At 35.7% G+C, this 109387-nt stretch overlaps 9 protein-coding genes across 19 annotated transcripts; 4 read left to right on the top strand and 5 right to left on the bottom strand.

Moving 5' to 3' along the window:
• The first annotated feature begins 11778 nt into the window (after nt 1-11778).
• didum (dilute class unconventional myosin) lies at nt 11779-40756 on the top strand. 2 transcript variants are annotated; one of them, XM_046610321.2, is made up of 20 exons: nt 11779-12039; nt 22909-23333; nt 23762-24062; nt 24444-24758; nt 25231-25719; nt 25881-26087; nt 26642-26764; nt 27089-28006; nt 28833-29024; nt 29303-29665; nt 30745-31041; nt 31697-31802; nt 32590-32776; nt 33135-33333; nt 33624-33717; nt 34092-34157; nt 34842-35015; nt 35391-36066; nt 37195-37477; nt 38292-40756. In XM_046610321.2, the coding sequence occupies exons 1-20, from the start codon at nt 12013-12015 to the stop codon at nt 38409-38411; spliced, it is 5562 nt and encodes a 1853-aa protein (XP_046466277.1). In that variant the 5' UTR covers nt 11779-12012; the 3' UTR covers nt 38412-40756. The 2 variants fall into 2 exon arrangements, with proteins under 2 accessions (XP_046466277.1, XP_046466278.1); XM_046610322.2 differs by lacking the exon at nt 34092-34157.
• On the bottom strand, nt 39931-49315 carry LOC124211349 (ATP-dependent DNA helicase Q5). Its single transcript, XM_046610323.2, has 14 exons — nt 49022-49315; nt 47436-47560; nt 47161-47325; nt 46437-46613; nt 46160-46339; nt 45974-46079; nt 45764-45875; nt 44841-45065; nt 44570-44761; nt 44058-44187; nt 43782-43871; nt 43079-43264; nt 41983-42940; nt 39931-41026 (listed from the first exon to the last, which is right to left on the bottom strand). Exons 1-14 carry the CDS (start codon nt 49119-49121, stop codon nt 40968-40970), a joined length of 2805 nt encoding a protein of 934 aa, XP_046466279.1. The 5' UTR covers nt 49122-49315; the 3' UTR covers nt 39931-40967.
• A 560-nt stretch (nt 49316-49875) lies between these two features.
• On the bottom strand, nt 49876-64491 carry LOC124213282 (uncharacterized). 2 transcript variants are annotated; one of them, XM_046614451.2, is made up of 6 exons: nt 64405-64491; nt 52981-53165; nt 52812-52869; nt 52254-52725; nt 51323-51490; nt 49876-50836 (listed from the first exon to the last, which is right to left on the bottom strand). In XM_046614451.2, the coding sequence occupies exons 2-6, from the start codon at nt 53041-53043 to the stop codon at nt 50698-50700; spliced, it is 900 nt and encodes a 299-aa protein (XP_046470407.1). In that variant the 5' UTR covers nt 53044-53165; nt 64405-64491; the 3' UTR covers nt 49876-50697. The 2 variants fall into 2 exon arrangements, with proteins under 2 accessions (XP_046470407.1, XP_046470405.1); XM_046614449.2 differs by lacking the exon at nt 64405-64491 and adding an exon at nt 53283-53479.
• On the top strand, nt 54126-81133 carry Orp8 (Oxysterol-binding protein-related protein 8). Of its 5 annotated transcripts, none has more exons than XM_046614437.2 (18): nt 54126-54501; nt 56759-56904; nt 61910-62041; nt 66087-66142; nt 66207-66437; nt 66681-66825; nt 66909-67130; nt 68573-68727; nt 69568-69746; nt 69976-70153; nt 70632-70728; nt 70933-71129; nt 71294-71419; nt 72175-72423; nt 73724-73891; nt 75109-75284; nt 75781-76017; nt 76956-81133. In XM_046614437.2, coding segments are annotated over exons 2-18 (2685 nt in total). In that variant the 5' UTR covers nt 54126-54501; nt 56759-56768; the 3' UTR covers nt 76957-81133. The 5 variants fall into 5 exon arrangements, with proteins under 5 accessions (XP_046470393.1, XP_046470392.1, XP_046470394.1 ...); XM_046614436.2 differs by having other exon boundaries at nt 54127-54501; nt 76950-81133; XM_046614438.2 differs by lacking the exon at nt 61910-62041 and having other exon boundaries at nt 54127-54501; nt 76950-81133.
• LOC124213281 (uncharacterized) lies at nt 80642-85899 on the bottom strand. Of its 2 annotated transcripts, none has more exons than XM_046614447.2 (5): nt 85742-85899; nt 85211-85392; nt 84935-85117; nt 82582-83773; nt 80642-81629 (listed from the first exon to the last, which is right to left on the bottom strand). In XM_046614447.2, exons 2-5 carry the CDS (start codon nt 85373-85375, stop codon nt 81547-81549), a joined length of 1623 nt encoding a protein of 540 aa, XP_046470403.1. In that variant the 5' UTR covers nt 85376-85392; nt 85742-85899; the 3' UTR covers nt 80642-81546. The 2 variants fall into 2 exon arrangements, with proteins under 2 accessions (XP_046470403.1, XP_046470402.1); XM_046614446.2 differs by lacking the exon at nt 85742-85899 and adding an exon at nt 85474-85683.
• Nucleotides 85900-85910: 11 nt separating this feature from the next.
• Nucleotides 85911-88006, top strand: Adi1 (acireductone dioxygenase 1). Its single transcript, XM_046614456.2, has 4 exons — nt 85911-86257; nt 86343-86462; nt 86556-86735; nt 87001-88006. Exons 1-4 carry the CDS (start codon nt 86135-86137, stop codon nt 87133-87135), a joined length of 558 nt encoding a protein of 185 aa, XP_046470412.1. The 5' UTR covers nt 85911-86134; the 3' UTR covers nt 87136-88006.
• LOC124213283 (uncharacterized) lies at nt 87699-93945 on the bottom strand. 4 transcript variants are annotated; one of them, XM_046614452.1, is made up of 6 exons: nt 93847-93945; nt 92562-92799; nt 91980-92082; nt 91159-91411; nt 89538-89691; nt 87699-88577 (listed from the first exon to the last, which is right to left on the bottom strand). In XM_046614452.1, the coding sequence occupies exons 2-6, from the start codon at nt 92788-92790 to the stop codon at nt 88384-88386; spliced, it is 933 nt and encodes a 310-aa protein (XP_046470408.1). In that variant the 5' UTR covers nt 92791-92799; nt 93847-93945; the 3' UTR covers nt 87699-88383. The 4 variants fall into 4 exon arrangements, with proteins under 4 accessions (XP_046470408.1, XP_046470410.1, XP_046470411.1 ...); XM_046614454.1 differs by having other exon boundaries at nt 91980-92076; XM_046614455.1 differs by having other exon boundaries at nt 92697-92799.
• A 1689-nt stretch (nt 93946-95634) lies between these two features.
• tub (interleukin 1 receptor associated kinase 4 tube) lies at nt 95635-97545 on the bottom strand. Its single transcript, XM_046609906.2, has 3 exons — nt 97210-97545; nt 96959-97128; nt 95635-96774 (listed from the first exon to the last, which is right to left on the bottom strand). The coding sequence occupies exons 1-3, from the start codon at nt 97362-97364 to the stop codon at nt 95867-95869; spliced, it is 1233 nt and encodes a 410-aa protein (XP_046465862.1). The 5' UTR covers nt 97365-97545; the 3' UTR covers nt 95635-95866.
• A 433-nt stretch (nt 97546-97978) lies between these two features.
• LOC124211136 (BOS complex subunit NOMO2) lies at nt 97979-105863 on the top strand. Its single transcript, XM_046609905.2, has 14 exons — nt 97979-98185; nt 98314-98413; nt 98487-98615; nt 98757-98923; nt 99007-99160; nt 99278-99680; nt 99752-100028; nt 100100-100281; nt 100693-101140; nt 101360-101552; nt 101880-102025; nt 102178-102301; nt 102645-103007; nt 103473-105863. Exons 1-14 carry the CDS (start codon nt 98040-98042, stop codon nt 104178-104180), a joined length of 3540 nt encoding a protein of 1179 aa, XP_046465861.1. The 5' UTR covers nt 97979-98039; the 3' UTR covers nt 104181-105863.
• The last annotated feature ends 3524 nt before the right edge of the window (nt 105864-109387 follow it).

Below are 109387 nucleotides of genomic sequence, written 5' to 3'. Positions count from 1 at the left end.
TTCCCCAAATAATCGTTCAGTTCTAAGGTCCCATTTTGCTTTGTCATTCCTTACGATCCCGATGTCTTCACACACAGTTATACTTCAATACACTCCGCCTACGCTGGCAAATTTGAACTGACCTCGCAATCGTTCCTGCCCCAAGTAAATTCCTTGTATCGTAAGGTGGAGGAGATGATGGATCATACATGGTCACTTGGTTCATCGGTTGATCTCTATAATCGAGCGTGCGATCAACGTTTTGATAGTGATTATCGTCCTGTTCCTGATCTTCTCTCTCCTCACAATCATATCCTCTGATATTCACTCGTTGCCTTTGTTCACTTTCTGGGCTCAGTCGACGAGGCATCAAGTTGTATTCCTCCTCAATACCGCGCCAACGTCTACTAACGGTATGAAATCTGTCTTCACACGCAGGAGGCATTCTTCTTTCCATACTGTACCCATCTTCGCAGTGAGCAGAATCTCCAGAAGCAGAATAACCGCCTGGTCTGTAACCTGGAGAAGACTGTCCTGGAGTTTCCGGTGAACTATATTCTCCACTTCGGTAATTTCTGTGTCTCTTCACTAGTTGCCTAAGGTATTTTGGAGATCCTGAAGTGTCGCCATGGTCGTGAATTGAGCTACTTGTATGTGTCGCTTGTCTGCGTTCACTGGCGAATATTCTACGGGGACTCGTCTCCTCGTCGCTGACGGCACTTCGGTAGGATTCAGGACCTCTTCTTCGCGAGCTGTCTTCAGCATCAGTGTAATAAGAGCCAAAACGCTTCTGCCGTTCTTTTTCGAGCTTTTGAGGTGACTTTCGATGCCGATGAGGCTTAGAATTGTATTTATACTTATTCCCACGCGAGTCAAGTTGCCGCAATGTTTCATAAACCATTGTTAATTCATCCGTGGTCGGTAATTCGCTAGTGCTTGTGTCGGGTTTGGGGTTTTTAGGAACGTCAATTAGTGACTCTGGTCTTGCCTCACAAAGGTTTGAATAATCTGTTTGAATTTTACTTGTCACCGCCTCTTGCAGATCGGTGTCCTTTTCATTTTCTACAAATTTCGTTGAAGCTTTTTCTTGGATGCAAATTTTATCACCGGAAAAATCAAAAAACTTCATTAAATTAGAGTGTTCTTCTTTATTGATTATCTCCTTTGATTCTTCCATCTTCTTTTTCTCTGTCTCAATTTCAATTTTACGCTGTCTTTTTCCTGCCTCTTCGACCTCCATACGGATCTTCGGAGTTTCCAAATGTTTTTTGAACATCAACTCAGGCTGCTTACCAAATGACTGAAGTCCACCTAATGGATCGTACAATTTTTTTGGCGGTTTCTGACTGACACTTTGACTTCGTTTCCTTCTTTTCCTCTTTCTTCGAAACGTACCGCGATCAACATTTGTCGTTATTGTTTCTTCCATTGTTTCCACGTCTATTATAGTCGAACTAGGCGAAGTCCCTAGCCTTCCCTCTTCCACTTCCGGTCTACTTGGACTCCAAGGTCTTTTCATAGCCGACATCTTTTCTACCTTATCGTCAGACATACAAACGTCTATTACTCGCCTGAATCTTTTTGAGTTTGATTTCGAAGACCATTCATCTTCATCTGTTGTTACTAATCGCTTCATACTCTTCTTCGCCTTGACTGTATAAAACCACAACGAAAAATTTAATCACTGCAGTTTGGCCAGAAGTGAGTTTGGTCTAAATTGTTCACAAAGAATTTCTGAAAAGGTTCTTTTCGTTTCAGACGGTTTCAGAACGTTTTTTCAGGACAAAAGAAAAGAAACTGTCTCACTTTTATCTTCCCCGTTCAGGTTCACTTCAAAAGTTTCGGAAGACAGGCCGGTAATGTCGACGAACTCGTCGCTTTCCACTTGTGGAGGTTCTGTAAAAACTTCGTTACTTCCTTCCTCAATTGTGGTCATATCAAATTCATGTTTTTTATTTGAACTTCGGGGAACAACATCCAAAGTGGAAAGAGAAGATCCTCGCGAACAAATGCAAATATCCTGAAACAAAAAATAATGGGAAAGTTAATTAAAGTTCATCAAATATTTTGCTCTCTCGGATAAATCTGCCTACGCATTCGTCGTCAGTTCCTCTTATATTCCAAGTATTCCGTGCATTCGATGTCGTTGAGATTGTCTTCGTGCCACTCAGTTTGTTGGTGTAATTCCTATCGGTACCTTCGGTTCTCCGTGTTGGTCCATAAATTGCCATTTCATTGATTTCGTTGTATTTAGTTTTCTCGACGACAGGCTTCAAATATCTGTATTTCATCAATCATAGTTTTTTGGAGTTTGGAGATATTCGTTATGTTTTTAGCTAAAAAGATTCAAAATTACCTTGGCAACTCTTTCGTTTCAAACTTCTTTTCATGTGGATATTTCGTGAACGATTCACCTTGAATTGTTTTCCTCATATTGCGTTTCTTGCCAGTTTTTGAACCAACCTTCTTCCATTTCCTGCGATGATAGTTGTTGCTCCTATAGTTGGCTCCGGCAGAGGCTGAGTCTTCTTCAAAGTGTTGGACCTTTTGCATCCGGTCCATTTCAGGTAACCAGATTTCACTCACGGTTGACGCGTATTTCCTCGGACTTAAATTAAGTTCCACCAAATCGTTAGAATCCGACAGTTTTAGCAACGGTTTGCAAGTTTGACTCTTTTCAGGTCGTCTGAAGGCTGCTACTGGAAATCTCGGCCTCGTATGCATCACGTTTACAATCTTGTCAAATATCGATGACCTCCTCTTCTCGATGCTAAGTCCAGCACATCGCGGATCACACTGCGAATATTTGGGTATATAAAGCCTTAGATAACAGTTATGGAAAACACCAATTGATGAAAAATTTTCAAGAATACGATAAAGATCTTCGACGCAGACTTACTCCTTTCCTTGAAAATGGTCTCGACAAAATGGCGACGATTTTCCTGACGCGATTGCGCTTTTTATTCCTTTTCTTCCGTTTTTTAGGCAATAAGCTCTCTTCCTCGTGTCCTTCGCTGACTTCTTCTTGTATGATTTCCTCCTCGTCAACCTCTTCGGTCGGTAGGGATTCAGTGTCGGCTATGGAAGCTGATGAAGTAGACTCGACATCGATAGGTTTTTCCTTTACTCGCGAATCCTGCAAGTCTTCATTCACAGGACTTTCCTCGTCCGTCGACGAATCGTTAAAAACCTACCGTTGTGATACAATATAGGCGGAGAATAGACAATTTACATTTAAACATTTGACGGTTCACAGTACAGTATACAAATCGAATTCTGTACTTTACGGACTAGAGATAAATCAGCAGGAATAACGAGCAGAACTACCTGCAGAGTGACATCATCCCTAACTTTCTGAGCCTCGATATCTTTGTACGGTTTTCGTTGTTGCGTGACGTCGACATCTCCTGGTGACTCGTCTTGGTAGGCTTTGGATAAAAGACAAGGAAATTGAAATCGACGTGAATCTAAAACAGGGATTAATATGCATTTACAGTAACTGTAATCCGTCGAAGATGAGCTACAGCTTTCCGACTCGTCGAGCTGTTTTTCTTCTCTCGCTTTCTTTACCAGAGGGTCTGTTTTTCTTTTACGCTTTTTGTGGTCGGGTACTTCTTCTTCCTCCTCAAGTTCTACCTCGTCTGCAACATCGTCTGCATCTTCTTCTTCCTCTTCGAATTCTTCATCATCTGCAACATCGTCTACATCTTCTTCTTCCTCTTCAAGTTCTTCGTCATCTTCAACATCGTCTGCATTTTCGTCTTCTTTTTCGTACTCTTCTTCATTGACTTCATCATATCCTTCTTCGCCTCCGTCTAAGAAAGCTTTCTCTTCTTCGTCTCCGTCTAAGAGAGCTTTCTCTTCTTCATCAATCACTTTTTTCTGATCCTTTTTCATCTCTTTTTCAAGCTTAGCCTTGACGTATTCTTCTCCTTTTCCATCATGTTCTTCTGCTTCTTCTTCATCTTCTTCTTCTTCTTCTTCTTCTTCTTCTTCTTCTTCTCCTTCTTCTTCTTCTTCTTCTTCTTCTTCTTCTTCTTCTTCTTCTTCTTCTTCTTCTTCTTCTTCTTCTTCTCCTTCTCCTTCTCCTTCTTCTCCTTCTCCTTCTCCTTCTCCTTCTTCTTCTTCTTCTTCTTCTTCTTTTTCGTCTTCGCCTTCGTCTTCTTCTTCACCCTTAAATTGTTCCCTTTTCAAAGCATCTTCTCTCAACTTTTCGATCAGCTTTTGTCCACAAGGTAGCGGTTCCTGGCCATCTGAAGAATCTCTGTATCGACATGAGCAACGAGCAAGTTATTTTTAGTGTCAGCATCACGAGGCACTGATAAATTGATCTTATACCTTTCCTCGCTTATGTCGGAGAGATCACCGTAATCGATTGGTTCCATGCAAATAGTGCAGCGGTTTTGTAAATCTGCAAAACACTGGACACAGAATAAGCCTATGCAGGTTGGCTTTGAACATTTTATCAGAGATTGATCCTCCCGCTCAACGGCTCCGCACAAAAGGCACGCGGCCTTCTCTGCTCCGCAACAATGCCGCAAGATCGGACAAATCGCCACCAGTCGTTCCCGGAGGGTCACTCTCTCAGTCTTCATCTTGTCGGACTTGGTGAATTTTCTTCGCAGTTGTCGCCTTGCATATTTCATGAAACTACCACGTGATCTGGAGGTGGAGCACGGTGAATTTTTGTGAAAAGAAATGAAAAAGGTGCGCAACAAAACTTTCGGTAATAGACAAATCTTGGACCACGTTTTTATTTTACCCACGGATGCAGAAAATTGTATTTCACGCGTTTTTCTTCGCCTTGACAAAGAAACTCTTTCAAATTTTAAGAAATTATAGATTTTATGATCGTATTTTGGAAAAGTTGATAAAATGTACAAATCATATGAGATTTTTTCGTAACTTGCGGTAAACTAATCATCAGTCAGTCTGTGTTCAAAGATTTTAGTGTATCCAAAGTATCTCGTAGGATATAACAAGATTCCGTGAGGTTGACGATAATTTCGAAGGATTTCGACAGATGTCGGAGGTTTTTGGGGAACTTAGGGATTTCATATGATTTCAATGATTTTAGGTGATTTCTCAGAATTCTACAAGATTTTATGTGATATCAAAAGATTTTTTTATATTACATGAAAAATCCCCTGCGCTTCATGGATTTAGAACTCAGGTGCCCGAAACCCCGAATGCAAAAGGTAATTGCGTCCCAAACGTAATTGGGTTTTTGTAAAACATTTATATTTTCTACTAAAAACAATATATCATATAATACTATACCATATTATAAACAAACCGAACAATACTTACTTTAACAAATACTACCATGTTTACAAAAATATTGAATCAAGTGCAAAGGATAGACATCAATTATAATAGACACCAAAAGCTTAAAACAACAGAAACCTTTGAAACTGAACCCAAACCAACCCAAATCTAGTCGTTGGACACCCATTATCTGAACGTCCCATAGTCTATGTCACCCTGAAGCTAAACTTATATAAAAGATGTTTTTTTCACCTGACTCATCCACCTTTTTAGACGAATACTAGAACTAGCATTCCCCGTTTCACGAAGCACAATCGGCTCTTTTTGGTGCCAATCGCTTCACACCACAATGAACCCCTGCCAGTCCGGCCAGTTTGTTTTTATAACAATTTCACGAGATTTCACGAGTAGTGTACATTAGTTTAGTCAATTTCAAAATCAAATGAGCCGCTGACGCAAGTATATATTCAAAATGTTTCTGTCAAATTTCCAAACTTTTCTTGATAGTCAGCATAAGTGCGATCGTAAACACCTTCATAAACCAAACTTTAAAGTTGTTTTTTTGCTCGAGAGAAAAAGAGAAGCCAAATACGACTGGATGGATGTGTGAGTAAGATAAGAATTTGAACCAGGAAACCACATACCTGATTATGTGATTGTACAGCCAAACGGCCCTTTGCCTGGCGCGATCTGGGTGATAGTAGCACATTACAACGTGCCTCAGCCTCAGTCCGTAGGGCTCGAAAACGGCCATGATCCAGCAAAGAAATATCAGTGATACGATTTGCGTGTATCTGTCTAAATCGGGGGGAATCGGGTCTGGCAAGCACGGCATGGTGTCCATGTTGACCTCAGTCCCCTTGGGCGAAAACGCTCGCACAATACTTCGATACAAATCCGCCAGAAATCCGGTTCCCGACACGTACACTCCCACAGAATTCGGTGTTTCGACCTGCAGATTTTAATGACGTGATTTTAGGGCAATATGGCGTCACATCGAACAATCAGCTGATCGTTTTAGGCTAATTTAATAAAGACCGTAGCACAGAATACTTCGTGCAATCTGGTAGACTCCCGTTTTATGACATCGATGGATGCAGGATGAAATACGCAGTGAAGAATAGTATATTATGTGACAAGTGCGAAAAGTAGGCGATGTCTGAACGAGGGTAGCTCGCGGTACGAGCCGAAAGCGAGTACTATAATCGCACAGGTCAGATATCACTTATCCAGAAGTGTCACACATGATATTTATGATAACACCTGCACGTAAAGCTTATTTCGAAAAATACCGAAGGAGCCACTAACAGCATGTAAAATTAAGGTTAGGTAACGCGCCCTCACTGACACAGTCACTAACGGTGGGTGATATTGAGTTATTTGCAAATGCGGATACGCTAAAAATAGCCCTAGAACAGAAAGTAGAACATTTCTAACGCGTGCATGCGCCACCTTTTTATTTCCGGATATCAAACTTTCCAAGCAGGTGTTGCAAAAATACTTAAAATTCAATACTCGACCAAAATAGTGTGTGAAATAGGTAAATTACTTCCCCACATTACTTACCTTCGACTCGAATCGACCGTGATATCGTATTGTGCTGAGAACCCAGTATAAACTGTAGTCCGCTACCATGTGGATTCCGAGTTTGAAGGTCATGAGGCACAAAAAAACTGCAGACTTGGTAAGCTTGATCTTTTCACTCTTAATTAGAATTATGGATGTCAAAGGTATGTACTTGTTTTTTTCTCTTCGATTTAACGGCAGTACCGTTTCTTTATCAAGCCTCGCTCTTCTCAGATCTATTTCTCGTAGGTCATCAGTCAGATAGCGATTGTCAAATCTCTCATTTGTCAACCACTTGTTTCGATAATATATTACTCTATAAAAACAAATAAACATTCTGCCACATCGTGATAAAACGATTTCTCAGAATAATTATGAAGCTTCATAATGATTATGCTTCAGAAAATATTAAAATATTGCAAGTTTCAGAAACGTTTTAGACAATTCCGACCTTCGAGAAAAATAATCAAACTTAATTTTAGAATTTCTTCAACTATCAGAGAAAACTCATGCATTTCTTTCATATTGGAACAGGGTCACTGAAACTTTCGGCAATTTTCTAAAGATTAATTTGGCATCCTTAAAAATTCCCCGATGGTCTGAAATTTCTGCAAATTCTAAAATTGTCGATCATCACAAATTTTTGTAGGAATTTCGTACTCTTTTATTAAAATTCATGGAGATTATGAAAAGTTATACTTTTAAACGAGACTCATAGAATACGCCGCGAAAAAAAATGTATGTTGTCTGGGTGCGAAATTATAATTACTTTCATAGAAAATTGTCCGTCATCTTAATTTTTTGTGGAAACCAGTAGTTTCTTACGTCGTTCCACGAGTTTGTACGAATGAATTTATTTTTTCTGTGTCGAAAATTGGAATTATTTTCTATTGAAAATTGTATATTTCTATAATTTCTCGTAGAAATTTGTAATTTTTTATGAAAAATACTACGGTTGTCGACGATTTTCCACTACGTTTTACGCTTTTTGTCGATTTCCTACAATTTTCGAACATTTCCTACAATTTGAAACGAATTGCATTTTATTGTAGTTTAGCGTAGAAATTATTTTCACCAGGGCATGCCCGCATTAAAGATCCCAATATCAAAACTCATTTTCCTTCGTGGTAAACTTAGATATTCTTTAAGAAGTATACAGAGATTTATAAAAGTTGTACTATATTACCTAAGCATCATGAACAGGAAAAACAAACTCGTTACGACAGTCATCCAATCAAAAACGGTCAAGAATCTATCTGTTCTGGATCTTATCTCCGTCACAATTCCCGTAGCAACTTCAGAGATACTCTTACTCTGGTTTGTCTCAAAATGGAAGGAGTGTGAAAATTTAACCTTCACATAAAACATCGCCTTTACATGCTTCGTAAACTTGTTGATTTCTGAAAAGATACAGTTCTGGATTATTTACAGGAAATATTTTTGATAAAGCAAATATTTCCTATTTTAAATACAATTTTCTACATAACATGTGGAGCGAAAAAATGTGCAATTACTTTTCCTCACGACATCGATGATGCTATCCGAGATAAACGACACCAGCATGCAGATTATGTCAAAGGGTTTTACTATCCAGCATAGCAGACCTGCAATGTATGCCAAGTTGCATATCGCGCCAAAAAAAGGTCCAAGCGAAGCTTTACAATCAGCCACAGCTCCGTCAAACACCTTTTCGCATCGCTCAAAAGGTGTGCCCAGTTTCTTGTTGCATATATTCATTATGCTGCCGAGCCATTGAAACACGGCTTTAATCACCTTAACTGAAATCAGATGATCATTGAATTTTTGTTATTACATTCTAAAACATTTATTTGAACGCTTTTCCCCTAGATTCTATCAAGCAAATGAATGAATAAATTTTCACAAAACCATATCGACTTTCCCTCTGACTTCGATATATTTTTACAAATTTTTAAATTCAGAAACACAGGAAAAATCTTGAACAAAAATTTCTTTGAGAGGATTCGCTATTGGTAAATGGAAATTTATGATTAGTTTTTCTGCCTGATCTGAAATAAGTCGATTTACACAAAGTAACAGCATTGAAACTCACGTATGCTTAGCACGATTCTTTTTACAGCTAATAACGTCCGTTTAATTTTCTTTATGACTTTTTTTAAGGATTTCATGACCTTAGCTATCGCATCTCGTAGAGCATAGAATGGCTCTTTAATCAGATCGACGATAGCTCTTACCGCAGCTTTCAGTTGTTCCTAAAAAAACATACACAACTGAGAAAAATTCTGTGGAGTCTTTTTTTTTTTATATTGCATGCATTTCGAAAACAGTACGGGAATTATTCTTTTCTTTTCACTATTTTTCCCCGTTCTTCGGTAAAACAAGTTGTGTAAGTAATTTAAAACTATAATTATTATTGATTACTTGTCCGCAAGCCAGCGATTCCGATAATACACCCATGTTGTTTAACGTATTTTTTGCTGGACCAGTTAATGCCAGTATGAAAGCGTAGGCCATAAGGGCTTGGCGTCCACGTTTCGAGAAGAATTGCGGCAGGAGTAGGAACACTACACATCTGTTATAAACGGTGGGTTTCAACGTTAAATTGTAGTTCGAAACGTCAAGAAGCTGAGTTCTATAGCGTGTTCATACTATCCTTTGATCATTTATCAAAGTGATAATGATCTTTACTTTTAATTTTCTAACTGGAAAATATTTGGAACAGCGAAATTCTGTAAAATTTGTATCAAATTACCAAAAGTATTCGAATCATATGACAGTAATCGGAATAAAATCATAGATTATAAAAGATTACAAGAGACTTCGTGGGATTTCAGAGAATTTTTTCAAAGGAAAATCTCCGAAGTTTCAACAGATTTCAAGAGTGATTAACCCTGCGGCCAGCATCAAATATCCCAATACCACGAGAAAAAATATAGTTCGAATACCTGACACGGTTGGAAAACGCCAAGCCGATGGTTAGAATAATCCCCAAAAATGAGCTGAACAGCGTTGCGGATGACAGGGTGAAGTTCAATTGGAATATGAAAAACATGAAGAACATGTAGGTGAGGAATATTCCACCAAGAAATCCGAGAACGCTTTTGAGGACGTAATTTTCAAACGTTCCATCCGTTCGCAGTAAAACTGCCTTTTCGTGAAACCAAGAATCCTTTGGACAAGATGCCAAACTTTTCAGCCAATTTTTGAATCTTAATATCAGGCTAGAAACCAGAAAAAAGAAATTACCGATTCCTATCGAAAGTATGCAAATTTGTTTTTGCACAGATTTCGTTAGCTGAATGCTAATGAATTGGATTTGTGCAGGGAAAAAATACATTTCTGAGGCGGGAAGAACATTTTTTTAAATTTGCTATCGTCGCAATAGATCATAGCAGCAGGGTTAAAGTCCAATAAATCGACAAAAAAATGCATTGACCGAGGAAGCATTGGAAAAGCAGCTGGAGATTCCGCCGTTTTTTTTTTTAACATTTTTGACGAACCCACGACGAATTGACTTTGAATCAGAGTGGATAATTTCGTAAAACGGCGGTTTCCAATGCAAAGCAACTGGTAACTCTGCTTCCAAAAATCATATATACATATAACAATGAAGAAGAGCTGCTTGATCACAGTAAAGTCCAAGCTGTCCAATGATCCCTCTTTCTGTCTGGGTTTTTTTCCTACCGATGTCTTGGACTTTAATCTCGAGTGACTCAATTTCTTGGGACGATTGACAAATCGTGACTAATAAAAATAACCAAATATTTACTAGGCATATTAGACTTGATAACATACAGTTTCTTTTTGTAACGAATCTTCTGCCTAAATGTGTAATGGATCTTGGCTCCTTTAGAAACTTCTATAGATCTCATTTTCTCGTCCTGATACAGAAGTTTCATTTGCTCAAGCCGCCTAGCTTTCAAAGTCAATTGAAAGAAAGCCATTTTTCAAGTCACACGATTCACTTCCAATACGTATTTATCTATTATACAATTCACTATTGCTCAGACATGATTTTATCCGATTATTACTGCTAGGAAATTAACTGAAGTGAGGTTAATCAATGACATTTAATGAATTATACACCTGTAAATCAGATCCACTCTACTCTATTTCGATGAACAATTGCCATCATATTCTCGGTTATTTTATTCATCATTGCGTGTGTACCTATTTAACATTTATAATATCGAGATGTAGGTATGAAACGTGTAATGAATCGCGTTCAAGTTTGTCAATAAAAAAACAAATTGAATATTGACACGAAAGATGTTTTGGTTGCAGCTTAGTGATTATTGTATATTGTAGACAAAAGTTGAGTTAATCAAGTTAGTCGGTAAAATTTTCTTTCCTTCATTTTTTGATCGCTCGAAAATTGCTATTATTGGGATATTCGGTTTAGAACAATATGGCGTCGCGTCGAGCGATCAGCTGATAATTTGCGGCTAATTAAACGGAGCGCAGAAAACGTCGTTTAAGTTGTTCGACTCTGATTTTAAGTCGCTAAATCGACGTAGAGAAAGACATACGGTGAAAAAACACTTTCAAATACACTAATTACGACACCATCACAATTAGTGTTGCATATTCACTGCCACCAAATGACACCTTATTTCCGAAGTAACATGATACATAGGTATGTCCAGGATTGTCGAAAATAAAAAAATGTCGAATAAAAATGAGAAAGAACAGAACGAAATGTGTGATGAAAATACGCAACAAAGAAAAGTTTTCGTGCTAATCGTATCTTGTAAGAATACTTCGACAGATTCCTGCATTTTCCTGCACCAATGCAAGTCGATACACCCAACGTCTGTTGTCGCTGGAGTCCATATCGACGCGTTCTGGACCCAATCGACTTCGGCAGAGTCAAAACAGATCGCGACACCTGTCGCTGTAGATAGGTTCATCACCTGTGTGAAACCAGGCTACTGTGGGGGGGGGATAAGGAAAGGAGAGGAATGGAGGAAGTGGGGAGAGCATGAGGCGTACAATGCCAACCGATAGTAAGCCACAAGCCCAGCTGTGAGTCGCAAGCCATCCGAAGGCTGATAGTGAGTCGCGATAGAATCGGTGTCGATTTTGTACGTGTTAAAGTACTCGGAACGAAACCTTCGCGCTCCAAAATGTTGTGACGCTCTTTACGCGCAGGATACACAAGGGATTAATGGAATTTAGTGAAAATCAGCAACGGAAATTGGACTCTTATCCATCGCCACCATGACGACAAGGGAATTATACGTTAAGGTAAACGGTGGATCGAATTCGCGGATGCAAAATTAATCGATCAATTCATATATTTCTTAGGTTTCTCGTTGTTCGCTTGTTTCTCATCGCATTCGCACACGCCCGTACACTTTCATCCTCGACTTTTGAACACGATTTTCGGAATATGAGAAAAACAAATTCGTCTTGTCGACACGATCGACTGACGCGTTTAACTCTCGCAGTCTCCGTGGAACAACAGAAATAAAACCGGAACCGGTCGAAAGACAGAAAATTCGAATTTGCACACACAGCTGGCCGGCCGAATTATACTCCCGCATATTATGACGAGATGTTTACCTAGGTGCAATTCGCGAGGAAAGCTGCGATATCGATTTGCTCCGAAATTATTTTCTCTACACGCTTATTGTTGTTATCGTTTATAATTCTGAGTTAGGCTCAATTGGGCGATCCATATTTCCGCTCATCGTCCACCGATTGGAAAATAATATATCGCTCGCAATTAGTCATTGTATTGATATGTTCTGACCAATGCCTTGATTACGCAGCTGGTCGATTCAATTGCAGCTTGAGAATATTTGAAATCTATTTCATACTATATTTTAACAAGGATCTGATTCATTCTTGCATTTTTGTGGTGTTCAATTAATTTCCATTGTCCAGGATCCGAAATACGGTGTAAATTTTTTCAAGAAATTGGAATTGGAATTTGTACTAAAAATATCTACGGAATCAATTTACAATACCCATTGATGATGTTAAAGTATTATAACGAATTTTGACAAAAATGTCAAGGTAGGTTTTTGAAGAAGCTTGCTTTTTATAAAACTACAGAGTGTTTGGAAAAGTGATCAATTTTTAATACAAAAATGCATAATTGTGAAATGAAATTCAGCAGTTTTAATAGGTAGTAAATAAATGTTTGAAAAGGAGAGGACAAAAGATATGGCTAACATTTATTTCATTACATTTTTCTCCTGCTTCTTTTTACAATAAATTTATTTCTATACTTCGAAAAACATAACTGCAACCTTATAGATAGTTATCATTAAATCTCGTTTTCTTCCACCAACTATTTCCACGAAATTAAAGAGGAAAGTGTGACCCAGATGAGTTATTGACGTTTTTGACGCGAGAGCTTTTTCGTCCATTCAGAGCTTTGGTATTCTGGAATCTAGGATGAAGAATAAATAAACCAGTCTTACACCGATGTCGAACATGGTTATTTTAACCGTCTTCAAATTTGATGCAAAACATTATCATTTAAATTTCGCAAACGCGTATTCTGCGAAATGCATTCAATGTCAGGTTAACAATAATTGTATAGACGTAATTGGGACATCCAAACTTATTTAGCTGTGTTTGAAAATTTCCGACGATTTGAAGCAATCCCCTAGTAAAAATGTTTTTTCAACAATCTTTGTCAACAATTGGTAAATGATTCGATAAACTCACAAAACTTTCATCACTTCGAAATATATTTCAAACGATCCTAAAAATTAAAAGAATATTTCTTTGCGGTATTATCAGAAATTTAATTCAGAAGATTTTCATATATGTATAAATTGTAAATAATTTTATTTTAAAGACGCATAAAATATTCGTAAATTATTTAAAATTCTGAAGTGAGCACAGTTGATTCTGCAAATTTTCCATAAAAATAATGTCCATCATCGCACGTGACGTATTATAATCAGTGTTATATTTTTTTATGAAAAAAAAAAAAAACCAAAACATTTTCTCTTTCAAATCTTATTTTGAAAGGCTGAAAATGTATGAAAACGTTCGGAAAGGTATCTGATTATTACTGTGCGCACGAAGTGTTCGAATGCTGGTAATTTTTTGGAATACACTTAAGATTAATAATCCAAACTGAGAGAATTCCGTTTTTTTTTTTTGTTTTTTTTTTCTAATCTGTAGGAAATAATCAGACGAATATTTTGAATCTCGAACTTATATCGTAAAGAAAAAACGTGAAGATCATGATATCCGTATTCGTAGATAGACGCATAGAAAACTTGACCTCGATCTGTTCCTCCGCGAATTTTCAACGGGGGTTGCGCCCGCACCGGCGACTAAGGGATGGATTCACGGGACTATCGATCCCTGCTTGAACAACTGAGCGAGCCTATTTTCCGACGATCCCAGACGAATCCTAGGTTTGTTCTTTCGTCGGCATGCTCTAACACGCGCACAATTAAAAAAATTAAGGGACTACGTACAGTAATATTCGTCGATGCCTCAACTTTCCGGCTAACTTGTTTTCGGTCCGAAAAAAAATGCGAGTTCGTTTCTATACGAATTATGTGACAATGACTGGCGATGCCGCCGACGCGAGTGATTGGGAGTCATTGTCACGTAAGTCGTGTAGAATCGAAATCGCAGTTTTGTTTCGGATCGAAAACAAGTTAGCCGGGAGGTTAAGGCATTGATGAATGTTACTGCTGGCTCACTATTTATTTGGAATGAAAATTTAAACGAGTTTTCTTTCTATATAAGTTTTAAGTTTTGCCTCATCGGTCATTGGCACGTAAATTTGTCTAGAAAGTAAAACTTGTTCAATTTTTTTTTTACCAAAAAAAAAAAAAATAGTGAGCCGCGCGTAACCAATCGTTGAACATTACTACACCTAGAACAATTTAAAGCAGAGTCAATTTTGACAATTTTTTATTCGATGGTGATTATTTTGTGCGTAAAAAGTTATTAGGCACAAACTATGTTATACAGTTTGTCTATTCAGTTTAGTCGAACCCTACGTTACAGAATGCGAAATTTTTTCAAAATCTTTCTATACAATCTCTGAAGTATTTGTATATTAGGTTGTCAGCTTCGTCGATTGATTTTCAAGAAGTTTCTAGTCAGACATTTTTACCAAGTCTTTATAATAAGCCCGTTAAGTTTTGATGAAGAAATTTTTTTTTTCTAAAATTGATAAAAATTGCCAATGATTTTCTTAATTTGAATAAAACATTTACCGAATAATTAAATATTAAGGAAAAAGTGGAAGCATAAAATTATTTCAACGTAAATAAAGACGAGCAATTGCGAATTGAATTCAATCGACGTCATTGTTCAAATATCATGTTCAATACTGTCTGTTTATTATTTTGATAATTGTAAAGGCCTGAACGTCATCAGGCTGTATAGACCGATAATAACAAAACGTGTCGGCAATTAGATAATCACCGAACAATTCTTTTTTATCTTATCAAAACACGATACTTTCGACTCTGTCTATAACTCCCCTTATTGTACGCCTTTGAACATATGACAGCACATGAATGTATGTATCATATATAGTATGAATGCACATATACATATAAATTTCGTACAGTGTACGTTGAAAATCAAAAATTCCATAATTTGTGCAAAAAGTTTCCGCGAAAAACTGAAATTAGAAATATCACTGAAATTTTGTGATTCATTAGAAAAATTCCGAATTTCGAATTTTTTAAAAGTAAAGTGAAATAAGTGTGCTAGAATTTATAATTGAGACTTGGGCTTCCACAATTCTTAAATATACTATACATGTAATACATTATAGATATAATCTATAGTGTATGCGTAAGCGTGACGTGGAGAATTTTATCCTTCATATTAACGGTACATTAATAAATACGTACATCATGTATATAATACGTAAAATAGGCGTGCAAATGCGTGTAAATGAGTCAGTGGATCCGGACGTCAGGAATTCTCCACTTTTTATCGCCGGAAAAGATTGATATATACGTATGTGTACGTATAACGATGATAAGATTATGATATGTCCTGAATAATTAGCTAAGTTCGTTGGATGAATCTAGCTTTTTGAGACGATATTAAAAAAACAGAAAAATTATGATCAACGTACTTTTGTATTTTATTTTTATTTTATCAGACCGAAACGCAAATTAATGTTCATATTGTTTCTTTATCAACTCGATCTTATCGAAAAATGTATTATTGCATTAAAAAAAGGAATAAAAAACGTTTGTCATATATACATAGGTATATATATATATATAAATTACTGTTTTCATAATTTTACAATGATTTTAAAGCAAGTAAGATTTCGAAACATGAGTTTGTTTCGTTTTATTACGGGTTACTGAATTTCAAACAGTTCGAAAATCGCGAAATAACGGTTTTTCCTCAGCGTGAATCGTTACGATAACGTTACTAACTTCAATATGATTTTTGAGTAGACAAATTTTTCGTGGTTTATGTTAAATATATCTATCAATTTCGATACGAACGCGATTCGTCATCGTCAAAACAAACGTTGCGTAAATTTCTCGTATATTGTTTCGCTTTTTCAAGTGAGTTGTGAGTTTTTGTGAGATTAGCGATGAATCAGTCTACAAGTACAACTGATTGGAGTGTATCTTAGTACATACAATAGTAACAAATAAGCGTACAAGAAACAATTATATTCTGAGATTATAGTATACTTATATTTAGATTATTATGTATAAATTTCATTCATTATTTGTGAATTTTAATTTCGACATTTTTGTAATATGCATTGCCATTGAATAAACTAAAACTAAGCATGAAACGTTGATGTATTATTAACACAAGTTCTCTCCGAAAACGACTCAGTTGCATCTCTTTATTTACTATTATTTAAACTATTAATTGAACTTTTTTTTACATTTTTTTTTTTAACAACGTTAATGTACAGACAATAATCTGCTACGAATTGAGTTTAGACATCAATGCTTCAATTAAGATGCAACTAATTGATTACTTTATACGCATTATTTTTTTGTTCACTTTTCTCGCCAAAACTTGACTCAAATTAAGTTGTTACTGCATCCAACGCCTCATACGTTATGTATTAAAAATACTGCAGCGTGTAAGTAATTATTTCACTTACCGAAGCGTGACTGTATTTAAATACTGTGCAGATCCAAATTCGTTGTGGCAATCGAAGCATGACTCCTTATTATGAGTTCTCAGGTTCCACGCATAGTTGACTGTTTGACTGATTGTGAGACTCGTAGGTATACTTTAAAACTCGTGTGATCCCCGAATTCCAATGGAACAAACTCGGTTATTAATAATTTTAAAGCCATTACATTACTGTATCATTTTTTTTTTTTATAATTTATTTTACTAATTGAGAAGGACTTTTTTTGATATTTGTTGGACCGATTTCCGCTGTTATGGATTATTTTGCTAGCGAATGAACTCCCTAAAAATTTCCGTCCATCGGTGATGTTTTTCAACTTCCCTTTTCTCTGTTTTCAAAAAAAAAAAAGAAGAAGTTATTGTAATAATTTAATCACCCCGAGTATGAAAAATTGAGCTTTTACTAGATCTCGAAATGTCGGAAAACTGACCTAGTGCTAAAAATTTATATTCTGAGTAAATTAGTTGAAAATTTGAAAAGTTTCTGAAAACAATTTTATCCAGAGCCCTAATAATAATAGTAAAAATATTCCAAGTAACTGTAAACTTGCGTACGATGTTATTACTCGATTCAAATGAGAATTGTACCCATAGAAGTTGGGCTGCAACGGTAAATTCCGTCTTGAATCTCGGATTGTTGATTCCTGATTCTCGCACGAATGAATTGTGAGCAGACAAAAACATCGTGGGAATTTAATCGTTGAGTTTCCATGAGAGCCACGCGCTAACGCAAATTGTAATTACCTGTCTGCTATATGTATAAATTATACCACATTACGATGTTCGCAAACCGTAGAAAGCTTGAGAACCGTTTGATTTAAAAAAAGAAAAAACCTACGATTTCGGTCCTGCATCATTCATGCACCTTATCATTCATTAAACATTTTCTCCGTGAACTCAGCCAATTTTTATTGCTGCTCCTTTCGTTAGAATTTTCCAAAAGTTTGTCCGATTAAAAAGACTTTCTGTAAATTTTTACCGATTTTTGAATCTCAAATCCACTCGAAAACGGTCGATTTTTATTACTTTTTTCTTTGCGTAAACGTAACACAAAAATATAAGTTACAGTTGTTTTCTATCATTGTTTCAACGGATTTTATTGCGCAATTGCATCGACCTTGTCAAGTTAATTTTTTATCGAAAAACATGAAAACTATTCATTGTTTTTACTGCAGGAACGTTGTGTATAAGATTTTGTGACAAAATTGTCAGAAAAGCTGCCATTCGACTTCTGGAGTAAAAAAATGAAATGACAATCGAAAAAAATTGTACGCAACCGATCACACGATTCGCTTTTCCTTTGTTTCTTAGTCGCGGATGCTTCAGAATATCTCAAGTTTAATTCATTTTTCAGTAGACACAGTAAAAAACAAGCTGACATGTTGTTAGGTTCTACGCGAGAAAAATATTTTGTATCTTGGTTTTTGATTTCGACCGAAAAAATTCGGGGGAAAAAACGAGTAGGTCAGTTTAACAATTTCACAATTTATTTCCACGACAAAATTCATCGTCATTTTCTTGTTGTTGTCGTTGTTTTTTTTTTCCCCCTACATTCGAAAACGAAATTTTTCAGTTCAACCTTTCAAGCGAGGCTTGTCGAGTCTTTTTATACCATGATTTTGAAACGATAGTCATTTTATTATGCAGGCAAAAACTACTTAAACATCTTGGCTACGTGCACAAAACGCAAAGTGAATGAGTTTCTTATCTACAGCATACCTGCCTTGTTACAGTCAGTTGAGATTACGGACGTGTGGATATAACGGACATAATATTACACGTGGAATTGCAGAACCTCCGATTCCACTCACTTGCAGCTGGTAAATCTCTCTGCCGGCGAAAGCTCGCGATTGTAATTTTTATACCTGTTTAATACGTAAACACACATGTATGTATTCCATTCCACTACGATTATATCTTAATCGCTGCAAATTACTTATATTTTATTAAAGCAAAATTGAGGAAAGTTCGATATTTTCGCCGATTTCGTTTTTTTTTTCCATAGTTTCAGATAGAAGAGATAAAAAATGGTGAGATAAAAAGTTGTTGAATTCATTGTGAGTATGACTAAATTACGTGATTTCTGTGTAAACCAATAATATTCAAAGTATTAGTTCTTGAATGCATGATTTTCTTTTCTTTTTTTTCTTCTTCACAATATTTGCTAGTTTATAACAAAAAAAAAAAAATATATTTTTGCATTCAAATGCAAAGCAAACGACGTATGTATAGAAATATTATTAATTTATGTAGAATGACTGTGAAAAAATTTTCACAAATTTCAACAAGCTATAATTAACGACCACTTTTACTTCCGTTTCTGGTAAAACCGAACGGAAGATGAAATTCGGAGGGTTACGAAATTTAGGTAAATTGTTTTTCATTTAGCAAAACGATTAACTTGAATTGAATTTGAAAAACAACAATTCCCCTCCGACACACGAATTCTTGCAAAAGTTCTACTGTCGTTTTGGTTTTAATTTTGAAGCTGAAGATCTAAAGTAACGGGACATTTAAAGCCGTAGGTGAAGAAGGATTAAAACCAGAATCCTCTCGATTTCAAATCAACGTAATCACTGCAGGCCGGTTTTAGAGATGCTCACTTTTCAGTGTGAGACTTTCATTTTCTGCACACTAACCGTGAAGTAATAAATGTAAATCTTGACTTCACGCGCTTCTGATTTCCATCGGTAATATTTAACCCCCCCTTGAAAAAGATGAAAGGAAGAGAAAAAATCCGACAAATACGGTACTTTTTTCGTCAACTCAGAATCACGCGCAAAGAGTTCAAATTGGACTCGCTTTGAATAGCAAACAGGTAAACTGGATGACGTCACTTACCGTTACACGCCAGTGGAGAAGCGGTTAAAAAGACTCGCTTAATTCAATGGGCAGTTTAAAGGCGCGCCTAAATCCTATCGTCTTGTTTATGGTATGTACACGTAGTAGACCCGATCAAGTGTAAACAAACTAAATGATAACTGAGTTGTTAGATAGTGATTAAAACAATGTGTAACGTTGTTATGTTAGGTACGTAGAATTTAACGAGTATTTGAAAATCAGAACTGTTTGAAACGCGCCATTTTTCGCGCCGTTTTCGTGACGTCACCGTTAGCCGTATCTACCTGTAGGTTTTAATCCGTGGTATTAATACTAGGTTATGCTGGTATATCCAACAATAACGTCACGAACATGGCGCGGAATCGTAATGACCCTTGATCAATGATAGACAAAATTATATTTTGTTAATTACGTGATGAAATGAGACGATATTAAAATGAAAATTATACTTGTAAGTTGTAATCGGAGGCGAATAAAATACAAAATGCATTTATATTTTGTGTTTTGGGCGGAATGGAATACAAATTACAATTGTAAATAATAATTAATTCCGTTATAATTAGCGGTCGCCCGATACTGGTTTTAACTCTATTGATTTTAGAAATGGTTCGAATTTTGTTTCTTTCTGGCAAATACAATTATATACCCAGCACAATGAATACATACATGTAACTCGACTTTCTGCTAATTGAATTAATTGACTTATTATCACCATTCGTATTAGCCAATTTGTTTGAAAATGAAATTCTCAAATATGATGGTGAAATTTTGAATACTATTAATATTTAATATTTATACATTCAATTTTTGCACAAAATCGACGGTTGTCTTTTGTCCGAACAAGCATAAACTACTCCTCTATTATTAAGACTTGAATTCGAACTAATTACCCAATAACGCTGACCCGCAGCGGTTGTAACTCCTGACCTTATCAAACAGCGTCGTTTTGACACATGACACTTGGAGAAAATTTCATCCCTGTCAGACGTAGGCGTCGATTGTGAAACCTTACAACACAACTTGTTTGCCGTACTTTGTTTGCCAACGTACTCGAATAATGTTACACATGTTTGTTTATTATCGATACAGCGTATAATGTGTAACTTGTGTCTGTATGTAAAAGTTTTTTATGCATATTATTAACGTAATTTTTAATAAACATCAAGAAAGGCATTTAAAAAATTTTAAACACGTTATAATTATATCGTATTCTTACGTAAAGACAAAAAAATGGACGATATGCAGCGTCAAAAGGAATGATGTTATCCATAATACGTGTTATTATCAATACTTTGAAGCATTATTGAGACACTTATACAACTCTGTTATGTCTTCAATGCCACATCAATTATTTTGGGAATTTATTCATTGGTATAGTGAGAATTCAATTGTTTCACTGTGGAATGTATTAATTTCAAAATCATGAAGCGAACTGTAGGCGACTTGAAAGCGACGATTTGTGCCGTTTGGAAGTCCACAACTCTAGGTAATATTATCGCGATAAACAGATAATGAATTGTTCATTCTCTTATGCGAAAACACTTCTCAGGTTTTTTGTAACAACATTTTGAAAAATTCTGCCAACTCAAACGAATCTTAAGAGGGGAGAAAAAAAAGAAGGTTACGCGAACTCTGATCATTTTTCAATAATTTCACGGAATCGGAATACTTTTGACATCAAAGTTTTGAAAAAGTTTTTCACTATTCATAATTTCAATAAATAATAGTTAAAATATTTTTGCACGAAGTTTCAGAATGATGAAAAAATTCGTGGGGCTTAGTTAAGAACTAATTTTTGTTGGAAACGAGTTCAAAATTTCACAAAATGGTCGATCTGGTATTCAATTCTTTCGAACTACAATCTACGGGCAAATCATTGAACCTGTAATAAATATTGGATGGAAAAAGGGAAATTACGTTACTGCGAGTGTCAAACGCTGTTAGCAAGCGGTCTTCCCGGTATAATCTCATTATAAACTGAGTATCTAACTTTTCAGTCGAGATTATCACGGTGATTCATTCTCTTCAAGAGAATTCTTCCTGACCGTTTAATTTCGAAAGCGAGCTTGACCTTTTATCCAAACCGAAACAACAATACGTTTATACTGCAACTTTTACTCACGTAATTGATGTTAGTAAAAATTATGTCTACTCGATAAATCGGCAATTAAAAAAAAAAAAACGCAAGAATAACAAATGTCTGAAACAGGCTCCAAGTTTTGAACAATAGGCGAAGAGACTGGAGTAAAAAGGACGCGAAGTGGATCCAGTAGAAAGCCCAAATGCCCAACCGGCGAAAGGCCACGAGTGTATTTACATGGTGTTAGTTTCGAACATGAATCTCAAATGCAAGCCATCGTAGGTAAGAGAAGGGATTTGTCGATTACACCGAGTTGTGCAGAATCGGGTCAGTCATGAGATCCCGAGGTCAGGTGCTCCGTATGATTGCTCTGAGGACGCCATCTGTCGATAGAAAATATACCACGTGTAATATTCGATAGTAAAAGTAGTTTTTGATCTATGTTTTATTGATAATAAACTCGTCGTGACAACGCAAAGTCGCAATCGCTTGAAAGGAGTTTTCTACCCCGTAATATTCGCATGATTCAGCTATGTAATACCGTACAGCTTTAACGATCAACGATTGCCCGATGCGACGCCATATTGCTTCATCCGCGCATGCTAGTTTCTGTATCATTTCTATAAAAACGTCCATCCAGTTTATTGAAATTTATGATCGAACTATCAAAGCTCGAATAAGACTTCTCGATCAAATATTCTGACTAATAAAAAGTCATGTTGTCCATTTCGTCGAATTTCATCAATTCATACAGTCTAAAACACCAAATGTTTTGAATTGCGGATAATATAATAAATACTCGGAATAGTTCGAATTTCGAATAATTCGAACTACTAACGGAACGTTTCATAAGGCGTTCAGAAAATTTAGCACAGAAACTTTTGGAAACTAGAATTGCTTTGGATTTTGACCGTTCGAAGTTTCGACTATCCGGAAATTCGAAAAATTCGAAATTCTGAATCCTTGAGCTGATGAAATCCTGCCTAACGGTCATTCTGGTTTTTTACCATTCGGAATTCAGTTCCAGATTTCAATGATTCTGATATGTTTACTCTGTTTTCATGATTTTTCAGAATAGTAAAGTATGGGTTCCACATCCGGACAAGGTTTGGGAAACGGCAGTGCTTTTGGAGGATTACAAAGCGGGTAGCTCGAGGCTGCAAGTGAGAACCGAGGAGTCAAACCAGACGAAGCTGGTAGAAATTAAGTCGGATGCTGATTTACCACCCTTGAGAAACCCGGATATTCTTATTGGGGAGAAGAATTTAACTTCTCTATCATTTCTTCACGAGCCAGCCGTTCTGTACAACCTTCAAATCCGATTTCAAAGGCACTCTATATACACTTACTGCGGAATTGTCCTCGTCGCTTTCAACCCCTACAATGAATTGCCCATTTATGGAAATGACACGATATGGACCTACCGCGGTCAAGCCATGGGTGACCTCGAACCGCACATTTTCGCTGTTGCTGAAGAGGCTTACACTAAATTGGAACGGTATGGTTCATTGCAACGTATCCAAGATTGAAGAAATATCAGACCTTTCTGTTTTATCGACAAATTCGGCAAATCAATTTTAATACTTTTTTCTTCTTCCGAAATATAAAATCGTCCCAAAATAGGGAAATCAAAAAAGTTGTAAACTCGCTTGCATAGCCACTAAGAAAATTAGAATACAAATCAATGAGAAAATACACAAAATACGATTGTAAGGTTCCGTAAATTTGTCAAACATTTGTTAATATGTCCACAAGATTAAGAGAAAAAAAAAGGTTCAAAATATTATTTACTCAATTTGTCGGTAAAACAGAAAGATCCAGTATTCATATTAATTTCACCCTGGTAGCTGAAAATGCAACAAAGTCCAAATATAACAATAGGTACGTCTTTGTCACAAATTAATGCGTATTATAACTTTTGTATAGGGAAAATCATGACCAGTCGATTATTGTTTCCGGAGAATCTGGAGCAGGTAAAACCGTATCTGCGAAATACGCGATGCGGTATTTCGCGACGGTGGGCGGCTCGTCGACGGAAACTCAGGTAGAAAAAAAAGTTCTAGCTTCGTCGCCGATAATGGAGGCGATTGGTAACGCGAAGACTACACGCAATGACAACTCGTCGAGGTTTGGTAAATTCATTGAAATCCAGTTCAACAAACATTATCACATCACCGGAGCGAGCATGAGAACTTATTTACTGGAGAAATCCCGAGTCGTTTTCCAAGTAAGTTCGAAGCTGTCGTGATCATGTACTTGGTTCAAAATATTGGCATTCTTAGATTCAGAACACGCCATCTGGCGGCAGGAAACTTACCTATCATATTTAATTATGAAAGTCGTTTTACAATGTATTTTCAACTTTTTATTTACTTAATATCACAAGTTGAAAGTGTAACCGCTTACAGAAAGTTTTCTATCTCTTTTTATTTGCGTGATTCAGCCAAAACCGGGGTTGAAACGATCAGCTGAACACTCAGGACGACGCCATTTTGCTCTAGCTACGCCAATATTTTGGACCCAGTGCTTTGCATGCAGTTGAATGAAAAATTCTTATTTAAATATGATATGATATGAAAACAACTAATCATCGTTATATCACGAATAGGCGAATGAGGAAAGAAATTATCACATATTCTACCAAATGTGCGGAGCTTCGAACCAGCTGCCGCATTTGCATCTGGAATTTCAAAACAAGTTCCATTACCTAAATCAAGGAAACAATCCCCGAATAGAAGGAGTTGACGATGGCAAGTCCTTTGACGAAACAATCACTGCTCTGACGATGCTGGGCTTCTCATCCAGACAACAAGACGATATGCTCCGCATTCTAGCTGCCATATTGCATTTAGGAAATTTAAATATCGTTGACTGCGAAGCAGACGATAGCACCGATAATGATACTGAAGGAAGCACAATTTCCGTAAGCATTCGAATCTCGCTGAAATTCAATCACTTTTTTCATTTACTCGATAAAGTACCTTTCAAACTTTGATAAGTGATAAATTAGCTATCAACAAAACTCTACTGAACTGTGCTTATCGTGTTAACTCTAGTCAATGACGTGGGGTCCAGTTTACCCCGGAACTGACTTTCACGTAAAATTTTAAAGTCAGCGGGTTTGAATCAGAGTTGTTTGTGCAAGTAAAATGAAGAATGATTGAAAAAACTTTGGGGTCTCAGATTGGAGTCTATTTCTGAATTGTTAAATTTTGTCTCAGAATTTTTATCAAGTCCAAACTGTGCATAGCATAATATTGTGTACAGTAATAACGTTCCAAAGTTGGCTGGCGTTTAAATAACCCCGTGCAAGTAATAAGGAAGTTTTTATAGGTGTAAGTGACCAGGGTTAAATATATTAAAATAAAGAGTTTCCTTGTACTTTGTTTCCTCAGCCGTCAGACAGACACCTCCTCATAATCTCGGAACTATTAGGCATCGACGTGAACTCGATGCGAAAGTGGTTGTGCCATAGGAAAATCGTATCGATGCGAGAAGTCTTTCTGAAGCCTATGAACGTCGAGCAAGCGATCGGGGCTCGCGACGCCTTGGCGAAGCACATCTATGCCGAGCTGTTCAACTGGATTGTGGCCGGCATAAACGAGTCGCTACAAACTCAGAGCAAATCCCAAAGCTTCATAGGCGTCCTAGATATTTATGGTTTCGAAACATTCGAGATTAACTCCTTTGAACAATTCTGCATCAACTATGCGAACGAAAAACTGCAGCAACAGTTCAATCAACACGTATTCAAACTCGAACAGGAGGAGTACCTGAGAGAGGAAATCGAGTGGACCTTTATCGACTTTTACGACAATCAACCTTGCATTGACCTTATTGAAACCAAACTCGGAATTCTAGATCTGCTCGATGAGGAATGCAGAGTAAGTACCAAAATAAGTAGCATACAACGTTTCAAAGTACAATTTGGAAATCAGAGAAAAAAAAGCAAAACTTTTGGCGTCATTTTGTGTTTTTTACTTACTTAATATCCGTGAAATGTATACCGTTTGTTGTTTTAATTGTTAGAAATTTGACAATCTAGATGCCGAAGGGTTCGGACGGTTCGTGGGCGGAGAAGCTTTACTCAAAATGCGGCAAGTCGAAACATTTTGAAAAACCGAGATTCGGTACGACTGCCTTTCTTATCCACCATTTTGCCGATCGAGTTCAGTACGAAACTACTGGATTTTTAGAAAAGAACCGAGACACGGTGATCGAAGAACAAATCGACGTGCTGAAAGATGGGAGCGTAAGTGAATTATACTTATCTCAACGCATAACTATCAACAAAGAAATCGAAATTTTGAAACGATTACTATTGAGAAAAAATCGGACCGTCCTATTTTACCGACAGATTCAGAAAATCGTGTTTTACACTTTTTTTTACTTCTCCTTAGTAATAAAATCTCACTTCAAAATTCAAGAAATGGTTCGCTTTATTATTACACTTGTGTAGTAACCATAAAACTTCGAACATTAATGGATAATGAGTTAAAGAGTATATGTAGACTGTAGTATGAGATATAATAGGATGCGATAATCTCAAAGCGATTGAGAATCGGCTGCAAGTGTATTTGTAGTATTTGCACGTATTTTTCGGACATTTTTCATTGTTCGATACGACCAATGATGGTACTTAACTCCATTATTTTCCAAAGTTTGAAAAGTCAGTTAAACTCAGGAGAAAGAAGTGCAAAATACGATTTTCTGGATCTGTCGGTAAAACAGAAAGGACATTCCTTTGGGAATTTAGAACTATGTACAAGGAATTAGATAACTGAATCGATGATCAATTTTTTTTAGAATAAATTGTTGAAGAAGCTCTTCAGCGGTGCCGATGATCAGAAACTTGGAGTACCTAATGTAAGAGTGAAAATATCTGCTCAGAAACCAAATATCAACACACCAAAACAGAACAAAAAAACGGTGAGACAAGATCTTTGTTTAACTTTGAACTTGCTCTGTGAAAGATAAAATCACATCTCTCATTATGCCTCAAAAAGATAAAAGTCGATCAATTCTTTGTGACAGTCAAGTGATTTTGGATTTTTCACCTACGAGTAAATGATCCTAATAAAAATACCACCACTTGCAATCAGATCATGGTAATCAATTTTTGTGAATATTTCATGGTTGTAAGTCGAATATCTGGGAAGAGTAAGGAAAATAATGGTTCACTTTGCGAAAACTTGTAATAATTTCAAGTTAAATAAAACACAAATTTATTATTATCTAGTGAATATATTTCAGGTTGGCTCCCAGTTCCGGGATTCGTTGAACATGCTAATGTCGACGTTAAATGCAACAACGCCGCACTACGTAAGGTGTATAAAGCCAAACGACACGAAAGAGGCCTTCGAGTACAACCCGGTAAGAGCAGTGCAGCAGCTCCGAGCATGTGGAGTGTTGGAAACAATAAGAATATCAGCAGCGGGTTATCCGAGTCAAAGAACCTACGGAGAGTTCTTCCAGCGGTACAGAGGGCTGTGCAAATTCTCCGAAATCGACAGAGACGATTTGAGAGAAACCTGCCGCCGAATACTCTTTAGGTACATAAAAGACGAAGACAAGTTTAAGTTCGGGAAGACGAAGGTCCTCTTTAGAGCCGGTCAGGTCGCCTACCTCGAGAAGTTGCGTGGTGATAAGCAGCGCGACGCCTGCGTCACGATTCAGAAGGCAGTGCGTGGATTCTTATGCCGTAACAGGTACGGCAGGATGCGAAGGGCTATTCTGGGTTTGCAGCGCTGTGCCAGAGGTTGGCTAGCGCGCCAGAGGGCACAGAAAATACGGGAATACAGAGCAGCCGTTAAACTGCAAGCGCGAATCCGTGGCTGGGTGAAGCGTTCGCAGTTTTTGCGCGTCAAGCACGCGGTTCTCGGTCTCCAGGCGCACGGTAGAGGCTTTTTGGCCCGCAAGAAGTACCAGTTGATGCGAGATAACGCCGCCGCCATTTTGGTACAGAGGCTCGCCAGGGGCTACTTGGCCAGAAAAGCCTACAAGAAGAAGTTGCATGATATTGTCATCGTTCAGTCTTGCGTCAGGCGGTATTTGGCCCGGAAAGAACTCAAGCGGCTCAAGACTGAAGCCCGCAGCGTCGAACACGTAAAATCTCTCAACAAGGGCCTCGAGAATAAGATCATCTCCATGCAGCACAAGATCAATGAGCTTGTGAGTTTCGTAATTCACGTGTCGTCGCGCCGTGTACTCTCAACGCGGGGTTTCGGACCTGCCTGTTTTACCGATGGGTCCACCACATAGTATTTGACACTCATTTTCTTGACTACTACTTTCTTAAAATTTACCGGAATAATAGCCTTTATGATCGCTGACTGGATAAAATCATTTCGATAAATTCGGAAAATTGAGCGAAACTTTGTAAATACACTTAAAGCTCATTATCACTCAGTTTAAGGTTACGGTACATTATTGTGCAGCTAAGACTGATTTTTTTTTGTGTACTTTCATAAGTTTTACGAACTTGCTTAGTTGACAAAGAAACGCGATCGTGAACTCTATCACTCTCCAAAGATCGAAACGATTTTATCGCTTGGTTTGTAAAAAAAAAAGTATGTAATATAATTTACTGAATCTGTCGATACAACAGGAAGTTCGAATCCCCTGAAGCTTAACGAAACCAGGATTCTTACACATTTCCATTTCCAGAATTCAATAATTTCTCATGTTGAAAATTGATCTTTTTCACACGATTCATCGATCATTTTTTCGAGGAACAAAAATTGTTGAACCAGAAATTTGTTCAAGTTGAATTTCAGGACCAAAATCTACACACTCTGCTATTTAAAAAATATCAATTCTACATTCAGAATTGTAGGGTTTTGAAAAAACTCCCTGACTTTTCAACGAGTGACTAGAAAACATAAATTCCGAGTTTTTACCGGCTCGTTGAGAGTATGGCGCGTTTGCATGCTTATCTGCACGAATTCAAACTATTGGTAATTTTTCCAAAGTCAATAAAACTATGTCCGTTTTGCAGACGAAGGAAAACCACCAGCTCAAAACGGCGCAGCAGGAAGTGGTGGAGCTGAAGTCCAAGCTCGAAGGTCTGAAGGCCATAGAAATGGAAAACAAAAAACTGACCACTCTGTCTGTCGAGAAGGATAAGGAAATAGAAAAGTTACAAAATACTCTGAAACTGGAGAGAGATGAGAGGATGGATCTATTGCAGGTAGGCCTAATTCACAAAACGATGTATCTAAGTTTAGCCACTTTTCAATTTGTTTGTAGGCCAGATTCCAAGATAATACGATTCTAAGAGTTCAGAAATTCCAAGTTATTTCATGTTCAAAATTTTCTAAAATCTCACTGCATCTAAAAGACTTCAAAGAACTTCACAATATTTGAGGAATCTCATAAAATTTCGTAAATTAGGTATACCAGGTATCAAGTATGCCCAACCCCTGAGCTAAACGTACCTTGGTAGCAAAAACTTTTCTTATATTTCAGGACAAGGAAAGAGACACGAAGCAAAGCGACCAAGAAAACGAAAGCCTGCGGGCTGAGAACGAACGACTACGGCTTGAGCTGTCGGCGGCAAACGAGAAGCTGAAAACAAACCAACATGTCGCGGAAGAGACACTGAAACATCGGTTCGAACAGGAGAAGGATCTACTACTGCTCGATCAAGACCAAGACCGCGGCGCATACCAAAGACTGCTCAAGGAGTTCCACGAATTGGAACAGCATGCCGAAATGTTGGAGCAACAACTAGCCAGACATGTTCCCGCGCATTCTAGATCCCTTAGCGACGCCTCGAGCTCGAGCGGTCATATTGCAGCCACGGATCTACCGCAGGACGATCAAAATACCGTAAATTTTATAGTCTTTATGTTTCTTCAAAAATTGCGGCAACCAATTGTGGCTTTAGTGCACATTAAAAATATGTCTGGCAATTATTCGAATTGCGTATAACGAATTTGCTACACGACATTTTGTGGCAACTTTACTAATGGTATCATTTTTAATTATAAAAGTAGTGTTTTATCGCGTATTTTACTCGAGATCGACTTAACGTCACCAAATGAAATTTCAACAGCCATCTCGACGGTTTGTGTAGCCTTCGTAATTGCAAAATTTGATTGAAACGATCAGCTGATTATCAATTCCGATGCCATATTCCTCCAATCACGTGACTTTTTTACTGTCGTGCAGATTCCAAAAGTTTACTGTACATGTGCATTTAAAAAAAAATTTCTTCGGGCTGCTGTGCCGTGACAGAATATTTTATTGACACGTTCTTTCGGCAACAGATTCCTGGTGCAAAATTTCTCCCACAATTTCTCAACGGAATTTTAACAGATTATACAAACTCGGTCAAACTCTGAGAACGTTTTGTAAACTCTGATTACTTCTCATTATATTCCGATGATTTTTAGGTGATTTAAACACTTTCAAAGATCTGATGAGAATTTTATAAAGAGTTTTAAGATACAGACACGGAGTTGCAGAAAAAATTCAGAACGATAAATATTTCTAGGTCTCAACATTATTTCGAACCATCTCTTTCAAAATTTCCCCATGAAATCTATGAAGTATTCTCCATCACCTATCGGCCTTTTCAACAAGCTCTACGTTAAATATCTATCAAAACTGCAGTGTTCGAATTACGTGGGATTAATCAGAATAGAACTAGACAGAATCAAATTTTACCACATATATATCAGAATTTCTACCGAGATTTATTCGAAAATAGTCGGAGATGTTTCCCCGCCAAGTATTTCAGAATAAAATGAATAGAATTCTTAGCTTTTTTCAATTTATTGAAAATAATGTTACTTTGGAACGTAGACTAAAGGATTAAGTCGATGAAAAGTTTCATTCCAAGACCGCAGCCTGATGAAAATCGAATTCTTAATTGAATAAACAAGCTATTTTTGGCACGCAAACAGGACTTTGGGTATGGATCTGTGCGCTCGACGGCCTCATCTGTGCAGACTCATTCTCGAGTAGAAACGATCGACTGGAATCAACGTCGGTCGGACAGTCCGCCAGACGGTGAAGTAAACCCTCTTAAGACCTCCAAATCGCCAGACGCGACACAAGCTTCGGTAGATGTCGGTCTTGTGTTGAAGCTTCAACAAAAGTTGAAGGACGTCGAAAAGGAAAATCGGAGACTTATCAGGATGCTGGAGGACTCCGAAGGAGACACTAGCGAAGAGGTCTCAAGGACGGAGGACAGCTTCAGGGTACGAATACAATCCTCATTATTTCATTTTGGGATGAGCTAGATTTTCGCATTTGGAGTACATTGTAATTACGGGTTGCCTGATTTTCACTGAATGGAAATGCCAGCAATCTATTTAATAAGAAAACCACACGGAAGCAAATATTTAAACTCATCATCATTTCGTCCCGTGTTGTTTCCAAATTTTTTATCCATTCTCTTTTATTCAATATGAATCAGGGTTGATAGTTTGTGCAAATCTTTCTTTTCTCACCATTGTATCAGAAATATTCATGAATCAAACACACTTTTTAAAAACGGATATTCCATGATATTCCTGTTGTATGGATAGGTTCAGCAAACCGCACTTTAACCTTTTTTCTTCTCCTTTGGTGAAAAAAGCATACCAAACTTTGGGAAGTAACAGAATTTACGACCGCGATTATGTAGTCACTAAGAAAGATTCCGAAAATCGATGAAAAAATTAAAAAGACACGGAATTTAGCCACACACTGACGTGCCATAGTCACTCAATACTCAAATTTTAAACAGATTTCGATTCGCGGGAAGTAAAGAGTCTGGAATACGGTTTGCTCCATCAATCGGTTCAACGTATGTTTTAAACAAGTCGAGCACCACTATTAAGACTGGACATGATTTATAAAACTGTTTTACAGCTCCAAGAACTGGAAATGGAAAACGACAAGCTCAAAACGGACCTTGGCTCACTTCGGAAAACCGTTTCCGATTCGAACGCTACAACTGCTCAAAGTACTCTACTAGGTAAGTCTGTACAGAATTCAATGGTAATATTGAAATTAAGAGTTAGTTTGAAAAAAAGAATCTTTATACCACAGACAAAAAATCTGCACGGTATACGAATTCGTGCATCAATGTGGGAAGTGATTAATAAATGGCAACTGACTTAAATCTTAAATCTCATCGCATCTCTTACACACGATAATTAGTGAACATCTAGTATCTAATTAGTGCGATCTTAACGTCATAAACTAATGACTGCAAGCTACAAAGTATATCCACTAAACCGACGATAAGGAATGAACAAAAATTACCTTCTGAGAGATTAGATAACTGCCGGTTTATATCTGAGTTAGGGACCGGCTCAGTCTTACTCAAACCGCCATACCTTCAATATATTGGGACTAATATTAATCACTCAACGACCCCGTTAATAGCATAATGCAAACACTTTAGAAAGAGATATTATATTTTACAATCCAACGTATCTTGTCGATAAATTTTTTTTACGACGTATACCAATTTGCAAAAGTTGATGAGAATTCACGGGTATTGCTTGAATTATATTTTTTTCACCTAAAAGCCTTACCATATCATCTTTGACCTTTAATCCTTGAACTTTGTTTTTCTCTTGATCAAAAAGTCATAGCTTGCGTGTGAAGAGTATTATTTCGAGTTTGCACCTATGGAAAAAACGACTGAATGAAAGGTTACTGATTAATGATCTGGTAACGACGGAAATGTTTTGTTTTCATGAGAGTTTAGTAATCGCCTCAAGCAAAGTAGTACCTTAAAACGTTCAACTTTTCAGATCAATTTGACGTTCTTCAAGAAGAACTGAAGCGTCGACGTGATGAATGCATCCAACTGCGCAGCGTATTGGCCGATCAGACCCGGAAGATGAAAAGTCTCGGATCTAATTACGGACGCGATGTCGACATTATCAACGAGGATGGCGAGCTGGTATTGGCCTTTGAGGCCCAGAAAAAGATAAACAGGTGAATCATATAATTCGCTCTCAAGCATTGCCAGGCTGTTGTCTCTTTTCTCATCCACGATATGATCAGTATGTTTCAAAATTATTTTCATACTTTGTGTTAAAGAGTCATCCTTGGAGTGAACTTTTTTTTACGGAAAGTTTGCCTAAAAGAAACTGAAATTGCACTAAAATTATGTGACTTTTACTGAATACTCCCAGATCCACTTAATTTTTCAAAATTCTTGTGGGAATTTCCGAAAAGAAAAATTACCTAGGGTAAAATTTCTGTGATATTTCTGCACAGTTGTAATAAAAAGCGAAAAAATAATTATAACTCCGAGCAGTTTATTCAGATATGGTTTTCTTTTAATTCGCAGACAATTGGAAGATGAGCTCCAAGCGAAGGAAAAGGGCTGGAGGTCTCAACGGGATGAATGGCGCGCGGAAATCGATAGGCTGCAGGAAGAAATTCAGCGTCAGCAAAAACTCCTTTCCGTAAACTTGAGCAAAACGCCTCAAACGCAAACCGAAGCATACATGCAACATGAAATAACGAGGTTGACATCAGAAAATTTGGTAAGTAGTAACGCACATAACTATGATACGGTAAATTTCATTGAGTGTCCACCGAAGACGCCATCTTGTGACAGAAAACATGCAGCATGACCGTAGTATTCAATTATAAAAGCTCTTTTTCATCACAGATTTTTATACCCCACATTGATTTAAAGCATTTGCCAAATTTGCCGAAAACGATCTGCCGATCACCCGATGCAGCGCCATATTTCTCCAACCACGCGCATATCCGGAATTCCAGTATACGAAATTTTTCGTCAAATACATCGATTTTATTTTTGTTTCCGCAGGATCTGCAAGAAAAGTATGACCAAATATCAGAGGAATGTAGAAAGATTAAGAAGCAATGCAAAATACTTGCAAAACGTCTTAAGGATGCCGGATGTGAGTACAGTAATGTGTTATTAGAAAATTGTTATTTGATATAACTTTTCGAATGTCAGACCCAGATTCAGTTGAAGAAAATGATTCCCTTCAACTGGTAATCATTTTTCTCGATCAAAAAATTTATGGAAGTCATCTTTTTAATTTTTGCTGCTTCACTAATAAGCCTCTTACTGTATTTCCGATTTCAAAACAATTTTTTGAACTGTAATATTTTTACAGAGTTGTTTTATCAGAATTAATGCATACATTGGAAAAAAGCCATTTTCTCAACGTGATAGCTAAACGAACTGTAAAGTCTTTCAAACTTTGCTATCATTAAGACTATAAATTTTAATATAAACGTATCTGCTAATTTTCTAATGCTTGCAAAGACGACGGTGATGATTTAAGGGATACAAAGGACAGTAACGATCGATTTTACGATTCTAAAGATATTGGTGAGTGGGCAATTTGTGAACCATCCTTACATGAAGGAGTATAGCACGAACCTGAAAATTCCACTTAGTTCGTCATCAACCAGATAGCCCTTGACTAAATTTTTTTATCTAGAACTGTTCACTAGCAGTAACACACAAACATACGATAGAGCGCAACAAGCTATTAGATGAAAAGTATGTCAAAACGATAAAAAGAAATACCTCAAGAATTGAACTTCACTTTTTAAGAGTACATATAATGCAGCACTAGAATAAAACTACAAAATTCGACCACGAAGTTAGTCATTCGAATAAATTATTGACACACTTTTTATTTGGTGTATTTCATCTTGTACACTAGTATGTAAAATCCAAAATGGTTTGTTTGCTTATTCGCTCGAATCTGGAGAACCACTGAACCAATTTTTACGAGATTTTCACCAAGGCTTCCAGGAGTACCATAAACTGGATAAGTTTTACGGGAAACCCTCAAATTTTTCGGGAAGAATAGAAATTCTTTTTTTTTTCAATTCATTTGTTACGAACAGTATGTTCATTTGTTTCATTTTCAAATCACCGACAAGTCCTTGACCTTTTCTTGTCTCTTTTGTTGTGTTACACGCGATTATCATCGCTCACAAATTCATCACACACCTGTAGTAAATTCACAATTCACCCGTCGTAATACACTGTAAATTCCCGCAGTACCAGATAGCGTGGAATCCACAAACGACTCGTCAGCAGTTTTGGCAACGAATCATCTATCGACCGAAGCTGGACGCAATATGCCTGTCATTAGAAAGAAGGAAAGAGATTACGAAGGATTGTTCGAATTCAGAAAAGAAGACATTGGAGTTATAATCCGACACCTTGTCATAGGTATGAGCTTACAATTGATGACAAATGCCCATTAATATGGAATCCTTCAATTCGACAGACGCAATTTGGCAGTCGTATTTTACGAAAGTGCCCTTTTACCCCGTATCTTTCTGCACATTGATACTGTTTAAATTGATTGACGTCATATTAATCTTTTAGCTTTCCATATTTTTACCTTTCTAGGTTTCAACTTTTTGTACTTTAAAATTTTAGGAATCAGATTTACTAATTATTGAGAATTCGATGTTGGGACCGTTCTATTTTATGATGATTCTAACTATTGACCCGCGCCCAATATCCTTTGTAAAGTTCTAATTTTTATTGATTATGCTCGCGAGTTTCTGACGTTTAACAAGTTTATCTGCAATTGTTTAGAGTTGAAGCCACGCGTAGCTGTGACGCTGCTTCCTGGGCTGCCGGCTTACATACTGTTCATGTGCATAAGACACACGGACTTTGTGAACGACGATGATAAAGTGAAATCTTTGCTGACGGCTTACCTGAACGGTGTGAAGCGAGTCATAAAGAAGCGGGAAGACTTCGAGTACAGCGTGTTGTGGCTTAGCAACACGCTGCGGCTGCTCCACAACATGAAACAATATTCCGGCGAGAAGCCGTTTCAGATTGAAAACACGCCGAGACAGAACGACCAATGTCTAAGGAACTTCGACCTCGCCGAGTACCGCGTCATTCTGGGGAACGTAACAGTGTGGATCTTCAACAAGATCGTCACGTATCTGAAGGAACGGATCCAAGCGCTAACAGTTCCTGCGCTCCTCGAACACGAGGCAATTTCTGGTCTGAGCTCCAACAACGCCGGCAGAGCTCGGTCGTCCAGTGTCGGTGAACAGCCAGAATCGACGCAGCAAAAATTGGACAAGCTTTTGGCCGAGCTGAGCTCCGTCAACAAGGCTCTTCAGTACCATGGCGTCGATCCCGAAATCGTCGTTCAGCTATTCAAGCAGTTATTTTACTTCATGTGCGCGAGCGCACTCAACAATCTTCTCCTTAGGAACGAACTCTGCCAATGGACAAAGGGCATGCAAATAAGGTGCGAGGCTCCGCCAGACAATTGAAATTTGACGATTACCTTCTTTTTTCATCTTTTTGATTCTGGGGCTTATCACAGGCCAAATCACCCAGCCCGTGACCCTCGCCACTAAATTTTTTCTTCAACTTCCCATTCCTCTATTTTCAGAAAAAAAAAGAACGTAAAAGAAGTTATTGTAATCACTCCGAAAATGAATCGTTAAGTTATTCACTAGATCTCCAGGTTTCGAGATCTATAACATCAAGTCACGCCGTTTTCAAACCGATGTACATGCTTGTGGTCTTGATTGACTGCTGCTTTTCGCTATTTAAAACTGGTTAGATTTTGCATCTCATCAGTCCACGTATTTTCACGTTATTTGAATAACAATATTTGAAAAAAAAAATTTAATGAAATAACGTTTACTTAGCTCGAAGTACAGCCGAGCAGAAAATTCGTAAGTTAGTCCATCAAGGTCAACCAGATTGAATAGTTGTTTTTGTATGCAAGTGTTAACCCTGAAAAATAGAAAAACAGGCTTTTTAAAACCTTTTTTTTAGTTTTCAAATAGCATGAGCAATCTCAAAAACGATAGATTTTATTTTTGAGAAAATTAATAAAAATTTCCTTGTGTCGAATGACGATTTTAAAATGAATTCGGAAGTGGAATAGCATCTTTTCCAGAGAAATTAAAACTTTTCATGTCAAAAATTTCGACAGAATTAAAGGTACGGATTTTTTTTTTTTGCAGCATATTATTTATTTAATCTTCAATAATCCTAAAAAAACAAAAGTCGCGACAGAAGGATCCTATAACTCATTTTATACGTCGAAATTATTGATATAAAAAGTTTGAATCCATGTGAGAAAAACAGAAAGAACTGGAATCCCCATCATCCCGTTTCGGTCTTAAAACCATCAAAAAATTTGTTTAAATTTTATTGAAGGTTAAATCATTATTCTTTCCGAGGTAGATGTTTCATAATTTGTTTAAACAAAAAAAAGTTTGTTGTGAATCATATATTTTGTTTCGTAGATTTAGAGGACTGTTACATAGGGAAAAAGACAAGCAGAAAAACATCCAAATGGTTGAGATAACAGACTAGATGATTTATCATCGAATATTCCATATCCTTTTTTTGATTTTAGATATAACTTAAGCCACCTTGAGCAATGGGCAAGAGATCAGCGGCTATCACCAGCTGCTGAAGCACTCCAACCAATAATTCAAGCTGCGCAACTTCTGCAGGCCCGAAAAACTGATGAGGATGTTAACTCGATCTGTGAAATGTGTAACAAACTGACGGCCAATCAAGTGGTCAAGATTTTGAATCAATACACGCCAGCCGACGATTTCGAAACCAGAGTTCCGGTTTCGTTCATAAGAAAGGTGCAAATCAAACTTGAAGAACGCGGGGAAAAGAACGAACAGGTTTGTGAAATACTCAGTTTTTAGAATATGTCATTCATTGAATTCCCAGAATCTTCGCACCGTGTTTGCAGTTTTCCATGTAATCATTTAAAAAGAGCTGGAGGAGCGTTTTATTTCAAGACTAAGACTGTACGGGCAATCGATGAATCGAAATGCCGATTCATCTTTTTTCCGGTCAATCCTACTTTTTTCAATAATCGATTAATCGGCTCTTTCAGTTGCTCCTTTTTTCGATAAAGCGACAACAGAGAAACCAATTATTTGAAATCTACGGTGAATCGATTAATCCCTCAGCCCTAGTAAAAACAAATATATTTTAAACCATCATTCTTCAGTTTTTCGGAAAAAAAATTACGTCTTACATTCCTGAATCAAGACGTATTACAAAAGCTTTTTTGGTTGAGCCCTTATTTTTTAATTTTATCCTGTAATTCCTTCCTAAAATTTTCTTCGTGTTAGCCATATATTTTTAGAAGAAAAAATTGTTTTATTCGAACACGTGGTAATTTAAAAAATTTGATTCTTATTTTTATATTGGAAGCAAATTGTAATCCAAACACGCTTGGATTTCTAAAAACATTTTTGATTATAAGTCAATTGCAAATTGAACATTTCATGTCTGCGGTACTTTTTTCTTAGAATAAGATTGATGAAAAAAGTATTAAACTTCTGACGATTGTAAACGAGGCAAATGTTGAGAAATGTAGAATTAAAACAGGATCGGGGTAGGAAAATAACGTCAGGTATTTTGTAACAGGTATGTGTAAATCGACAATCCGATAACGTAGTAAATTTATTCTTTTTTCGTTTTCAGCTTTTAAAGGATCTGAATTTCACGTACGCTGTGACCTTCCCGTTCAATCCATCGAACATTCGCCTCGAAGACATCGAGGTTCCGGAAGTATTGCATTTACCAATGCTCAAGAAGATCTAAGCCACGTAAAAAAATCAGCTACACTTATAATTATGTAATTAAATGTATAATAAGGAATTTAGTTTTAAATAGATTAATTTATTTATGGAGAAAATCAGCGTACTAATGGCCTAAAAAATTAATCATTTTAATAATTGATAATATTACGCGTACCTCCTATTATTTCGTACTTATTAAAGTAGCTTCAAATTCTTGCAAAAAAATCCAAGCAAGGCAAAAATTACTCCGAGGCCATGATAATGTATATCATTTTACGCAAAATTAATCTCTTCTCGGCCATCGTTACATATTTGGAACGGACACGTGAAAAATTCGGCCGGGAAGAGGTTAATATAATTCGTACTATTCATTTAAGTAGCATATCTTTATGACAGAAAAAAAATTTGTCAGTTAAAAGCTTGTTGTCAAGTATTTTGAGCTTCGATATAGTGGTTGATTAAACTTATATATCAAATTTCATGCATTTTGACTTAGCGTGGGACGGTCACCATTTCCAATTATATTTCAACTTTAGTATATGCGTAGTACCTCGAATGCGGATTACATTCCAAACATGGAATCCATTGAATTTCGAGCTTTTAGGCCACTTTTCAAAATCTGAAAAAAGTTACAGAAAATTTTCCGCAACATCACAAAAATTGTGACACCTTGCAGAAACTCGCACTTTTCATTGGCTTGGAAATTGTGAAAATCTGAAGAAAAATTTTCTAAGATTCTAAAGAAAATTGGTAAGATTTTAGAACTCTACCAAAGTGGTTTTTCCATTTCTTCAAATCTTTGTAGTTTCATAGAGCCTTCTCTAAAATCTACAACAATAAAGTGACTCACAACTATAGCAAATAATTCGGAACTTCCAAGCTAATCAAGATACAACTTTCTTCAAGGTCTTGAAATTAATGTAATTTTGGGTACGATTTTTGGTAGTTTTTCAAATTTTTAAATGTGACCCAAAAATTTGAAATTACGTTTTCTAACTTCGGGACGGCAAGTGACCTCGAGAAACAAAAAAATACGGGTGATTGTATTCGAAATTACTACGATATATTGAAGTTACAACAAAATTGAAAGCAGTGACTGTTCGACGCCAGGTGAAATTGCATAGAATTCTCCATTTATTCTGGTTCTGTAAAAAGATATAAAATTTAAGAGTATATTAAAAATCGTTGATGACATTAGATTTGAGATCAGAGTCTATTATGCAGTGTATTCAAATTACTTTATAGTCTTACTGATTTCCTTAGTTTTTTAAGAATTAGAGATGTGTTTAGTAATTGAAAGGAAAGAAACAAGTAAGCAAAAAATGGAAGAGAAAACTAAAACAATAATTACATATATTACGTACAAACAAATAGATTATTTATTATGAAAAAATTGCCATTGTGTATGATCATGATGATGTTGATGATGATGTAAAAAGGAATCAGAGTATGTTGGTCGAGTCTAGATATCCGTGTTTTTAGCATTGAAGCTGGCGTAAACTGTATATTTTGTGATACGAGGATGATTTTTGTGGACTGAGGCCGCGATTAGGCCGATGAAAATGGTAAATAATTGAAGAGACGAATTACAAAAGGTTGTAAATGCCTGCAACCAGAAATTAAACAAGTACGAAGAAAAACACCTTGCTCCGCTGCACAGTTATTTATTAGTTGATTATTTGGTTATTTTTTTATTTTTTATTTTTAAATGGCACTGACAGCCTTTTCTAATTCTCTTCTTCAATTACTATACACTACTTGAATAGAATAATTTAATTCAACTTAATTCAATCACAGTACGCGCGGCTTATACCACACTCCTCAACTCTCCTCTCGCGATTCCTTGCCCCACTACCTGCCAACTAATGTTTCCTTCTCTTTCTCGTGCGCGCTGTGTCCATGGCTGTGTCTTTCTCTATCTCCACTATCAAAATAGCTACACGGGGCTTCGGTGAATGCCTACCGCAGAATGGGGGACTCGCTGTATATCACAATCAATACCCCTACACCCCTGAGTAGTGTAATATAACCCGCGTGTACTGTATACGTATGTACTATAATTTAGTGCCATTTTATATATTATTAATATTACTTTTATTAATATTACTATTGCAATAAGAGAAAAGATGGAATTACGTTTGTACGTCTACGACTTAATTTTTCGATTATTGTGTACGTAAATTATTAACTTGTGTTTGTTGATGATGATATGGATCATGATCATGATGATATCAGGCATTTCATTGTTCGCGGAGGGTTTGATACAATCCCATGAAGTTATTAATTCCATAGTATAATTGAATGATTATTTATTTCTTTGTAAATTGAATAAACAGTGCACTGTTTCAACCAGACGAAAATGTACAATTTTGCATATTGTTTTAAATAATAATTTATTATTTTACCTACAGAAAAACAATTACATATATCACAGTACTAGGTTGGAAATAAGCGGAAATTTATGTATTTCTTGATAGGAACTCGACTCGGGCAATTCATCTCTGATCAACTCACCTCTGATCAACTTTCACAACTCGTCTATGTATATAAAATTTTGGAATACTGATAAACGCAGACGCTATTTTCGACTGAGTTTTCTTATGTACTCCAACACAATCGCATTAATCTCTCGTCGATCTGAAAAACAATAATGCGATTCAGTACACCAATGCATTTTACCCGGTAATCAGCTTTCTCAGTTCTTCTACTTCTTATGAACAAAATTAAAGCAGATCAGGAATTTCATGCGACAATAAACCTAGAGATGAGTCATTGATTCTTGAGAAAAGTTTCACTCCACAGACTGATTAAAAATTTTTTAAACTCAGTGTGAAATTAAGTTTAGGGTTTTCCGGAAAAATTATCATTTTCTCTAAAATCCTTAGATAAGATTAGATTTTGTTCCTTTACAATTTACAATTCTATAGATTATGCCTCGAATAATGAATTTCATTTCGCTGAGAATGTTTTCTTTTGTTTTTTCTGTCTATTGTCTAACGATTGTCTCAAATCTCTTGAATTATTCTGAAATTTTATTGAAATTCTCTGATTTCTCTGATGATTCTGAAAATACTGGCAGATTTTTCTGGAGGTATGTTATCACTCGAACAAAAATTCAGAATAAAATTAACCTCAGTTTTTCATAACAATCACTATTTTACCCGAAACACCTAAATTTTGTCTGTTCATTTTACAATTTCTACGTTCAGATAATATTTAATTTTCCTGTGATTGTTATTTTTTTACGAGGCTGAAATTAGCAACCAGAATTAGCAGCCAAACTTTCTACTACTCGTTAGAACAAGATAGTGAAGTCCAGAAATCAAAATTTTGTCAAGCACCTTGAACCTGCATTGCATTTTTCTACTTCCCAAAGGTTAAATACGTTTGGCTGCTAGATCGGGCTGCTAGTTTCAGCTTCACATTTTTTATCTGTATCTTAATGATTTTCTGACGTTTTCTGAATTACCGTGAAATTTCACTGATATTCTCTGACCACTTCGAAAATATTCACTGCATATTTCAGTTTCTCAAGGTTTCAGAGACGAATAAATATATTTGTAATCCAATCCACTCTAATAATGTAAACTTACCATAAGTGCGATTACTTTTCAAATTCGTATGAATAATTTTCGCAATTGTTTTGAAGGTTTCTCTGTCCCGGATGAACTGATCTTTGTAATAAGGGTTCAGTGCGCTTTTGATCGATGAAAGTAGATCTTCGCAGTTTTTAGCATGACTCTCTCCTCTGCATTTATCCACTGGATGCTTATGAATCGCTGTTGATTTTCTGTGGGATTTCCGTCTTTCAGGCACATCGATGTCCGATACTTTTTCTGTCGATACCGACGTGCTTTTGCTTACTGCATTTGGCCCTGAAAACCTTGCCTTGTTTTCCAATTTTTGTACAACACTATCCTTAGATACAGAAACACTATTGGATGATGAACTGCTGTCTTTTACTTTGCCGTCAAAATTCCTGAAATTACTTTTACAGTCATGCCTATCAATTTTTTGATCATTTAACGGTTTTCTACAATCAACATCGAGCACGTCGAGCTCATCTGTTTGATTTTTGGATAAATGCACGTTTTCTTCGACTATTTCATTAGTTTCCAATTTCATTTTCTTCGAACTGTTAGACGCCAAGTCAATTATTGATATTGCATCAGATTTTCGCTTTTTGCTAACATCCTTGTCACTCGTTTCACTGGAGTGATGAGTTTTCAAATCTTTGGTAATCTCCGAAGGAGTTTTAGATTCGTTTTCGTGTTTGATTTTCGACTCATCCACTTTTGGATCACTCAATTTGATCATGAAATCAGATATACTCGGATTTTTGTTAGACTTGTTCTTGTTGTCCAGTTGTTTGGAATTATTGTAAAGGTCTTTTGCAAGTACAAAGCCATTGGAGGAACACAAAGCTTCTTGTTTGCCTAGTTTTGGTTTATTCGATACTTGGTAGGCTGAAATGTTAGTTGCATTTGGCTCATAGTGTTCCAAATTAGCGTCAAGTACCTGTGCACGGTTTGACGTTGTCAATGTACAAACCTAAATTCACAAACGAAGAAAGAGACCGATAAGTAGTGTTTCGTGACTTTGAAGTCAGTACGATGAAATAATAAAACTTTACTCCAGTCTGATAATTTGCAAGTGAAATAAAAGCGTTAAACTTTACAGAACACTTACCAATTTTGCAATGTTAACTTTGTAGACATTGACGGCGGTCGTGCGGCAAAAAATTGAATATTCAAGATTTTTCGCCAAGGAATTAATATCGTTTTCGCTGAGCGAAATCAACGCTTGGTGATTTTTAAAAAGTTTCCAATTTTTCATCAATTCTTCTGTCAATAACTTGTAAAAATGTTCCCGCAACTGCAAGAAGCATATGTGTGATCTTTTGAAACTTGTTTCCACAATTTTACTCTTCTCAAAAAGTTAAGAGAAACTTGTAGTGGTAAAAATTAATTTCAAAAACTTGCAGAAATTTCTACAAATACAATATCGTTTTTTAACCGTTACTAATTTTTTCTGGTAAATATTTCATAAATTGGAAGCATGTTTAGAAACTTTGTAGATGTATCTAAATTTGTATGCAGAAAATCAGTTTCAAGAGATTTGTGGAAAGACTTATTGAAAATCTGTGAGAGTTTTTCATAATTTTACCTTCATTGGAAACATTCTTTTACAAATAAGTAGAGATTTTTTCAGCAGTATTTCTGAAAAATTGATTTCAACTTTTTTCTAAAAATATCTAATTTTTCTCAGAAGTACAAATGTTTTTCAGATTTGGGATACGAAATGAATTTCTAAAAGAATATAACTTTTTCCTTAAAATTGGCATTTCTGAAAATTTTTTCTCCAGAGTTGTTTTAATGGTTTAAAAGCTTACCTCAATTGTTAAGCCCTTCACTTTAACAGCAGTCGCATCAGCGGATTGGACATTTGATTTTAACAAAGTCAAAGTGCTCTGTTTTTTCGCCTTTATGAGATCAAAATTCATTATTCATAACTACTCACAAATAAGCATTGATATTAGAAGAATTTTACTTGAAGTATTTTCAAGAGAAAATTTCAAGTGTAAGTATTATCTTCAAGTAAGATTTTCTCATAATCACAACCACTACAAAGGTAATTTAACCCATTAACAGGATCATTATAGCTTTACCGTAACAGATTTTTGTTTCCCTCTACGCAAGGCAAATTGTTGCTGAATCAATTCTCTAGCTTCACGTTTCTCTTGCGCCGTGATTGCATCGCTGGATGTTCCATCACCATCGGAATCAGTATCTGCTTGGCTGTAGAAAATATTATCACTTCATAATTATCGCGGATTTCTTTGCAAACTTGTGCTTATCAAGATGTTTCAAAAAAAGCAAAACTCCTAATACTTTTTGGGAAAACAGAGATTATATTTCGATAGCAGTATGTTCATAATCGTAAAATATCTCTAGCTACATTTTATCTATACAATCTCTTCTTCCCTTTTAATTCATTTTTATATCGGAAATACCACGATCTTAGGAAGCTGAAAATGGTATTGAAAGACTCTCTCAGTGTTTAAATACTCGCTTCATTGAATTCTTGCTTAGAAACTCGCACTGGCTATTTGCTCTAATGCTTGACAATAAAGTATTATGAAATAATATAATTTAGTAAAATCAACAATGCGCCACTTACAAGGTGTCGTACTTAGCAAGACCGAAACCATCGTTGGCCTGATTTGTCATTGGCTTTCGAACATTGGAACTGCAGTTTACGAACTGATCAATACGTTGCTCCACTATCTTTCGATTTTCACAGCAATCACATTGGCTTACACAAGCTGGTGGCTTGTCACCAAAATGTTTTGAAAACACAGCATGACGACATCTTAAAAATAAATTTACTGTCACAACTCTCATTGCGTTGATTGCGATAAAAAATGTATTCAAGTAGAGAGAGTTCTTACTTTGCCTCCGTGCAGTAAGAAACCATTTTTTCAAAGCTCTTCCACTTAGAAACTGCTAATTGAGTATTTTCGTCCTTGGCATTACGTAGGATGAAGCTGATCACGCCATTTTCAACTTTACTGAAATAAACCCGACAGAACGCCGGTTTTCCGTCTCTTCCCGCCCTTCCGGACTCCTGATAATAGCTGCCAACTGTTTGAGGAACCGTCCAATGCACAACGAACCTGTTAGTTGCAATTTTATACCACTTAAAAAGTTAGTAGACATAATGTCTCATGCATAAATGGGCCGTGCCATGTAGAAAAATCTCCAAAAATGTCATTTGCACCAATAATAGTGAAGTTAAACAAAACAACATCTCTAGTATGTAATAGAACTGAATATAAGGAAATTCGAATAACACATAACTAGCATATCAACATTTTGATAAAAACTTTTATAATTAAAACATTCAAAATTATTAAACGTTGCTATTTTTTAACAGATTTTAATGCTTTTGGGATCATTGTGCAGAGTGGCCAGATCCCCAAAAATTGTCTGGAAAACATTCAAGAAATCATGCATTATAGTATAGTTACAACATATGAACCCAAAAACATTAAAATCAGAACAAAAACATCAAAGTTTTATCATTTGGAACATTCTAATTATAAAATCTTTCCTCAAATTGTTAATATCTTAGGTTGCAATGATTGAATTTCCTCAGATTCATTTCTATTACATGGAAATGATGTAGTTTCACTCATGTTCACCATAATGAGCTCAAGTAACACTGCTGAAGATTTTCTTAACGCCTGTTTGTTTTTCGTTACTTTTGATTGAGTCATTACGGCCCATTCATCCTTAAAGCTACTTGTAGGGCTGTATTTGGATAGTAACTTTTCGATCTCTTGAAAATCGTTGTGTAATTCAAAAATTCAACCTGACAGATCCCTTGTCGACTCCCATTCCAAAACTGCAAGTTGCTGCGATAACTGGCACTTCTCCAACAGTCCACCTATTCTGAGTTGCATTACGGACTTTAGTTGTTAGTCCTGGAAATTTATATCGCCATAAAATCACAGTATTTCACAAGGTTAGAAGAGAGTACAACCAACTTGCATTTGATCGGATATATTTTACTAATCAGTACCTGCATGATAAGCCAAAGTTGTGATGCCCATTGAACTTAATTTCTCAGCCAAAAGTTCAGTGTCATCTTTCTTGCGGCAATAAATTATGCCGCAGTTTCTCTTTTCCTGAAATAATTAATATCAGCATGTTCAAAGAAAATCGATTTACTTTGTCCGTGATAATAAAATTCGAAACTCTGGCATACTTTTGGAACCGACTCATTCAACGGCCCTAATGCATCTATTATGAAGTTTTTCAAATGCACATATGGATTAGCCAAGGGCTCAATGAACCAGACGTCGTAATAAAGATTTTGGCGAAATACCGGAAGTGTAAAATTGAGTGGATCCTTCATTTTTAACGTTCTAAATATGTCTTCAACAACCTGGAATAATTTATAATATCAATGGAATTTCATGTACCTCAAGTTTCATACTTTTTTAATCTTGAGTACAAGAAGTAAATCATTTGCACAGCGTTACCTCTTTGTCAGCCGTTGCTGTTAGAGCTATCATGGGAATATCGGAACATATTTCTCTGTATCGTCCCAATTGCCTATAAGCGGGTCGAAAATCGTGACCCCACTGACTCAAACAGTGAGCTTCGTCAATCACGATGTATGAAATTACTTTAGAGTTTTGTAATTCCATTACCACATTCTGTAAGAAGATTCTATTACAAACGAAAAAAAAATGAAAAATACAAGCAGAATGGGTATTTTTTATACAACATATTTTAGCCCAAGAATTTGTATAACATGATGAAGATGATATTGATGAACAAAATATAAATCAATGTTTGATATAAAACAGTTTTTAATCAAAATCGTTCTTTAAGTTCGTTGAAAAACTTTTTCAAAGTTTAAAGCCAATATTCTACATATACATGAAATTCTAACGAATATAAAAAAAATTACCATTTTCGAACATTAAAATAAATTTAAATATGCAATGTATTTGGCAATCACAAACAAAGAAAACGAAAAAGTCGCATAAATCTTATATGTTTTCCAATTTGATTTTAGAAAACGAGCAGTTTGCTGTAAAAAAAATTGAGGTAATAATACATTCCATTTCGATGCACCAAAGATTATGAAGATTTGATTTTTAAGAAGATGAATAAGCTTAACGATGAAAAATGTAATCACAATGCAGTAGAACTCTTCTCGAATTATATCCGTTGCAATTGAAATACAAATAAAAGTACCTCAAATGTGCGTGTAGCACCCATTTCCGGTGTGATGTACAACATCTTGATTTTAGGTTTTTTTGACTGCAAATCTTTCAATATTGCAGCTTTTTCTTCCAGAGGTGTCTTGGAATTGAGACATTTAGCATTGATTTTCAAAGACTGTAAAATGTCGACTTGATTCTGTATTGCAAGAAAAAAAATAAAAATCATGAATGAAACATTCGATCAGTATGTAGGAGTATTTGAAATATCTGTGATGTTGCAAAGTTAGAGGTGATAATAATATTCACCTTTATCAAAGCTATCAATGGAGAAAAGATTAGTGCAACTTTATTCTCCTGGAGAACTGCTGGCAGTTGAAAGCACAACGACTTTCCTGACCCTGTCGGCATACAGATGTACACATCTTTCTTCCCTAAAATAAAAAAAGTTTAGATTTCTCTTTGTTGACGCGATTGAAGATTTACGATTTGTATGAAATCAACAATTCCATGATAAAACGCAACAAACGAGAATAGATAAAAAAAAACGAAGCGTGTCGACCACAAGGGATACAGGATAAATTTCCGAGTTTTTATCTTTCAGTTTATTTAGTTACCGTAGAGATCTTCAAAGATCAGCTGAAATTTTTTTTAGCAATATTTATTCCCGTAATGGATATAGACTTTGAAACGATATAACAGATGTTCATCAACAATGACATTTGTGCGTTATAATCAAGCTGTAATGTAAGATTTTTTAGCTTCTAAAATGAGCCCAAAACATTTGAATCGTATAAAAAACATTTGCAGAGCAGTATCATTTTGAATTTTCTAATTATAAAAGGTTTCCTGAAATTTATTTATTGATTTCTGAAGTTGTTTAATGTGAGTTGCCTCAGATTCATTTGTCATACTGTAGGTGTATCATTTCATTCATGTTTACTAACATTGCTAGAGATTTTTTGAATGGTTATATCTTTTTTCCAAACTTTTCATTAAAATGGTAGGACCGATTCAAACTCAAAATACCATGTGTAGCACGGCTGCAATTATCGATTAAAAATATTACGAATATCATCACATTACAGATAAAGAATCATGTGATTTTCTCTATGGATTTTACAGAGTAAGAAGCGATTGACAATAACGAAACGCCCAAAAATTTAGCAAATAACCATGAAATTTATCAACCAAGATATGAAATTCGTTTCATGATTATGAACTCAAACTTTTTTCACGATTGTTAATCACACGATTTTTGTACAATTGTTGGAGATGAAAATTTATCAAAATTTTTTCAAACTTCCAGGTTTTAAGTTTCCTTATTGAAAATTAATTATTTTTAAAAATTTAAATGGAAAACTCTAAAACTGAATACATAGGAAATAAAATTATAATTCAATGAAATTCATTTGTTGCAAACATCCATAAGTCACAGAATTTTCCAGTTTGTTCAACTTCAACGTTATCATAATTCTTGGTTTCACAACAATCCGTAAATTTTTAGTTTTTGTTTAATCACAGACATTATTCGCAAATCTTGTCTTGACAAAGACAAATGAAGCATCAATCGCTGTGAATATTGACACGCCAGTTACATTGGCCATCAAATTTCATGGTTTCAAGAAAAAGTCCTCGAAACATTCTTTGTGCACGCATTTTCATTGAAAACTGATGTCTGGTTTGACATATTATTCAAGTGATGTTTCAATTCAACCCATAGTGTCAATAAGATCAAATCTATGACATTGTTGGTCAAATTAACGTGAATTAATAGACATGAGGTGGTAAAAGTGCCACAGAAAAAATTTTCAAACTCAAGTGACAATAATGTAAACATTGTATAGAAATTTTCGCCGACGTTGAAAACGTATTTGGATGATCATAATACGTACTTTGGTAAACAGCAAGAGTTGCACGTTTTTGGGTGTCACTTTTAAAATCATCGTGACCGAATAATTTCTTAAGGCTATTTTTCAACAAAATTCCAGACATATCGATAACGTTAAAAATGTTTGATTTAGATTACATTAATAAGTATATAAGGCGCGAAATCGCGGTAGTGCTACATGGAGCATGGATTAGTACCATGGAATAAAAAATATAAGTGATGCCATAAATGTACGATTTTCTTGCTAAATTATTGTCACATGGTATTGGTTTACTTCCTGTCGCTCTAGGACATGGTCTTACATACAGTTACATATAGGCTGGAAACTCTAGTGGTGGGGGCTGAACGCTTGAGAAATATTCATCGCTAGAGGCGGGGCGGTAGAGTAAGGTTGTTTGGGAAAGAGATAGATACAGGTGTATCATCTCTGTCTGACCGTATTATCGATTCAAATGAATTGGAATAAAATTTTATGAAAATTTAGAGGTTGCGTTTGCGAACATTACCTTACGACCCGTGCTTACGACAGTGCGAACTACCGGCAGCGACGAAAAACAAAAAATGCAGCGTGAGCGTATTTCCCCCACTACGCAAATTTCGATGAGTTTCAGGACCTGTATGTAAGACCGTGCTCTAGGATGTGCTTCATACAGCTCTTCATAGGTAACTCTAGGGTACGTCATAGACTTATAGAGAGAGACTGTGACTGCGCGCACTGTGCTCCGAGCTGGAGCCGTGAGAAGACAGAGGGAACGAGCGCTACAGGCATTTTTCTCACTCTAATCGTTGACTTGGAGGGTCCGTGCTTGAAGGCATCTTAGCTGTAAAGTGGGGCAAACCCCTTTTTCGAACTGCAGATAGAGCTAAACAGCCTGTGTCGATCGTTTTCCTTATATCTAAGCTATTTTGCAAAAGGTGATTACAGCAAAATTCCTGTGTCATTGTCAACATTTTATTATATTAAAAATCCATATGATAGTCGTTATATTACAATAAATATCAGTAATCTCTAGTTAAGAAAATGCTGTAGTCAGTCTTTATTGACTGACAGCTAGTTTTGCGAAATTTTGTGGACTACCGCGAAAAAGCGATACGAAATAGATTAATCTGATTATTTATGAAAAATAGATTCGAGCTAGCAGCGAAAGCGTCACTGAAATCGATAAAAAAATGCTTATTTTGATTCGCGAAATGTAGGCGTGTCAATTGTCTTGACTATTATCCGGTAAAATTGCGTTGGCTACAGCTTTTTTCTATCAGTTATATGTAGGACTGGATAAAAGTCAACATAGGTGACACCCCCGCATTTCACGATGTAAAAGAAATCAATTTTAACCGATTTTAGTGAATTTCAGGTACTAGTTTCATTTTGATGGATCTATTTTATATCGCTGTTGTAGGATCATTTTTGTAAAATTTCAAAAAATGATAGCAACGTCTTAAAATAAATATAACTAGCACCGTTTGCATCGTTATTTTGATCGATAAAAGCCCGAAATAAATCTTATTATTTGCAGAATTTATTTTGAGCTGACTAAACAATTTAGCATCGTCATTAAAACCTTCGAACCAGTATCGAAATTACTAAATATCGTCATTAATACCCCAGAACCATTGTCACCTTGGTATCCTCCAGAGCCCCATTGTTCCTTGATTGACAAACGTCGGATTTTAAAATGCTCAATATGAACGCAAAGTCGTTTCATTCCTCCCTATTATCAACATGTCCTGAACATAAATTGGTAATGGAATAGTCAGAACACGACGCTGCACTAATTTCTTTATCATGCCTGGTATGTAAGTGCTGTGAAATTCCCACCTATAAATTAGAATTAATCATAATGAATACATAATGTTCTAAAATACTTACTTCCAGGGAAATTTTATTCTGAACTCGTTACAGGCCAACAGGGACTTTTCAAAATGAAGGGTAGTGAATACACTACCAAGTGGATAAAGTTCAAACTGTCTTATCTTGAGCAACACATTAAGCATCTAGTTTTTCAATAGTTTACACTAAATGTTTTTTCCATTTTCATGTTAAACGAAGCTCAACAAACCAAATATGCAAAGTGCAGTTGGGAAAGAGCTTCTGTTATGAATGTGTCTAAATCTTTTGAAATACATTACGTCACAAGTATAATAGATTCACCATATTGTAAAATCAACAATAAACAAATCAGAACTTTTAGAAGATAAAATTCAACATTCAAAAGTTTTATACAGGATGATGGCGCTGCCATACAAAGATGATTTGGGATTGGAAATTAAAAATGTGATGTACTCTAAAATGTTGTTTACTCACTTGCAAATGCCAGATTCTCCCTCCATTTCAGGAACTAACTCCGGACAGTCCCACACTTCAGAAGCAATATTAACAGCCAGCATCTCAGTTTTCGGGGCCTCAGTCCCAAAACATTTATCTATGTATTCCCCTCTTTGTTTTGATTCAGTAAAGTCTATACCTGTACTTCTGCAAGGGTAAATAATAAGCTTGAGCAATTGTGGGAAATTATTTTCATAAAATAATAGAAATTTCTACGACTCGACGCACGATGTGAATTTATCAGAATGTGACAGTATCGCATCTCTTTTTAAAAATCTCTGATACATTCTATTAATTTCTAGAAAGTTTGTAGAAACAACACAATTCCATGCGCAAACTGAATTTCGGCAGATTTACGGATAAACCTTGATATTACCATAAAATTTCTGAACAGACATCATAATTCTAATGTTACTGAAAGTATGCTTTTGCAGATATGTTTAAAACTTTACAATTCCATTTCAGAAAAATTATTTCAACTGTTTCTTGGAAATTTCTAAATAATGCAGTAATATCAAGAAAAATGCAGCAACTCTAGACCAGATATTTTTCAGGTTTATGATACATGATTAAGTTTAAATAACAAAATACGAATTTTCTCCAGAAATTGATTCGATTTACACCTCTATTTTGATTTGGTCAGAAATAGTCAGGAAGAAGAAAGTTCAGAGTTTTTAAGGTTATCAATGTAAGAAGAAGTTTGAAAAAATGCAAATTGTTTCCAAAACATCTTTAGATTTTGTTCAAATTCGAAATTAATAGATTAGTTTAAACCCATCCAGAAACAGTATAGAATTTTTGTCAGAACTATTCAAAAAAATAATACATTTCTGAGATTTTTTTACTAGGAAAGTCTGTTCATCACGAAAATGATCGTGAAATTGAAGTGGAATCGAACAGCAGATCTTACCGAACTACAGGCTGCAACCCTGGATAGACAGGAGGAACAGATATATTTTCGCTGTTCATCGCTCCTTGCTGTTTCGCCCTAAGCAGCTTTATCAGCGATTTCAAATCTCTACCTGACAGTTTGCCAGGCTTTGTATTGGTATAGCCCAAGCCTTGCGCCATAGCCAGTAAATAATTTTTGCCCACATTTTTCTTCCCACTGAAGAAATATTTTTCTCCTTTACAAAAGGCAAAATATAAAGTTTCAACATTTTTGACTCGTCGACTTGTAGATCTTTTGCTTGATCGTAGCGTCAAAAAAGTTATCCCATTGTATGACGTAATTTGCACTTCCATATTCTGCACACTTCTCAAAAATTCTTTTGCAACTCTATCTCGAATTTCGCTGTCTGATTGAGAACCAGACATTGTCATGGTCTCGCCACGCAATTCGTGACATGTCCAAATTCTTTGATTCGAATGCCGACTCACCTCTGTGAAAAAAATTGAAATCTGACAGTTAATCATCAGATACCTTAACAGTTTGTGATATTTTTGTCACTTAATTTCAACGCTATACCTATCACTTCTAGGATTGATAGTCTATCTCTTAAGTCATTGTTTCCAATTCTTGCAGTCTATAAGAAAATATGTACATCAATTATTATTTTAAAGGCACAGAAATACTGATATTTGTAAAAATGTTAAAAATTAGTTCGATATTCTATTTCTGTAATATCCATACATACTGTTATAATTTGTTCGATGATGCTAATAGATGCACGAGTTGTAAAATTTTGATGATGCTTCATCAACAACGACCTCAACTTGTTCCACGTCAATTCAGGAAAAATGGGTAGCACTGCTAATTCTAATTCTTCAAACTTAAATCGTGCAATCAGTCGCTGCAGTTGACGACGCACGCTCTGCGAAGCTATAGTATCAAACCAATTATAGTTCATTAATTTCCTTTCGTGGAATAAACACCAACCGCACACCCATTATGAATAAAAATATCAAATAGTACCTAATTAAAGTTAACCTTACTTACTGCGCGACATTTCTTTCAAATAATTTCTTATTTTCTGTGAAATATCAGGCACAACACGTTAAAATACGCACAAATAGACAAGTAACATTCAAACCATTGAGACTACACAAGGAGCACATATTCAAATGGGTGAAGTGACAAACTTGTAGAGTAATCGTTTATATCAGGTTTATTTTTTGTACGACTTGGCGTCGCTAGTGTTCCCTTTGTACGAAAGAGTCACTGGCTACAGGGATGCTCAAGATCGACTAATCGACGATCTTGCAATGCGATTCGTAGAAGGTTTTTACAGGAAACACCAATGCCGTCTTATTTCAGGCAGCTATTTGTTTACATGGGTAACCGACAAGAACAACGAACCATTAAGGAATTTTATAATTGTTTTCAAATTCATAAATTTCCCAAATATCATCCAGTAGATAAAACATGGAGCTACGAAACTGCTAGACTTCGCAAATTCCATAGACTTCTAATAACAACAGACCGGCGAGCGCGTTTACACTATCGGTTTATACACATAAAGGTAGTATCCCAGTGCTCACGTGCGTGACTGGCTGAAGGCAGAGCTAAAGATTAAAATCGAGCTTGAATTTTGTTCCGGACCGAAAATAAATTAGCCGGAAGTTTAAGGCATCATTGAATATTACCACCACGCGTCGATTTTTCCTTATCGCGAGCGGTAAAAACTCCCTAGGAGCGAGACATAACCGAGCGACAATCCGGCAGAGCGGATGGGACGGAAAACAGTTCTGATCGAATATCGGAACCAGGTGGATCTCGATCGCAACAGAATTGCGCCGAACTCTCGTACCGACTGAACCGAATAACCAAACTGTCAGAGTGTCAGTCACTCCCCTGACGTCGTTAACGTCGCACGTGTAGTATTTATGATCCGTCCGGAGAACGCGCTACGTACGTAAATAATATCCATCCAAACAACAGATGAATTTAAATGTTCAATTTGGATACATTTAATGAATTTACGCGTGTAAACGAAATCCTAATTGAAGTGATTAGTTGATTATTAATCGTGTGCAACTAGTTATTCTAACGAAGAAAAAACGCTCGCTATTTTAATAACTGCCTGCCTGTACAGAACGCTGTTGCCAGATACGTATTTTTTTTTTTTCTTGCTCTACTTGTGTAATTTCGATATAAATATTCATTGTGAACATGAATACAAGCGAAAGGTGAACAGTGGATGCCGTACCGGAACGCAGTAAGTGTTTAATTTCTTAACCAGTACAACGTGTGTGTTATTTCAGTTTTCAATTACCAGTTACAGAATGTAGTGCCGTAATATAGCAGAGTGTTGGTGTACCGCAGTGCGCACACCGCATTTCTACATATATATATATGATACACGTAATGTATGGGCGCATGCTGGATACGGACGATGCGGACGAAGTGTACTTTTAGCGAGAGTCTGGTGTGCAAGTAACGTAAACTAGACGTTATTACATTTTGATATCGATGCCAGACGCTCGCGAAAAACCTAAAGCGTAACTCTGGGCGATATTTCTTCCCACATTTCAAGTTTCGTTTCCCTGTGCCGCACACACACTTTTTTTTCACGTATTCAGCAGAGTGACGTAATACGTTCTACGCTTAGGAGGTGATTCTCTCTGCGCGTTATTTGAAATTGATTTTATTCGACGTCGCATGATCTCATTCACTCGGGAAAAATCATTTTCAGCGGTCATTATAATTATACGTACGTGTTTCAGTTGGTTGATTGACCTCGATTCATTGATACAGTGACACATGCGTATTATGCCTACTGTGTATTATACACGCTTACTTGTAGTCAATAAAGCTATCAAAGTTAACAGCGCTCCTGTCAATGTGCGCTGTTTACGTTCAAAATATTGATTAATCATTATCTCGAAAGGGTGTGAATCTTCCCGTGAATTTATTCGCATTCAAATATACGTTTATCCTCTATTATACTTTCATTTTCGTGTGCCGAAATTGATTTTTCGTCAGGACAATAATAAGCTGGTCATATATATTGTCAATGTAAGTTTGTTGGAATATCGAGAGGAATAAAATTCGCATTTGGTTTCACCACTGAAATTTATAGACGAAATTATTTGAACAAACTCCAAGAGGACAATTTGTAGCTACTGGTTGTTTCGTGTCAAATGGATGCATTGATCGATGACATGTAATTGACTAATTGAATCGGACATCAATATTTCGCAAGCCAACATTACGTCAATAGCGGTAAAAAATATTCAACTTTCCGATTTCGGCGTTATTTAGGCATCGTTTCGGCTCAAAGTTGGTATTTTGAAAACTTGTGTCGAAAATATGAACCGCGAAAAATACTAAATCTTTGAACTTTATTTACGTCGAAACGGCGTCGAACCCGTTTTAGACTCTGACTATTATTGGAATAATTATCAATTCAACAATATTGCTGTTAAATTTTCGTTATTGTGTAATTTATTCTTCTTTCGGTTTTGCCGATATTATTTTTTCTAGGTTACACGTTATCTAAGCAAAGTAATCCAACCAATATGTGATTATCTATTTTTGATAGTCAAATTCAGTACTCAAGATTCGTTTTTCCGTGTTTTCACCGCTGATTCCTCTCCAGTCTAGAAAATGAAGCTCAATGTTCGGCAAATAACAGACAGTAGTTATAATTCTGAAATTCGAATATGGCAGTAACTTTGTAAATTTCACATATATATTATATATCAGACTTCAAGGTCATGGATTTTACAAAAAACCATGTCTTTCGTCTTAAATATGGATCCCCTGATGTGCAGGTTCATCTAATGTACTTTCTCTAGTTGAATTTATATATTCGTAATTACTTCACTATTGCTCTGAAATAATCTATCTTTTCACATCGAATCTATAATCTCTCATTATTGAAACTTGATTCGACGCTGATGAAAATTAATATTTGACGCAAAGATATGAAAGGAGATTTAATTTCTTACGGCATTTCACTCATCCAATTACTAGCTGTATGAATAATTGTAACCGGAGTGAAGAGAAGCCTGTTAGATGAAATTACATATCACAAGCTCTATATTTAAGGTCAAGGAAAAGACCCTGGAAGTTTGAGCAGAACCAATAATCCGAAGATCTGATGCTCGCTTTGTTAGCTTCAGTTTTCATATCGCATGGATAGAATTCTGGAATTTGTTCTAACGCAAAGCTTGTATGATGCATAATTCAAGTCGTATGATAAATACACAACTATCCGATGCTGCTACTCTGTATTTAAAGGCGATCCGACGTAAAAATGACTGGGTCATATTCTGCTTGTCATTACTCGACTCTCCAGTAGTTATTACTGCCAACTACCATGTTCTGCATGATTTCAAATATTACATGCAATAGTTATTCACATCAGCGGATCAAATTGGATGTATTTACATCTCTAATGTGTATTCGTTAAATTGAACTAACAGCACAAAAATGTATGTATGTATATGTTTGTTTTTATTATATTGCAGTAATAAAAAAATGAGTTCACAACCAATCATGGTGCCTGGTGGAGAACGTCGAACACAATCTGAATCTTATTCTGTCTCAGTAGGAAATCCTTCTGAGCCATTCAAAACTATGACCCCACCTAACGTCAGTCGTTCGCTTAGCAGTCGTGAGTATTATAAGTGCGATTTAAACAGTAATTGGTGGTATTCTATGTTGTCTATTTGAAAAATGTTTAATTCCCTTTAGAGATAAATGTTATCGCCATCTTATTTCATCTACTTACATATACGTGTTACATCTATTCCTATCTTAACACGCATGGATGAAAATTCAACGGTTGAGAAAGTAATTCCTGTTAATAGTTGAAGTTGAATTTCATACCATTTGCGACATTTAATTGAACAAAAAAGCCATTTGATTCGGAAGATTTAGAACTACTTGTCAAACAAATATTTTAGAGTTTTTCGGATTCAATGGTCGGCATTCATTCAATTGCGGTCTTTGTTACATCGTATAACAATACTTGAAGTGCTTGATACTATAGCTCAACTTCTTACGAAGCGAATTCAATGCAAGTTTTGTCGTAGATATCTAACACTAAATTGAAAATATGTCTCGCTTCGCGTGCCTCTTGAATGTTTCATCTGCAAATCGTATCTCATTTTTGATAAGTAGATGCACGGTTTTTAATGTTACCTGAAATGTTTGTATATTTATACAAGTGATAGATTGTTGTCATTAAACGCCCAAGCACAAATAGAACATGACAGGATTCTGCAGGCCAATTGCAATCGGCACTCCTTGGTGGAAAAATGTTTTTGTATATTTCTAAACAATTGTACCTGAAAACTTTTGACAAGAGTCTCGGATATTAGTCTGGTTACTTACACATTTAAACACTTACGGATATGGTACAAGGTTTTGTAAATGATTTCTGGTTTCCAATACAGAAGTGAAAATTCAGTATCAATTTTTTAGTCAGTAAAATTAAAACATCTTTCAACGAAAAAAAATCGATTGATAATAAAAATACATCTGAGATTGTAGAGGAGAATTTTGAAATAGATATCTTTTAAAAATTTCTGGAGCATTACAAAAACTCTGCTGTATACGTGAAAATTTTGTAAAACACTGTGCCGGTATCTGATAATTGTGAAAACGTTCGAACCTTGTGAAAATAATAAGAATTTGCTAAAACTTGAGCAGAATTTCTTCTTTTTTTTTTAAAATATACAGAAGCATTTCTCAACCAAGGTTGTCATGATAAATTCATATATAGCTCTGATGTATTATTCAATCATCGATGTACTTAGTATAATTCATAGCAATCAATATTACTAGTGATTTTGTTACCTTTTCACTGTCTTATTTATCGAAACTCCGAGGCCAAATTAACCTGCTTCAAATCTTGCAGCTTCAAAATCTCCCAGATTAAATGTGCAGAGTTGAGAGCCAAATTCATTTTCCTACAATGTTACATTAGACCTGTCCTTAAGAAGGGCAAAATCGAATTTTTAACAAAATTTTGCAAAAAGGTAACGTAACTGTCAACATTTTCTGAGAATTTGCGATTTTTTAGCTGATAATTACGGCAGCGGTAAAAAAGCCATAAAAAATCCCGAAAAACCAATGCTTTTCTTATGTGAAAAAGTAAGGCTTCCTAGGCGTGGGTAAACATCGAGGGAAATTTTTTTAAAAATTCGGACATTTTTTTTTGAATTATTTCGAACCAATTTGGGGGGTGAGACCATTAAAATTCGATTTTGCCCTTCTTAAGGACAGGTCTAATGTTACATGTTGCTTATAATTCCTAACCGTTGCTCTAACTACCCTTTGAATAACACATATCTCTCAAGAGCTGCTTATTCACTGAGCAATTTTATTTGGCTTGTTATTCATACGTAATAAGAGAATTTATTATGAGTTATTCAAATATAAGAGCAGATTTCTAGCATCTCCTATATATCTGAAAAAGATTTGAATGCTGTTAGCAGATAAAGTTATTTTCAAAGATACAATGACAAAGTACAAATAATTCGAATTGACTGGATAAAATTGAGAGAATTCAAAATTCCTTGTAATAGAGTTGGTCAATGTTTTAGAAGCAGGCCACAATAGTTAATACATCAAGCGTATTCCTGTACCTTTTACCATCTGATTTAAAAACATTTTTAACTCTTGTGTTTTGAATCATATTTCTGAAATTTATTGTCGATTTGCTTCTTTCTTCATAAAATATGTAGTTTGGAGCACTTGTGTTACGTATATATAGACATGAGTATCAGGGTGTTACGACTGGAAGCAACGTTTTGTTTTCTCACTTCCACCTGATAAACTTGTTTTATGAAAAAAATCCACGGCGTAGTATATTTCAATAACCTAATTTTAAAAGATCGCTCTTTGGAGTTGGAAGTTTTTTCATTTAAATAACATGTGTAAGATGTAGTCTTCTTTTCAAATTGTTGCTACTCAGTCACATTTGATGACGTGGGCTCGATCCTGGGAGCATTTTGTAGAGAATTAAATTCTCTAAAGAAGTGTCCGGTAAACAAGAATTCGTATCTCAAACGGTGCAAGGTTATGAGTCTCGAAATAAAATTTTATGTAAAAATTTATCCTTAACCGTCTTTGGTAGCTAAACTATTGACTTTGTTTCAAAAATTCAAATGGCAATTTTATAAAGAATTTCATTATCTTCAAAATACTTGTAGAATCATGCTCGTACCCTATCGTTAGACGTAGCTCAGTGATAAAAGTTAGAAAAAAAACTGGATCTTGCCCATGTTATTTACATGTGAAGATTTTATATTGCAGGAGCAACCTTTTATAATAACAATTAAAAAATATTTACGAGCGAGGACTTGTTTTTCTTGATGTGTATATGTTTTTCAGGGAGGAACTAAAAATAAAAGTTTTGCTTCCAAATGAAACGACTCAATGTGTATTAGGGTAAAAGGGTAAAAGGGCAAATGGTCATTTTTGAATTTCGACTCTTTCACATTCCGAATCTATTCCAAATAATTCAAATCTAATTCCCTAATTATTTCAGATTTTTATCTCAATTCATCCGTTCCGCCAGAGGCTTGATGTCCCCATTAAACCCTTTTCAAAGGAACAGTAAATCTACCAAATGGATTTCGATAAGATTTCATACAGAGAGGTATCTTGGGTCGCTGATTACGAATCTGGAGTACAAAGTTTGAAATTTAAAACGGTGGATCCAATATGCCGAACAAAAATCCCAAAAGTTCATTCGTATTGCCATATTGGCTCTGATATTTTCAATTAAAAAGTTTTGAGTCCAGCTTCGTAATCAGCGACCGAAGAAACGCCCCAAAATATCAAATCTCATCGAAATCCATTTGGCGAATTTACTGTTCCTTTGAAAAGGGTTAAATGAGGAAATCAACCCTCTGGCGGCACGGGTTAGACTTGAAATAAGAATCTGAAAATATTCGGGAATTATTTTTGAATGATTCGTATCCGATTTGGGAGGTGAGACAGTCGAAATTCAAAAATGACCTTTTTGAGGTGCATATATATTTTCTACAGTATGTTATGAGTGTTACTGTATTTGGCTGAAAGCTTGTAGTAGAATTGGCTAGTCCCTGAACAAATATCACTTTTTCTAACTTTTTTTTTTTTTTTGAGTTGAATATATTTTAGTGCAGTACGATATGGACCATACGATTACGCTGAATCCCGAGCTCTAGCCAATCTCACGTTAAATTCTGGAATATCGAACGATGTTCGTCGTCTCCAAACTTTGTCTACAGAATAATATGAATATCATTTATTGGAAAAGGTACTAATCACCTCTTGTCACATAAAATGAGGTCCGCATATGGTCTATATAATTTTATATTGTCGTTTATTTGCACTCCTAATCACTTTGAATTTGGTGTTTTTAAACCTTGCATGCATTTAGATTTACAATAATCATATTTTTTCATGTCCAATGCATGGCACACAAGATTTCACACAGTTACTGAATTTGTAGTAGAAAACTTTCTTCGCTCGTTGTATTTCATTTTTTCTTTCGATGGAACAGTTTTAGCAATGGAACACTTGGATAGAGATATTTTTGTGCAACTACTATTACAACTGTTAATCCTTGAATCTGCAGACCGTGCGAAATGTAGCAAGAATGGATATTCAAATAGGTTCTTTCAATAACTTCGTAATGGTTTTCTTGCTCACGATTCAGCTTTGGACGATTTTTGTAGCCCAAATGGTGGTCAAAGGACAGAAAAATTAAATAGGTACACGCATCTCGATATTTACGATAGTGTAGAATTTTTTATTCAACCTAGTGACTTGATAAAACCTCAGTAATTCAAATCATCCAAGTTACAAAGTTGAGAAAAATACAATATAAATTTGAACAGTTTTTTGATTTTGGTCTTTCAGGTATTAAACTATTCAGAGTAGGTGCCTCAGTGGAACAGAGGACGTTTTATGCGATCAAAATTCGAAAGCGAACAGTTACATTTTTCATTATTTCTGCTGATCTCTCAATTATAATAAAGAACTGTATGATTTGTGTATTTGTACATTGCTTGTTACATTTGCATGTGTATTTAAAGAAATGCCTCTCCAAATTGATGTTTAATATTTTCAACCTGGTAAGGTGGTTACAGCTGTCGTTAGTAAGCGTTCACTGACCGTAGAAAAAATTTTATATAATTATATTAGATGCCTTTCGATTAGAGTTAAAATCATGCAAATCAATTACGTGGCGCTTGTATTGGTGAAAATATATGCGTCAAGAAGAATACCGCAGAGTGGAAGCGTTGAATTGTTAAATGTATGTTTCATGAGCTGTTTGAAAAATAATTTAACGACGCCTATAGCGCCTTTCTCTAACTGTTATTTAATACATAAGAACATAACTTGACATCAATGAAGTAGTCAGTCCGACTCCAGTGTTTTTATGAGTATAGTGCCTCTTCAGCAATCGTACAGAGTGTTTGTTTCTCTCGATCGTTACACGAGCTTCTTTCTCAATTAAAACAGTGAACATTATTTGAAATTACCGCACAGGGACATGAAGAGTATAAAATACGACATTTCAATTGAAGTGGGAGAATTATTGACGGTAAAATGATTAGCGTGACGTAATTTTTAAAAGACCAACAAGATAACTTGGGTTTATTAAAATTGAATCATAGCGGCTGGAGATGATAGACAACCTCGACAAGGCGGTGTTCAAGCTGGATCAACACCGCTGCCAAAACTACCGTCATTAGAATCACTCTCGACAAGTACAATTATTTCTACTTGTGCTCCACCATCCTCAACAGGTAATATTTATACAAAAATTTATACAAAGTCTTCGCAGTGCTTCGGTGATAAAAATTATTGGATAACTCTCACAACCTGTTTTTCGAAATTTGTCAGATATACCGTATTATTTTTGAAAAGATTTAAGTTCATTCTAATAATTTCGGATTTTAACAAATTTTTAAGAATTTCCAGAAGGAACTCAATATTTTTTCGGAACTTCGTTTTCTGCAAAACTCCTGGAAATGATTAGAATTTGTCAGAGATTTGCCAGAACAAATTTGCAGTATTCGTAGAAATTCCTGACAACTTCTGAAATTAATTTTTTACCAATGATGGAAAGTAAATTTAATTCGTTATTGCAAAAGTGCCAAATGGATGGTGTGATAGTAGCGAAATGAATATTTTATCTGTTACGTATACTTTGAGACGATTTTCACTTTCTCATTGACCACTATTTGTGCTTAACTACTAGGTCAAATTCCTATTAGCACCTGCTCCGAACATCCTTCAACTATTCGTAACTGGTACTGAGCGTGTGAATACCTGTTGTACATACTAGAAACGATCACGATTCAGTATGCTTGTGAATGATCAAAGTTAGCAGCAATTATGAACACCACCTGTTCAAATTTATATCAGCTGAATTATCCACACATGTCTTGTTCGTTTTTTTTTCTTCTTGTGTTTACTCCATCGTCGAAACATTATATCAGAATCTGAGATTACTGTGTGACTACTTGATCTTCGCATATCCCTAATTTATCTAAACCGAGTAATGGAACACAATTTTAAATTTACATATCGTCTTGTCATTAATAAAATACTATTTGTTAGACTGCTAAGAAATGAGTTTTAATAAGATCAGCCTGGTTAGAAAATTAGATTTCTGGCCCAAATGGCTAAACTGATAGCCATGATGGAAACGGTAATCAAATAAATTTATAGACAACGTGTTTAAGATCACACCTAGTGTCCGAACAAAAGTGAACAATATTCTGTCTGACCCTCATAGAATCAATCATCCAGTTTTCTCAATTGGTCTGCTCTAAATTACTATTGAAAAATCTTTTCTCGTTTTTTTTCATTCCTCACCTGTTATTTTACAAATATTTACATCGCAGCTTTTCATCAATTCTCTAACAAAACTGAACATTTTTCGTTGATAATGCGTGTAATTACCCAGTAAATAATAATAATAATAATAATAATAATAATAATAATAATAATAATAATAATAATAATAATACAAAAAAATATGTCCACAAAAGCTACGAATATTGTATATTCATTTATTTTGGCACCTAATGGTCATATATGGTTTGTGTAATTTAAAATTTGCATGGTAGAACGTTAAATTCTTAATTTTCAAGTCGATTGAAATGGTCTAGCTTCTCACATTTGTCGTGTATTGATTGTAACTACTCGGTTAAATGATAGATGCCTCCGGTATACCTACATATATATATATATAATATATATGAATGTGTGTGTGTGCTCTACACTCAAAGCCTGCAGGTGACCTCTGACTCAGCGTATAATGTTTTATTTATTTTTTCCCTGTGCAAATGATTTATTCAAATATTCTATTGCTAACAATGAATATAAAATTGCCTTCTCGATCTATAAATATATGTACCTTTTACGCTTTATCATTGTTTCAAAATCAAACCGTTACCACAATGTGTTTCTAACAAGGAGTGACTGGAATTCTTTTTATCAACTGTCAACGCTCTTTGTGGCTGTAGTCAACATTTCAGTAATATGAGTGACATTTAACAAAAGTAAAAAACTCAAGTTCTTGTTATTACAAATTACCTAAAGTACACAAAAAATGTTGCTAGAGCAACATTTTTTTCTATCTCTTTCTGGATATCTTGCACCGTTTTTGAAATCCTTCTTTCCGAATTATTGATTGTCAATATTCTTTTTCTTTCTTGTGAAAAAATTGGGAATCCTGTGACACGTCGAAATGTGAAAACTATGACCTTTCTAGAATATTTGTGAAGGAAGACCCTCTTCGATTTTTTATTTGGGTCTTTGATGGTTTTTGAGTAAATATGTGTTTAATTTTCAAAAAACTACCTCCATTTTGTTGAACATCGAAACCCATTTGAATTCTTCAATGAATTTTCAAAGAACTTGAGAACGCAATCTGAATCAGTGAAAATCGATGAAAAATGCAGATTATTTCGAAAACAATTTTCATTCTGGATTTTTGACATCCTTTAGGATTTTCTAACTTTGCTATGAGTAAAAAAACACACACATTTATCAAGTTTTATACTTCAGCCACCATTTGGGCATCGCATCACGATAGAATATTATTTTCAACGAATGCCGAATTCGAGAAAGCTTGAATAATTAAAAATTTTCAACTTACGGTCTGTTTGAAGTTCACGGCTACGGATTTGGCTTTTGAACTTCTTGCCCTACAATGTGATCGTGCAACAATGAACGGAACTATGTACTCTGAAAATGGTTTTCTTCAGTCTAATCATAATACGGGAAGCACTCTGATGGACAGCTGATAACAGCTAGAGAATGATTAGATATTGTATCTCTTACAATATATTTGAAAGCAGTTAGCAGTGCGATATTTTTACTTCCGTAGTGCACAACTTCTTATTTACCACTAATGCTGAAATTGCTTATGAATATAAATGTAATACAAATTCAAAAATGAAATTTCCAAAACGTTTCTCAAATGTATTTCACAGCACACCTGATTTGCGCACATCGACAACAAGTAAGATTATAACAAATGAATACAAAATTGAACTTTCTTAGGCACCACAGTGTTCCGTTTTAACTCCATCATGAAAAATATCCCTCAACCATTTCTCATAGACACTTTATTCATCAATGTTTATTCAAACGTGTCTCTAATTTTGAGTTTTATAGGGAACGGGTCGTTTGAACGTGAGCTAATCCTAAAGTTCTGACACTTCTGGTTTTTTTTTTCCGTAAAAAAGTGTTCCCTAAATATTAAGAACACTTTTTTTTTAAATCGGATAACAAACCGTTCCAACTTGCACGCTATATTTTGAAAATCAAATAGTCTTTTTGAGGCAATACATTTTCTGGTGGAGAGTTAATACGTTTTTGGACGGAACATTAATCTAGGGCAGTGAAGAACATCAGGAGAATGGTATCGATCAGTAGAAAATTGAAAAAAACAAAGTCGCCAGATCTTTCTGGTTAGTCCGCGTTTCAAACGACCCGTGACGAAAATCTGGTGTAAGGTTCTTGCTGCAAATTCTTTTCTTAAGGGTTCATGAACCCCACTCTTTGAATCAAAAGTTGGCAGAAGAGAAAAAACGGTTTCAAAAATCTCCAGCAGTATTATTTGTGCCAATGGTTGTGAATATAAATGAATCAACATACCTACTGCTACGTGATAGAAATGAATCCAAAACTCGCATTAATAAATGTTTACAGTCGTGCCCAGAGTGAATAAATATAGATTTCTGTAAGTTTTTTACTTACAATCTTTATATAAATGATGTAAACAGTGATGTAAAATTTGTTGAATGTTTTACAGACATTTTGTAAGGATTTAGTCAGTGAGAAAAATAAATCCAAGAATATTAGAATTGGATAAAAAAACACCCAAGCTTAATTAATCGTGTTCTCAATATATTAATATCTTAGTTTCTATTATTTGAATTTTTTTAGATTCATTATTATCACGTAATAAACATAATGTTTTATTTGTGCCCACTATTATTGGCGCCAAAAACATTGCTAGAAATTTTCTGAACAATCCTTTGCTCATTTCCTAATATTTTATTAAGGAAGTCGGCCTCATTCATGCTTACGAACTGCTTCCCGGATATGATGTTCAAAATTTGCTTGTCCCAGTTCTCAAGTTTTAATTTCATCCACCGGACAAGCAATATGTTAAAATCCAATAATCTATCACACGTACGCGAGAAGCCTTACCTACTGTAAGTTTACGGCTTCATTTCTTGGTCATTCAACGGCAATAATACTCATCACTATTGAAATTTCCGGGAAATTAGAGCATAGCTTTTAATGCTCAAACTGTTTCACTGCTTTCAGGTCCAGCAGCGATGGGTGAAAGCTGTCCAAAGCTGGCTGACAATTCGTCAGAAAAGGTGAGTCGAGTCGCGCGTCCAAAAACTCTTTCAATAGCTCAATTATGCACGCATCATTTTCCAGTCTGGCGATGCTGGCAAATTGACTCGCAAAGAGTCCTACAAAGCACAGAGGAAAAATTATCGGATGGAGAAAAAAAGAGTCGCCAATGAACTCCTCAGCTCCCTTAAAGACCCGACTGTTGTTGTCATGAGCGACTGGCTCAAGGTCCGTGGTACGCTCAAGAGTTGGACCAAGTTGTGGTGCATTTTGAAACCTGGATTGCTGCTGCTATACAAGAATCCGAAGATAAAGGTATCTTCATGATAAGGGATTCGAAAAATTTGAATTAATCGCGTAATACAATTTCTTTAGTCTTGATTCAATTTAATTGGTAATATTTCAACAATGAATCAATGAATTTCAATGATTTTGGTCAAAGCCGATGCGACTATTCTCAACTTCGAATTGATTAGATATTGGGTCTGATCGGTCCAGTAGTATTCAAATTATTCGAATTACTAACCGGATTAAGCACTTGCTTTTAATACTTTACAGAGTAACAACTGGGTGGGAACCATTCTACTCAATATATGTCAAGTAATAGAGAGACCGAGTAAAAAAGACGGGTTTTGCTTCAAACTGTTCCATCCGCTGGAGCAATCGATCTGGGCGCCACGAGGTCCTGAGAAAGAGGCTCTTGGTGAGTCGAAGTTCGAAATGATGTTCATGGTATACGGTCATGAGAGGAGTTAGGCAAAGAACTTTTGAGTATTCCTCTTTCAGGTGCTGTAGTCCAGCCTCTTCCCACGTCTTATCTGATCTTCAGAGCACCTTCTCAAGCTGCTGGCAAATGTTGGCTCGATGCATTAGAGCTCTCTCTCCGATGTTCTTCGCTTATCGTTCGCTCTAGTAGCGTTCTTCCTCGATCACCTCAACATGATGCGACAACCACTCATGAAACTCAGTGGAGTGAAGCAGACTACGAAAAACACTTCAATGATCATGGTAAGCTCAACAATCTAGCTTTTTCCTTTCCTAAACTGTGGTCAAATTGATTGGTTAAAAATACTTAACTTGAATGAATTTTGTATTTGTGTTTTGTATTGATTCTGTGAAATTCGTGTTATTCCTGCGATTGTCAACTATTTCTTGAAAATTAGGTGTCAACTGAATACAGAAACTGTAGTAATGTTGGTTATGGATACCAGGATGAAGAGAAACGGTACAAGTACATGTCTCATTCCCATCCCTGGTATAAAGTTTTCGATGAGAATCTCTGAAATCCAATATTTCAGAAAAACGTCATTTAAATTCTGTAAATTACTCTTCAATGGCTGATTAATTATTCACAGAATGCGTCAAAAATTTTCAGAGCACGTATGATTTTCTTTGAAACGATTATGTTTTTTCTTTTTGTTTTGGAATTTCCAAGTTTTTCTTCTCATAATATTTAATTTGTTGAAATCATTTTTCGTCAGAGTTTCTCAAAAAATTTCACTAGAGATATTTCAATTTTTTGAACATGACTGACAAGTTAAAATACATCTATTTTACTATGAAATTTTGAATAAGAAAACATAAGTTTGGGCCGTATTATAAACTTTACCCCCTTTTCAAACTTTCAACACGTTCTGAAAATTAAGGGAGAACGAATTAGGATACATAATTAAATGTGACTAAAGCAATATGGCATTGCACCGTGCGATCAACTGATGGCTTGGATCACTGTTTTAGCTAAATACATAATAGGAAAATAAAAGAACTGAGAGGTCCGTGTAAGTGGTTGCATTTCTCTTTTCATAGTTTGTGTATGTAAAGACTGAAATATGTGATATACGGGGACTTTTAAAATTGAATACGACAACCTGTAGTACATATTCTGCCACCAGATGGCATCATTCGATATTTTCAAGACTCGTAGCGTACTAAAAAGGGAAGAAATGAAATGAGAAACCGACCTTCGGTTCAACTCTGAGGCAAAGTCACTAACGCTGGCTGTTGTTCGTGCATTGCTGCTCTTCGCCGGCAATCTTCAGAACAATTTCTGCGTGCTCCACTGGTGACTCTGCGGGATTATGCTCCTCCCTCACCCAATACACCACAAAGACGCCTGCTGTCTTGCCCCCAGCCCTTATCTCCCAAAATGCTGCACATTCCAAAAAGCTTATGCCCATCTCCGACGCCGATGTTCCAGCAATTGTACCATGCCGTAGCTTATTGGGAGAAACAGCTGGACGCTAGACCCGTGACTCCTGCCACAGATCCCACATCAGCCATATCGAGGGAAGGCTCAGACACAGCCGAAGGCTTGTCTGCTCCTCCGTCGCCGATTTCTCGATCCAGTCAAATCGCCTTTTCCCGTCGCATGACCATTCCTTCTGTTCACGTCTTAGAGTATGAGACCCGACACGTAGTAAAGCTAGATCCTGTATTCGCTTCACACACAGACCTTGACGATGTCAGCCAGCCGGAGAATGGTGTAGTCGCAGATGCTGAAATCAGCGCCTCTGACAGCGAGTCGGAACCATCTGTCAAGGAAGAAGAACCTGATCAAATTCATGAAACACCTTACGCTGTTGTGGAGAACGAAGTTCTTGGATCGGTAAGAGTTGTTCAGGCACATAAACTTTGTTATTTTCATTACGAAATATTATTAGCTTCTTTTTGACAAGAGAAAACACACGCTTCGCTCACATTTCCTCAACAAACAAGAAATAAAATCATGCAAGCACTGCGAGCTACGAATACCAAAACACATGTTTTGTCACTAAAATGTTCCAAATAATCAAACTCCAGTGTTTTTGGGATCATTTTGCTCCCTGACGAGATCCCCACAAATTTTTCGAAAGATGTTTGAAAAATTTTGCATAATAGCATAGTCGTAACAGATAGATGTAATAGTTGTACCATATTTTCAAAATTCCAATTTTATCCACTCTGGACACGACTGTTGGCAGAATTTTTTCATCTGATATCTAATAATCTATATTATGTACAAAATAAGTACAGAACCATTAAAATTGCGTCACAAGCACCAGAATTCAATCATATTGAATTTTATAATCATAACAGTTTTTCTCAAGTTGTTCATATAACAACTTGTCTTATTCGAATTTACTTAGATTCATTCCTATTACGTATTAGGGATGTCAATGGTGTTTATCATGTTGGTTACCATTATTAGCACTAATAACAATGCTGGGGATTTTTTAAATGGTTATTTCTCCTTTTCTTTTCTTTTCTTTGAGACTGTACAAGCTATTCATTCTTTTATTTGCAAGTTTTTGACATTTCCTGAGGTAATTGTGGTAAGAAACTACAGTAAAAACAAATTTCTTAGCATTGAATATTCCTGTTTCTAAAAAAATATTCGAACTCTTCATTTCATCTCCTGCTTCTTATCACAAAATTATTGTTAAATAAAATCATGTTTCAAAAACAGGCTGGCGAAGTGGTTGCAGAATTACAAGATGAACAAAAATCTCTTATTTGGTTCCTGATGAAGCAGGTCCGGCCTGGGATGGACCTTTCCAAAGTTGTGCTGCCAACATTCATTCTGGAGCCCAGATCATTTCTGGAAAAACTGGCAGACTCGTACTATCACGCTGATCTTTTGTCGAAGTAAGTGCATCTTAGTTGCGAAATGTGAATCATTCAGTCTTGCCTCACTTTGTTGCAGATTCTTTTATTGTTTCAACTTATTTTAAAATTTTCAATTTATTCTTTTTACCGCCAATCGTTGAGTCTTGCGCAGCTTCTTCATATGTTGGTTAATTGTTTCCACTAGTTGTAAACTATTGTTATTCAATCCTTTCCCTGTGAATCATTGAACACCTTTTTTCTCAATTAGGGCTGTACTCGAAGATGACGCCTTCACACGCATGAAAGGTGTTGTAAAGTGGTATTTATCTGGATTTTACAAGAAACCCCAGGGCTTGAAAAAACCCTACAATCCACTGCTAGGAGAGACGTATCGCTGCTACTGGCAGCACCCCAATGGATCACGAACTTTCTATCTTGCTGAACAGGTATTACCTGTAATTGTGACTATCGATTACTAAAAGTTATTATTACAGGAATCATTAACGAATTTGTAATCCTCGTGTAAGTTTTTTTTCTAAAATACGATGAAAACCCCACAAAATTTCCGGAATATTTGTAGAGTGATCAAAGAATTTCATGAAAGTTCAGGAATTATCAGTTCATCATAAATGGCAATTTAAAAATTACAAAATAAGCAGATAAGATCATTGTTTCTCCAAACTTCTTATAGTGTACTTGCTTTGAATTTTAATTCAAACGGGATATTTATGTAATATTCTGAAACATTGGTCCATTGAGATTTTTCAGAATTTCAGTACAAATTGATTTTTCAGCAATGTTTTAGCAAAAAAATTTTATCTGGAAAACCAGAATTATGTGATGGTGACAATACTTAATACTTAATATTACATAGCTTATGATACTTGAAAATAATAATGGATAAGATAAAGTGTTTTTTTTCAGCTGTCTCATCATCCTCCAATCTCTGGATTCTATGTAACTAATCGCCAAGACGGCTTTACCATTAGCGCTACAATTATTGCCAAGTCTAAATTCTACGGTACGCATGATTGAATGATGGTTATAGGTATATTGTTTCATTACTGAAAACGATTTATAGATAGTAAACGATGAATAATTCCAATCGTTTGAATGGTTTTCGAAATTCTCTTTTCAGTATTTAAAAAAAGTTTAATTTAATATCTGTAAAGGAATGTTTTGGATAACACTAGAATTATGACAACTTTTCACTTGATGTCCTTAGGCAATTCAACATCGGCGGTATTAGACGGTGTGGCAGTATTGACAATGCTGCCAAGAGGAGAGGATTACACTATGACTATCCCATATGCTCATTGCAAAGGTATTTTGATGGGAACTTTGTCAATGGAGCTGGGTGGAAAGATTAACATCAACTGTGAGAAGACGGGATATCAGACGGAACTGGAGTTCAAACTGAAGGTGCAGGGAAATTTGTTTCTCCAGATTATTCTCTCTGAATTATTGAGGGTTTTGTAGTGTTTCTGTCAAAATCAATGGAAAATCAATCTGCTGTTTTTAAAATTAAAAACTTGTTAGCTTATGGCTGTGATCAAATATTCGACAAGTGCGTTCTCTTCTTTCAGCCATTTCTGGGTGGCGCGGAACACATGAATCAAGTTGTCGGTAGGATTCGACTTGGGAAGGAAACGCTTGCAACCATTTCAGGCTACTGGGATGGACAGATTACCATCACCGACAAACGGACAGGGGTAAACTATTCATAGTTTTTCAAATCCACTGTATAAGAAATTTACAGCAAGTTTTAATGAGTAGTTTTTGTGAGGAGAATCAAGAAAAGAACTGATTGTGAAACGGCCTGTATATAAAATTATACAATATCTAGAAATGATTATTTCAATCGCTAAACTATACTGGAAAAATATTTCGAAGTATTTTTCTAACAAAATCCAGTAAATCCTGCTTAATTTGGTGTAAACTTTGATTTTCGATCATTTCATTCTTATTACTCTTATGTAATTTGAATACTTTTTGCGATTTAATACAAAAATTTACAGGAAGTGTTTACGTGTCTTCAGAATTGCAATCCAAAAATCGAAATCCAAGGTAAATTCCGCAGAAAGGTTAAAACTAAAATTTGAACTTCTTAAAAAAATTTCTGAAGAAAATCAATTGATAAGGTATAAAAATTCAGGAGATATTGCGGAAATAGTTGATACTGATGTCTAATGTTTGTAAAACTTTGTCAATATTTGAGACATTTTCGGAAAATCTTCAACAAATCTGTGTTAGTATTCGAATCGTGTCAAAAGTAATCAGAATTTAATGAGAAATAATCACGATTTACAAGACTTTTTTAAAAATTGGAATTCTTTGTTAAAAAAAAACAACAATTTTTCTACCAGCAACTGAAGTAAATCCAGCGAAGTTGTCATTTTCATCTATCTTCCTGCAAGTAACTTTTCAGTAGCCGATTGGTGTCTATTTGTGATATTGTTCTTCCCAGACGGAGAGCGTTTTTTTCAACCCGACGGCAGAGATCCGCAAGAACAGATTGAAGAAATACACCGTACCGTTAGAACAACAGGGGGACTGGGAAAGTGAGAATCTGTGGCAAGCCGTCACTCAGGCAATTAATAACGATGATCAGGTAGCTGCAACAGAGGCCAAAACTGTTTTGGAAGAAGCTCAACGAGAGCGTGCACGCGAAAGAAAACTCCAAGGTCTAGAATGGGTTCCAAAATATTTTGTACAGGTTTGTTAAGCAATGATTTTATTAAAATCTTCCGATTGCTGATCACTGATTCACTTTCCTTTGCATTTCCTAAAAGAATATACTTTATGTACTGTTTTGAATACAATTTTTTACAGTTCGCCGTAGTGAAAAGATGTTTCTAAATTTTGTTTCGGTTCACAAAATTCTTGAAGATTCTAACAAACTCGTTAAAATTCGTATAAACTGTTATTATGAACCTCCTATTTTTCTGTTTTCCAGATCGAAAAAAAAGAATAGTCATTATAAGCATCCTGAAAATTTAAAGGAGTTTTTACTTGATCTGCACGGTTTGAGGTCTAGAGAATCACTTTCAGCCAACGGATGCTATGCCTGTGTGTGATCAATTCTTTATCCAATGATATCTTGAGAATGAATGAACAGATTTTGGTTGAGTTTGAAGTTCGTGACTGTGTTTATTGTATGATTAAATTTTCGTTGGTTGAAACAGTCAATGATGACAAGATGCAATTCACAGAGAATGATGCTTTTATTAATTTCGACGTTTCGGCAGGACCCCGCATGCCATCATCGGGTTTCGTAAAATTTTTAAAAATTGACAAATTTTACAATTAGAACTTTCAATTAAAATTATTATACATAAATGCCACTATTAAACAACATAAATGCAAATATATAGTTATTTATATGATTGTGATCACTTTTTACATAATACAAAAACTTTCAAAAGTTGATAGGGATTTTCTAAGAACTAATCTGATACCAGTACAGAATTATTAAAGAAATTTCAGGATTAGTATCAACTTTTTCAATGTTTCGCAACTTTTTCTTAAAAGATCTCCTAAATTATTGTACACAAATTGTGGAATATTTTTTTCATCTATTCGTCATTCCAATTGGTGGCCAAGTAATTTTTGAATGAAATTTTAATTTCACTTACCCTAAAAAGAAGCATTGAACTATGATTTTTTCGTTTTAATTTTGGAAAAATCACGTTATTGTCAATTATAATACTTCATTTTAATTGAATCTCTTAAAAAAAGATTCCAGTGAAGCCTGGTCTATATGCTACTGGATAAAACAAACCCCAATTGAAGTGAATTATTGGTTGCTGAGATATAAATTCGTAAAGCTCACCCAGTTTTTCAGCCGTTTACTTGTATACACCTCTCTTGTACTTTTTGAGGTGTTCCATCGGGTATAATTGTTTTATAAAAAATAGTTAGGAATATACCGTTTTCCACCACACTGTGTTTCGTGAACTCACTCGCTTACTTCTTCCGTACTATTTAAAAAATAGTAATCCCGTTTCTGTCAACAGGATATAATCTCAGGTAATTGGATGTACCGCCACGCTGATCTCCGTCCTTGGGATCCCCGAAATGACGTGGTTCAATACGAATATGACTACGTCGTCCGGACAAAAACAAAGCATAAAACGCCAATAATGCGGACCGGTAGCATCATTTCAGTTGAGCCACAAACTCAGGTACAGCGTTCCCAAAGATCTGCAACCACATCCTATTCAAAGACGTTATCTATATGCCAGAGAATTTTCTCTAAGAATAAGTAAAGTTGTCTTAATTAACTCAACTTTCCCAATTCCGTCGTAATATCACAGATAATTAATCACCTGCTAGCTTGACGTATAAGTTATTATGCTGTACCTGTATAGTAGATTAATTAGCCTGGATGGATTGTAAATGGTGTCAATATATGTAATAAATGTAATCATTCTTCTCGTTCGCGTTAAATTGACTATGTTCTCTTGTTTTCAAACTAAATAACTTATTTTAGTTACATATATTTTTACAATCTTTCCAGGTAAGTTACACGTTAATCAATCGATTTTTCAAGCGCTCTTCAAAATATACCTGCAAACTCAAGTCACCTGTTAAACATGGATATTAGGGTGTTTCGTTTCAAAGCAACATTTTATTCTTTGCTCGCACCTGAACAACTTGTACATAGCTAAAGTAAAATCCCCGCGAAAAGATAGCTCATAAATCCAATTTCAAAACGTCGTTTTTGGAACTCTCAATTTTCCCTCTTAAATAACACGGAAAAGATGTAATTTTTTGGAAATTATAACCACTCGACCACACTAAATAATGTGGACTGATCCTGACGGGATTTTGTAGAGAATTAATGTCTTCACAATATTGCCTAGTGAATTTTTTTAAAGTCAATAGCTTATTGTTAGTCACCGAAGTGGAATTAAAGATGAACTTTTTTATAAAATTGATTTTGAAATATTATAACTTGTGAATTATTGAAGCTACAAACTTTGTATCAAAGACATATTGAGAATCGAATTGTCTAGAAATTGTTATTTAAATCTTTCTTGTAAAGTCAATATTTGAGGCACATAAACCACGTAAATTTCCACATTGTTAACAGCAATAAGTAATTTAAACTTGACAAATACGAAATTAGAGACATTGTCCTGTGGTAAAATTTTTTATGAGATTTGAAAATCCTGTTTTCCAAGTATTACTTGTCATTGGATCTTGGTTCCGCAGACATAAACATTTTGCCATTTTTTTTCACCCTTATTCCAATGAACTTACTTTCCCCTATTTTTATTCAGACATGATTTAAGTCCACAGTTAAACCATGTTAAACGAAATCAGATTCGTAACTTACATTTTACCTTTATACAATTCTACTTACAATGATAAACAGCTTAATAAACTAAAATTGCAGATGCCACTGCTGCAAGCCGAGTCTAGATCGTCTTTGTCGGTACTGAAGTCTTCAAAAAGGCAATTGACGAACAACATGCCACTCGCTGAAGCGGCCCATGATTCAGGCAGCTCCTCTGCAGAGTTCCACTCTGATTCTAGTCAGTCAGTAGGCAAAAGGCGACGATCTACCGCTAAGTACGACCATCATTATCCAACACCAAAAAACTTATTTATAATAAGCTAACGCTTGTCTAACAAACAGAGTCGCAGGACAATACAGTTAGAGAAGATTTCTAATCATAATTTTGCTTGATTATTCTAAAATTGAACATTTTTCAAACTAAATGTGCCTCGATTCTGCGATTCATTCAAAATATTTCAGTATTTTACTCTGAAACGTCTAGATTTTGCGTCGTTATTTTTAAATTCCAAGTTACACTCCAGATAATAGTCAATTTTTCTAAAATTGTTTGACCATTCTAAAAAGACTCACCAAATATTTTAGAGTTCTTTGGGAAATTTCAGATAAATTTTCAAGGTTCTCATTTTGTTTCAGAAAAATGTTTCGTCACATCATTCACATTCATTAACATCAAAAAAATGTTAGGAATTTGAAAAACGTTGCAATGGAATGAAAATGACTTTAGTCTAGATTATTAAACATCAAAATTCAATACTTTTTTTGTTGCAGAATAATTGACGTTATAAAAGAGATGGATTCGCGATTACTTGATAATGGAGAAAAGCTAAACAGAATTCAGCATATCGTAGAGCAACTAGCTATCAAACAAAGGGAACAAAAGGCAAACGCGTCGGAAACAAGGATGTCGAGGAATTTGTTGGACACTGGTATTGTAATAGCCGTGATTTTCATCATACAGTATCTTCTCAATTTATGGAACAGCAGGTCGTTGGAAACAAAGGAGTGGTGAGTTCGCGGTTTAATATCTTTTTAAAATGAATGATTTACTGACTAAAAAAACTTCATCAAATAATCACACATTTCAAATAAAGTATTTCGTTTTGAAGTATCATTTTTTTTTTTTTTTTATTTGCTTCACTTGAAAAACTTACTTTGAAGCGGAATTAGAAAATCCTGGTGGAAGGATTTTTAAAGTTCGCTCTTAGAATTCGAAATTTTGATATTTGAATAACACAAGGAAGATGAACTTTGGTTCAATTGTTACCACTCACCTACATTTAATGATATGGACTTGATCCTGAAAGCATCTTGTAGAAAATTAAATCCTCTACAGAAGGGTCCATTAAGCAAAATCCTTAGCTCCAACGGTTCGAAATTTACAAGACTCGAAATTCAATTATATACAGAAATTCATCTTTAACCATCTTTAGTGGCTAAACTATTGACTTCACAATAAAAATTCTCTACCAGATGCTTTTGAGATCAGATCTGTATCAAGAAATGCGGCTGCATGGAAACAATATCATAAAAAAATTACATCTTTTCCAATTCTTATTTGAATGAGAAAACTTCAAGCTCTGATAACGACTTTTTAAAATTTTATCAATTTGATGAGATATCCTTGGGCGAGAAATAAATTTTTTTTTATGAGACCATTCAACAAAGATGTTACTTTTTTTGAGGACATTAGACAACTCGTAACCCCCAAAGTAATTTGAATCAAAATTTTTTTACTAAATGATAGGAAGTAATATAATATTTAATTTCACATTATTAGTTAAGTTGAAAAGAAAACAAAACAAAAACCGGTCCTAAGCTCAGACGACCTAAAATATATACGCAAACCAAACTGCATGTAATAAGTTTTTTAAGTGGAAGCAAAAAAAAAGTTACCTCTAAACAAACCATTCTAATTTCGATGTGCCATTTTTATACAGTAACAGATGAGGATCAGCAACGGAGTGATTACCATTATTAGGTGTTGCATCAAATGCTTGACAAGACAACAGAAGCGTATTCATCTAATCGGTGGATGAATGCACTGTACTAGAACTGCTGAAGGTGCATTCGAAACCAGCTAATTAAGCTCAAGCAGTGACTGCATCTTCTAATATCCAATTCCGATCACGATCTGAAAAATTTTCGCTACAATATTAAAATTATGATATTGAAATTCAAATATGACAATCATATCGAGCAGAGATGTATTGTTGAAATTATTCCGTTGATGTTGAGAAAATCTAAACGTTATACCAATGATTAAAAATATCGATAGTCGCTTTAATCAGATGCTGATGTTCTAATGAAATTCTACAAATAGCACAATCACGTGCACCTGCTAGTTAATATTACGAATACTTGAATTATGCACGTTTTTATCTTAGCAAATGAAAGTTTCCAGGAATAAGTCAAGATCTACTTTTGTAACTGGCACAATAAGGCGGAATTCATTCTTCTCTCGAGATTCTCAGTATGACCTGTAACCGTATTTATATCCAAAACAATTGCAAAAGACGCGAATTATCGGAAAAATAAAATATTTCACTGGTGTTGAACATCACTGAAGACATCTTCTGTACACATGTATACTAACACATGGTATGCTATGCACAGTGGAAATTCGTTTTATGAAATTCTCACCAGACTTTTGATTCTAAAATATAATTTTTTTGTGATTTGAGCTTGCCAATGTGCAGAGAATTCATAAATAATTTTGTCAGGGTATACAGTACGGTCTCGTTATAAGACGGTACAAAAACCTTATTTGTATAACGACGCCCTATCACACTGTGAAATACTACAATTATATATGTAACGAACTATATTTCACGTGACACTGTGAATCTGATTAGCATTATGATATCGAATCGATTTGAATGGCGTACATTTATTTAAAATTTATGGTTCTAGGTGAGAAAAAAATGTTGAATATTAAATTTATCAAAATGAAATAAGTAATGGTGAATCAGATTAAACCTGATTCCAATTGGTCACATTGATACCTACTCGCTATGAGTTAAAAGAAAACAATATATATTCCCCAAAATCATTCTTCTGCATGTAAAGTCAGCTAGTGATGTCGCAATACGGATATCCAGGATTTCAAGTACAGAACTATCGAGAAAAATGCTGTGATGAATGTCAGGCTACAAGGCAGAGCGATATTGCTCATATATTTCCTATTCGTCATATTTTTCCAAGCGAGTGCTTAAGTCGATTTAATAATCAAAAGTTTTACACCAAATCTATCTTCTTTTGGCGCAGGAACAATCCTTTGAATTTATTTATCTTTAATCAGAATTATAGGTATACTTGCAGCCCTGAAACATTATTATTTATATACTTCATTTGAAATCCTTGTGTTGAAAAACAGGATGAAAATCCTGAAAACTTCAGTGAAATTTCTTGAGATACTCGCGAAAAAGCTCTAAATTGGGAATTTTCATAACGAATCGCCAGATTTCAGTGAAATTTCATTACAAAAATTTCAATTTCAGATTGTTTCAGAACAATTTTTAGCTGAAAACATATAGAACAGTATAATATGTTTAATTTAAACCGTTCCTCTGTATAACTTAATATACATGTATAATAGTTTGACATTATTTTGCACGAGATTTCCCAATAAAAAACTATTTCCTCCTCTCACCACAGAGCTAGTGACCTGAAAGAAGAAAACATTATTTTTTTTGCTGTGTGGCACAACATTATAAGATACAATATCATTATTATACATATTTACAACTTGAATAATTTTATTCACCTATAAAATATATATATATAATATTATATATGAAAAACATATACATATATTATAATTATGTTGATAATAATACCTTTATAATATAGTTTGCAGACAAAGATGGGTGTATAGTATAATTAACTGGCCATTCGTACTTGTACATAAATGTTATCGCTGTTATGCTAATAGATAAGAATTATATATATATGATAACGCTCGCTTGTAGTTATAACACTAATTTCGAGTTCAGTACTTTTCTTTTTGGCATTAGTAATACGGATCCTAACTCATGGTAAAGAATATGTATGTAGACAACACAGGGATACTTACCACAAACGCTTGATTTAGATTAAGAGCAGTACATCTGTGAATTCATGTATGTGATGGAAAAATCCGATCGGGCTGGTGATTTTTTTTTACCACTGCTTTTCACGCCAAATGTAACGCAGAAAACCGCTGAAAAATAAAACTGGTAAAAATTGTCGGAATATCTGAGTTATTTTTCAGCGGTTTCCTGCGTTGCATTCAGCATGAAAAGAAGTAGCTGAAAAAAATCACCATCCCGATCGGACTTTTCCACCATATACATGAATTGACGGGTGTACCCTCCCCTTAATTATTAGAAAGATGAACAAAGACAAATAAGAAATCACTAACAATTGTTTAAATTGTTTAAGTTTCATGGCCTCTTTTTGTTCTTCTTCAACGATAATAATCCTAGGAGAATGTAAATTGAAGCTTAACTGAATTCATCGGTGTAGACATTTTTGGAACGTATATTGTCTGAATGGAACAAGTATTCGATGATCGGATTGCTGTAGAGTAATTCAATATTACTAGTTTGGAAGAAGTCGCGACAGTGCAATTGAGATAAATTTAGTTCGATTCAATTGCCACTATCCTTTGATCACAGAAAAATTTAATACCTTGGAATTTCGGCTGTAAGAGTCCAATTATTACTATTATTATTACTATTGTTGTTCAAATTTAGGCGTTTAGCTAGGCTTTATAAATATTTGTTATTCTCCTGCAACGGTTCGAAACTCGATTTTTCTAAATTGTAATCATTGAGGTTTATACAATGTAAATTGTAATTACTTAAATTTTACGGAAATATTTTTTTATTGATTTAGGAAATATTTTCTCTGGTTTTTCACACGAATTTTTCTCTGAGATTTTACGTGCCTCCGATTATGCGAGAGATTAATTTATGTGTAAAGATAATAATTGGTTACAGGAAATTGTCTCTCTAAAATTTTTAATCTATACAGGGTGTCCCTAAATTGCCTCCCACGGACTAGCCAGCATGATCCCTCGTTAAAATCCAACCGAGAATTCCTTTTCCGGAAGCTCGTCCGACGCATAGTTTTTGAATTATGAGCGATGGCGCTAGGCCAATCAGAGTGCACCATTTCATCTAGATTTGCCGCCACGGAAATTGCTGTTTTGTTCGTCTGGGTGAATTATTATTATTCGTTTACGAATCAAATATCGGCACCTCCCCTCTCTCGCTGCTGTATCCCTTATTCTTGAGGATGCGCTTCTGTTTACACACACAAGTGTGCGCCCATGGATGTGCAGCCGGCAGCGTGTGCCGCGGCAACAATACCGAGGTCGGTGCCCGAAAAGGGGTACAGCAGCGAGAGAGGGGAGGTGCCGATATTTAATTCGTAAACAAATAATAATAATTCACCTAGACGAACAAAACAGCAATTTCCGTGGCGGCAAATCTAGATGAAATGGTGCACTCTGATTGGCCTAGCGCTATCGCTCATAATTCAAAAACTATGCGTCGGACGAGCTTCCGGAAAAGAAATTCTCGGTTTGATTTTAACAAGGTATCATGCTGGCTAGTCCGTGGGAGGCAATTTAGGGACACCCTGTATATACGCATATTCTGCAGTAAATAAAAAAAAAACAGCCTCGTTATTCACTTATAGTATGCACAGTTTATTATTAGACTAAACATTCCAACAGGCGGCATTTGAATACTCTGAAGATACTTGAAAAATTAATAGTCGGATCACTCAGTGATCAAAGCTCGGTTTTACAATTAACTTAGCTATTTAAATATAGCGGCCGAAAATCATTGGCCTGCGACAAAAACATGTCGAGATAAATTAACAAATAAATAAATAAATACTTGCCCTTGTCATTATAGGAATATGCTAATATACGTTAAATTCAGTATCAATATGTTGTTAATATTATTACCGTTGTTTTTTCGAATTCAATATTTTCTGTAAATGGAAGTATAACAATTCAATATGTGTACATCTATTATGAACATGTAAATTTTTATATTATTTGTTGTTACGTAAACACATTTTTATTATATACATGTAATAAACTTACAGAGTTCTTTAACTTGAGCTTCAATTGGGGCTTTGATTTACGAGCGAACATTTTAGTTATTAATAAAAATGCAATAATTAATAAGTGTTCACGAAATCGATAGCGCAACGGTTTTCATCGGCGTGAAGGTAATCTTGCGAATTCCTACTTTGTATATTGATATAACTATTCATTATACAGGTTATCGAAAAACACGGAAGTCCTAAACAGATTATTTTCGTTAGTCTATTCATATATTTACATGATATAACAATATTCCGTGTATGTTAGTTTTTAATTATAAGTATTTATCTAGTTGCCTTACATATTTTCTTCAGTCCAATTTCGCATCTTCAGTGATACCGCACTTATTTTCTCGTAAGTGATACACAAGCTAATTTGGTACAATCCAGTGTAACAAATAAAATCGTGGTGGAATATTCATGAACGCTTATTCCTCATATAAATATGTCTGGTTTCGTTTTTATCGTCTTCTTATTCTTGAAGTATTTCTGTACGTGTTTATTCACATCGCTTTCTTCTGCAAAATGTAGAAAAATTAATAAGCATTAGATGAGACCTGTAAATAAATTTTAAAAGTGGGAAAAGTGAAAGAACTATTGGAAAATTCTACAGCAATGTTATTGGCGTCGATGACGAAGAATACCGTTGAAAGAACATGCCTTCTATTCTATGGCAATGATTCTCAGCAAATTCGAATAATGCAAGGTGTGATAAAAACAATTTGAGAATAAGTTGCATAGTTAGAACGTTGAAAATAATCAAACCTTTGTGTTTTTCATGCCATATTAACGTTTCAGGGCTTATTTTTTTACGATAGCAATTTCCAGGGTAGCCCAGAAATTATTTTGCAAATAGTTAACTAGAGTGGACCGGAAAAAATTAGTTATGGTACATAACAGATGTTTGACGACAATCAAATTAGCGGGTCATAACTAGATCATACTGTAAAATTTCATGAATGTTCTTCAGACAATTTGTAGAGGTCTGGTTGGTGAGGAAAATGCGCCCAGGAACTTCGGAATTGGAGCAGAAATACCAGACTTTAATCTAATTTATAATTTTTTAACCTAATAAATAATTGTAATTATGAAACAGTTTTAAAAATTTTTGATATATCAGCTTTTTTTACTCGAATTTTCTGAAATTCAATTCTATTACATAGTAGAAATATTGTTTCATTTGTGTTTATAAGACCAAATGACACTGCAGGAGACTTTTTATACGTTCTATCTCTTTCCCTAAGTTTCATTCAGACAGTATGGCATTCATCGTCAAGATCAGGAAATTCCTCTTGTTCGCGTAATGTTTACAATTTTAATAAAATAAAATCCTGCGTTTCACTCCATTTCAAAACAAATTTGTTACATCAAAACAGAAACAAAAACCTTCGAAATTTGCAAAAAAAAAACCCAATGCAAACGAGCAATTTTAATCATATGAAGTGTAATACTGGAAGAAAGAAAACTTACCAGGAAATGTATTTTCAATGATAAGCATATCAGCAACGTGTTTGGCAACGGTTTTGAATAATTTCCTATCTATGATCCGTTTTTTTTTATAAAAAGGCATTAAATGCTTGACAACCCAAGGAGCGATGCGTTCCTTACAAGCATTTAAATGTTCCTCAATACAAATCGGCGAATCAGGCATCATATCTTCGTCGTCAGACTCACCAAAGAGTTCTAAAAACTTTGCTTTTATTCTGCCGTGTCTGCGATAATTGCTGGTCGAAATCTCCATCATTTTTGCCTTCAACTTTGAGACTTGATGAATCCGTTCAACCAGCCAAACGCCGCTCGCTTTCCGTTTTTTCTTTTCGTCTGCAGTCTCTTCTGCCTTTGGAGAGGCGCATTCTTCACCCTTGCCTCGCTTCTTCATTTTTTTGTAACTCGAAAAGCTGAGTTTTCTCTTGTTTGCATGTACTTCTGATGATTCACCAGTATTATCTTTTCTTTTAGCAACAGGTGTAGTGATAAGCTTTGGAGCATTGATTTCAGGACACATTTTGCAGATTTCCATGTCAATATTGGCTTTGGAAATTCCGGAGTGCTTCTCTATCAGTGCCATCAGATCGGTGCTGTCGTTGCTCTCACAGAACATATCTTCCATGTGTTGCAGAATCGAGTCTTGCGAATCGTTATCGTTCTGCGCTTGAGCAATGTCGACTGTGTTCTCGTCGCCAAAAATTGCTTCAACGTCGTTGTGCACCTGCTCAGAGCTGCCGGTCTGCAGGCATGCAAAGTCTTTTATAGACTTGAATATGTCGCCAGATTTTAAATCCAAGTTACAGTCTGTTGCTTCAGACTCAGATACCTCCTGCGTGTCATTTTCAAATTTTACAATGGTGCTTTCGTCCTGAATGTCAACTTCCGACTTCAGAATCAACGATACTCTCTCGTCTAAACTGCATTTTCTCATTTCTATTGGTGGACTAACAACTGTGACTATGGACTCATCGTAGTTCGACGTTACTGATGAAATTTGAACATGGGGGTCCTTGATGGTTAAAGGAGTCGTTGTGTCTGGAGTTCGACTCTTTTCTATGTGCAATACTTCGTCTGTTTGAACACCAATGTCGATATATCTTTGCGGCGCTTTTAAAAAGAGGTTCAATTTGTTATGCACTTTCTTCACAGTCGTGTGCCCCTTCACATCTGAAATCTAATCGAGCATTTTAATATCAATGCCCTTTTAAATTAGTTGCAATAATTGTTCAATACCAATTTCGTTGATATCGGGTACATTTGTTGTATGAGCGTTGAAATTTGATCACTTCCTATCAGGAAATAGATGGTGTTAACTGTTGACTCATTACTTTCACTCAAACGCGATCGAAGTTGTAGTGCGAGATACGAGAAATTGATTCTAAGACAACTTAAAAAAAGTTTTCTCTAAATCTAAAAGCTGTAATTCGTGGCTTCATGAATATATAAAATTGATTGGAATTACGATTGAAGATCAAAGTGTTTTTTATAGCAATTATTGCAGTGCTCAAGCTTTATTCACATAAATGTATGAAACAGAAGTTTGTGGAAATCTATAGAGAAGCGTTTGCGCATTCACGATTTCAAGAATATTTTTGAATATGCTTAAAAGCTTCAGAGAGATTCAATGAAAAAATAAATCTTTTTGTTATATATTTTACATCATTTCAAGAATCAATAAGTAATATTATGGTTTCTTTGTGTTTATGTGTTTCTATCACTGCTAAAAAAGTCACGAAAAATTTATGGATTTATGGAATTATGTTGGAACTTGGTAATATTAACTAACTAATGCTAGTTAGTAGTTGCACATATTTTATAAATTGTGATGGGAAAGTGGTACTGGTAGAGTCACCTTAAAACACGCAGTGACTCTGTAAATGAAAATGACAATTTATAGTCCACAGATTTCAAATTTTCACATTGCTACGGATAATTGTATCATTACGGACAAATAAGTCATGTACTATGTGAATCGAAAGTTAGTATCTCAGCTTGTGTTATTCGATTTTGCTTAGGTCCAAGTCTAGTAAATAATAGGAATGTTATTACACATGTGTTTACCATCATTGGCATAAATAATATTGATCACAGTTTTTTCAACAGTCTCGTCTATTTTCCTAACTTTTGATTCCGATGGTACGGCTTATTTGTCCTTAAAATCCATCGTTGCCTGGACTATAAGCACTCTAAAATTAAGATAAAAAGAATTTGAGTAAGCATTGCTGCATTCTATTTTTCTACATGAAGAATGGACATAAATTAAGATACTTGGGATTAATGCATCGTCTCGAGTAGGTAAGAAACAGAGTGTGCTTACAGTTTAAAAAAACATTACCATTTTAAGCATTGCTTGTCTGTACAACGAAGCTTCCAAAGAAGCTCTAACAGCGTTAAGTTCCATCTGTCCGGCGCACTTTTTTAAATCTGGTTGAGAGATAGGAGTATGCTTCGTTTCGCAGCATACTAGGTAATTTGCGTACAAAGATTTATAAAGGTGCGAAGAATATACCTCTCTTACCTAAAAAAGTGACATGCACAATTTGAATACTATCGTCTGCGAGATTTGGTATCTCATTCGAGTATGAATAGGTAATTATGAGAGAAACGATACCATGGAAGTGAGGCGAAGGAATTCATTGTCTTGTTCATCATTGGCAATGAAATCATTGTCATGCATCTGAGGAATCGGCAATAGCAATGTGCTAACGGAATGATCGTCATCGTCGATATCTTCATCGGATTCCTGTTTTATTGAAGATATCCTGCTAAACTCCATTGGGATTTTAAGATGTGCTGAGAAATCACAACAGTATAGTATAAATGTCACTGAGAGTTTTAACTGGGATTCGTAAACATCTTCACTCGTTTTATTACATTATCAAAACTCTATTCTCAGCGATTTCACTCGAACTAAAGCACATGGCTTAATCAAATTGTTTAGCAGTGTTTAGTGGTTGAAAAAGATCGAAGCCGTGAAAATAAACAACTTTTGTATTTGTTTCGTAGTTCATAAAATTGCAGTGTCGGTGGGTGGCTCGGCGCTCTCTGGCGCTCTTAAGCTGTTTGACATTCTGAGCAGACGACGGAACAAATTGTCCAAGTTGCACAGAAATGTTCCATGGGGAATTTATTAGCTAATTACCTGTGGATTACCAGTCCTGATTGCCAACTACGTGGTGCGTTCCAAAACTAGCTGGCAGCGCTAAAAACTCCCTAGGACAGAGGCTTTACATGATATTTCATATACTTCCCTCTCTCTAAGTCTATGGGCGAGACAGACTGTTGTCTCAATGCAGCCAACAAAATAATACCGGAATGCGCTTATAGAATACAGACATTGTCACTTCATCGTTGTGTACAGCCGCAAGAGATTAAGTTGTAAGTAAACCGTCTGGAGTATGAGTTTGGTAATTGCGTGGAAGACACTGATTAAGACCTTGAGCAAGATTGATAGTGGCTGACAAAGGTCAAAAGTTCATTCGCTGGTTGTCAGTCGTCTAAGATTTCCAATACCGAGTTTTTAAGACTTACAATAATGGTTCGTGCATGGATAATGGATGAATTGGATACCGATCAACGTCTGGAACACTTCACTGATCCTCCGCAATTTTTATCGTTGTCAGAGCTGTTTGCCGCCACAGGTGTTGAATATTTCAAGGTAAGAACAATCCTGCTATTTGAGAAAACCACAAACTTGTTAAACCAAAAACTTCTCCAATAATATCTGAGATTTACTTTCTCAGGTTGACCATGACAACTACAAGTCAGACACGGTACTGAAACAGCTGAAAGAAAGTAGAGGGTATTCTTATGAGGATGAGATCATTTGCTCCAAAGAGTGTCTCCAGAACTATGAAGACAAGGTAATCCCTGAATACCTTGATTTTTCGTCGTTATACTTGTAATAGTTAATTACCTTCAACCCAGTATATTTATCTATATACCAACAATTACAGTTGAAACATTTCTTTACGGAACACTTGCACACAGACGAGGAAATTCGTCTCGTACTTGAGGGCTCTGGGTACTTTGATGTGAGAAACAGTGATGACCAATGGGTTCGCATTGAGGTTCTTCCCGGTGATTTGATCATCATACCTAGCGGAATATATCATCGATTTACATTAGACTCTAATGTAAGTATTCGCATTGATATGGTGTTTGTTGTAAATCAAAATTTGAAAAATTGCTTGCTCTGATGGTAAAATAGAGTGGATTCCCAACTTTTCACAAATTCTAATTCATATTATTAGCAGTAATTTTAGAATATCTAAGTGATTGAATTGTAAAAGAAAGTTCTATCTAATTGCTTTGTTCAAAATTCATTTAAAAATCCTTAACTAATTTTGCTTAGCATCACCTCAAAGACACCATGTATGATATGAAAATATGTTCTTTCAGAATTTTATCAAAGCAAAAAGATACTTTGTTGGTGTTCCTGTGTGGGAACCACACAACAGACCAGCTGATGACATGGAATGCCGACAAGAATATGTGCGACGTCTTCAACAAGGTTTTAAAGTTGCCACTAATTAGAATTGAAGAATCACGAATGAAGTTGACGTACAGTATATTGTATATCAATTGTTAACAGGTATTTTATGAATATTAATTACAGTTGGGTATTTACCCAGTCTGTAAAATTACAAACTGTTGAACTATTTGATGAGAAAACCAGGTTACTCTTAGTTTTTTTACCCTTATTGTTTGAGCTTGTGGTAACGATATTTTAGAAAGTTTATAGAATCTTTCACTATCTTTTGGCAGTTAATGTTCTGATCCAATCAAAATGAACGTCATATTTAATTATGGAATTAGTTATTTATCTCATATTTTACCATCCATCGATGTGTTCTCACAAAATAAAAGACTAGTAGCCTGCACGATGTTTACCGCTTCATATTTTTTAAATTCAACTGAAACGATCGGCTGATTACCTATCCCGACGCCATATTGCTCCAACCACACCCACATTAAAAATCTCATTTAGCAGTTTGTACATTATGTAATGAAACTAGAAATGTCCCCTCATCCGTGATGAAACTTTCAGCATCGCTGGTGATATTAAAGTTGAGGGTATCTAACTAGGAAACTCCAAGAATAATTATACCTACTATATTTATTTAATACCTATAGAAGTTGTAAAAACAGTTACAGCAATGTGGGTGTACACAAGTATGTAATTACATCAAGTAGGCAGGTGAGTGTGCTTACAATTCATACCTGTGCCGGTGGTTCATTTTATTGATAAGAATGCATTCGAAATAAAATAAATAAATAAAAATGTTTGTAACAATATAGGATCACATAGTTATAATCCGCATAGTTATGGAGGTCATCCTTATTTTTGTGGATGTCCATACATTTCTAACAATGCGAATAATAAATAATACATATATGTGCAAAAGGGTGGGTCGAAAAAATACGAAACTTTCATTCAGATCACTAATTGCACAGTTTTCGAGTGGCAGAAAGTGTTATCTTTATGCCAATATATGTGTCTTTATAGAAACGGAAGATACAATAATGGATTTTTTCGACCCGCCCTAAGGTGCAGGTACTTCGATTGACGTTCTACTTGACTAGATATTGAGAAAAAATTCAATTTTTTGTATTGATCAAAGACTCTCTCACCTGTGAGGGAAACGATTAAAAAATATGACATAGTCTTAGAGGGTGAATGAAGGTCAATGGATGAGTAATCGATACAAATATTTCATACACATGGAATACCACGATTAATATTACACTCAACCCTCATCATGATTAGATCATCATAGGAATTTATAAATTCGGGGTGAAAGTCGACGACGTGGCACTGCTTCTCGACAAGCTGTCCGTGCTTGACTGAGTTCCCTGGGTTCGACGCAGAGTACGTTTGTGGGGTTGAAGGTTCAATGGGGGCAAATTCGGGTTCTCAATTCTCGTTGGAGAACTCACACGTGGACGCAACGTCCCTCGTTGCAGTGTTAAGTTGCCTGAAAGTCACACAGTATTACATTTTCTACTGAAAATAATTCTGAGAAATCTCGTTGCAGTAAAAACAGCGTCGAGCATGGTTTGAGTAATATGGCGTCGCATCGAGTAACCAGCTTATTTTTTTAAGGCAATTTATCTAACTAATTTTAATAATAATGCTATTGGAGTTTCATTTTGTGTTAATGAATCGATTTCTTCTTATTTTTCCTTATGGCTATTATCCTTAGAGCATATAAGCTATTATCCCATGAGTGTGAGTGCTCCCAGGTAGCATTCTGCCGCAAGTTTACGTAATAACGGCCATCACTTGGGCGCAGGCATAACTCTGCTGGTAGACCACTAGTTGTCTGTTTCCGCAGTTGTAGAAAAGACTTGCATATGTGCGCTTCCGAATGAGGCTTGCTGCAGATTTACGGCAAATGACATATATGCTCTGCCGCAAAAAAGAATTGTTTTTCCGACAACCGAACCAATTCTACAACGTACACGTTCCGTTTGACGTGCAATCAACAACTTCTTGCTTTTTTCTCGTAGTTATTCACCGCGGTGCTGTTCTGATATACTTATTAATGCCTCAATTTAGCTTACACTTATATCACATTATAGTTTACGCATTTGCAAGAAATTCACAAGAAAGAATCATTGAATCGCCAACTGTATGTGGGAAAACGAAGTGTGTCAGTGATCAGACTCGTGCATGTCTTTCGATCGACCCACGCTACAGTAGCATGCAACAAGCATACCCAATTCTACCCTAAAGCGTTGCCGATCACAGACACATGCACGATCTGATGCTACAGGAAATGCTGGGCCGGAGTACTTTTGTTGAATCGATTTAAAGTCAAATATTGGCTAAAAAAAACTACTCACAAAATCAAATAAGACCATGATGATAATTAGTGTCGTGCATTTACTGTCGTAAGATGGAATTCGCTGAACTTACGGATCCCAATACTGACCTGAAAAATTTGGTTCCAAGACATCATCCAATTGATAATATTCAGTCCTCGCAGTAAGAGGTTCCTCGTAATCAACAAAAGCAGTGTTATCAAATGCCGACCCATCTTTTGGAAGAGTCTGCACTGGTGATGGTACGGGTGGTTCAGCGTATACCTAAGATAATTACACTCGTATAAAACATTTGTACAAATTTTATAATAGTATATTACATTACAGGTGCGAAAAGTGGGCGACTTCTGATGAATGTGAAATTTGCAGCGTGAGCCACAACGCACCAGTAGGGAAAGGTGGAGCAGCACGGGCCGTGGGGTCAGATTGGCCACCCAAAAAACGTTGGCTAACTGGCATTTCCACGTCCATGCGAGTAAGACAAAACGGTATGCAACCCAGTATACAAGGCTCCGCTGACAGCGATGAACAACCGAGAGCGTGGGCCAAAATCGTAAAAATTATGAAAATAAAAATTATAATTTTCGCTAGGTATACAATCCATGGTGTTGTTATTGCGTTAAACAAATACGTTTTGGTATATTTATGTTTGTCATTGCATCCGGAATGGAGCTTACTTGTTTGTTTTCTCGTGGGTATTGCGTAGACTTTGATATTAAACAGAATAAATTACACATCCGAATCTCGAAATGTTAAAAAAAGCTGATTTCTCCCTATTTCGGAAAATCTTCTCATACTTTTTTCTCATAATTCATCAAAATACCCATTCTACATTTATTTGCCCCATTCTACGGGCAATTATACGCCGAATTTTTAAAAAATTGCAAGTCGGTTGGTATAGACTGACTGAAATATCATCTTAAACCGACCCGTAAGTGAACTTATAAGAAAAAGTTTCTTTCTCACGTACTGCCGCACAGAATGACCGAAATGCGATTTTTTTGGAATGCGCCGAGCTAGTATTTTATCGATTCTTAGCGAAGACAAGTTGTTTTCGTCGGATCTTACTCACCTTCACGCAAAAATGCAATTTGTCCATTTATTTTCCTGGGTGGCCAATTTCGCTCTACCCTCCTGATTGTTTATCACTGTCAACTGAGCTACGTTTCATACTGTTTTGTATTACTCGTCTGGACGCGCAAATGCCAGTTGACCTATAATTTTATGGTGGCCGGTCTTGCCCCACCTTCCATTACTAGTGTGAACACAGCAAAAGTCAAGGCAAGCGCTGTAATCACACAGGTCAGATGTCGCCTATCTACATATGTGTGATACATGCCATTTTTTCCAATACCTGTGAAGAAAAGTTTGATTTGAAAAGCACCGAAGGTGCCACTGACAGTGTTTAAAATTGAGTTATTTGAAAATGCGCATGCGCCAAAGAAAACCCTAGTAAGTAAGGTTGCGCATTTCGATTATGCGCATGCGCCAACGTCGTTATAACCCACTGTTTGGAAATTGGGCACACTCCACAGGCTTTGAAAATCAAACTTCCCAAGCAGGTGTTGTAAGAAAAATATTTGGTGTGTTTCGAATTATTTAGACTGTAACGATTTTCCACGATAAAAGATCCGCCATTTATAATCTCAAGATTCTCAGGTCAGACTCGAATGTAGAGACAGAAAAGGTAAAGCACATGCAACGTAAATGGAAAAAGGTTGAAATTCTTACGTGCTCAGTTGGGGAAGCGGCAATAGTGCGCTTTGGAAATCGCGTGTTGTTTATGGTTTCGTAATGATGATCTTCTAAGTAATGGCGCGTCGTTCCGCGGGGAGTTAATGTCGCCCACATCACTCGGCTGTCCTGCAGGGTGTCTGCCGCACAGGGATAAAGAACTGCCTCGTTTGGAATCCTCCCCAACTTGGCCTGTACAGTCGAAGTTGCCACAGGTATTGACGAGACACCGGTCTTACCTCCGCTAGTTCTGCGTGTGCATATTATTCATCGTGACTTAACTTACGAAAGAGTTTTCATTACGTACATATGGGTGTGTATATTATATTGCGATATCTGCGTGTATAATATTATATTTACTGTATCTTCGTGGAGTTAACACATAAAAACGTCTGAAAAGATTAGTATCCGTAATGCGGGCTAAGGCAATATAGCGTCGTGAGTGTTAAAGAACTGATCGTTTTAGGTGAATTTCACAAATATCACTCAACAGAAAATGTCGTGCAATCTGTTGGACCTTCATTTTGTGAATATATCGGTCTGTGCCGAAGCAACTTGAATTACGATAATGCAGTGACTGAAAGCGTGGCTTTCTGTGCTTTTAGAGTATTATATTTTATTAAATTATACATTACTGAATTTGAATTTGACCTCAGCATTATTCGAAATTCAAAATGACGGATCCAATTCTATGTTATGATATATCGAACATTTTATCAGTGAAGCTGTTTTGTTTCACATTTATAGCAAGTAATAAATAGCGTGCCAATTTATTATACGGGTATGCAGATGGTATAGATCTGTATCGGTTTACTTACGACTTGCACTTGAGAAGTAGTACGGCAAGGATAATACCGACGAATATGACTCCTACACAGGACGACATAAGGACGAGTAGCCAAGTATCGTCGAAAACTGTTCCTGAAAATTGTTACAACTATTCATCGGCAACGAGTAGCTTTTTTTTTTATTAAAATAAGATTGCACAATTGCAAGGTGAAATCAGTTTGCTGAAAACTTTTCAAATTAGTAACATTAATTCAAGTATAATATACAATTCAGTACTAAAGAATCCATGTTGATTAAATTTCGAAAATTTTTTGCAGTTAAATACTCCATTTAAAAGTTGCAAAGTATAGTGACCAATGAGTAATTTTTATTCCAAAGGAATGAATGCATAGTTTTTGGGGAGGACTTTGAAATCTTCGTCGAAAAAGTGAATCTTCTTTGCGTTAAAACAAATTCTTCCTATATCTGGTAGTGAAAAACCTTTAGCGATGATATTGGCTGATTCACATTCTCAGTGATTATAAAAATATTAAGCTTTGTATCGAATTGTTTTTTTTTTCGAATTAATTATAAGATGTAATTCCACAATACATATTTCAATACGTATGCACCTTGTTGCGGGAGTTCAATGTACTGAACACCTTCCGACCTCCAATCGCAAAAATGTTTGCAAGGACTGTCGTTCAAATGCGTGGCGAACGATTGAACTTCGGAATTTAAATAAAATGATGAGATGTCAGAATTACGTTGAAGAAATGCTGGAATCGGCGGCGGTGGGAGGCGTAATATCATGTCTGGTGGTGGACCCAGTTTACACACGGTGCAGCTCGTGTTGTTCATCACTATTTTCTGCAAAACAGAAAAAACACGTTGAATTACAACGGAAGAGAAACTAGCGGGAGTTTCGAAGTGATCTTAATCAATAAATCCAACCTGACCAGCTCTTCCTTGGTAAAAATAATACGATTAGAAATTTCTCAGATATACGTACACCACGTTCGCTGACGTGTATGAGACAAATTCAGCATTATTTCTGAAGAAATTTGAACTGTTGTGATAATGTCTGAGAGAGACTCCGTGAAATTCTAAGGGATTTCTAAAAAAAATTCATATTCTTTCAGAATTTGGTTTTCTGCTGGAAATATGAAAAACTCCGAATTTTAACCTTCCTAACTGTTTTTCACCTAGTCGCGCTAGAGGTGTAAATCGAATCAATGCCTAGAGAAATGTCGTATTTTTTAAGAATTACGACTCATGTCACGCAGCTTCAAAAATCTAGGTTCTGGTGTTTATCCGTATTTTGTGACGGAATCGCGTTATGGAAAATTAGGAATCGATTGAGAGAAATTAGAATTTTTCTTCAGTTTAAATTGGATTTTCTGAAGTGTAGCTGGAAAAATATGAAAATACCTATAAATGAATATTTTCAATAAAACTAGAATTACGAAAATGAAACCGGTGTTTTCAAAAAATTTCAATGTCTGTTCACAAATGTACCGAAATTGCGTTATTTTTAAATAGTTACCACAAATTTTTGTATTTCGTGAGCAGTTTTTAAGAAAAAACTGAGGATTTGTGCGATTTCACATTCCGATTAAATTCGTAGAAGTGTTTATAAGGCTCTAAATATAATTCTCACCACGGATGTTAGCATATTACACTATTATTGTAAACGAAGGTTTAAAAATATTAAATTCACGTTTCGGAAGATACATCAAGGGTGCGGGTATTGAACGCACCTTCATGCGCAATAATAAACCAAATCTTACTTCAAGTAATTGTACAAAATGCAATAAAATAAGTTTGCGAGCGGTAATTGTCATTTTTATTTTTTTTTTCCCTTTAAATCACCTAAGCGAAAACACTGTGTCTGACCTCTAAAAAATGCCTACTTACCCTTCAGAACGAGACAATAAGTTGTTGACGCACTGACAGAATAGGACCTACTCCAGTTTTCCCGAAGATCGGCGCACGCGTCGCCTTATCGACCGAGACGCCAAACCAATACTTTCAAATATGCTCCATGCAATCTCAATCGCACTGACAACATCTGATATGTATTGCACATACAGAATTCAGAGTGTTTTGGTCAGTGCATTGACTCTTTATCTAGTGGAGGGTCAATTTTATATACATATAACTATACCGTCCTTTTTCTCTCGCAAAAATAATATTGCACTCAAATCATTCGATTGATGACATTATTGTAGGGTACATGGGACATCTGATAAAAAAAATTGTGTCGAAACGAGAGAAACGCAATAAATCAAGTTGCATCTAAGAATGCAATAAAAAAAAGAACAATGACCGAAATTTTCACTTTCCTAAATTTAGAAACTTCTAATTTCTTCACAAATTATAGGAATACAACGGGACAATTACACCTCTCCTGTGAGAAAAATAAACAATTTTAAATTAGTATTCGCCAAATTTTATTTGAAGAAAATTTTTCTAGCAAAGTAAATTACTAAAAGGGAATGTATTTTATAACCCCCCCGTCTTTCGACAATGGAATTTTCAGATTGATGACTCTATCTTGTAACAATAAATACATTGTATGGCTGTCACTCTGGTGGAAATGATTTCTACGATTTTCAGGCAAATTGGGACATTTCGTGCAAATTTATACAAAAAATTGATTTCTCTATGATAACTCTAAGATAGTCTGTTGTGTGATCGAAGTATCTTATGTCAATAACATTGGAAAAACTTTTTTCTCAGTATATATTTTATTGTGAGAGTAATAATGTTCCAAAAAATCTGTAAGTGCGAGGGTTTAGTGAGTATTAGTGTGGCTATCTGAAAAAAATACACATTATCGTACCAGGCAATATAGATGAATTGCACTTCTTCTAAATAAAAAAAGTCAGATTTTGAGGATGTGCAATTCGTCGAGATTGCCTGGGATGTGTATTTTTTTCAGATAATAGCACTAATGCCCACTAAAAACTCGCAGTTACAGATTTTTTGGAACATTATTACTTTTACAATAAAATATATACTGAGAAAAAAGTTTTTCCCATGTTATTTCCATAAGCTACTTTGACCATAAAGCGGACTATCTTAGAGTTGATGTGGACAGCTTAATTTTTTGGGAATTTTTTTTATTTTTTTGAAAGCGTTTAAGCCCCTGGGAGCATGAAAATTTAAAAACAATCTTATTAACCTTTGGACTGCCGAAAAATCTAGTCTCCGTCTGTGATTGGAATTTTACATATATGTTAGATATGAGGTACAGACAAAACATTTTGAGACTTTCTGAGAGGAATAAAGCTCTCAAAATCTCGGCAGTCTAAAAGTTAAGGACCACTAGTATTTCGTACATCAAGTCGTTAAATCGTTGACGGTCGTTGAAAATTCTTGATCGAACTGACTATTTTGACCTTGTTGGAAATACGACAGGTGGTATATTCCGGCTCTCTGTGCATTGATCGTATTGATATAAGGCTTAATGAAAGCGCTCAAAATCTATAAACGTATAAAACTTGTCAAATGGCGAATTTTATCGTGAGAGCAGAAATATATATGATGACATTTTCGGCAGATAAAAGATAGTGTGTCGGCTCATGCTAATGAACTTGGCGCGATCGGCGATCGTCGATCTCTATTAATACTTGACATAATCAATTATATTTTTCAGAGCTTACAAATTACGCGCAATAAATGAACATTTACACATGTAACTACTTCCAAAAAGATATATTTTTAATATTTACAGTATCAATACAGTTATACTATTTACATAGTTTAGAAAAGCACGTAATGTTGCAACACATTTCTTTGCAAACATTCAGTCGGGATGAAACTCATGACATTGGAAGACAATTTTTATTCTGTTCACAATTTATTGAACATATTGTTTATCCAATAACTTAGACGCCTATTGGTTAATACCGTTGGTAATTTCGGCAGATTTTCATCCAGATTTTGAATCGGTAAAACTGAATTGTTGATCCCGTCCCAAGTCTGCTACTATTTGCGGCAATTCTGCTGTTACCAGTGCATAATTTTCCGAGCTTCCGAGAAGAGCGTTTACACAAATCGGTATATTGTCATTACTGTAATTGTCATATGTATTCATGGCATTAGTGTCAGAATTTGATGACGACGAATCTGATGATGTCGAAGAAGTTGAAACGTCAGTGTTTTCTCCAAATGACTGAAGTTTGGCCGGCAATTCGGTTGGATTCGGTGATTCTCGTTTACCAATTTCGGCGACAACTTGTGGCAATTCGCTAGAATCTAATTCGCTGTACATGGTTCGAATGCCGTTACCAAGGTTTGCCACAAATGCCGGCAATTCGCTAGACTTCAATTCAAGCTGATCATAATCACTGACGGTAGTAAACTCATTAGCGCCATCATATGATGATTCGACACCGTTATTTGGTGCGCGAAAATCTTTATGCCCATGTTTCACGGAGCTTCGTTCTTGAACTTGTTTGAGTATAGACAGAGAACTATTTGTACTATCATGAACACTATTGCTACTGAATTGGATTAAATTGGACTCCGGGTCCACATTAAGATTTTGATGGCTATTTTTACACAACTTTGTACTGCTTACACTAAATTGCATTAAATCAGAATTCTTTAAAGTTTCGGTAACCAAGACTTTTGATTCTGTTGAATTTTGATAAGAAAGTTCACTAGGATAACTCATTCCGTCCAAGATTACATCCAAATTTTCTGGTGGCTCCGAAATTCGACACGTTAGCTTTTCATCGTGCTCCGAAGCTGTCTCATTCAACAACATTTCAATTTCTTCATCAGAAATAATCACTGGAGCAGCTGGGCCACTCAACGGTCTTTGCGGAGGTTGGCCTGAAAATGATGAACCACATTGCACTAATTACTAAGTTTGTACCTTTGATTTCGGATATGGTTTTAGCCAACACATTTGACATTGTGTGTAAAATATGTAATCTAAAAAGTTTGTAAAAATTACTGAAAAACCGGTCACGGTATGTAAATTCTTCATAAAATTGCACATAGACAACTTTCTTACCATGCAATAAATCAACTGCAATATAATCTGCAGCTTTAAACAATTGAGCCTTGACGAGAAGAGTCAAAGTGGACTGCAAAGTTGGCCTACGTTTTCCCATTGTGCTCCATTCTTCTAAAAATATTTCTGCCGCTGATTTTCGTTGTTGGCGACTGGCCTGTTCAATCAGTCTGACGAGCATTAAAAAAATGGTAAATATTCCTATTTGTACTAGAAATATTTTAAATTTATATTCAATGTATGTAACTCACTCAAAGTGTTCGGTACTGAATTTTGGAACATTTTCAGTTCCTTCCTTGGGCACAATCGCCATCAACATTTTCCATGAATCAGAGGCAGTCAATATTCTACCAAGTTTATACAGCTCTGCAGGCCTCAATTTACGTATCTCAGTATTGGCATCCATATCTGTGATTGCGTGGGTATATCAATTTAAGAGTACTGATCACCAAAAAAAATTGTGTTTTCGTTTATAAAGTTTTCACTCAAGTAAATATATCAAAACGTATGGATCAAGACTTGGATAGCTCGTTTGTTTAATAACAACATGGACGACACGTGAACTGTGGGACACGGCCTTCTATACCTTGTAACTCTAGTGGAGAGGGTGTCCCGCTTTACGGGCCTGTTTTCCATAGTTCTCACATTTACCGCTAGAGTCGCATGTTGAAAAGGGTTTTGCTAATGAACCTCACACAGCCTCACACAAGTGAAGGGCGCATGCAATTCAATGATCTTCGATCGCAACGACCTACGCGGTAATAGAACAAACTATTGAAAAAGAGCCCGTTAAGCGGGACACCCCCGCCACCATAAAACGGGCCGAGTCGCCAGACCTGTGTAAAAGACCGTGCTGTGGGGCATGTCGGTATGTATGTACTGTAGTCTGCACTACGTTATTTCCTTTGGATCCGTTCGATGCTTCGTCTCGCGGCCACGAGTAGAGCGCTGCGGACATTTTTAATATGACGAAATATTTTATGATAGACTTTTGTATTGCCGACATCACGGTCTTACATACCTATACAATCACCAGTCAGTTGACATAATTGCGAGAACACGAGCGCAGAGAGGGGCAAGGATGACTCTGTGCCTTAGGAACTTAATCATTTTATTATTCAATTTGTATTTATCAGTATCAGAAACTTTTGCCGAAGATATTTTGGGATGTGGCGGATTTATCAAAAGTCACGTGCCCATTGATTTTGCCAAAGTTCACATAAAATTGTAAGTATTCAAGTCTGTGACACACCTGGCACTAATTTTCAATTCCAATCATCAACCCTAACCTAATCTAGCCCTGACTTAACCTAACCTAATTTATGAATCTACTACATCATGGTTTGAAAACTTAGGTATACCAAGGCTGGAAGCCTGAAAGATGAAACAGAATGTGCTCCAAATAATGGGTACTACTTTTTACCTCTGTACGATAAAGGGGAATACGTACTGAAGGTGAGTGCTCAAATTGCAGTGTAGGTCGATATGATGAGAGACATGATAACCACCTTTTCTTGTGCTATTTTAGGTTGAGCCACCGAGAGGATGGAGTTTTGAACCAACGTCAGTCACTCTGCATGTTGACGGCTCTACAGATTTGTGTAGCGCAGGAAAAGACATAAACTTCACTTTCAAAGGCTTCGGAATCACAGGAAAGGTTCGATCTTTAAATAAACATGCGTCACTTATTGAATCAATAGCCAATAAATTCAGTTACCCATTAGCAGAATAGTTTTGATTTTTGGGCATGTTTTCGAAAAAAATTCATCTTTTTCATAATATACTAATACATAACTAGGTTACAAGCCATGGCACTAGTTCTGGACCGAAGGGAGTCACAGTCTCTTTATACACAGACAAAAACAGAGAATCTCCGGTTGACACAACAATAACTGCTCATGGAGGTACATTTTACTTCACACCAATTCAACCCGGCAAGTATGTTCTCATAGCATCGCATCCAAGGTAAGTTCTATCGATATGTATTCAAAAACAATTGAATATCAGCTAAACTCTACTATGTTCTTGATGTGCTTTTAATTTTGAAGGTGGATAATTGAGAAATCCAAACTTGATGTTACTGTTAGAGAGGGAAATACAGAACTGGCTGATAATAGCTTAGTAGTCGCTGGGTACGATGTAAGTGGACGAGTTACCAGTGAAGATGAACCAATGAAAGGAGTGTCTTTTATTCTGTTTGGGGTACGTAGAACGAATATTGAATATATTATGTAATTATTAACGCATCATTTATTTGTTTGGTAAGGTTTTTCCATAAAATGAAAAAAATCCTCATCCTGACTCATCTCTGTTGAACAGAATGGACAAGCGAGAAACTGCGAAACCACACCAATTAAAGGGTTTGAATCTAGCAAACCGCTATGCCATGTTCTCTCCGACAAAACTGGGCGTTTCACTTTTTCTTCTCTTGCCCCTGGAGAGTATCGTCTTGTGCCACACTATGCTGGTGCTCAAACAAAGTTTGATGTTCAGCCGATGGAATTAGCTTTCAAAGTTCACCACGAGAGCCTGATTCTCCCTCAAGACTTTAAGATAACTGGTTTCACGATAAGTGGGGCTGTATATGCGTCAATGCAAGGTGGCGGATTAGAGGGGGCTAAAATTTACTTAAACAAAAAACTCGCTGCAATAACAAACAAGGATGGCTCTTACAGAGTTGACAACATGAAGGCTGGACAGTATTCATTCAAAATTGAAGCAGGTACCTATAAACCACTAACCTAATATTTCACTGTTTAGTCATCACGCGTGTTAGCAATTGGTTTTTTCTAGATGATGTACAATTCGAGGAGAAAAATGTGAAGATATCACCAAACTCTACAGAATTACCGCCGTCAGCGCCTTCGTCTTACAAAGTTTGTGGGAGGGTGACTTTGTCGGCCAAAGATACGTTGCATCATCGGAAGGTTGCTGTACAAAAAGTTGCTTCCACATTCCACAGTGAAATTGAAACTAATCCTAAGACAGGAGAATTTTGCTTATATCTTGCCCGTGGCAAATATCAATTGAGTGTTTTTGTTAGCAACGATGAGAAGGCAAAAGGACTACAGTATGTATTATGAGTCAAGAGCCGTAAAATTACGGTATCCGATAATTATATTTAAAATTCTTATTCATTAGATTCTATCCTTTGCAACATGAGATTGATGTTTCATCTGAACCAATAAGAAACCTCGATTTTTTGCAATTGAAAGCCACGCTGATGGGAAAAGTTGAGTGTTTGCGGGATTCGGACTGCAGTCAAGCATCTGTTACTCTCAAAATTCTCGATGGAGCCACTGTTAAGACCATACAAACCAAAGGTAAGATGGAATGTAATGTTCAAACGTCAAAATTGACAATCCATCGGGTTGTTTCATGAAAATGTTACATGGCCGATTTAAAAAAAAAGATAAGCTCGCCTTCATTCGTGCAGTTCAGAGTACATTTAACTGGAATCGGTGTGCATTTCGGCATTTTGACAACTAATAGTACATTGTACCGATCAACATTTGCTTTATAGTTTACGATTTACTGAGTTTTCTCTGTTTGCAATTAACATGAACCACAAGACGAGTATCGATCAGTAAAATGCATCCTGAATTGCATAAACGCAAGTGAATTTATCATACGTCCAATCGCGTATGTAACATACCCATGAAATAATAGACTGCTTGTACCAACATAGCTAAATATGATTAATATTAGGAAATGGCTTTTCATCTGATTTTTAGATAGAAAATACAAATTCTCGAACATCTTGCCTGGTCAGTACGAAGTATTGATAGACACTGATGTATTCTGTTGGGAAAATCCAAGCCAGAGAATTTTTGTAACCTCTGAATTCGCTGAGGTGCCAACATTCAAGCAGATCGGCTTTTCAATAACTTTCATCTCTTCGCACGATACCGCTGTCGAGTTTTCTGACTTGAAGAGTTCACAGAAAGTTTTATTAAAACTTTCTAAGGGAAGTACAAGGCATTGTACATCGGCACCTGGTGAATACCGGTTTGTACCAAAAAGTTGTCACGTTTATCCAAGATCCGAATACACTTGGGATACGAACAGCTTGGCTCCTGTTATATTGTCATCGACAGAGCACAGTCACAAGGGGAACATCATTAGCACAGACGTAGTGGATGGGCTCAAGGTGAAAATCGAGCATGCTGAAGATCCGTTGATGTGAGTTTCATGTTACATATCAACTTCTTATTCACATTCCCTAACTTTTCCTACACAAATTTGCAGAACGTTGGATGTAAAAAATTGGATCAAAATGTATAATACGTATAAGTGATAGTAAACTGAAACATCCGGGTTCTACCACCTTGATTGGTTTTCTATTTAGAATAATAACTGCCATTACTTTTTTTTTACATGACAGTATCAATTTTCTTACAGTCTAGGACCTTTAAACTATGTTAAAGAAGGAAACAGTTATAAGTATGAATTTGAATTCAACGCAAATACTGATAATGAATACATCGTGACACCCTTGTCGGAAATTCTCCTGTTCAGCCCCTCGTCTTTAATTGTTACTGGAGAAAACGATTGCAGGGATAATGTTGCTTCATTTATTGGTGACATGGGAAAGGTAAGATTTTTTTTTTATCACCACTGTATGGTGATGAATTGATATGAATTACTTTTGAAGTCCGATAAGACTTTAAATTTTGCAAGGCCCTAAACATGCCTCGAATTTTTCCAATATCTCTTTAAATAGGAATTTTTCGAAAATTCATAATTCAGGCACGATTTGTCATGCCAATTTAAAAAAAAGTCATGAATGATCCATTTTGCTTAGCAAAATGAAATTAAAACACAAGTGAAGCATATAAAAAATATGACCAAATTTTATCTGATTTTAAAGATAATGTCCCATATTCAAGATTATAAATAATACTTGTTAGTGACTTACTAGGTAATAAGTGGCAGTATTCTACCACCGCTGGACGGAGTGAAAATTCAAATATTTGGTAAAGACAAAACTGCGCCAGTTCAAACGCTGGTTACACAATCGGATGGAAATTACAGAGTTGGTCCTCTTGACGGAAAAGTTGATTACAGGTAAAGAAAATTTCACAGAAGTATTACGCATGTCCAATGGAAGTATTTACCCCTAAACTGGGTCCAAAAAACCTTTGAAGGAAAATCGAGTACAACTTAATAAACGAATCATTCATTTGATAACTGATTCTTGTTTTTGATTAATTTTCTAGCGTTACTGCAGAAAAAGACGGCTATATTATTACAGGACCTGATGCAAGTGGCAAATTCATGGCCCATAAACTCGCTGAGGTGATTGTGTTTGTCTCAGATCAAGCCGACCATCAGCCATTGCAGGTAAAATAAGTTTTTGTAACTAAAGTTTATCCTCTATCATTCAAAGCCTATTGTTCGTTATTAAAAATATATTTAGACATTTCTTATTGCTATCGCTGCTGCAAATTCTTCTATGAAAAAATCTTTGAACTGGGGATTTTCAGAACGAATCCTAGAATTTCAGTGAAATTTTGCTGAAATATTCAATTTCAAAGCTTTTTAGCATAATTTTCAAACCAATTTGTAGAGTCATTTACGATTAAGTAATCTTTCTCGAATAATCACGAAAGAATTGTTGAACTTTAATTGATTGGCACTTAAAAAATCTCATTCATAAAAGGTTCTTTGGCTTGCAAATTTTCAGGGTGTGCTGTTATCGTTATCTGGGGGACAAAATTATCGTAAAAATAGTATAACAGGCGAAGAGGGACAATTAGTATTCAATTCATTGTCTCCTGGTGAATATTACCTGCGGCCAATGATGAAAGAATATCGATTTGATCCTCCGTCGAAGATGATTAATGTGGCAGAAGGAGCAACTGTCAAAGTTGAATTGTCTGGTAACAGAGTTGCATTTAGTGCCTATGGAGTTGTAACCTCTTTGAACGGACAACCAGAACAAGGCTTGCTGGTCGAAGCTGTTGGGCAGACGGACTGCGCCTCGTACCAGGAAGAAGCAACAACTGAGGAGAATGGAAAGTTTCGGATCAGGGGTCTTCAACCTTCTGTAAGTGTCTTGCCTCTAATCTCGACTGTAACAGTGCAGGATGGTCACTTGTTTCTAATTATAAAACCTTCTCTTGAATTATTAATCCATTACTAATAAATATTAGTGATGTTTTTTTTTTTTTTTTTTAAATTATATCCGTTCACTGACACTGTCGCTGGCAGAAGTACTACTGCGCGAGATTATTTTAACAGGTTTTACTGTCTTCCTAACTGCTGAACCAAAAATTTGTATCTGCTAGTACTTAGAACTTCTGCTTTCTATTGATGAACTGTTCAATTTCGACGTTTTTAAAAGTAAAAAATAAGTGTTGCAAAATGCGACCTGTGGAAGTAAGAATAAATGATAAAAGCGTAATTTCTGTCTGGAAAGTTCAGAAAAGTCAGTGATTTATAAAATATAAATCGAGTGGCCACACCGATAACAGAAGATCGTTGCTAAGCAAATGCCGTTTTTTATTTCTAGTGTATTTATGCGATTCGTTTGAAGCCCAATGTGGAAGCAAATCTTCACGTCCAGAGAGCCACGCCAAGCTCTGTGGCCGTTCAAGCTACAGAAGACATCCATGGTATACGTCTGATTGCTTTCCATCCAATTTTGCGGACGGATCTTTCGGTTCACATTGACGCTGCTCACCCGGAACACTATCGAACGCTGAGGGTGAAGCTGTGCAGAGAAGACATACCTGATTCACCGATACACGTTGTGAAATTGGACACTCAACATGCATCGAAATTGGGAAATAGTTACAGTGCAGGATTTCTCATTCATTTCCCCCCATTGCAAGCTGACAACAAGAAATACTTTGTACAGTTAGAATCGTCGTTGTCACAGACACTGCATAAATACAAGACCATACCAATATATTTTGAAGCGAATTCATCCTTCAAACACGTGAAGTTATCATTCCATGCTGAAAGAAAAGTCGACCAAGGTGATGTGAATCAAACCTCTGTAGTGGCATTGCCATTGATTATGCTGGTAGCACTGGCTTTTTTGAATCGTGAAAAATTGTGGAACAATCTCACCACGTTAGTTGAAAATTGGACCAAACCTGTGCCAATTTCTAGATCGCCGGTTCAAACTGTTCCCGTTGATCCAAGAGCTGATGATATCATCGTTGAGCAAATAATGAACATTAATAAAAGGAAAGTTAAACCACGGAAAATGTAACTTCAGTGAGAATTGTGATGTGTATATTTTGTGAATTTAAGTAAACTGAATCCAATGTAGATGAAGTGATGGTCAAAGTTCGTGTAAATGACACCTCACTCCTAGAATAAAATAGTAATATCAGTTAGGTACCATTTTTTCGCTATGTATACTTACTACATTGGTTACAGTTAACACTGCACCGAGAGAGAGTTTAGCGAAATGTTGAAACAGAATTCTCATGGCTTGTAACACAAGCACAGTACGCACAGCACTAATTCTAATTATTGGTCTTAGAATGCTAGGATAGAATTTTCAAATCTGAGTAAGGCTTTCAACTTCAAAATGACATTGAGAATTGATTAAGCAGATTAGACAACAGATGGCGTTGCTTGAATTTAAATACTTGTCATTAGCTCGATTTTGAAAATTTCTATTTCTTGCTCTTATTATCAAGTGGAAGGTGAAAGCCAGGTTATGGCTCTGCCAAAATTTACAAATTTTCGCTTCACATTCCAAATGAAATTCCGAGGTGTTGCACATATTTGCATTCTTACCTTGTGACAATATTGGTATTTTTAAATCCATAAGACGCCATCTGGCGCCAGAGAGCACGTAACACTAACTGTTATAGCTGGCACATTTAATTATAATATAGGCTTATTAAGTCTATGAATTATCAACGTGGTTTTTTATTGGATATTTTACCATACACTGACTAAATGTCACAAAATGACAGTCCAACAGCTTTCACGTTTTCTGTGACTGTATTCGTTACGGTATTCATGAAGTTAACCTCAATCTGTAAGCTGATTTTTACTGCCGATGCCATATTGCAAATACCATTCCGACCACGATCCCGGCAAACAGGCAACTACTGAACACTAAGTCGTATACAGAGCGAATTCCTAACGATTGCATGATTTGTCGTCAGATAAAATTTAATGCTCACGCATACAATCTCACAGCAGCTGTTTCCAGGGCGACAAACCACCGGCGATAAATCGAACCAAAAAAATTTTCACAGTTGTGCTTAAGACGGACGCCGTAAAAATTTTTCGATCGCGACGAGCTGTCGTCTAAATTTATGACGGTTGCCCAGGCAAACGGCCGCGCTCGGATTGGGGCGCTTATGCGTTAAATTTTAGCAAACAACGGATCATGCTGTCAAAGAATTCACTCTGTACAATGACTTTTTTTTTGCCAAGTGTGAAGTTGCAGCATGAGCCAAGGTGAGCATTATTATCACACTAGTCTGGAACTCTGTGGATCAGGTATCACCCATCCGTATGTATGATACACAGTATTTTTTCCAACATCTTCCTGAAGAAAAGTATCATTTAAGAAGCAACGAAAGTGCCACTGACAGCACGTGAAATTGTATTTAGACAACTTACGCTTAACGGCAATGCGTAAAATTAAGTTACTTCAAATGCGCATACATCAAAGTAAGGTTTACTATGTAAGATCGAGAATTTCAGTTGTGCGCATGCGCCAATGTTGTTTTACCACACTGTTCGGAAATTATGTTCTTTGCGCACAGACTTCAGGCTCCAAAAATCGAAGGTGTGAACCTTTTAATGTGTTTCCGAAATTGAGTCATTACATATCATTTCATTTGAAGTTTATGTATTGTTTCTCTGGCTCGCATGTTTGTTGACAGAAAAGATTAGGCACTTCAAATAAAATAAGTACATGAACCTACCCAACAAAAATTTTACATTAATTGAATGTCTTAATTTGTTGATTTAACTGGAGCTTGTTTGGCGTAACTGGTTGAATCACTTGCACCAATTTGTTTACAGACCAAAGAAACACCACATGCTTTGAAATAAATAGAGAATATAGTCATCGTAAACCTCAGTATACTAGTACTATAAACGGCCACTAGGCGGTAAACTCTCTCACTACGGATATAGTTTGAGATATTTGTAAAACTAGGTAGCCGTCTAAGAAATGAGATGTGGATAACATAATATAAAATTCTTTATTAGCCGTATTGCAAACGAAGAAAGCATAATAGTTTCGAGGCATCGATATTGATATTGACGACAAATGAACAAAAATTATTAACACATGTTCAATTTATCCTTCTACATATATAACAAATTGTCGGGTTTGACCCATTCAATAAACGGGTATCAAGTCACAAAATTATCAATGAGTTCATTCGACGAATACGTTTTGTGCGCTGAATGAGTAATATTTCAGTCTATGCAAAAGATTTTTGTAACAACAAATTACATTATCTTTTTCAACCATTGAACTCTTGACTCAACAAAATATAAATTAGAACAAGCTTAATTCGTTTTGATACAACAACTTCATAATTTTAATTGAGGTGCGTTCAATTAAATTTTTAGTCATATCAATTTACAGATTTTCTTGAAACAAAATTCACATTATTGCAAGGCACTCGTGCCGTGTTATCTTGAATAAATTAATAGTCAGCATGATCATTCAAAGGCTTGGTTCAATTCTATATTAAGTTGTCAACAAGTATTTCGTCCGACAAAAGTGTTTTGTTGATTTGGTTAAGTATTGTGTTCGCTACATTTGACTATAGCATTTAGTTGAATAAAACGAATGTCACTTGACTGAAATAACCCTTTCCCTTCGTGTATGCGTTCGTGGTCTTACCATTTTCCTCTTTGTCTTGACTTCGGTATGTCGGAACTTCGACGGCGTTGAGTTAAAAATATCTGAAATCTCTACTTCTTCAAATGTTGACGACATCTTTGGTTTCATTTTTCCAACAGACTGGACTCATCATTTCAAAGTGCCTGACATGCACTTTCAGTTTGAAGTACTCGGGTTGCCAATACCGTGAAAATTGTTGTGAAAACTTATATTATTTAAATTTTATTTTGAGAGTGAGAACACCCCTACAAAATTTCCGGCATGGATTCAGCGTATTCATTGCTCAATTCTCTTTAAAAAGTTTTAATGTTTCAAACGAAACTCAACCGGAAACTATTCAAAAATAGTGATTGATGATGATAGGCGGGTTATACAAATACATACATACATACAAGTTTTGAAAATGTTCCAAATCGATTTATTTCATTATACAGCATAATATTATCAATTTGTCATCCCTATGTGTACTGATATGCGTGACGTGATTTACTTGCAAACAAATGTCGTTGCCGTCTATTGTACTTTCTCATTCCACGTACGTGTTAATAGTTGATCAAAGTGCCTAGGAATGGAAACTCGCATCCCATTGGCGATTCAATGTCTGCCAACGGTGGTGGAGTTACCAGATCTTGGCACACTCGCCGATTACACGTGTAGCAGGAAGTAAGTTTCAGATCAGGCTCACAGCTCTCGTAGACCGTCAAAACTATGAAAAATGATAATAATACTTATTTATGTGCTCGATATTGAGATCCAAAGTATGGGTGGGTGAAAACAATATGGCGTCGCCCTGAGTGATCAGCTGATCATTTCAGCCTCGGTTTTAGCTAAATTATGCGATGACTTTTGCGATTAAATGCGAGCCGTCAACCGCGCAGCAAACCTTCTATCATTCGATGCCATATTTGCATATTTTTTTTTAACACCTTAAGAAAAATTTTGTCCATTTACGACTCAAGTGTAAAGAACCTATTCTGTAATGGTGGCGCATTACTATTAACAATGCGGACTATATTACCGACCACTCTGTATTCTTAAACAAATATTTGAAGAAAAACAGAAAAATAAGGATCAAAACGTATACAACAATGGAAATGTAGTTATTCCTTATCATTCAGATCAGGAAAATCAGTATATTGTATTAATGTTGAAGAATTAATGAGTGACAAATTGCAGCGAATTATATATTTTAGAATCATCCTGTGAAAAATATATCCAAATTACCTTGCACAAAACGGGCAGAAGGGAACGAATGCAAGCGATTGACTGTAGGATATAAGTATAACGAATCGCGTCGGGTAGAAAGGCATTAAAACGTGAAACAATGTGCGACCTTGACCGAGGTTCTGCGTCTGCGACTGCGGGATACACTGTCTGGCAAAGTTTAAGTAGATTATTTGCACATACCCTTGCTGTATGCACTCCATTTCATCGCGAAAATAAGGGCGATTGGAACGAGACTCGTTATTACCAAATATTTGCCCCTTTATCCCAATATCCTTACTTATAACTACATACTTATAATTGTATACATACATATCGTACACGTAAGCAATGAAATTATACACCCACGAATTTTTCACGGAGTTCTAAGTCTTAACACTATAGTTTTTTCTATTAATCTCTCTGCACTGTTGAATTAAAATACTTTCACTATGCAACTTTAAACTGATTACAAATTTCTGAAAAAAATATGAAGTTAATGTTCCTACATAAATTCAATGATGATAAAAATAATATAGCATTCATTAAGCGTCAAGTAGCTACATATATATATATATGACTTTGTCGTAGAATCAGTAAGATTTGTATGGAATTGAAAATATCAACGAATGATTTCTTCCATTTATTACTTACGAAAAATTTTTCATATATAATATGTATTTATAAATTTATTCATCGATTTTCAATCCATACAGAGAATCTAAGTACTATATCACATACTAATTTTTTTCTTCTAAAATGTCATAAAAACCACTGGAATAATTTCTATAAAATTCCCCAATTAATCTGAGAAATTCTGTAAATTGTGAATAGAGAGGCTAGAGAATTCCAGTGAAATTTCACATAATAAGTAATTTGAGGTAACATAAAAAAATATAAACTGCCTCGAAAAAATTTCAGTATAATCAAATGTGGGCCGACGCACAATTTAGAAATAGCAAATCATTATTTTGCCGAAGAGCTCAGCACTTAATTCAAGCCTGATTTTGTTTAAATCGGTATATGAGCGAGAAAAAGTCTAATATACCTTTTGAAATGGGAATTTTTTTTCTTGCATAACGGAATTTCAGTGAATTTTTTATGAGGTATTTAATTTTAGAGTCTCTTGCAGTTAAAATTTTTCGTCATGATAAGCATGAGACTCGAATTTAATTATAGCATTTACAGACGTGAAGCTACAGTATCTTATTTTTAGATTGATTGAAAAGGTGTATTAAAAAAACACATAAGCCTTAGACTCGGGTTGGTAAAATGGTGGTAAAAATAACAATTTTACAGCCAAATCTTAAACCGGATAACGATATATATCATAATTTATACGTTTTCGATGTAGCTCTAAAATATCAAAAAAGTGTCAATGCTCA

This window comes from Neodiprion pinetum, chromosome 2 (genome assembly GCF_021155775.2).
Source record: "Neodiprion pinetum isolate iyNeoPine1 chromosome 2, iyNeoPine1.2, whole genome shotgun sequence".
Classification (NCBI taxonomy): Eukaryota; Metazoa; Arthropoda; class Insecta; order Hymenoptera; family Diprionidae; genus Neodiprion; species Neodiprion pinetum.
The sequence above is the reverse complement of the archived record's forward strand: the minus strand, read 5'-3'. Positions and strand labels throughout refer to the sequence as shown.

What these genes read in the sequence shown, in the direction of transcription:
- didum (XM_046610321.2), top strand. Translation starts at nt 12,013, where the DNA reads ATGACGACAAGGGAATTATACGTTAAG. An exon ending in TGCTCAAAGTACTCTACTAG is followed by an intron (nt 31,803 to 32,589) that starts GTAAGTCTGTAC and finishes TCAACTTTTCAG; the next exon opens with ATCAATTTGACGTTCTTCAA. An exon ending in TTACGATTCTAAAGATATTG is followed by an intron (nt 34,158 to 34,841) that starts GTGAGTGGGCAA and finishes AAATTCCCGCAG; the next exon opens with TACCAGATAGCGTGGAATCC.
- LOC124211349 (XM_046610323.2), bottom strand. Translation starts at nt 49,121, where the DNA reads ATGTCTGGAATTTTGTTGAAAAATAGCCTTAAGAAATTATTCGGTCAC. An exon ending in CAGCAACGGCTGACAAAGAG is followed by an intron (nt 46,340 to 46,436) that starts GTAACGCTGTGC and finishes AAATTATTCCAG; the next exon opens with GTTGTTGAAGACATATTTAG. An exon ending in AAGTTAACATTGCAAAATTG is followed by an intron (nt 42,941 to 43,078) that starts GTAAGTGTTCTG and finishes TTGTGAATTTAG; the next exon opens with GTTTGTACATTGACAACGTC.
- LOC124213282 (XM_046614449.2), bottom strand. An exon ending in TCATCGAACAAATTATAACA is followed by an intron (nt 52,870 to 52,980) that starts GTATGTATGGAT and finishes ATTTTCTTATAG; the next exon opens with ACTGCAAGAATTGGAAACAA. An exon ending in GGAGAATCTGGCATTTGCAA is followed by an intron (nt 50,837 to 51,322) that starts GTGAGTAAACAA and finishes TCTAATTTATAG; the next exon opens with GTGGGAATTTCACAGCACTT.
- Orp8 (XM_046614436.2), top strand. Translation starts at nt 56,769, where the DNA reads ATGAGTTCACAACCAATCATGGTGCCTGGTGGAGAACGTCGAACACAA. An exon ending in CAGTCGTTCGCTTAGCAGTC is followed by an intron (nt 56,905 to 61,909) that starts GTGAGTATTATA and finishes ATTGAATCATAG; the next exon opens with CGGCTGGAGATGATAGACAA. An exon ending in TGCCAAGTCTAAATTCTACG is followed by an intron (nt 70,729 to 70,932) that starts GTACGCATGATT and finishes TGATGTCCTTAG; the next exon opens with GCAATTCAACATCGGCGGTA.
- LOC124213281 (XM_046614447.2), bottom strand. Translation starts at nt 85,375, where the DNA reads ATGGAGTTTAGCAGGATATCTTCAATAAAACAGGAATCCGATGAAGAT. An exon ending in TCCTTCGCCTCACTTCCATG is followed by an intron (nt 85,118 to 85,210) that starts GTATCGTTTCTC and finishes TCACTTTTTTAG; the next exon opens with GTAAGAGAGGTATATTCTTC. An exon ending in GACAAGCAATGCTTAAAATG is followed by an intron (nt 83,774 to 84,934) that starts GTAATGTTTTTT and finishes ATGCTCGATTAG; the next exon opens with ATTTCAGATGTGAAGGGGCA.
- Adi1 (XM_046614456.2), top strand. Translation starts at nt 86,135, where the DNA reads ATGGTTCGTGCATGGATAATGGATGAATTGGATACCGATCAACGTCTG. An exon ending in CAGGTGTTGAATATTTCAAG is followed by an intron (nt 86,258 to 86,342) that starts GTAAGAACAATC and finishes TTACTTTCTCAG; the next exon opens with GTTGACCATGACAACTACAA. An exon ending in TCCAGAACTATGAAGACAAG is followed by an intron (nt 86,463 to 86,555) that starts GTAATCCCTGAA and finishes CAACAATTACAG; the next exon opens with TTGAAACATTTCTTTACGGA.
- LOC124213283 (XM_046614452.1), bottom strand. Translation starts at nt 92,790, where the DNA reads ATGAACAACACGAGCTGCACCGTGTGTAAACTGGGTCCACCACCAGAC. An exon ending in CTACTTCTCAAGTGCAAGTC is followed by an intron (nt 91,412 to 91,979) that starts GTAAGTAAACCG and finishes ATGCACACGCAG; the next exon opens with AACTAGCGGAGGTAAGACCG. An exon ending in CTTGGAACCAAATTTTTCAG is followed by an intron (nt 88,578 to 89,537) that starts GTCAGTATTGGG and finishes TGTGACTTTCAG; the next exon opens with GCAACTTAACACTGCAACGA.
- tub (XM_046609906.2), bottom strand. Translation starts at nt 97,364, where the DNA reads ATGGATGCCAATACTGAGATACGTAAATTGAGGCCTGCAGAGCTGTAT. An exon ending in TTCAGTACCGAACACTTTGA is followed by an intron (nt 97,129 to 97,209) that starts GTGAGTTACATA and finishes AATGCTCGTCAG; the next exon opens with ACTGATTGAACAGGCCAGTC. An exon ending in TGCAGTTGATTTATTGCATG is followed by an intron (nt 96,775 to 96,958) that starts GTAAGAAAGTTG and finishes CATCATTTTCAG; the next exon opens with GCCAACCTCCGCAAAGACCG.
- LOC124211136 (XM_046609905.2), top strand. Translation starts at nt 98,040, where the DNA reads ATGACTCTGTGCCTTAGGAACTTAATCATTTTATTATTCAATTTGTAT. An exon ending in GCTTCGGAATCACAGGAAAG is followed by an intron (nt 98,616 to 98,756) that starts GTTCGATCTTTA and finishes ATACATAACTAG; the next exon opens with GTTACAAGCCATGGCACTAG. An exon ending in CCGACCATCAGCCATTGCAG is followed by an intron (nt 102,302 to 102,644) that starts GTAAAATAAGTT and finishes GCAAATTTTCAG; the next exon opens with GGTGTGCTGTTATCGTTATC.